The following is a 144179-nucleotide window of genomic DNA, read 5'->3' as shown; positions in this document are numbered from 1 at the left end:
GAATACCAAAGAAGAAAGCCAATGCACAACCAGATGAAATCCATATTCAGTCCCCTTTGTCCAGACTCAGAGATGCCCACCAGTGGGACTACCCTTTAAAAGAGGTAAAGAGAAGCTACTTGCTATTGATTCTACATGCTGGTATTGGTTTTTTATTTCTTTTAAAAACAATAAACGTAATTTTCATTTTATTTTATGTGAAGGAAAAATATGTAATTTCTTTAAACAGTAAAGACTGTTCGGTATGATAAATTGTGTCTTTAAATGACATCTTGTGGAATTGACATTTGCCTGTTTTAAATATTGTGAAAAGCAGTTGTTTGGTCACGTTGCCTTTCTTGTATGTATGTTTGTTTTTTCTTCTCCAAGTGGACATGCAGTGTGACTTAAAACATTGTTTTCCCTTCTTCCATTTTGTCCTCACAGTAACAACACTGTGAAGGTAACTGACCCCTGGTCACCCATTGAGCTTTCATGGCAGGCACAGTGGTAGATGGGTCTTCCTTTTTCCCAGGAAAAAAAGGGAACTATTTGGGAAAATTGAAATATATGCAATAATTTCCTATCAAATTAATTTGGTACTTCAACAACAGAAAATGCATCATCTATTATAACCTATAAAATTATAACGGGCCTTTTTATGGATGTAAGAGTGTCAGTGCCTTAGTTTTCTACAAGCAAAATTGTAAATATACACAATATTTGAGAGAGAGGATGCAAACTGTTGCACTCTATACTACCTCAGCACATCTATCTTAATTTTTGCTGCCTGAAAGGTACAAAAAATAGAAGATGATATCAGAAGGATATAGTGATGTCCACAAGCATAGATGGCTTTAAAAGGGAGTTAGACAAATTCATGGAGGGTAGGTTCATTAGTGGCTACTAGCCACGGTAACTAAAGGGAACCTTTTCACATCTTTAACTATTTTTCTATTCAATTCTTCCCCCTATGATCCATTTCAGTGGAAGTTGGAAACTAGAAATAATTCGTATCACGCAAACCGGAACAGGAAAAGACACTTCGAGAAATGTCACATAAATTATGAAGGAGCAGCATTTGGGTAAGCAGTGGAAGTTTTGAACAAGAACAGTTATTTTTATCAAGTAATTTGTGTAATGCAATAATTAAAAAGTATTTTTGTCAAATGTATTCAAGCAGCAGGTTTCCAGTGTTTAAAATTATTTTAGCACACGGGCTTATAAAAACTGCATATGACAATCATTATCTTAGGAGAGGATTTCCCTCTCACAGAAAGGAATACCACTTTAAGCTGATACTTGCAGGAATCTACATGTGCATTATTTAAAAACAAAAAAGTATGCTTTTCCCTTCAAAACAATTTTTTTACTGCTATGTATTTACGCAGATTTAATTGGTCAACCTCTTAACTGACAAAAATACATGATTAGTCAACTGAGATTTTTAATTGGTTGCTAACCTATGAATACATAGTGCTTGCAATTTTTCAAAGCTTTGGAAGATATCTAAGGTATAGATAGATAAGTTATAGATAAGATAGATAGATACAGTTTTGTTTTCTACCCTTGCATGTCTTGAGATGGGTTCCAATTTGAAAAATGCCCACTTAACCTAGTAAATAATCCAGTAAAGTGCTGTATCCTAAAATAAATGAGTTCATATGAGTTTAACCCCACCTGTTGAAAATTGGTCTGAAGAAGAAAATCTTGCTGATACTTCGACAGCATTATTAGAGCATATTCTTTGATGGATTTCTGGGGGATGGGAATTTAACAATTGTGGATTATCAGTTGAGAATGTGTCTCTGTGTGGTCTTGCTGTTATTGTTTGGCCCATGGATTCTTATGGAACATGAGGCAGCTGCAGGTGGTGATCTGTAAGAGATGTATACGGGAATATAGTTGAGCTTAGCCTCACAAGACATGGCTGCATGGTAATCTAGTGTTAGTATAAATTCATAGAAAAATTGGATTGGATCCAGTATTTCTGTTCTATTAAAGGCAGAGCCTTCCTCTAACTCGAAGGAGCCATTTTCTGGCATAGGAACCTTTCACCAGCGAAACACACTCTTCCTCCAAAGCAAAGCTCCTTGCACTGGTAGAAGCCTCCACCATTAGCAGGACATAAACTATGGATCCAGTCCGTTAAATCAACATTATGTTTGTAGTGGTTCATGAAGCTATGATTGGTGCAAACGCTGGAATGCATGCTGTATGTCTAGCACCTTTCTTGAAGTTCCAATGATTCCAGCAGAACTTCCACAATGGGCACTAGCCTGAGCTGTGTCCTCAGTCATAGATATGACTGGTTATTTAGTAAAGATCAAACAGTCCTTTAACAAATTATAGGATGGTAGAAAATGATTGCATTATATGTTCTAATCTGAACAAAGTTTGAAAAACTTTCATTAGACTACAATGAGTAGAAGCAATTGCCCGATGTGTCATGTGATGGAGTCTTGTTTCTAATTCACTCTTACCAGAAGTGTATTCCTTTTTGGTTTGGCTGCATTCAGATAGCATGATAAACCACAGCTGATGAAACTCCAGTTTGCTGTGACATCCAAATGCAGGATGCCCAACAAACTATAGTTTGATGGTAAACTTTAAATGGGGATTCTAAACCATAATTTGTACCTATTTTGTTTACTGTTGCTTGTTGCGATATCTGAATCCCAATTACAGCCCATTCCTGAAGGTGGGGCAGTTAGGCAGCAGCCAGGAGTAGCACAACAGCACCACCTCCACAGAGACTTCCCTGCCGGGAAAATAAAATTTTAAAAATGGAAAAAGTAAAACCCCATGAAACTCACCCATAGAGTTTCATGGGGCTGTGCTATGATTTTGCAGGCATATCTCACCGCCTTCAAAATGGTGCATTTCCAGGCAGAAGGGGGTTTGGAAGCTGCCCAAAGGTAGCCCTGCCCCCGGTAACCCCCCCAGGATGCCAGCGCGGAAACATACACTGGGAAAAAGCCATCAGAAGGCAGTGCCTGAGCCCTGCGCTGCTGCCGGCATACGGATGCTGGTGTAAGTTGCCCTACACTGCTGTCTGTGCCAGTTTGCATGGCACAAGTGACATGGATGCCAGCATAGGAGTCACGCCAGCTCCTATGCGGCTCCCCCCCCCTTGTGTATTGCACGATTAGATCAGTAGAATCTTTTTTCTCATTCGTCTTCATAAAGAGATGATTAAATAGAGCAGAAGTAAAACCTAGCCACTCCTGTTGCATTCAGTTATCAGTGGGGCTTTCTAAAGACTATGTCTCCTCCCCCCCCCCCCACTGCTAGGGGTTATCCAGCTCCAGAATGTCCTGGGGGGCAATGTAAAAGGCAAGTTTTCAACTTGTGCAATAGGAATGGCTCCACATGAAACATTGCTAAAAGAGGTTCACATCCCACATACTGCCATACCTTGCCCTCCCTCCCAAGAACGTGCCCCCGCTAAACTATTGGCAGTGATACAGCAAGTAGTAAGTGTCCTCTTCCAAAACTTTTATTTTCTCTCTGGAAAAAAACAACAACAAGAAAACGGTCTGTGGCAAAATAGCAGATGAGACTGTGAGATCTATTTTGAGTTTCGGAGTAATGCTTAGGGAGTATATTGAAATAATTGGACACACAGCGTAACTGACGGATGATTCGTATCTGAGTCTGTCCTAGTCTTCCCCATCCTTTCCCTGTCTATTCACGGCAACTGTCTAATCGTGAGCAAACTGCATATATGGTGAGGCAACAGCTGGACATTTCTGGGGTGCTTGGAGTAAAACTGGGGGATTCCAATTGGAGGTGGGAAAGGACATAAGCAGCAGGCTAATTAAGAATTATATACATCTGGTAGAGTTTGTGCAACAAACTGCAGTTTAAACAAAGCAGTTTATTATGTCTCATGAATGCAGCATGTTTGTAAAATCAGTTTAATTTTCGTGCATTTCAGATGGGCAGTGATTATTAACTAATGTGAGTTAAATTCCTTGAGCTCATTTTCCAGCGCTTTTGTTTTTAACTTTGTTGGTAAATATTTCCGTCTTTCGAATATTCCAATTAATTCTCTAAAACACAAAACCCAGGATGGTTTTCTGTGAATACACTGGCTTTGATCTAGTGATGCACAAGCAGAAACGTAAGGAGACATAGCACAGTTCCATTTGTGCAAGATCTTGTGCAATTCCTTGTGTTTTCCTCCCAATATAATGAAGTGCCCAGAAATTGGTTGCATAGGATTTTGTGAAAATGGAAACTCAAATGAAGAAACAATAAGTTTGACTTAGCAGAAGTGGTTACCGCAGTCTTTCTTGCATTTCTGTTTGTGGAAGAGCTCTAAAGCAACTGGAAATTTTGCCCTGGATCAAGCCATTGTCAGCATAATACAATACTCTTTGATGTTTCGTTGATCTGGCTGTTGGTATGCCCCATGCTAAGCACACAGGTATTGGTACAGTAAGTCTCATCAGGCTATTTTTGTTGATTTCCCTACCTGCTGTTTTTCAGGGATGTACTTCACTTTATAGTATATCCTTGTCTTATTGAATTTTTATAGCTACATAAATATTCTTATTTATGTAATGTATTTGGATTCATATTTAAAGATGGGCTAATGAAATGCCCATCACTATAATAGATGAGAGATGATGAAGGAAAGAACAATATTTTGCAAAGACCTTTTGGGAAGTACTGGGTTGTTTCTTGGCAGAATTATGGAGTCTTGGGTTTTGAAGAATATGACGGAGAGAGAGAATATTGGAAACGACCAATTATCTTTATAGATCATAAATGTAATTACATATATTAAAGGCTTTTTAAAAATACTGGTTTATCCAGAACAATATTGTTACAATCTATCTGTGGCGGGAATCTTTGGTGCCCCCCACCTTCTAGTCCGTTGTGTTTGGTCCTTCCTGCCTGCTTCACTTACCAAAAAGCAACCCAGAAAGATTTGGCTAGAAAAAGGACCTTGCATACAGAGAAGCATTCTTCCACAGTCATTCTCAAATAGCATTCAAGCAATATAAGTAGTAAACAGTTTTATTGAACTTACAAAAAGAATATGAAGCAAAGGAGAAAACAATATTTAACATATATGACAGTACTTAACAAACATATTGACAGACACAGAGGCCCCTGGGTCACTTCCAGAGAGAGAGACAGAGATGGCAACCATTCAAAGGGTCTGTGGTCTCTCAGTGGAAGGACAAAGAACTGGGGTTTTGGGTTGTTCCTTTATAGAGAGGAGAGGGGGTCCCAATGACCCCTCCCTGTCACATTCTTAGGAAATGAGTTTTCTGCAAATCATGACTAAATTGTTTAGAAACAATTGTTCCATAATAATTCTTTTGTTCCATAATAATTCTTTTCACTGTCTGTTTTGATATCTGATTGTGCTTGTCCTTCAGTCAGTGTTCCCATGTTCTGAAAACAACTTTTCCCTTAGTGGACAAATGATTTGCTGTCTGTTTTTATAACCTTGTCTAAATTTTGGGGCATCTGATGTGCTTTGGGTGGTTAATTGCTGGCGATGCAATTACTTATGACCCTTTTAGGTCAGAGTCCTGCTTGGAGCTGATGTCCGCTAATAGCTGCTTTCTGAAAGTCAGGTCTATAGGTGATAATGTATGTGGTCAATTTCAACCCAAACTCTTTTAATATAGATTACTAATATTTTTAATATAAACTAATGATCAAGACCGAAAATTCTCGCGACACTATCCTACTTGAATTATGTTTGGTTCAAGCAGTATTATTGATTGAACAGTTGCTTTTGTTGCCAATAGTTGAAGAGAAACACATGAACTCTAACGTATGAAGTTAACTCTGTCTCTGCACTTCTGTGCTCTCTGGGGCCTTTAGCTTTGTAAAGTGGTTCTTGGAAGATAAGAATGCCAATAGTTATATTCTACAAACAAACTACTTTCATGTTGGTAACAGGGATAAAATGAATCCTAGTTAATTTCTAGCTCTAAAACCTTAAATGTTGCACATATTATAAATACATGCATGTTTCTTCACAGAAGATACATATATATCTTCACAGAAAACTAGTCATCTCATATATGATAGACCTACATATATAATGCATATTGTCTTTTGGCAGCCAAGGTTTCTATATGCAGATTTTAATCTGGCCACTTCTTTGTGGCTTCATTTGCACATTGCATTTGTGATAAAGGCATGATTACCTCAAAGAAAACCTCAGTATGTGCTATGAAACATTCATAGCTTTCCTTGAACACTTCTTATAGGCCAGGATAATAGTCTCTGAGAAGCCCTCTTTGCCCCTGGATTAATTGAGCTCTGTGGTAAACCATGGAGTTTCAAGATAAAAAACAGGAGCTTAGACAGCTAGAGCGAGTTTGGTGGTGGGTGGGCTCGTAACGAAGCTACAAGATTATCTTATAGGAGGCTTATGAAAGCTTATGAAGTGGCAATGAAGACTGCGAAGAAAAACTACTATGCAGCCTCCAGTAATTAGGTCTTTGACATCTCTCTGAGAGATCATCCAATTCTGATTCGGTTATTAGCTGTGAGGTTTTTGCAGTCTATTATGCAGATAAAATCTAGTTGTTTCGCCATGACCTCCCTGCCAACATTGATACTGTGAGCGAACTGGAGGCCCCTTGGCCATCTTCTGGTCCAATGTTGGACCAATTCAAGAGACTCTCCTAGGCCCGTGTTGGCGAACCTATGGCACGGGTGCCACTTCCGGCACGCGTAGCCCTTTCTGCCGGCACGCACTGTTCCTCCAAGCCGCTGGCCTTTCCGGCTCTGCCCCACCCCGGATGGGGGAGGCTGTAGCCCAGGGGTGGGGAACCTCCGACATCATTGGCTGTGGCCCCCGGACTCTCCCACAGAAGCTGCCGCCATTGCCGCCGCTGGAGCGTGCGCAGCCAGCCAGGCGGGTGAGAGAGCGGGGAACAGAAGCCGAGCGCTCACACTCGGCATGGCCGGCGGCTTCTCCGGCGCCCTCTGGGCCTGTGCGGGCGGAGGGGCATGGCTGGTCAGTGGGTGCGAAGGAAGCGCCCTCTGCCCCACCCTGCTCGCCTCTCACAAGCCTGCCGCCGAGCCCCACCGAGTGGCAAATCCAAGGCAAAACCTCCCATGCATAAATGGCCTCTTTCTTTTTCTGTCTCCCTCTGTCCTTTTCTTTCTCTCCCTTGCTCCATTTCTTTCTCCCTTTCTCTCTCTTTTTCTTTCTTTCTTTCTCTCCCTCCCTTCCTTCCCTTTCCCCCTCCCTTCCCTTCTTTCCTTCCTTCCTTCCTTCCTTCTTTCCCTCCAGCGGCTTCTCCGGCACCCTCTGGGTCTGTGCGGGCGGAGGGGCGTGTAGTCCTATTCCACCTTTGAAGTGCCCGCAAGCTATCCTCCAAACACCTTTCCATTTGTCTTGATATGTAGAGAGAAAACACTAAGGAACTAGTTGCCAATCTCCAGGTACTAGCTGGAGATCTGCTATTACAGGTGATCTCCAACCAATAGAGATCAGTTCCCCTGGAAAAAATTGCCACTTTGGCAATTGGACTCTATGGCACTGAAGTCCTTCCCCAAACCCCGTCCTCCTCAGGCGCCACCCCAAAAACCTCCCACTCATGGCGAAGAGGAACTTGGCAACCCTAGCCTCTCCCTCTGGGCCCCCTCTGGGGGTGGTATTCAGGTTAAATTGCCGCATTGGCACTCGGCGATAAATAAGTGGGTTTTTGGTTGCAGTTTGGGCACTCGGTCTCTAAAAGGTTCGCCATCACTGTCCTAGGCCAATGTAGACAGGATCCTAGCTGCTGTAAAGTCCACACATGCCTCCTAGATCCGGCCCCCTTTTGGCTGGTCAAGGCCAGCAGGGATGCAGTGCTGGCTCCCATGGGGGACATTGTCAATCTGTCCCTAAGTACAGGGGTCTTCCCAGGGAATTTGAAAGAGTCAGTGGTGCGTCCACTCTTAAAAAGACCATTTTTAGATCCTAGTGATCTGGTCAACTACCACCCATTGTCCAACTTATCTTTCCTGAGTGAGGTAGTTGAGAGAGCAGTAGCAGGACACCTTCAAGCTTTCCTGGAGGACACATTGGCCCTGGATGCATTTCAGTGCAGCTTCCAACATGGTTATGGGTCAGAGACGGCACTGGTCACCCACACAGACAGTCTCCCTCTGTCAGCTGGATCAAGGTGGGCTGGTGCTGCTGATTTGATTAGATGTTACATCAGCATTCGACACAGTCGATTACGTTCTTTTAGACCACCACCTCATTGACATCGGAATTTGTGGGATAGCCCTCCAATGGCTGTGCTTCTTTCTCCATGGTTATGGACAGAAGGTAGTGTTTGGGGAGAAGATATTGCCATGATACCCCTTGATGTATGGGGTCCCTCAGGGAGCGATGCTTTCTCCCATGTTATTTAACATCTATATGCGCCCCCTCACCCAGCTGGTCTGGAGTTTTGGGCTAGGTTGCCATTAGTACACTTATGGTAAAAGGTAAAGGTAGTTCCCTGTGCAAGCACCGGATAATTCCTGACCCGTGGGGTGACATCACATCCCGATATTTATTAGGCAGACTTTGTTTATGGGGTGATTTGCCGTAGCCTTCCCCAGTCATCTACACTTTACCCCCAGCAAGCTGGGTATCTGCTGATTGACAGCCAACCAGACCTCGCCATGGACCTACTGACCAGGTGTGACGAAATTGTTGAAACAGAGTGGACCGAAACTGAATCCATCAAAGACCGAGGTCCTGTGGCTGGGCCATGGTGGGATGGAGATGGTGCAGCAGCTCCCAGCTCTTGATGAGGTGTAATTAACACCTGCACCTTCTGTCAAGAGTCAGTGTGAGCCTGGACGCCTCCTTATCAATGGAGGCACGTCACAGCTGTAGCCAAGGTGGCTTTTTTCCACCTCCTCCAGGCTAGGTAGCTGGCGCCATCCCTGTCTCGCCTTGACTTAGCTACAGTGATCCATGCAACGGTAACCTCCATGCTAAACTACTGTAACTTGCTCTACACAGAGCTACCCTTGAGGCTGCTCTGGAAGCTCCAGCTGGTCCAGAATGCAGCAGCAAGGGTCCTTACAGGGACCCCTCTGAGAGTACATATTCAGCCAGTGCTCCATCAGCTGCGCTGGCTCCAGGTGGAGTACTGGATCAGGTTCAAGGTGTTGGTATTAACCTGTAAAGCCCTAAATGGTCTGGAAACATTGTATCTGTGGGACCACCTCTCCCGGTACGCCCCCCAAAGAATGTTACGCTCAGCGAATAACATTGCTGGAAGTTCCCGGCCTGAGAAGTATCTGGCTGTCCTCAGCCAGGGCTATTTTGGCCCTGTTATGGTGGAACTCTCTGTCTAGTGAGACCCGGGCCCTGCGGTATTTGGCACAGTTCCACAGGACCTGTAAGACTGAGATGTTCTGTCAGGCCTATGGTTGAGAGCAGCAGTGGTTTGCATCACAGCTGGCCTCCCCCCCCCCCCCGCCAATCTGGTTAAATTAGACCTGAATAAATTGGGAGACCTGACTGCCTTTCCTCTGGACTGGCCACTGACCACTGTGCCCATGAAATGGGCGTAGTCAGATTTCAGAGCTGATTTTAGCATTAAGAGTTTTAAGTGGTAAATGATTTACTGTGTACTTATAATGTATAATGTGTTTTTATGATGTAACCCACTGTGAGTCCAGCTTTGGCCAGGATAGGTTGGGATGTAATTAAAAACATAAATACATGAAATAAATACAGTGGAATACTACTCTGACACTGCTGAACAACCCAGGTCTGCAGTTGGACTTCTGAAAGGACCGAAAAGGGGGGCTGCCTGTTGACGGGATAATTTTTAATTCCCCCTTCTGGGTTCTAGTAATTGGAGTTTCCCTGCCTGCTTCTTACCAAAGCAAAGCCAGAGAATGTGATAGGAAAGACAGACCTTTTACACAGATACTCTTTAAACAATACACCAAAACGTATAACAGTGAACCATCCAGTTTATTAAACTTATAAGAGAAATATAAGGCAAAGAAACAAGCAAATACTTGATTAAATATATAAGATAGAAATTAACGAACCCACACACAAGCTGACATACAGACAGACAGTTACAGAGGTCTCTGGGTCACTTCCAAAGAGAGAGACAGAGATGGCAACCACTCAATGGGTCTGTGGTCTCTCCGTGGAAGGACGACGGGCTGGCATCTGGACCAGCCTTTTATAGCCCCCCCCCCCTGAGAGAGAGGGGTGTCAAACGGCCACCTCCATTCAAATTCTTTTAGGAGATGAGTTTTCACAAATCATGGCTAGTTTTGTTTGGAAATATCCTGTTCTCAAACAATTACTCAGTTTCAGAGTCTCTGACACTGTTCGTCGGCCTGTGTAGATAAGCAAATCCCCCCTCTATGCAGATAATTTGTTGCCGGTCTTATGACCTTCCTATCCTTGAACATAATTTCAGGCACCTAATGTGCTTTTTGGTTGATTAGCTCTTTAGTAATGCAATTTCCCTCTAAGATCAGAGTCTAGTGGAGAGCTAGGGTCAGCTGTTTTTAGAAAAGCCATAACCAGGCTTTTAAGCTATAGGTTAAAGTGGAAATGTGGTTCTTCTTAAGCCAAACAATAATATGTTTAATATAAAGAATTCTCACCACATCTGTGTGCTGCTAAATTCACAGAGTATCTCAGGGGAAACTCACTTGGACTCAGAGAAAGGAGCTATAGCTGATACAAAACTTCTAGCTGGATTGTCTGTTCCCTTCCAGGACTGAGCCCTGGTTTCTCTGGCTTCCTCTGGATCATTCCATAATTCCAGGAGGCTTACATATTGGCATTGCTTAGTTATTTATCACATATTCCAACATGGTTGTTCATAATCCTTCAGTGAAGAGGAGCAATTGATGTTTGTTACATGTAAACACAGTAAATAAATGATTAGACATTATGTTGGATTAGGTATCCAAGCAAAAATATCAGACGTAATTTGCTAGCATCAGAATAAAGAGGACAGCATTGGTCATGCATTAAATACACAGTGGATAAAGCCATCTCAGGGAAGAATATATTTTAAAAAGTCTAGCTGTAGAATGAAAAGCAGACACAACTAAGGTAATCCACCTAATTTCCACACGTTCAGAAAGATTCTTTACAAATCCTTGGCTGGGATCCTTGAAGTGAAAATATAGCATTGGGATTAAGTCCTCTAAAGAAACTTTGTTGGATTCATGTATCTTATTTAGACTTCATTACTTTATTTATCAATCCTATTGTTATATGTATGGCAGGCAACCCAAAGTTATGTTGACGAATGTCCTGAAGACGGAAGTAGGAAGAAAATACATAAAGCCACAGCTTATAACTGATGCTAATTTATCTCATGCTGTCACGTTGCAATCAGCTCGGCAAACCTCATCATCTGTTGACAGTATAGAGATATGGCAAATATTAAGTTCTCCTCACCAAAGCCTTTTTATATCTAAAAGGTATGTTTGGTTAACTCGGTCTCAGACATGATACACTTTTACCTGCTTACTATTGAAAAATGCATGTAATTGTTTTCCATGAGCAAGTATCCTTTGTTGTCTGGTGGTCACTAGCCATTTTTCACATGCCACACATCTTTTTGAGGGATTCTCCTAACATACTTCTGGGATCATTTCGTTTGAGAGGGAATTTGTCCATTCATATCTCTTGTAAAACTTTGTGTTAGTTTCTAACAAGTTTTAGGAATACTAGTGGGATTATTTCTCCCTAACTATTTGCAATATTAGATATTGAGATCTTGTCATACATATCTAAAAATGTATATTTACATCTACAAGACAAATCTGTTCACAGTTTTATCTCTTTTCCCCAGAAAAGAAATATTTACACTGTTTCATGTAGGGTTTATTCTTGAAAGTTCTTTATATCCTCAGTTCTTCATTTTGCAGAGAAGACCGAGTTGTGTTGCTACTAGCAACTTACCTATTCCTCTGTGAACTGTTTGGTTTTCTCATAGGACTTTTTATACACCTCTCAACGGAACAATGTATTTTGTAATGAAAACATCCTTTGCTATCTATAGCATACAGCAGCAAAAGCAGCAAACCTCAGAACATTAAAAAAACTTTGTCGAAGGCTTTCACGGTCAGAGTTCATTGGTTCTTGTAGGTTATTCGGGCTGTGTAACCGTGGTCTTGGAATTTTCTTTCCTGACGTTTCACCAGCAACTGTGGCAGGCATCTTCAGAGTAGTAACACTGAAGGACAGTGTCTCTCAGTGTTACTACTCTGAAGATGCCTGCCACAGTTGCTGGTGAAACGTCAGGAAAGAAAATTCCAAGACCACTGTTACACAGCCCGAATAACCTACAAGAACCAATTAAAAAAACTGCCTTAATAGAAGAGTCTACAGAGAAGGATGAAGGAACAGCTAGAAGATGGTTTCATTCTGTACTGAAATAACACAGCATAAATTAGCACCGGCACCACTGGTTTTTAGACTGTGGGCCATGGCCTACCAATAGTATGCGATGCACTTCCACATGCAAATACAAAGTACCAATTTACAACTGAAAATGTTGGAGGCCTTTTCCAGAATAAATCATAATGAACTTTGAATTTAAATTCAAATTATGCTACATTTTTGTAGCTATACTGAACTCTGTGAGCAAGGGGGAAGGATGAATGAAGCAGCCCTGAGTAGTTAGTCTCAGTTGGAGGACAACCCTTTTGGAATAGTGCAGGCTTCCCCTTCAAAAAGCCAGCCATGAGGGTCAGGAACGTTTGGGAACAACGTGGGATATGGCATAGAAAGCCACTTTGGGGGAGAGGGTCAGCTGAAACTGCTCTGTTGCATCAGCAGAGCAAAAGCTTTCCCAAAAGGGGAGGATGTTTCAGCTGATCCCCTTCAGCTGATTGCAGTCACTGGCATTGCATACCAAATAATTCCTCAAGGGCCCCAAACTTCAGCTTTTGATGGGGGGCTGCACTGGAAAGGGGGTTGGCAGCAAAGGCTTCTTTCATGTACTTGCTCCATTCATGGATCCAGCTCACGGAACATAATGCAAACAGGAAATTTCACCTACTGTTTTACAAAGCATCCTCTTCCCTTTATTCTTAACCGTTTCGTTGAAGAGAACACAGAATTGTGTTTTAATTCAGAAACCTTTCAGGCGTTTTCCATGTTGTGGCTATGGCCTGGGAAAATGTAGTCGTCTTCAGAGAATGGGTAGACCAGAGCTTAACCACAGCACCTCAAAGTGTAGGAATTGCTGATCTAAAAGATCAACATGGGACGGCATTGCCGTACTCATTAAGCACAACTTCATAGTTCATTGTAACAGTCGTATTTTGCTGCTATTTTTTGTGTTTTTAATCAGATATCCTGGCTGCTGCATTTTTTTCTGTTTCTTTTTTCTAACAAAAACAGATACGATTCATTCATCCAAAAATATCTGTCTGAGTGGCTTCTGGAAGAGATGAGAGAATCATTGTTCAAGTTTTTTGTTGCTGTCTTATATATATATATATACAGTTTATCAGCTGGTAGGTAGTTAAATAGTAAGATGTGCTCTTTTGAGCTTTTTAAGATTCATAGTTAATTTTCTTAGTGTTATGTGCTACATTTTTTACTCATGCTGGCAGTTTTTCATAATATTTAATGCCATCATCTAAGATGTTGAAACTCAAGTCCAGCAAAAAAGTTTTGTTTGGTCTTTCCTTATTCTGTAACTCATCTGTACTTTGGAACACTTCACTTGTCTTCATTAACCTGGTTTAAGTTATAGTCAATAAAATTTTGAGATTACCCAAACATTTACGATACATGAATTCAATCAAGCATTCTTTGTACAAGTTCCAGAATATTAATTATTGTATGTATGACAGGCAACCCAAAGTTACCTTGACGAATGTTCTGAGGACGAAAACAGGAAGAAAATACGTGCAAACTCACCTGTTAGCTGATGCTAATCTATCTGATGCTAGCAACTTGCAATCAGATGAAGAGCCCTCCTTATCTGTTGCCAGCCTAGAATCATGTCAAAAAATAAGTTCTCATCAAAGCTGTGTTTTATCAAAAAGGTATGTCATCCAGCACAGTACTTGGTGCGATTTTGGTCAAACTAATATTTCTAAAATATGATTTGGTTGAAACTAACATTTACAAGGATGGACATTTGAAGTTGTGAACATATGATAAAGGGAAGCACTTTAACAGTGCAACCCTATGTTGAGTTCCACCAGACTAAAGCCATTAATTTCAGTGTACTAGATTGGAGTACTTTCGTAGGATTGCACTGTGAGCCTCACTGATTTCCACCGAATAGAGTTACACTCATGCTTACCTGTTTAATTGAAATAAATGGGATTCAAAATAACTTCAGCTATATTTCGCCTTTTTTTGTATTTTGTGTGCTCACGTGCCTGTTTGCATGCTCCTTAAGTCCCTCTCTTGTTTCCGTAGGTGTGTTTTGGGGATGATTTCCATAGGGGAATATTAATGGAGAATGTTGTCGGAGAACTGAAAATCCATATGGATTGTCAATTCCAATATATTTTCTACATATATTCCTCCAAAAGAATTTCCATGGAAGAAGTGTATTGTTACAAATTCCCTAAAACTTAGATATATCTTAGTTGTGCCATTATATTATCCTCTTATATAATAGAATGTTTGAAGTGTAGGGATTCTTTGTAAAGTATGAATCCAGAGGTTCACACCACTGTGGTCAGTATAAATCAGTAGCCATGTGTTGGGTCTGTCATTCTAAAGACCTTGAAGTCCTGTCATCGCTGTTGCGCTATCTAACATCTGTATTAACTTATGGGCAATAGGTCATGGGCAATTACTTGCCCTTCACTTTGTAAACCAGGGGCCTTGATCAAAACAGAATAGGGGAAGGGCGCATATTGTTTTTAAAATATCTTATTTTAAGACTGATGTCTTTCACACTTTAGTTGATTAATTGATGAGAGCCAGTTGTGATGAGTGGGTCAGAGTTAAGGGTACACATTTATCTCTTGAGGTTCTGTTAGTCCCAATGAATTACTATAATGGAGAAAGAAAATATTAAAAGTGACCTTTCCTTCGTTAAACTGTAATTTTGCTAACATTTCCTTAATATTTCCTTCACTTGTGGTACAATCCTATGTAGAGTTATTCCAGTCTAAGCCCACGGAAATATTTTGGCTTACTAGATGCATAAGATTGTAATGTCAGTATCTTTAAAAGGCACATATAGAGAAGTTTTTGGTAATAAGCAAACTTATTTTTAATCAATTAATTAGTTTAAAATTCTTTTATTTGTTGATAGCCATAGTAGTATGATGATAATGTTGTGTTTATCTGAAGTTCATGAGCTGTCCTAGACCTTCAGGGACAGATGGGGTTATAAGGAACATTAGTGTGGAAGTGGGAATTCTCTTTTTTATTAATTGCTTTCAATCATGGAAGTGCACCCACAAGTCACTTTGATGAGGAAAACAATAATGCCAGAAGGTTTTGTACCCATGACTGTTTATTGCACAGATGTTCCAGAAATGCCAGTTGGAGTCATAAATGACCCCTAAATTCTTCTGACCATAATTTGTGACTTACAAATGAGTAAATGTGGTGACATAAAAAGTTGTCTTTTATAAGGAGATATTATTTCTGCAAGCTACAGAAATGTGTATCTGTAAGTCCCACATGAAAGTGTGAAATTATAATCATTGCGTCTTCACAGTATCTCTCCAGTAACAAGACCATGTGCATGCAATCATGCATTGCCTACCAAGATTGTGGACCAAGAATATAAGCAACTCCTTATTCTGGCCTTTAATGAAGAAATCAGTCTTATTCTTAGATCGAGGTGGTAAACCTGTGCCTGTGTTGTACCACATCAAACTGCAGGTGGCAGCTCATATGATTCAGTGCTACTTCATATATATTAAAAAAAAGCCCACGTACAGAGAACTAGCAAGTCAAGGGAAAGACTAGGTTAGAACCATTTGTGTGGTGGAACAGTCTGTATAGCTTCACTTTCACTCACCTTTCTGATGTGAGAACTAGACCTTAATCTTTGTGAATATGTAAAAAGTCCTAAGAGGACACACAATATATATTTATATTCCCCGCACGATCCTTTAAATTGCTAGGGCACTGCAATGCTTCCATGGTATAAACGAGAATATCACCCTTTTTATCTTTCTGAGAAAATCAGTTCACTAAATCAATAGCTACTTAATGCATGTGAGGCATTAAACCCGTATGTAACAGTCTTTTACTTAGGTCACATGCGTAGTGATCCACCCTCCACCTCCTGCTCTCCTTGCCCTTGAGTATCAGTGAGGCAGTGGTGGATCTGTGTTTGTATGAGGGAGTTTGCACTCACTTGCCCCCTTCCCTCCTGTTGTACAGGTTGGAACCTGCCACCACTCACACTTAATTGGCCTCCCCTGCTGTCTGCTCCATCACTGAATCCCCCACAGTAAAGGTGTGTGAGCATTTTCTGTCACAACACAGTTTTTGAGTCTCCTGGGCTGCAGCAAGATTTTTATGTATCAAGGCTAATGCGTCCCTATGTTGCCAATTATCAACATAGCTCACAATAGAAGTGGAATCTGTAGCCAGCTTTTGCTCCCAGTGAGCCTTGATTAAGTCCAGTGGCTTCTTGGAGTGTTAATCAAGGCATCCTGCATTTCCCATTCGTAACAACATGCAGTTGGTTCAATTAGTATATGTGTCTTTCTCTCTAGTTACATATGTGTTGGTCAAAAGGAGCAATGTAAAGAGAAAGGAACATGTAATTTAAACATGCAGTCTGACTTGACAGGTTTATGAGTTTTTTAAAAACTGGTTGAAGGACGATTCAATTATTTGTAAGCTTAGTGAACACTGAGAAGTTACAAGTCAAGGAAGAGGGTGGACAATCTGTAAAAGGATTAATCATTGTTGATGGTTTAAGAGAGATTAATGACTTTGGGTTCCCCCTACAGGTATGGAAGATCTCAGAGAAGGCCAAATGACCATATTCTGAAACCCTGTAAAGATACAGAAAGTAGCAACCCAATGCTGATTGTAAGAAGATGTGATGTGGTGTTAGAAGGTTTGCAACTAAGACCTTTTATAATGTATTTTAGAACTTGGATGTGACATTTAAACTGAATGGATTTGCTGAGATAGAATTGGTCTTTGTCCGCATTGAGATACGGACTGTAATTTCTGTTCAACGGACTATCCAAACCCTTTTATCTCCACAAACGTAATAGAAATCCATGATGTCATCACTGATCATTTCATCCTTGAAATTAATCCCTCAGATTGCCATGTAACTCATATTAGAGTATAATGCAAATTTGTTAGGCAGCAATCTTTAGCATACTTACCTGAACACAGTAGAATTTATTCCTGTTAAGGTACTAGAAGATTAAAATCACCCTAACCCTAAACACAATTGATTATCTGGGTACCTACGCTCAGTAACATTGGAACAGAATGGATAGTTTCCTGTTCTTTTAGTATGTGCTTATGCTTCGTTATAGTCTGTATTGTAATGACTGAGTACAGAACTGGAAGTGCTGATTATTTTAGATGTATTTAATGCAATATAAAAGTGGCATCTTTTGTGTGCCTTACATGTCTAGTGAAACTAGGTAGATTGTAAGTGTATCTTAACATAGTACTGATTTGGAAACCAGGTAGTCCTTCTAAATGGAGTAAAGTAGGGTGAAGACATTGATTTTTGGTCTGTCTTTTTAATATAATAATGCCTTACGTAGTGGGTCTAAAATAGTGTTAAGTGTATATTTCAATCTGCCTTTACTTGACTATTCTATTTATTTAACAATTTTAAATACAGACTGTAACATACAGAATAAAGAAAGAGATAGTCAAGAGAGAAGAAGAAAAGATTCAAAGACTGCCTCTCCTGGTTTAAGGGAAACATGCTTTCAACATAATGAATGCAGAAAAAGAAGAGGTGACGGTTTTTCAAGTCAGTGGAATGTACATTCTCGAAAAAAATCATCATTGCCTAGTGTGAGTAATTTTTACATGTTTTGGTCATACTAAAGAATGATAAGCTGTACCAATAACTGATAGTGTTTTATGAGGTCTAATCTGTGTATATGTAGGTATATGGACCAATCTAGTATTTTTGCCCATCTCTAGAAATACCAGGTTGAGACACTGAATTTTAGGATGGGAATCTAGTGTGTGTGGGGTATTTCTGAGTCTAAGTGAAATGTCCCAGTTTTTGAAATGTAATTGGGGGGACGGGACCTGAAAGGATCCAAGCCTTCCTTGAAGCTTTTCGGCTTTGGTGTGCATGTGATGTTACCTTTAGGGCCATGGCGAGGCAAGGCAACCTCTGATCTGGCATCATCTTTCCCAATGTGGGTTGTGTTCTCCGTTGTACCGTCATTTGGATGAGTCTGTGGGGGGGTGTTAATGGATGAGGCTTTGAGTTGTACTAGGAATGGTTGCCTCTGGCATGCCCTGATGACATCATGTAGTGAACCAGGTTTGTTTCCCCATTCGTCCACATGAAGCCTGCTTGGGTGCCCTTGGGCTAGTCACAGTTCTCTCCGAACTCTCTCAGCCTCACCTACCTCACAAGGTGTCTGTTGTGGGGAAAGGAGGGCAAGCTGGTTTGAGTCTCCTTAAAAAGGTAGAGAAAATCGGGGTATACAAAGCAACTCTTCTTCTTTGTGGTTCATACCACTCTTGGAGGGAGTAGGTCTTGTTCAGCACTTATTGGTAACTACCAGTGTAAAACTTGTTAACTTTGTGCCATGAATTCAACCTATTATTTAAGTATTTCTACCATGAATTTCTCCCCGGGGGGACTGCAACCTGATTTTTCAAAACTGTTTCATTTCATTTCATTTCATTTTTTATTTGATTTTTGCAGAAAGAACAGAGTACAGAACCAATTGAGTCACCTGGCTTCAGATGCTCAAGTGAGAATCACCAGGGTCAAGACCATAACCCTCAGCAGGAAAACATTCTCCAGCCTTTGGAACTGGACTGTTGTGAAACCTTCACCACTGCTAATCAGAATACTTCTGTCAGTTGTCCAGGTGAAAGCTGCTCAAATATTTCTCCCAAGAGAAGGCAGCACTCCGTCATCAGTAAGGATGTCCAGATTTCACTCCTAGTCAGTTCTCCTAGGAAAGAAGAAGGGAATACAGCTCTACCTTTGGAGGAACCTGGGAATATAGTGGAAAAGAGTAAAAAGACAGCTGATTCAGCAGAGCCAAGTACGTAACACCCACCCACCCACTTGCTTTAGAAACTTTGAGATAGGCAGATATAATTCACATCAATGCATATCCAAATTAATGTTCCCTAGATCTGAAGTACTTCTTGCTTTTATATTTTCAAATTACATATTTTCACTGTGGTTTTCATAGAATCATAGAATCAGAGAGTTGGAAGGGACCACCAGGGTCATCTAGTCCAACCCCCTGCACAGTGCAGGAATTTCACAACTACCTCCCACACACACACCCAGCGATTCCTACTCCATGCCCAGAAGATGGCCAAGATGCCCTCCCTCTCATGAACTGCCTAAGGTCATAGAATCAGCATGCTGACAGATAGCCATCTAGCCTTTGCTTAAAAACCTCCAGGGAAGGAGCACTTACCACCTCCCGAGGAAGCCTGTTCCACTGAGGAACCACTCTAACTGTTAGAAAATTCTTTCTAATGTCTAGACGGAAACTCTTTTGATTTAATTTTAAACCACTGGTTCTGGTCTTACCTTCTTGAGAAACAGAAAACAACTCGGCACCCTCCTCTATATGACAGCCCTTCAAGTACTTGAACATGGTTATCATATCCCCTCTCAGACTTCTCCTCTTCAGGCTAAACATACCCAGCTCCTTCAACCTTTCCTCATAGGACTTGGTCTCCAGACCCCTCACCATCTTTGTTGCCCTCCTCTGGACACATTCCAGACGTGTTTGTCCTCTGGACACGTTTTGACCCTGTAGCCTTTGGTGCAACCTTGCATCTTTTCTGTACCTAATAATAATCTGCTTCCAACCTAAAGAGGAGTTCTAGTGATCTTAAAAGCCTGCAAACTATTTTATGGTACTGTTTCTTTTAGATGATATATGGGTTGACCTTTTACCAGTTATAGACCAGAGCTCAGATCATTTCACCAATTTTATGTTAAAATCATTGTTACCTTATTTACTCCTGCACTGCTATTTCCTTGCTTTAGTTGTCCTTTCTAGTGATGAAGAAGAAAGTGCTGATGCAAAAGATACAAAGCTCCGTCTCCAGACTGCGAAAGGCCACATACCTGAGAGTAAAGAAACAGAACAAGAATACGTGCTGCCTTTGTCAGAAGAGCCATCACAGGGTTTAATTGAAAGCAAGACTGAACAAGTAATAAACCTTTCCTATGTTGATTGTCTATAGGATCCTTTTGTTCTCCAGACTGTGCAATAATAATTATTGCAGAAACCATACACCACCCCAGTGTACTTCTGTGATCAGCTGCACAGACTTCGCACACCAGTTCTAACCCTCCTCTGCTTGTAAATAAATCTCACTGATTTCAGTGGAACCCACTTCCTAATGATGTAGTGAGCATTGCAGCCTTAAAGAATTTACACCTCCTTTTCTTTTTTGATTTATTTTCTTTTTGTACGTCTTTTTAATGCATTTAGGCTGGAATTACACATCACGCATCGTTCTGTGACTGTTTTCCACACAAGCTTTCTTTTATCAGGTGAAGCAATTATGGTTAGCTTTAGTTCTTTTCAAGGCATTTGGCTGCTTAAAATTGCACATGCCCTCCTGCTTTGCCACTTAAGTTTTTTTTTTTTATTTAAAAAGACATGGGGACATGTAGCTTTTGTATTTTTGAAAGAAAAGCAGTGGGGTGTTTGAAATTTACAGCTGGGAGGGAAAGGTTAAACAAATATACAACCCCCCCCCCCACGCACACACACACCCACACACACACTATGTTCACTCTGAAGCTAACCACAGTTGCTTTGTCTGATACAAGAAGGCCCTTGAGTGAAAAGGAATTGCTACATGTAATTCCACCCTTAGGAACACTTTCAGTTCTGCTTTGGTTAGTGATTATATAAATGAGATTGTGGTGGCTGCCATGGTTGCCAACGCCATTTTAGAGGAAAATTTAGCCATTTGAAAATTGCTACGAGGCCCTCAGAGCAGCAGCACAAGGTGATCTTGTTCCCTGTTTCGAAACAGCTTTGTTTCCGCACTTGAAAAGGTGGTTGGGGAGATCACCTAGTACTGCACGTGGGCCTTGCTGCAATTTTTCAATGGCTGGATTTTCCTCAAAAATGGCATAATGTGCAGTTTGGCTCTAATTGGCAGTATATACCAATAAAAAAGCCAGTGTAGTTCAGTGGACGCATGAAGCTATGTTACACTGAATCAGAACACTGGTCCGTCAAGGTCAGGGTTGGGGAATTCCGACCCAGCGGGAGACTGAGGCTTACCAGCTAGGAACAGATCCGAACTGAACACAAAGACAATCATCTTAGAGTTTGATTGCCTCTCTCTCCTTGTATACTGGTGTACAATCTCACCCGGAGGACAGACAGAATAAACAGGATTACAGCTTTTTATAGGTAAATACAAACAAGTTAGCAATTAAGCAGAAATGTTAAAAAAATATGCTGATACTGATGGTTGGCAGCTATTGCTTCCCTTTTGGCACAGAATTTGAGATCCCTTATGGGCTTTGAAGTGAGCGTGACCCGTTTCACCACAAACTATATATAAGATAAAATGGCAAACACAGTTTAGCAGAGTAAGCACAATTTTAGCTGAATACATGACTCTGTTCAGAGTTTACTTTGTGACTGTATAAATTTCACTATAAATGGAAGCAACATCGTGGCTATACTTTGGTTCACTAAGGCCTACTGTTTAGGCCTTCTTCATTGTTCACTCCTCCCACAGTCAGCATTGTCTATTCAGAGTGGCAGCAGCTCTACAGGGTCTCAGGTCTGTCACATATTATCTGATCACTTTTAGCTGGCAATGCCAGGGACTCAACTTGGGATCTCCTGGTTACGGTGTCAGACTACAACTTGAGGAGACATGGATTCAAATCTTCATTTCGCCATGAAGCATACTGGTTGTTGAGATAATTTGTGGGGAGGGAACCACGTATGCCACTCTGAGCAACCTGGAGAATAAATGGGATAAAACTAATAAGTACGTTTAAGAAAAATCTTCTGGTGTTATTGTAAATCTGGAATATTAGGGGAGCCTGTGTTTAAAAGTATTTATGTAATTATTGTCGCAGCTGTTGGTGTATGGTGGAAGGGGGGAGATGTTTAATCTTTTTTATTTCATAGGTTTCCACTGACTCGCTTATACGTAAGGTTACTTCAGACTGTAAGTCCAGTGAACACGCGGATCTTCTCTTAGATGTCAAGTTTGCCATTATTTTTATTGGAAACTATAAAGGAACAGCAACAGGTTGTACCAGAGTAAGTTTGCTGTGACTGGCTGAGGCTCATATTCCTTTCCTTTTATTTCAAGCTCATCCGACCAAAGATCTTGAGCGCAAGAGGCTCATTTTCAGAGAACCATGAAACTAGTTTGAACTAGGATTTGGGCAGCAGCCCTCCCTCCCCCCACATATACCTACACTACATGAGAAGCTTCTAGTGAGGTGAAATTAGGGACAGTGGCATAAAGGAAATCTGAGACCTCCCTTGCCAGCTCAGCCTCCAGGCTGTTGACCGCTTTCATTCCCTGGGGCCTCCCCAGCCCTTAAAATAGAAATAGGGGGGAGGGTTGCATAACCTAAGTCTGCCCTGCCCTCTCTTTCCTGGAGCGTTCTCCTTGTATGGGCAGCATAATGCTCCCTTTCTCCTCCCTGGTCTGGTTGTGTTGCTGCCACTCCCTGCCCTGCCAATCAGCCCCAACCCTGCCCTGGCCTCGTCCCTTTGGCCTGAGCCATTATCTGGACCAGGGGTAGGAGCATCACTCTCCCCTGATCTGCTGCCCCATCTTTCCTGGTCCTCCCTCTTTCTCTTACTGGCTGGTTCGCTGGAGGCCTTCAGCCATGCCCACCCTGCCTGGCTCCTCCCATGTCCTTGAATGGCTGGGCCCCTCCCAAGCTCCACCCAGGCCATCACGTTTGGGCTTCTGCTGGCTGCCTCTGTGCTCGCCAGCTGGCCCAGTGGCCTCTGAGGCTCACTGTTCCTCAGCAACATCTTTGTTTTCTGGCACCAGGGGATGATATCATCAGCTAGCCCCCAAACCTCTGGGGCAAAGAAGGGAGGTATTGAGGCCCATGTCTGGTTGCTGCAGCTATCTGCTGCCCAAGGTCCTCTCCTGGGAATTCTGGCTGAGTTGATGGTGGCTGCCCAAGGTACGAGAAAGATGGGTGGGGCCCACTTGGCTCCTGCAGCATCAGAGAAGTCCCTGACTATGGTTCAGACACCTTGGCTGAATAAGTAAGATAAATTGTCGATAAGGTTGCCAACCTCCAGGTGGTGGCTGGAGATCTCCCGTTATTGCAACTGATCTCCAGCTGATAGAGATCAGTCCATCTGGAGAAAATGGCTGCTTTGACAATTGGACTCTATGGCATTGAAGTCCTGCCCCTCTCCAAACCCTGCTGTCCTCAGGCTCCGCCCCCCAAACCTCCAGGTATTTCCCAACCCAGAGCTGGCAACCCTAATTGTCCACTAGAGTAACAATGAAAACCTTTTGCTTACACCTGAACAGCTCTTTGGGTCCTGGTTGTATGTACAACTGTCAGTGCCTGTGTCCTGCTGAAATCAATATGCAAAATTGCTGTCTGGTATTATAAAATATCTGTTTAATGTGTTTTTATGCCACCTCCCAACAGAAAGATGTCAAGGCAGCTTACAATAAAACAGTAATAATAAATGCAGAGGAAAAGATGAACATCAATATAATTAATAAAAGCATTACCTTCATTAAGATACAACTCCCCTTCCCCCAAGTCCCATCCCAGTAAAAAAGCTGAACATCATTACTATACGGTTATCAGTAAGCACACTTAGGAAAAGGCTGAACAAGCTTTACCTTGCTGCCCTAACCCTGGAAAACTAAAATGGCCTCATTTGAAGGATAAATTTCAAAAAAGTTAAGTTCCAGATGAACACACACTGGAAAGCGCCTCAACAGAAAAGGACCCATCCTTAAGAGCCTCTTGCCTCACCTCTGAGGGTGAAGATTTGGGTTGCCAGGTCCCTCTTCGCCACCAGCGGGAGGTTTTTTGAGGCGGAGCCTGAGGAGGGTGTGGTTTGGGGAGGTGGGATTTCAGTGCCATGGAGTCCAGTTGCCAATGTGATTGTCCAATTGCCAAAGCGGCCATTTTCTCCAGGTAAACTGATCTTCCCTGCCATGGTTGCCAACGCCATTTTAGAGGAAAATTTAGCCATTTGAAAATTGCTACGAGGTCCTCACAGCAGCAGCACAAGGTGATCTTGTTCCCTGTTTCGAAACAGACGGTTTGAGAAGCCAACACTACTAAAAATGACCTCTATGCCTCATAATTTTTTTTTAAAGGATAATCCAAGATGTACATAGTTTTCCTTTCAGTTTTTCTGTAAATCAGGGTACACCAACAGAACACAAAGATCTGGTCCCTGTGATCTTCATCTTATTTGGATGGTGCTAAATTTAGTAGCCTGGTCTAACCCGTCTTCCTGACCATGGATTAGTATGTACCAAGCCCCTAGCTTCAATTAATTAATATGCTTTACATGAGGCAGCCTTTGAAGACGGCTTGGAAATTTCAATACATCTACAGTAATTATGCTGACTGGAACAGGTTACACAGAATACCCTTTCTCTCCCCACAACAGGCACCTTGTGAGGTAGGTGGGGCTGAATACATGCCACTGGTCTTGAAAGACCTTCACTGGTTTCCAGCTCATTTCCAAGCACATTTCAAAGTGCTGGTTGATAGCTTCGAAGCCTTAAAAGGCTGGAGACCAGAACTACACACTCTCATGTGAAACTTCTGGCTCCCAAGATCTTCAGTGGGATGCCCTGCACTGTGTATCCCCACTAGGGTGGCCAACCTCCAGGTACTAGCTGGAGATCAGTGGTAATGGCAGGAGATACAGGTCTTTCAACAGGACATTTTGAGATGATTTTGATGGATGCTGACGAAGGTTCTTATATTTAGGTGACTGGCACATCAGTCCTAAAATAAATTGTCCTGGATCCAAATGGCTACTTTAGGCACACCCCAAAGCTTAGATATATCTAATAGAATTTTTCACATTTGAACAGCAAACTGTCATGCCTGATTTTTTTTTTAACATCCGCTCCATTTCCAAAGGAATTTGTAGTTTGTGCATGTTATCGTTAGATCCAAGCCACTTACTTGAAAATAAGTTCTGTGATTTAAGCAGAATACATTTTGAAGTGAATGGATCATCAAGCATGTGTGCTTTTAACTGGAATATCAAGTCTGGAATGTATTATCTAGGTGTTTATTTTCTTCCAGTTCAGTTTCAGACATATTAATGAAATGCATTTCTGAACTGTTGCATTAAAATATTGATTTTTTGCTTTCTCTTTTTTTTAAAGTTTACAACCAGTTATATTAAGATTCCATTTGAAGGTAAGATGCTACATTGTTTCATTGAATTTCTTGTACGAGCTCAATTGAATGAGATCATTGTTTCACCTTATTCCATCTTGCTCCTACTTTCCACCTCCTTACCTGGCTGGCCTGCCACCACCACTAGTAGTATTATTGTCGCCATCTGGATTTTGGTTTTAATCTGTTTAGTGAATTTTATTCTGAGTTTTAAAAATCATTATTATAATACATATTATTGTATTGTATTTCAAATTGAATGTATTGTTATTAATGTGAGCTGCCCTGAGCCAGGAAAGGGCGGGATAAAAGTCTAATAAAATAAAGCAACAATACAGGCTTATTAGCATAACACAGCTCATTAGCACTAGGCCCACCCTGGCTGTTAGTCTCTGATGGGCTAAGCATTCTAGTTACTTTGCATGAGTGGCATCTCAGTTTAAAGGAGTGCAAAGTCGCAAAGGGTTGGATCCAGCCAGTTTATCCATTGAATCTTACCCAATTTCCCTCCCTTCTATGCCCCCCCCGTTCCACATGACTTTTGTTACATGTTGGTCCTATGAATCCCAGCATAGCCTTTATTGGTGGTCAAAAAGGACCACCTTCCCTTTTACCAGCAGAAAAGGTGGTTGGATCCAATTCAAAGAGTGCTTTTGCCTGTCTCTCTCGCTCTCTTTCTCTCTCAGTGTTCACTTCTTGGCATGATGTGCTTCAAGCTTAGCTTAATTGAAAGACTGACAGTTATGTAAGAATGGGTCTTAGTTGTTTTCATAGACAGTTTTTACTTGTGCTTGAGAGCCATTCGCAGAAGTGCTCTCCCAGTCATACAACAGACATTTGATCCAGCCCATTTTCATTGAAGAGGAGAAATTGTGACTTCAGGCTGAATTCAGTCTGGTAGGCTATCTACTTATTTTAAATTTTGTTCCCTACAGTGGCCCTTAATGAGAATGTGGACCTGTTAATAGATACTAGGCACTTAACAAAGGTTGGTCTGTGGAGTGGTCATAATGATTCCTCAGCTTTGAGGAGTGATGATGTCATTTTCCTTTGGCTGTCATCAAATTATGTGGAACAGATTGAAAATCAAATAGTAACATCCATGCTAAACAACAAAGGTATGTATTCTTTCTACCGTAGTTAACTTCTACATCTTTTAGGTATTCTAAGCAACACTGAATATGTCTTAATTTAGATTTTAATTTGGGAACAATGAAAGAAAAACTGAATGTTTTCAAAGGACAAAATTGAGGGCTTTGCTAAGATTTGCCTTATGTAATGCTAAATGTAACAGATCAGTGATCTCCACTGTATGTCATTCAATTTGTTGATGATTACATACTCAAATGGAAAGTCCACAGAAACAAATTCTATTATTAGACTTGGTTGAAAATTTGTATTTAGAAATTAAAAATAAGGTCAACCAAAAAAGAGCACACCACAGACTACTTAATATGTTGAAGTATCTTTTGAAATTCTTCAGTATCTTCAGGTTGGATCCTCAAACAATTTTTAGTGCAATTCAAAGGGAGGGGGAAGTTCGATGGCGGCCAGGCGCAACCACGCCACAGCCACAGAGGATTCCCGGGCACAAAACAAATTTTTTTGAAAAAGAAAATTTATCCAAAAGCCCCCCATTGTAATCAACAGGGCGACGCCACCAAAAAAGGTGGCGTAGCCACACTGCTGTGAGAAGTGGCATTCCCGGGGTGAAAGGGGTTAGGAAGCTCCCTAAAGGTAGCTCCACCTCGGGAACGCCTCCCAGGATGCCAGTGTGGGGACTTGCGCCACTGGAATGCTGCCAGGAAGCATCTCCAGTGCCTGAGCCCCGCACCACTGCGTCGCATCCCAGTGCGGATGCATTCCATGACTGTGTAAGTGCCCCTTATCCTGGGTTAAATGGGAACAGGGTCGTGCTGGCTCCTAAGGAGCTTCACCACCCCACCCGCTCAGGATTGCAGTCTTAATTACTTTATTTGAAATAAGACATAACTCTTTTTCTTAGGCAAGAACTTGAAAGGTAAATGCAGGTGCTACTTAAACCTGTAATCATAGAAAAAATGCATGCAATAAAAACCAGATCTCCTAACATTCTTCAAACTTAGCAAAATACATAAAGTTTCAGGCAATTCAGGTTTTAGCTAACTGGCAGAATGCTATGCAAAATTTTGAATCCACACACACACACACCTCTTCTATGACAGAGCCACCAGCAGAAGGCTCACTGGCCTTTTACATGTCACTTGTTATAGAGAGACAGAAAAGATAAACATTTCTAACTGTAACATGATTGTTCTTGAGATAAAATGATTGGTTCTCAAAGTGATTTTTGAGATAACAAACAGGTCCATCTTGCTACATATTGCTAAAACTCATTAATTTCTCAAAGCAAAATTATAAGGCTAAAACCTGGCAATTGTTTGAGATTAAAAGAGCAATAAATCTGCTATTTCTTCTCCTACATTAATGAACTGTCAAGATTAAAGGTAGTCCTGTACTTTTCCTGGCCAGCTGCTGAACTCTATATAAACTACATTACATATATAACTAGCATGAATACATGAGATTAACATCAAAGATATGACACGTTCATCTGTGCTACATCAGTACTGACAATGTTCCTGGTGCTTATTATGATGTATGACTGGCACAAAAGTATATAGCTAATATACTGTCGGGTAGCACTGCAATAGTGTAGTGGAGGAGCAGTGTGAGCCCCTCCCCTTCAGTGGGTAGACAGCCTCTTTTGTGGCCTGGGCCCTCCATGTGAGTACCTGATCACATGGAAGCCTGGTTCACATGGTTCTGCAAGAGGAAGAAATGCAGTTGGGTATTTGTGTGGAGGATGTGGTTTACACTGCAGCCTGTCTTTTGGTGGTAGAGGTAAGGGGCTTCCACTGCACCTCCAGCATGATATTACAGTGTCACCTCACTCAAATAAATGTATCCAGACATAGGTATCTTTGTGTGTTGTTTAGAATGCTTTCAGGATTGTGTTTGTTACTATCCTGCTACGGGAGTCTTTGTAGTCCACCCAAAGCACCAGCGTGGTGTAGTGGTTAAGAGTGGTGGCCTCTAATTTGGAGAACCAGGTTTGATTCCCCACTCCTCCACATGAAGTCTGCTGAGTGACCTTGGGCAAGTCCCAGTTCTCTCAGAGCCCTCTCAGCCCCACCTACCTCACAAGGGGCCTGTTGTGGGGAGAGGAAGGGAATGTGATTGTAAGCCACTCTGAGACTCCTTAAGGTAGAGAAAAGTGGGATATAAAAACCTACTCTATTTCTTCTACTCTTCCTCCTTGCTCTACTGGGATGGGGTTGTCGCTTAAGCCTTTGTTGTGATCAGATCTTGAAAGTGTAGCTTGCTTTCACACAACTCTGGAAGATTTTTCTTAGTATAAGAACTGTGTGTCCAGAAGGCACGGGAGGGTCACAGAGCCAAATGTTTTAAGCGATATGTATCTAACTTAACTGGCTAGATATTTTTAAAAGATTTTAATTTAGCAATTCAGTAGAAATCAACATTTTGATTCTTTTAGAGAAGCTATAGTTTGTCTTCTATGGTTGTTTGTCTCTTGATTATTAGCTGTTATCTAAAATATTTACAATTTCTTCCTATATTACTATTTGAAGTACATAGAATGAACTAAGAATAATTGCTGTTTAAAGCTGCTTTTAATAAATTTATGCTAAACACATGTGCTTTTCTCACTACAGCAAAGAGTAAAGCGAAGAGTACTGAATTCCTTTTCCTGAAGCTGTCTCAGTCACTTACAGAAGGGGAGCAGGTCGTATTGAACAAGATAATTTCGGAAGTAAGCAAGAAGAATTCCACTCCGGATCTCGCTGACTTTTTGCCTTGGAAAGAGGCAGTTCTGTTGCTTCAAGATATATCCTCTGAGGAAAGCTCCATCGTTGCCGATTGGTTTACGTTGTTTCAGCAGCTAAAGGAGAGTACTTCTGTTATGGTGGAGCTGCCACCTCAGGTAAATCAGTTGTTCTTGAATGAATCCTTGGAATAAAAGAGTTTGGAAAGAAAGACAGCAGTTTCTCTTAAGAAAAGCTGTCTGCATTTATATATATATTTACCATTCATCCTTAATGGATCATGAAAGGCTGTTGGGGCATAATGGAGCTGGTCCCTGGGGCTGGAGGAAGTTGGAAGATATAGCGTTAATCTTTGTTTATTGGTCATACAGATCCCAGTGTCTTCAAAAAAGCCCTCCAACCTTCCTGCTTCAGCAATTAATGAGTGACGACTAGTTGTGTCACTGCTGTAGATGAAGAGCTAGATTTAAGTTCAGTAGCACCTTAGAGACCAACAAGATTTTTGGGGGGGGGGGGGGCGGTATAAGCTTTTATCAGTCAAAGCTCCCTCTGAAATGGCTGTAGATGAGCTTCACATTCCTATGGGCAGAGTCATAGTGAGTCTAGATTGCGCATGACATTTAGCACCTTAGTTTATCATGTACTTCAGTGTAGTGACTCTTGTGTCATTTAGTAGGTTAATGTCTTAAAATATATTGCTGGGGATAATTGATATGATATAAATGTTTTTGTGGTTTTAGAATTTGTTCTTTAATGGCCTGTTTGTCCGAAGTTGGGCCTAGCACCCACCTGTGGGCTCACCACCACCACACAAAAGGACCACACCCCCAGCAAACAACAGAAGCCGGAAGAGGCCCGGCATCCAGCCAAACTGGAAGGGCTGTGAGGGGGGTGGGGCATCAGGCACTGGAGGTCGCTTGGACAAGACCTGTCCAGCCACCTCCACAGCTGTCACCATGGCAACAAAATCCCATCAAAGCTTGAGAGCCTCATATGATTGGAGTTGGCAGGGAGGGGAAAACTCGAGCTGCCAGGAGCTATTTATGGTCCAACAGCCCCCAGCTTCTCCCCACATCGCTAATAAGACATTGGTTTAGTTTGAGTGCGGCATTGCACGCTAGGAATTTCCAACTATATTTTCACCCATACCTGAACTGTTTCTAGTGATTTGTATAAATGGCAGGTTTTTAGAAGTTCCAAGTACCCTTCCCTTCTATACAAGTTGATTGGGGCACATGTATAGCTGGCAGCTCATCCCTATCCGTCTCTGTTCCAGTGGATTTAAATGGATGATGATAGCCATCTACAAGGCATGGCTGGTCAAGACTGGCTGGTCCTTCATAAAGCATTTCCGAGAGGAATTGCCTCGGAAAAGCAAGGAACTATTCTTATAGTTACTACCTTTGTGTAAGAATTCTGTATAACCGGAATAAGCTCTTATGTAAAAAAAAACCTGTCACTCTTGAAGAGGCTATTTAGTTATAATTCTGTGCCTTGAATACAAAAGCCTGTTCTGATAAAGTTCTAAAGTTATACCTAATGGATTCTTTCTGTTGTAATAATTCTATATTAAAAAAATTCTTAATAGGAAAAATTCACTTAGAGGTCCGCAATGAAAGGTCCTCTGAATTAGAAACTCTCCATATACACAGTAGGAAGCAGTCCTCCTTCTGCGGAACATTATATTTTCAGTCAATGAGGCAGATGAAGAAGAATAGCAGGGAGGGAAGCTGGTGGAGAAAAGTTGAAAAGCTCTTTCCGTGGTCTAGTCTAAATGCAAGTGGCAGATCTGGCTGTCCCACATAGCCTGAATCCCAATGGTAGATTGATTCAGGGGCAACAAGTGTGTTCTAATTCGTAAAAAGCTATATATGCTGTGTTTTGCAGCCAGGTCTCATGTTTCAGCTGTCCCAATGGCTACTTCCATGTATCTAATGGGGTCATTTAGTGTAGGACCAGAAAAATGATTTTTCCTTTTTTTTCTTACAGGAATCAAAACCAAGCCCCACCAAGCCCAGTTACTGTCTGTTGCAGAAGCAAAGTGGCAGCCAATATTCCTTTTCAATGTCGTCTGCAAAAGAGGATGAATGGAAAGAATTCCAAGAGAACCCATCTGTTCAGTAGTATGTACAGTTGTTTAAGTAGGTCTTGAATTCATGTAGGAATTCGTCACTGAATCAGTTTAATAACTTCATTGAAAGATTATACACAGATGTAAAATAGTGTTACTATCAAATAATCCTGTGCTGACATTGCTGGTCAAAATAAGTTATTTCATGCTTTAGTTCAAAGATACAAAAGCATTATCTTTAGGAGAATAAGCAATCTAGGAGACAAATCTTGGTCCTAATGCACTTCTGATATGTTTTGCTCCCCTGTTAGGGACAGAGCTTCAAAGGTTGAACTACAAACTATACAATATAACAACATAATTACATTTATTGCAAGGTGTACACAGTAAAATTGTTTGAAACGCAGGGCCTGGAATATAGGCTGCATATAAAAATTAGTTATAAAATTCTTACGCACAGTTGATATACAGACAATGTAAATGACCAGTGCTTGACCAGATGCGTTTTGGCCTGAGTAGGCCTTCCTCACTGGTCATAAATACATAAAGTTATAAAAAAAACACATGAATCCAGCTGGATGACCTTGAGCTCTCTCAGCCCCACCTACCTCACACGGTGTCTGTTGTGGGGAGGGGACAGGAAGGTGATTGTAAGCCAGTTTGAATCTTCCTTAAGCGGTAGAGAAAGGCGGCATATAAAAACCAACTCTCCTCCTCCTCCTTCTTTCTCTTTCTTCTCATGTGTTATGCACAATGAGTTCTATCCTGCCATTCTACTTGACTAAGGGTAGTGTGTTCTGTTAACTTGAGGTGTGTTCCACTGCCTCAAGGTGCATCCTACCAACGCAAGAGCCTCCTCCATTGGTGAAGTATCCCTTGTTTTCAACCAAACATGCTGCCCTTAGCTGAGCACAATAGTAGGATGCAACCCTGTGGATTAATCCAATGATAGACAACTAGGTCAGTCAGGAGGGTCATACAAAATACCAAGAGCATGCTGCCCACTTTTCATGAAGAATAACCTTTTTGGATGTATTTCGCGTTTATTTATAAGAAGCTATTTAATGTGTCTTTTTACTTTTTAGCTTGATCGTTTATCCTCCCCCACCTACTAAAGGAGGACTGGGTGTCACAAGAGAGGACTTGGAGTGTTTGGAGTATGGAGAATTCCTCAATGATGTGATCATTGACTTTTACCTTAAGTGAGTAATAAAGAAGATGGTAAACTCCACTCTGGTTGCTCAGGGCCAATAGTGTTTGAGGAGACTAATTTGAAATGTAGAGAAAAGTGTGTGGACGGTCATTTCCAACTTGGAAATTATTTGGTATATTTTCATCCCACCTTCCCTCCAAGGAGCTCAGAGTGGCATATAGATTTTACACTGATTGCTCTTGTTTTATTTTTGGGAGGATGTCCTAGAGTCACTACATAATTCCTTAGTCTGAGGGGATGCGCAATCTCCTAAATTATTAAACAGCCCCCTTATTAGAATTCAAAATGAGGCTTTTCTTCAACCCATCTCTTAGCATCTTATGGCTCTGGGCTGTGGGGGGATACAGGGATAACATTTTCCTTCAGAGGGTGATTAGGAGAGTAACAATGGCCAAATCTAGTCCCATGAGGTACCTCTCTATTTGCTAGTCCTGAAGTGGGAGAAGAGAATGGAGAAACTGGCAGTGGTGGTAGAGGTACTGTGGAATGAAGGAACTGTTTAAACAAGAAAAAAAAGAGAAGCAGCTTTTGGCTTGTCCTCCTGACTGCTCGTTTCAAAAAGCAGTAGTCCCTTATTACTCGAGCTGTAATAGAAGGAGCAAAAATAATTCCTTATACTGAAGTCTTTTTTCACCCAGCTTTTGCACATAAGTGGAACACATGAAACACGTGAAGCTGCCTTATACGGAATCAGACCCTTGGTCCATCAAAGTCAGTATTGTCTGCTCAGACCGGCAGCGGCTCTCCAGGGTCTCAGGCTGTGGTCTTTCACATCACCTACTTGCCTAGTCCGTGGAGATGCCAGGGATTGAAACTGGGACCTTCTGCATGCCAAGCAGAGGCTCTACCACTGAGCCACGAGTGGGGGTGGGGAATCCTGATAAGAAACTAGATGTTTGTATATCTTTTAATCTTCTGTAGGTACCTCTTGTTGGAGAAAGCTCCCAGACAGCTTGCTGAACAGTCGCACATATTTAGTAGTTTCTTCTATAAATGCTTGACCAGGACAGAAAAGAACTCGGAAGAAAATCCAAACCTTTCGTATGTTATCTTTAAATGCTTAATATTTATCTGCATTTATGTTAGTCTCTTGCCATGAAAACCCCAAAAGGGGTCTCCATAGGTCGGCTGTGAATAAACAAATAAAGGTTTGATTGAAGACTTCCTAAATAGGAAAGTAAAAAGAAATGTTTAGGCCTGGTGCTAAAACGAAAGCATCGGGTGAGCCTCAAGAATGAAGAGATTTACACATCACGATCGAATCAGAGTTTCTTCTTGGAATCACTTGCTTCCTCTGTCCTCCCTTCACATGCAGAGCCAAAACTGAAGACTGAGGACAGAGGAAGCAAGTGATTCCAAGAATAAACTCTGATTTGATCGTAATGGGTGACTCTCCTCTTACTTGAGGCTTACCTGATACTTTTGTTTTGGCACCAGGCCTAGGAAGTCCCATCTAGGAAGTCTTCAATCAATCCTTTATTTATTACGACTGAACTGAGACCCTTCACTTAATTGGAGTTAGATTCTTGCCCACAACCCAGGATTTCAAGTTTTGGTTTAATCCTTTGGTTACCAGTCTCAGCTCCATGTGCAAGGGGAAGAGGGGAGGAACATGTGATCCCAAGAATAAAAATAACCCAGGCTCATTCAAACAATCTTTGGTTTTGAGCCCAGTACCACCTTAGGGACCAACAAGTTTTTCAGGGTATAAGCTTTGTAGAGTCAAAGCTTCCTTCATCAGATACAAAGGAGTATCTGACAAAGGGAGCTTTGATTCTCGAAAGCTTATACCCTGAAAATCTTTTTGGTCTCTCAGGTGCTGCTGAACTCGAATTTAGCTGTTCTGCTGCAGTCCAACACAGCAACCCTCTGAAATTGTCTTTGGCTTGTTCATGATGACTAAACACAGCCCTAGCAGCCTTCCCTGCACAGTGTGCATCTCTGTCGGTTTCTTTTGAAGCTCCTTTTCTCATGAAGAGGGTTAGATAAGCTGCTTCAAACACCTTCTGGGTGCAATTTTAAGGGAAAGCATTCTTTGAATATATTCCTGTGCAAAATTTGACCTCGTTGGCTACAAGTGATTAGATAAATGGCTTGTAACCTCTGGTGCTTTGCCCATTTTTCTCTCTCTCTCCTATCAGAGGTTTCTCCCCCCTTCTTTTTCTCCATTTCTTTACCTGCCATTGAGCTTTCGGTTATGGAATGCTTATTTTAGTTTCCAGTTGATCAAGAATGTAGCTTTTTAAATAGGTGGGCAGATTCCATTACGTTATTTCCAATGCTGGAAACATTGAATTGCCAGACGGTGACCACATACTTCATGTGGGATTGTAGGTGTGACCAAGAAGATGCAGCTGCTCCATCCAGGGCATTTGCAAACATCTCAGGCCGGGATTTGCCTGGGGGACAGCAACAGAAAGGAGAAAGGAACTGTGGGTGCTGCTGGCCATCCCTGCAGTCTTTGTTTCTGGTCTACTTTTTAACCTTGCCCTGCTGAAGCATAAGTAATGAGCTGTCTGGATCTGGCCAAATGACCTCCTGATAGTTAGCAAATTCTCAAAGATGGGCTAATCGATTTAGCCTATAAAGAACTTATATTGTTTTGCTGAGATTGGGAAAGTTATAAAATGCTGCTCTTGTTCTGGAAGAATAGCATTAACAGAATTGTTTTTAAATCCACAGACTGGCACAGAGAAGACATAAAAGAGTAAAAAGATGGACTCGGCATATAAATATTTTTAATAAAGACTACATTTTTGTGCCTGTGAATGAAGAGTAAGTCTGATATATTTATTGGAGTCTAAGTTGCTGTTTTCTGTGAGTATAATAAGTTCAATAGACAATCATTTTATTAGTCTGCTAAAAATAAAAGATGAATCTTAAAAATAATAATAACAGGATGATCTACCAGCCACAAAATTTGAGTTTAAAATACACGGAAATCCTATATTTTCTGTTTGATCCTGCACATGTACACTCAGAAGTAAGTTCTCTTTTGTTTAATAGAGCTTACTCTTGAATGAGCATGTGTAGAATTGCAGTCAATAAATAGTTTGTTTGCCCCTAATGAGAATTCATCAGCACCTTTTGTTCAGCTAGTTAAAAATTAATTTTCATATGGCTTCATTGAAATCAGAACCAGAATGTCTTGGGTGGTATATCTTATCCTAAGCTTTATTTTAATTCATTTCTGTTCACAAAGCAAGATGCTGGTGGTTACCTATAAAATGTTTTCTACGAAACATCCCGAAAGCAAAGGTATTTTTCATCCTACTGTGTAAATTCTCCCCTGATGTCAGAGGTGGTTATATAAATCAGAATTCATGTTTGTTTTGTTTTAAATTAAGTTGAAAACATTGTTTTCTTTTTAATAACATGGTTTTAGTATAATGTCCACTTACTCTACACATTTCCTTATTATTACAGATAATAGTAAGCGATCAGAATGGACTTTACAGCTAACTAGCAGAAAACATTGACTGGCTTCCAAGCCCAGCCAATTTGTGGACCCATGCCTATAAATCCCTTTACGAATTTTGCCCGCTATGTGCTAAAAACTGTGTGTCATTTGCTCATACGATGAGAAGTGATGTGGCACAAAGCAGAACTTTTGTCTGCTTTCTTCACAGAACACATAGTTAAATTGTGGGACTCCCTGCCCCAGGATGGTGGTGATGGCTTCCAACTTGGAAGGCTTTAAGAGGAGAGTGGACATGTTCATGGAGGAGAGGGCTATTCGTGGCTAGTAAAAATGGATACTAGTCATGATGCATACCTATTCTCTCCAAGATCAGAGGAGCAGGGCTATTATATTAGGTACTTTGGAAAACAGGCAGGACAGTGCTGCTGCAGTTGTCATGTTTGTGGGCTTTCTAGAGGCACCTGGTTGGCCACTATGTGAACAGACTGCTGGGCTTGATGGACCTTGGTCTGATCCAGCATGGCCTTTCTTATGTTCTTATGTCTTGGTAGCATCTCACCTTTCAAGTGCTCTCTCCAAGGAGGTTCAGCACAGATCCATAATGTTAAGATTTCTTTTCTTTTTTAAAAAGATGCCTGTGTTTATATATTATTTTATGACTGTTTTATTTATAGGATCTGAGATGAGATTTTATATATGGAAGTTTCATAGTTACAAGCAGAATATAAATGATGTATGAAATTATCTGAGTTTGCTAATTTGCAATGTATTTGATTGCTGTAATTCCAAAATTTATTCATAATAAAAAACATTGCCTAGTAACATGGACGTATTATGCTGAAGAGGCAAGTGTTAATGGTAGAATGGGCTTATAACTGCATCCCGCTGGTTATTAGCAAATTTTGATATCAGTCAGTGTGGGAAAGCTATGTCACTTCCCTTAAAATATTAGGCATTGACTTTCTCTTCCCTTCCTTGGCAGATCTCATTGGTACATTGCAGTTATTTGCTTCCCTTGGCTAGAAGAAGTTGTTTATGAAGATTTTCTGGGTCAGAGTTCACGGCAGCCACCCATCCACCAATTTCCAGTCCATTCAGAAATGAAAAGTGAAACTGTTAGAACAGAAACTGTTTTGGTCTTTAATGATAATTGGAATGATAAAGAAGAAGCCACTAAAAATAGTAGCCTACAGCCAAATGGTAATGATTTAACAAAATATGATAAAAATGCTGCATCATTTTGGAAAAATATTACATGCAAATTACCTTGATGTTAGTGCATGAATCTGCATGTAGCTGTAATTAGGGTTGCCAGCTCTGCATTGGGAATTTGCTGGGGATTTAGGGGTGGAGCCCGGGAAAGGTAGTTTGGGGAGGGGAGGGAGCTCAGTAGGGTTTAGCCTTTGGCTTTTCCATTTTCTCCAGGGGGACTGATTGGAAGATCCATTGTAATTCCAGGAGAACTCCAGGCTCCCGGAAATCCTAGCTGTAGGCTTTAGGTCTTCAGACCACCTGCAAGGGAAAAATAAATTTATATGTTTATGACTACAATAGAATAATTGCTTGATTTTATTTATCTATTTACTGTATTTGTACTCTGCCTTTCTCACTGAGAGTAAAGACAGATTATACAGTGTAAGTCAATGTGATCAATATGATGAGACATCTAATAAGCAGTGTTGTACAAGAACCAGTATTACAAAAGTCTGAAGCAAGCATAGAAAATTAGGCATGATTGCAGAATGCAAATACAATGCAGATAAATGGTATTTCATCAGTAGACCCCTACCTCCAGTGATCTTGCCCATTTGAAGGGTAGCAACCACAGAAGGCCCTAATAAGATGAATGAAGCTGTCAATGGATGAACATAGGAAGAGAGGCAGTCCTGCAGATATGAGGGTTCATGGTTATGTAGGGCTTTGCATGTACCTGTGTCAGTACCTTAAATTGAACCTCTGAACTGATGGGCAGCCAATACAGTGAGTAGAGTAGAGTAGAATAGAATAGAATAGATGTTATATGCACACTCCACCTAGCACCATACAATAACCAAGCCGCAGTGTTCTGTACCAGGTGGAGTCTCTGAGTTGATTTCAAGGGCAGACCTATGTAGAGTACACTGCAGTTAGCAGATCCTGACCTTGGAACCACAGATATTGTGACTATATTCCGTGCAGCTGCCAGAGTCTACTGTGGTTCAGTGCTGATCCAGTGAAATATATGTTATTTTTTAACATTTTTATGTAATGGTTTTCTGTAAATATTTTTGCTATTTTACATATTATACCGCTGGTTTATGACTGTAATAAACTACTACTACCACTACTACTAGAGTGCACTGCAGTAGTCTGATGTTACCATCGCATAGATCCAGGTGGCCAGATCAGCGAAGTCAAGGTATGGAGGGGGCCACCTTCCAGGCTAAAAAATGGTTAGCCCACAGTTTTCCAGAGACAATCTTTATTTCTCTCAAGTCTCAGCATCCATTTGTTTGCTGAACTACATTTCATATGGATGTACCACCCATGTCTGAACAATTGCATTACCTCTAGTAGTAGCTTTGAAAAAGATGATTCCTTTAAGTGATTGGGTTACTTCAGAACTCAGGTAAGAAAGATGAAAAGAGGTTCTGTTGTGTGTTTAGTGATTCGTTCAGTATATATCTTACACTAGATTTTAGAAACTGAAGAAACCCAAGAAATTGTATGCCATAAACCACACCTTTCAACACCTGTAAACAAGTTGTGATTTTGGTCTAATACTTGGTTGAGCGTTTTATTTTGTGAACAGAACTTTCACATGCATCCTCTTTTTTCAGTCTAAAAAGGAAATGGGGATATGCCTTTGTAGCTCAATCCTATTTGTAAAATATGTACAAAAGAAGTATAATACTACATTCGTTCATTCATTTCATACATTTCATTAGTCAACTCCATCCCTTCTTCATTTCCAGCAAAAAAACCAAAATTCTTGTCTGTAACCATGTCTTGTTTGTTTTGTTGTGTTAGATAATGGTCAACATGAAAGGCTGTCTCCAGCACTGGATTCCAGAAGTTCCAAAGTACGTGGCTTTTGTGTTTCAAAAAAAGTTATAATTATGAACAAATAACTCGTACAGTTGAATGTTTAACAGAATACAAATAGGTTTCTGTCCATCTGTTTTTATGTTAAGGACAAGAACAAATAAATTAGGTGAAGTACTGAATAAGCTCTGAAAAGTGCATGGATTTGCTTAATATTTTCAGTGATTTAACATTGCAGGAATTAAATGGTACAGAAATATAGTACAGAAATAATGAGCAAGGTTTGGAGAAGGTGTGAGCCTCTATTCAGACTAGAGTATCACAGATTTTCTGAAGGTGGAGGAGGGACTCCAGGATGGGTAACTCCACCAACTTGGTTCACAGGCAGGCTAAGCCAATTAGGCAAGTCTTTAAGTAGCCTTTGGGGGTGACTAGAATCCCCGTTATAGTCTTGTCTGCTTCCCAGCTAGGTTCCCCTCCTTTGTCTCTGAACCTTTTCCTTTGCAAACTTTTCCTTAGGAAATTCATCCATCTGTCTTCCTTTCCCTCTTCTCTTGCCTTTGCAAAAAGTGACAGGAAGGACTAGGGAGTCATTGTTCCTCTGTCTGGAAGATCAGGGGACAGCTCAGAAGCCCTTTCAGCCCTCCTTGATGGCCTGTCCCTCCCTCAGACTTCACCAGCACTCTTCACAGGCAAGAAGTCGGCATAGCTGCCCCTTATCCTGTCAGTGGAGAGTCATTGGCCAGTGCAGAGCAGCTCTCGAATGCTGGGAAGAGGAGGGAAACCAACACTTGGGCTCTCAGGCAAGGCAAACAGTCATGCATGAGGCCCTGCAGCAGGACCTGCCTGCAAGCAACTGCTGCACCCAAACAGACAGTGCTGAAAAAATGCCCAGGAGCTTTTTCACAGCATCAGCTATTGTCCGTCACGGGGCGAGATCCCATTCAGATCCTGCCCTTTCTGGCCAGTGACGACTTTGTGGCCTATGTGCAGTTCCTCAGCTTGGCTACAAGAGCGCTGCTCTCTATCATAATTGCCACAGGCTAGATCTGTCCCCAGATTAGCCCCCCCCCAGATGATTGTGAGGAATGAATGAAGAAGATTGTTATAAAGAATTTCAGATAAGGAACCAGCCATCACCAGTAAGAGGTACAAGAAGCACAGAGCCTCTCCAGCCTCTTCCTCTGCTCCTGTCAAACACTCACACAGCCACAGGCAGATCTTACACACAAACCTAGCCCTAATTCATCAAGCGTTCAGTTCTGTTCCTTCATAGCAGGCCAGGCTTTGTTTTCAGCAATTAGATCCAAAAGTGCAAGTTCTGGATAAACATAGTCACAGTTACGGCATGATGGGAGTTTATTGTGATATTTCATGGTCTTTGGTTGTCGTGTTAGGAAGGCAGAATATAAATTAGTAAAATAATTTCATGATCAGTTCCATAGCTCTCTTATTATGTAAGTATCAAAGGATGTTAATTTGCTTAGTCGTCTGTTTTCCTTATGTCTGATTACTGCTTGTGAAATTATTTTTCAGAGTTCTTCAAGCAGTTCTAAAACCAAGAAGCTTTGTAAAAGGTAGGCCTCTGTATTTGTAACAACTCAACATTATTTGGCTTTTAAAATAGCTGTATACAACAGCTGTTCATTTGTTTCCTTAGTTATACTTAACAAGTTATTGATGTTTCCTTTGAAATTCACTAAACAAACCTTATCCAGCCGATGATCTTGTAGATAATGGAAAATGAAATTAATTTTCTTTTCCTTTTCTGTAGGCCATGTATCCTCATATTGGATTCCCTGAAGGCAAGTTCCATACAGAATACAGTTCAAGTCTTGAGAGAGTGAGTAACTGTTTTAATTGGATTCTGCATTTCAACAGATGCTGTCAATCTTATTTTAGATCCAAATTATATGTGTGCCATGTATTAATATGTACAGCTTAAATTTTCATAATATGCAATCTGTTGCCCTGCATTAATGCATTATGTATATAAAGTTTTTATATACAACTGTTTATTATTATGTAAAATTCATGGTGTTGATGGCTGGGGAAGGCAATTGCAAACCACCCCGTAAACATAGTCTTCCTAGTAAACATGATATGACGTCACCCCATGGGTCAGTAATGACCCAGTGCTTGCACAGGGGACTACCTATCCCTTTAAAATTCACTGTAATGTTATTTTGATTTATTTCAAATACCTGTACAGTGAGGTTGTAATAAACACAAATTAACATGCAAACAAATTTATATTTATACAAATTACTCTTTAAGATGAAATAAAGTTTATTGGGCATCACTGTGTTAAAATCCTGGCCATTTGTGGCTTCGCATACGTTTTGTAGCATATGAAACATTCAAAATGCCATGCTGTTAGAAGACAATTGATGACCAAGGATTCAGTTTGCTTTCCAGGCACTTCCCTTTACAACTATCCCCCATACCTCCTTTTTTATGCCAAAGATCTTCCCTTTTTGATCTCTGCAGTTGTTCCCCATTTGCTTGTCAAGACAGATGCAACGGGAGTAAGCAGCCAGATCCCTCTGTTGCTTGTTCATACTGCAAAGAGGAAAATTAGAATGCTTTGCTAGGATTACAGTCCATGCTGTAGTGAGTTAGTGGACAGAGCCAATAGTTTTGGCCATTCAACCCTTTTTCTGTTCAAAATATGACCCTTATTACAATTCACTTACTGATTAGATGTCAGTACACTCTGGGAAAGCGTCATAACACTCCATAATCTGCTAAATAAGCTACCTTCCAATCATCAGAAGCTTGGATATCATGGGTTGCATATGGGGAACTTTCACATATGAAGCAAGGCCTTCAAGGTTCCCTCTTTCAGTAATTCTGTCCCAGACAAAGCTCTGATAGACGTGTAAGGAAAGGGACATACATGAGTGTGCATATACATTGTATCTCCAAGCCCCAGTGATTCTTTGATTCCTAGCCACAGAAGTTCTGCCTTATGAAAGAGCGTGTCAGAATATCCAAGTAGTGGGTAGGAGAACTGTTTATACACGGGAAAATAAATGGCATTAATAAAGTTGACCAATAAATCTCATCCAGGTGTGGGTACTATGTCAGGTATTTATGATTAGTGTCCCAATATCCACACAGAAGTAACTGCCTCTGTTATGGTTTCAGATATTTAGAACTGGAATGGGAAGCAAAACGCAAAACATGTCGTGAGTTCAGCAAATCAACAATGGAGGATTTCTGTCCAAGAGTCCCTAAGCAAGATAACAATAGTGATTGTGGAGTGTATTTACTGCAGTATGTGGAAACTTTCTTCCAGGTGCAAAACATTTACATATGCTTTTGGTTTATTATTTCAGCTTTTCTTGATAAAACTCTCAAATCCTCATCCTACCATAGGCAAATGGATGAACGAGTGCCCTAATTAGATACAGTCTTATTGCCTACTTGGAGAAGATATAAATGAGATATTAGGTATTCTTTTTTCCCCTGCCCTTTGATTCATTTTGTCTTCCGGAACTGAAAGCAGGTGAGCGCAGATACTGTGATCAGGCAGACTTATGCTTGTTTAAATCTGCAAACAGCATAACTTTAGTCTGTTGCTGGAACGTTACGGCTTCGTGATTTCAAGGGCTTCAGATTTATATTTATCTAAGATAAATATATGAGTCCCTTTTCAGGTCTGTAGAGCCATATTTTTATGAAAAAGTTTTTACCGAGCGCACACCTATGATGTTTAACAGCACAAATGCAGTAAATGTGTGGGCCAACCCCAAGTAACCATCTACCACTTTGGATCAAGGCTTTTCGTTCCAGACGGTACTGGCACAACAGGTGGTTCTGGTCACCATGCACAGTTCGTAAGGAAATATAATTTAACACTGTCTCACATTAGTCCCCCATAGAACTTCAGTGTTTTAAGCATTAGTAGATTCTCCAAATATTGATAATTTAGCTGTGTTAAAATCTAACTAAAGTGAACATTAGCGATCGCTCAAAACGGTCCTTAATAGGCAGCAAGCATACCACAATAGTGCTACAAAGCCCCTTTGTGAGGCTTGCAATGTGTCTTCTTTTCCATAAGCCCGCCCAAGCGCTGCCTCTTGCTTCAGTGTGCCCTCAAGAACCACAGTCCTGTTTGCCCACAAGCACTGTTTACACGTCTCTGGGATTGCTAAAAAGTGATGTTTTGTGCAGAGGCAGCAATGTGTGCCTGTTCTTTTTAATCTAATACCACAACATCCTTTTTTTTTCTTTATTCAACAGAATCCTGTCGTTAACTTTGAACTTCCACTGCACTTGGACCGCTGGTTCCCTCGTCAGGCGGTGAGAAACAAGCGGGAAGAAATTAGAGACTTGATCTTGCGGCTTCACTTGCAACAGCAGAGGGGTAGCAAGAGCTAGCTGGACTGCTCTTCCAATCTTGCAAAAGGAGGTTTCCCTCCCTAAAACCGCTGGAAATCCAATCAGAAGCATTTCCGCCATCGGAATTGCAAAGAAGAAGAAAAAACAATTTAAAATTGTTGCTCATTTCAAATATATATTTGACCTAAGGGTTTAAAAAACTTGATTTGTATTGCAAGCCACTCTTGGGAAATGGATATGTATAAATTGCGGTTCTGTTAAAGGTAAATGTTTTTATGTTACTGATTGGGTTCTGATTTGGAGTATAAGAAGTGGCATTCATGGTAATGTGCTGTAAAGATGGGAACGATTTTAGCCCATTTCCATCTTGCTAAATAGATCTGTAGCTCTTATGCCTGATCCTGCACAAGAGGGAAGCATTATGGTGCCATCTTAAAAAACATTTTTAAGTCACAGGGCGCTCCTGTAGAAATCATTCCCATGCCTAATGAAAAAGATTTCCTAGTTACTGTGGAGTGAAGTATAAATGCTTCTGCTTCTGTATTCTTGGCATACACAGGTTTCCGCTGAAGTCAATACATATGAGAACTTTTCTATGTGACTTTTCTGAACTCAAGACAATAATGTGGAACTGGTCCTGTAATTTAGAAATGTAACACAAGAGGGGGTAGTTAGGAAAATAATTTTTTCCCATATCCATCTTGATCTCACAGACCAGATTTGGAGTGCTAATTTTTTTTCTGCTGTGCAGTACTTGTGTATAGTATAAATACTGTGTATTTTAATATATTTTAATAACATAAGGCCATATGGTCTTTGCTGTACTAGCTGACACCTGACAAGGTATCACCCTGTTTCAACCATGGCATTTATTTTGAAGGAAAGTAAAATTGATTCTTAGGCGTTTAATAAACCTCCTGTTTTTTTTTTTTTAATAAGCTTCTTACTCAGAAGACACACATGTTCAGAGGCATATTGGGTTAGATCATGGGATTTTCTCTGCCCTCCTCTAAGTGGCCCTCAAAGACCCTAAGCAGCTGATGCTGTTATTTGAGGGAGACTTGTGGACCAAATTCCACAAGCTGCAATGAGATGTCATATGACGGGTGAACTGAGAATGACTGACATCCCCGTCCTTTCTTCCACTGCCATAGGGACCACATGGCACAGCAAGGCTTCTGTTGATGCAAGAAGGAAGAAGGGCAATTCCGACCAATTCCCCTTCCTCACTGCAGCCTTCCCCCGCCAGCACCTCACAGCATTTTATGCACTGGGCTCCCTTTACCTTTGACATTGGATTTGGGGACCTGGGGGACCGCTGAAGGAGGAGGAAAGCAGGGAAAGATCTTCTGCTTATTTTTCATAGGATCCAAACCAACGTGCACTGAAAAGCCGAATACTTGTGATTGCTATCCAAGTATTTATACTTATAGGTAAAGCTGTTTGTGGAAGAAGTTCCACTGAAGTATATCTCTGTGGTGTGAAGTAGACTTGCAATTGAAGGCCAGATTGCTCTTGTACTTGATAAGCCAGAAGCACTGACTAAATAAATAGATATTTTTTCAGAAAATCTGTTTTATTTTTCCCATGCATGTTCCTCCTGTGATTGCTAGTAGAAGGGATAATGGAACTCTTGGAGAAGGGATTTTCCTTTATTTGTTATAATGTAGGTAAGCTACTATTTCATTGTTGTGTTTTAAAAGGGTTTTCCTCCCTCTCTTATATTAAAACTATGCAGTAAAATGACATGGCATAACTGTCTTGGACAAGCACGCAAGAGCCAAAGGGCCCAAAATGTAAACTTGTTTCAGTTGCCCAGTTTGTGCAGCCACTGATTGGTTACAGTAAGTCAGTGCTGCTTCCCTGGTACAGCCTGATTTTTTTTGGACACCTAATAGAATGCTGCATGCAGTGATAATGTAATATTGCCCAAGTCTGAAATATCAAGCATCAGTGATTTTGAAAGCGCCTTTTACAATCTGTGGTTACAGCAAAACAGATGTGTGATTTTCACGTTTGATTCCATTCAGATGCACAGTTTTTTCCCAAGCAGCAGTTGTATCTCCATAGGGAAAATATGCATGAAGAGGCACTATGTTCAGGACCAAACTAGATGAGACAGCAGATGTGTGATCCAACATGTTTTTAAGAGATACTTGTATGTTTTTTTCCCCATAGGGCAAACAGCTTTTGGGGGGCAGAATTTAGTAGAATATCAGATTTCCCAACACCAGTAGCATCCCCTGAAATAATTTAAACTTTTTAAAAAGTGGGAAATCCCATCATGGTTCTGCCACCATCTCATCTCCTTGGCACCTAGATTTAAAGCAAACCAAAATTTGTCAAGTATCCCAGAAGGAAGGGAAAAGGTTCAGCAATCAATGTTTCCAGTACAAACTGCGGTCAGCAGTGCCTCATATTTGGGGCTTGGCACACATTACTGACCCTAAGCCCCCACCTTGATTTGCTGCTCTTGTCTCGGTTTAAAGCATTCCATCTGCTTTGCATTGATTTGTAGCTAACAAATTTTCAGTGTAACCTTCAGAATTTGTGTATGATTTGCCTTGACCTAGATACGTTTGGTTCTTACTCAGATGCACGTTCTGTTCCTTAAAATCCTCATGCTGTGAAGTTGCTTGTCAGATGTCTCCCTCCTGCATAGTACTGTCTTATGGCACATCGGTGGTAATCCTGGACCAGAGGGGGAGAACTACTAGAGGTAATGAAATCTGATGAGCAACTCCCTGGCATGGAAGTCTTAAATAGGCTCAGTGACAATCTGATAACTTTATGCTGTCCATATATTGAAAATAATGGTAACATTGATTTGCAATGTTACCGGAAATGAATATGCTGTTCAAAATACTGCAATAAATTTATAATGTTTGTTTCTTTTTCAGCATAAAATTCTTTGGCCTATTTTGAAGTTAAATATATTCATGTCTTTTTTTAAGTAAAAGAGTGAGTAATTTTATTAGGAATTGGACTATTTATTTACTGCATTTATATCCGGGTTCCAAATAGTTTGGGGCAGCAAACACAGTGTCCTCTCTTCTCCCCACATCTTTCTTCTTGTAACAACCCTTGGAGGAAGATTCGACTAAGCTGAGGTTACCTAGTCAGCACAATGCCTAACTATTTGAATCTGTGTCTCCCTAATTCCAACATTTCAGCTAGCACATAACTAGCGTTTTGCCACATGAGTCTTATGACTAGTGACAGACTTTTCCTTATAAAATTATAATGAACGTATGTTTTGAGGGCATCATATGTTTGATATTAAAATATCATGGGCATGGTCAGCCCACTGCATTAACACGTCTTCGCAGGAAAGATTCCCTTAAACTCAAGAGCCTTGTCCTCCCTCCACTGATTGCCATATTCATGCAGTGCAGGGGGAAATGGGAAGTCACTGCACATCTTCCATGTCCCCATGTTATTCATGCTGCAGAACGTTGCTATTCTGTCATTTCACAGAGAGAATCAAATTTACTTATGTGGGCAACGTATCTTCAGGAAAGCCCTTAAAAAACATTATGACATCATCCAGCTTGCTTAAGGTTGCAACCTGTTGATTATTACATAAACTATACTTTAGCCCTTCTGAACAGTATGCTAGATATGAATAGTCTGAGGTATAGCCTAAGGGTTGGATCCAGCAATTAGTCAGCACAAGATTGTGCTGTCACAAGTCGTCGCTGCATCCCTTCCACTCAGCAGTTCCTACATACCCTAAGGAAAATTGATTCCCAGTGTTGTGGGACCTGCAAGGATTAATAGCCATGTTATTCAGGGAGCTGCAGTGACAAGTGGAAAAGTGACATTGCCTCCCAGAGGTGCGATCCCACCTCTAGGCAGATCATGAGAGGGAGGGCAGGAAGGGTTGTGTCAGCGCTTGGCTCTCGTGGCCCTTTCTTACATGACCAGGGGAAAGCTGATTGCCACTTTGGGGTCAGAAAGCAATTTTCTTCCAGGTCAGATTGGCCAGGGATCCTGGAAGTTGTTGTTGTTGTTGTTTTTGGCCATCTTCTAGGCCCAGAGCAGGGCTTACTGGGGGAGTGATTCTTTCTCCTCCTTTCTGTAGCCTAACAACCGTTAATCCCAAGAATCACCTTTCCTGGGATTGAAAGGGACTGCTGTGGGGAGGGAATACAGAAAAAGATCCATTATCCTTATGCCTATAGATCACTGCATCCAACCCATAGTTGGCTATTCTATTAGCCCTGATTTTGAAGGTGTGTCTTTAATTGACAAAGACCTTGCATTACAGCAAATTCCAGTCTGGTTTGCCTATACTTGAAAGCTAGGCCAGTACTTTCTCATAGTATAATGCATTAGTATTGCAAAACCCACAACACATAGCCAATCCACAATGCATAGCTGATCCACCAAGTCTTTCAACTTTCTCACCAGTCTATGCTGCTGCAATGTTGTCATCTGTAGGCTAGTTGTTGCAGGACAGAGTGACAGGGACTTCTAAATGCTCCAGATATGGTAAACACATTGTGTGGGTTGCATCCAGCAGAAGATTTCTGCTTGCAGTAGAGCTCTTCTACAAGCAGAAGCATGAAAATTAGATTGCACTAACTGCTTTTACTAAATCCTCAACTGAAAGTCCCTGGAAAGAGATAAAACATACAAAACTAATAAAGTAAAATAAATAGAATACCTAAAATAGAATGCAAGAGGCAGTCAAGCACAAGCAGCCACGTCCTACTAACCAATTACCGGAAGTTGCTTTCTCTAAGTCAACATATTGTATCTTCACTTGGTTTTCCTCTTACACAAGACATTGTACAAGCAATTCTGGGAGAGTTTTGCCTTCAGTTTTTGGCGAACAATGTGATGTGCTCCATATTTCAAATATCCCTTAGAATATTTTTTTGAACACATCCTTTCCTGAAATACATTTCTTAAATCAGGTCCCATTCGATGTAAAATTGATATTTGAAACTATGTTGAGCTGTGTATATGTTGTTTTGTTTGGTGTGCAATCAATTCCTGTTGGCAGTACAATTTTTGCTAGGAATTGGTTCTCAGCACCATGTTAACAAGAAAATTTTGTCTACTATCTAAAAGGACAAGTTTCAGGAAAGGATCCAACAACTTCCTCGTAATCACAATGGCTCCTAGAGGGACAAGATGGGAGAGAAAACAAATAGGTGTCCTTCTTTAGGCTGTGAAATCAAGCCCTGGGGAAAAGCGAATGAGTAGCTCCTCTCAAAGATTAACAGTTCACTGGGCCAGGATAGTGGACATATGCTTGGTCAGAGGTACCAGTCTGCAAAACATCATCCTTTTATCTTCAAGGGTAGGGTTACCAGGTCCCTCTTCACCACCAGCAGGAGGTTGTTGGGGCGGAGCCTGAGGAGGGTGGGGTTTGGGGAGGGGAGGGGCTTCAATGCCATAGATTCCAATTCCCAAAGCGGCCATTTTCTCCAGGGGAACTGATCTCTATCTGCTGGAGATCAGTTGTAATAGCAGGAGATCTCCAGCTAGTACCTGGAGGTTGGCAACCCTATTCATGGGTACCTCTTCAAGGTATCTTCAAAGTAGTTATTCTCAACAATACCATCTCCATGATTACTGCCACATCATCTTCTTGCCTTCTAGAATGAATTTGTCTTTCAGGAAGTTGTGGGGATACATTGCCAAGATATGATTCATCTCTAGGCATTGGTATACAATTATGAGTGGCCACGTGGAGCATGCAGTACACAATTATGTTTTTACTGGTTTTTTGGTATCCATGAGTGCATGGCAGTACTGAGAATTTCATCTTCAGTCAACCAATAATGCACTCAATAATTGCTCTTGTAATGCAATGGGCATTGTTAAAGGAACACTCCCCTGGAATCCAGGACTGCTCATAAGGTGTCATAAGGCATATTAATAGAAGATATCCACAGTATCCTACAATGCACAAAAATATCGATTATTTTGATTACTATTAGAAACATTACTGAAATATCCTGATGCATTCCTCTCATTACATTGCTTTTTGTCTGGCTACAATTTTTTTTTTAATTTACCCTATACTTTTTACGTGTTACAGAACCCATGTAATAAGACTGTTCACTATCATGTTAAGTTTATTTATACTGAGAGTGTTTAATCAACATACACTAACAGTAAATACAGAGGGAACAAATTATTTAATAGTCATGAAGAAAACTGCCTTCAAATGGGAAATCTTACCTCTTAACCAGCTGTTAAACATTGTACAATGTTACAAATATGACCTAAACTGACATTTGAAAGAGCATAATGAGCTCTTCCTAGGAACCTTGCACAAACATTAGAAAACATTCCTCTTGCGTCACACGCAATTTGGATGTTTAGACTTTTCCTGACTGCAATAAATACATTCTTCATTTTTTTCTGATTGCAATAACCCATTCTTTGTCTGCTGGCACAAGAATTGGTATATGAATGGGATCGACAACACACAACATTCGTGAGAAGCTGGTTACCTGGTAAAAATTTTCCCTGATGGCAGCCTGCTGATTTTCCCGTCATGGAAATTCTTTAAATAATTCTGCAAGCTCTAGCATCAAATCAAGGAATTTATGGGAAATGCATGATGTGTTGATTCGATATAGTAAACAACCACACCACCTCTATGTACAACATACTGCAATCACAAATATAATTCACATAGATGAGCCAACCTCATGAAATCACATTCACAAAATCATGATGTATGTATGCCAAAATATAACATATCCAACCAATACATGCAACAATTGTACAAGAAACACATACACTAATATCAACTATGATCCTAACTATCTGTTATACAATGAAAATCCTAAAGTTACAGAACAATTCCACATAAAGTCAGCTCAGTGTAGCTGTAGTGACTTGAATTCACCAGAACTCAGTCCATAGGCAAATAGCTCAAACGCAAGTGTGAGCAAATGATTCCAGGCAAAATACAGTCCTCTAGAGGCAATCTTGCCATTTCCTAGTCATACTTCATCAGTTTTCTTTGCCCTCTGATATATGTTCCTCCTATTATCACTAGGCAGCATATTACTCTGGCTATGTAAGCTGCGTGCTACATTATAATAGGAGTGTTAATAGTTATTTAGGATCATATAAACACATAGTGTATGTGTTTATTGTATGATTGTGTGTATTGGTTGGATATATTATATTTTGGCATACATACATATAATACATCATGATTTTGTGAATGTGATTTCATGAGGGTGGCTCATCTATGTGAATTATATTTGTGATTGATTCTATATAGGTCATGTTGTTGGGTAGTTGATTATCGAATCTTTCTCCAGAAGATCTTGGATGCCCCTGAACTCTGTTTATGTGAACTACAGCCAGCTCAGACAAGTCAACCAGATGCTCTTGCTAAAACTGATGCTCACTGTAGAGCTACACAGTGTGCATGTGTCATTGTTCCGTAAAGAGCTATCCTCAAATTTGCAAAATTGCTGCTGGAGATGGGTTAGGAAATGGAGCAAAGTGAAAGTGAAGAGGGGTGGTGGAAACACTGCTCTCAGCAGTGAATCTGATGTTTGTGATGATGAACATGGAAATGGCATTTCCCTTCAAAGGCAGAGTATGTAACAGTGCTTGAAATTTTTTGGAGCCCCCACCTTGTTTACTTATATGCTGCCACATTTTTGTCATAATGTTAATAAAATTACTAGAAACTGATGTGGATAGGGTTAGGCTTTGTAGTAGGAATAATTAGAAAATGTGGTCATGAAGACACCCTGAAGACTGAAAATTGAATCTGGCTCCTAAATTTTTGTGCTGGCTCATAGAGCCAAAGAAAATTTGTTAAGGTCTTGTATATATGATCATGCCCTGACCTGGATGGCCCAGGCTAGCCTGATCTCATCAGATCTCAGAAGCTAAGCAGGGTCAGCCCTGGTTAGTATTTGGATGGGAGACAACCAAGGAATACCAGGGTTGCTGCGCAGAGGAAGGCACTGGCAAAACCACCTCTGTTAGTCTCTTGCCATGAAAACCCCATAAGGGGTCACCATAAGTCGGCTGCGACTTGACGGCACTTTACACACACACATATATGATCATGGTAAAGTGTGGGGGGAAGGAGCAGGAGGTGCTGCCGGACATATTGCTCTATTGCTGGTGCAAATGGAGAGTTCTATTTCTGTTCAGACATCACTGCATTCAGCCCATTGGCTAGACATATATAGTGCTACTTGCTACACTCTGTATGGTAAATGAGAGGGCCAACTAACGAGGCCGATATTAAATTCATTGCTCCCCTGATCAGTGAATTCCCCGATAAGCCAGTAGAATTCCTGACTAAGAGGCTCCTGATGGGTGAAACGCCACACTTTTCGCTCCCAAGTCCCAACTGCCATTGCAATTAAAATTCGAAAAAACAGAATGGAAAAAATTACTAAGCCAGGCTATACTTTTAGAAATCTTAAGTTGTTAAGTTAAATCTTGTGATTTGTTTTAATATCCTACATTTTAACATCATTAGTCTTTCATCTAATTTTGTAATTTATACTAGTTTTACAGTTTTATTAAGTCAGATAATTTTATGTATTAACCTTTGGCTGGTCAAACAGACCGTATCAAATCAAATTCAAATACCTTTATTGGCATACAACAATTCGCAAAATATAAAGACTGTATCAATAAATACATATAGAGAGAGAGGGCCCACCAACAGTGCAGCTGGGTACAGATTTTTCAGGTCCAATGCGGACACAATGGTTATTGCGAATGTGACTGTTGTTACACAGCGATATTCTTTCCTGTCTAAATGAGAGAGGGAAACGGAAATAAGGAATACCGGAAGAGCAACAAACATAGCATCGGTTCAGCACACCTGAGATGTTCTTGAAGTGAAATCAGAATCAAGAGAATTCTTTCGAAATTATCGCCTGTACCCATACCTGAAGTGCCCAGGGAAGAGGAGCTCCCAGCAATTACCGTGATGTTCTCATAAACTATTGCTTTGTTGGCAGGGTGGTGGGGTTTCTTTTTTTAAAAAAAGAAAGTCAATGAAAAATGTGCTTAATTAAGTGTGAGAGCTACTGTCCTTGTGTGGACTGCCAGTTAACGACATGACAAGCTCCGCTAAATCTGGCTTAGCTGGCCAGCTTAAAACTAAAAAATTGTCTCAGTGGTCCATTGGCTAACATCGAGGAGCACACCTTCAGCACGTCCTCTGATTTCTGACATGAAAACAATTGTTTCTTTTTAAAAGGAGGATACTCTTGTAGGCATTTTGGCTGCCGTGTGTTTATATATATATATATATATTTCTCTAATCCTTTTTATCAAGGGCAATTAAATGGGACGTCAGAACTTCTACAAGAAGATAACGTTATTAGATGCTTAACACACTCAAGGCTGCGGAGACTGCTAAAAGGAGAGCTTTTGTTTTTCTTTTGCCTTTTTGTCCTAAGTACATAATAAGAAATATGCTTGACTTTCCTCAGAATATCTGTTTGGGAGTCTGGATATTTGTATTGATTAAAGGGGATTTGCGAGCATTTACAGGTAAGGAAATACACTTCTATTATCTGTTTTTCTTTTAAATAATTCCTTAATTATTATGTTCACCAAAAATGTCTTAATTAGATTATGAAGAAATATGTGTTGATATATGCAGAGTCAAATTCTGCCTTTTTGTACTGAATTTTATTTCAAGAAGACTCCTTTGAATTTGTCAGCAATGAAATTAGTTATGGGGTGCTATATTTCAGTGTCTAGCAGAAGAATAAACTATTATGCAAGGATTTTTTTTGCAATTGAGCATATGTGCTTTAAGGTCATAAACAAGCTTAGTATTTATTACAGATTCAGCCTTTGTGTGTTATGGGGCTTCACTTTTCTTACTGCAGTTTTTTTTTTCTTCCCCCTCAGTTATCACATGCCATCTGGCTATAGATTTTTACCAAAGGGGCCACTTCTTCTTTTGTTATCTCTTCATCAAACAGTTGAATAAACTCTGTTGCCTGGCAGTATATATTGCCTTTACTTGGTTTCATTCGAATTCTGGGCTTTTCAGTCGTTGGGACTCTCCCCTATCACCTAATTTACAATTAAAGCCCTTATTGCAATTGCAGCAATAATCATGTAAATGAAAAATGGCTAAACCTTCAAGTGTGACATTAGAAATGGCTTTCAGTCATACCTTTTTGAGTGTGCATTTGTTCCACACCTATTTGTAATTGTCTACTCCTTTATGATGTCAGATGTTGCATTTATTTGTTTGTTCGTTTATTTGACTTGTATGCTGCCCTGTCCTAACTTTCACTCAGGCTCAAAGCAGTTTACAACATTTTAACACAGTTTAATCCCCAACAATTTACAATTTAAAACCACAGTATCTCTTAGAATTTAGGAGGCCCTAAAACCAGTTCACACTAAACAATAGTGGGAATCCAAATCAGAGAGAAGGAACAAAGGGAAACAATAAACACCCTCAGTAAGGGAAGGGATGGGGACTACATAAATAGGATAGGTAAATACTAAAAAAGAAGGAGAGGGAGGGAGGACAGCAAGATGGAAACCGTCGCTGTCCTCAACAATAGGCCTGGCGGAACATCTCAGTCTTGCAGGCCCTGCGGAATCGCTTCAGGTCCTGCACAGCCTGGGTCTCACTTGACAGAGCGTTCCACCAGGCCAGGGCCAGAGACAAAAAGGCCCTGGCTCTGGTTGAGGACAGCCAGATGCAGACCGTTTAGGGCTTTGAAGGTCAGTTCCAAAACCTTGAACCTGATTCAGTACTCAATCTGGAGCCAGTGTAGCTGGCAGAGCACGGGTTGACTGTGCGCCCTCCATGGTGTCCTTGTAAGGACCCGCGCCACTGCATTCTGGACCAGCTGAAGTTTTCGGAGCAGCCTCAAGGGAAGCCCTGCATAGAGCCAGTCACAGTAGTCTAACCTAGAGGTGACCATTGCATGGATTACTGTGGCTAGGTCAAGGGCAAGACAGGAAGGATACCAGTTGCCTAATTTGGCAAAGATTATAAAATACCACTCTGGCTACATTGGTGACCTATGTCTCCATTCAAAGGGAGGCATCCAAAATCACACCCCAACTCCTGATGTTTGGAGCTTGTGTTAGTTGCACAGGAGCTGGGAGCTGGTATCCCATCCCCAAGTCCCCCTGGCCCAGCCACAGAACCTCGGTCTTTCATGGATTCCGTTTCAGCTGGCTCTGTTTCAACCATTTCACCATAGCCTCCAGACAACTGGCCAGTACATCTGAGCAGCATCCAACCAGCTGCCCATCAACAAATACAGCTGGGTGTCATCTGCATTCTGGTGACAACCCAGCCCCAAACTCCAGACTAGCTGGGCGAGGGGGCACATATAGATATTAAATGACATTGGGGAGAGGATTGACCCTTAAGGGACTCCACATACCAAAGGATATTGTGGCGACATCTTGTGCTACCCTCTGTCTCCAATCTTGGAGAAATGAGACTAGCCATTTCAGGGCTATCCCACATATACCAGTATCAGCGAGGCAGTAGGTCAGTAGATCGTGTCAAACGCTGCCGTCAGATCAAGTAATAACAGCAGTGCTGACCCGCCTCGATACAGCTGTCTACGAAAATCGTCTGTGAGGGTGACCAATGCCATCTCAGTCCCATGGCCAGGTAGGAAGCCAGACTGAAATGGGTCCAGAGCCAATATGTCCTACAGGAAAGCCTGGAGCTGTTCCACTTCCTCTTTCAATTTCCTTCAATTAGGACATTTTGGAGGACTTTCATTCATAGGGTCGCCATGAGTTGGAAACGACTTGACAGCACTTTACACACACACACACACACACAATATGTCAATAAAACTTTATAACACACTTTTTAAAGCATGCGCAAACCAAAAAAACGACAACAGGCTTCATGACCCACTTCTGGGCTGAAATCCAGCCCAGGTTGGGAAAAGCTCCTCTGGAAGACATGGGGGATCTAATCTCATTCCTTTGTGTATGAATGACAATTGGGCAACATGTTGAGGAAGAATGTATTTAAGAAGGATCTTGTCACATAAGCAGCAAGATGAGATGTCTCAGCAACACAGTAAGGGTTGGATTTGTGTGTCCTCAGTCTTCATAAAAACAAAGCTCCTTTCTCTCTGTGGCATACTGTCAGTATGCTGTTCTCAGATGTATATGGGGGAAACATAGCAAATAATGGACACAGTTAACTATGGGTTGAAAGTTAGTCATTAAAGAGTGTTGTGAGATGTTAAGGGAGAAACCACTTTTGTAAGCCTTGTTGAGCAGGTTCTCTGGAGAGGAGGCATATAAACCCCCCCCAAAGTATAATAAATTTTGTTAAACAGACTACCCTGAAGATTTATTGATTTGTGGCAATAACAGTATGGCAATGTAAAAACAAGAAAATCATAGTGCATAGAGAGTTTTTAAAAACAAGATAACTAGTAGGATACAACCAGATATAAAGTATTTGAAACAGGGTTTTGTGTACTAGTATCTTTGTTATCTAAATGTATATATTATTTTAATTTTGATTTAGACTTATTTCCTTGGGAAATGTCTTTTTAGAATTAGTAATGTTGTGGAAATATAAAAGGGCCCAGCTTCCTAAAGACTTGTTTGTGATCCCTGGAGCATTATCTGTCACTTGGATATAAGAGAATAATGGATTTTGCTGCTTCTTCAAGGGAGGGCAAATGTGTAGGGTTGCCAACTGCCAGGTAGTCACAAAAATATTAACTTGAGCTGCAATGTTAGAGCTAATCAAATATGTGCAGCCACTATGGCTAAGAATATTTCAACAAAAACCAATAACACAGAATATCTTCATAGCGTTATATATTAGTCATTTGTTACTTCACAAATGCTATAAACAACATATGAAGTAGCTCAATTGCACTAGAACACAGCGTGCAACCCTTACTCACTTGTTTATAAAATACAGTAAGTACTATTCAACTCAACACAATACAAAAAAATGTCAAAAAGCAACAGTAACAATAACAAGACAGGATTCCGGTAAGTACCCAGTTTCAAAACAAATTTCCTCAGTTGTTTGACATTAAAGTCCGTTTAAATGCCGTCCTTTTTCTGGCCGCTTTGGCAATTGAACTCCATGGCATTGAAGTCCCTCCCCTTCCCAAACTCCGCCCTCTTCAGGCTCCACCCACAAACTCTCCCGCCGGTTGCGAAGAGGGACCTGGCAACCCTACAAATGTGCCGACTGGAGAAAAACTGACAGTGCTCCTAGGCATTGAACACAAGGCCGCTTTGGCAGTTGCAAAGTTGCCCCCTCTCCAAGTTATAGCAAGCTAGAATAATCTGAATAAATAAATGAGTCCGAGCCTGGAGTTGGGCTATTAGGATTGTTTATAACTTAATTAGTGTGATACTGCTCAAGGCCACTGGGTCGAATGAGTAGTTTCATTTAAGTTAAGTACGAAAGACTTGTTTGTGATGTTATTTTGCAGAAGAAACCTATTCACCTTCAGAGGACACACAGGCTAAGGAGACTACACCTGATCTTGCACCTGATGGCTGGCAAATAACAAGCCCTCCCGAGTTTCTGGACTCTACGCATCATCTCGATTTTAGGGACTCTGAGAAAAGAAGCAGCGGCTTGGTGTTTCGAAGGAAGAGGTCAATTTTCTTTCCGACTGGAGTTAAAATATGTCCAGACGAGTCTGTCGAACAGGCCACTGCCAACCATCTGAAATATTTCAAACTCAGAGGTAAGCAGGCATCAACAGGCTGAGATGAATATCCTGGCAAAGCAGTGATTTGATATGCAGAGGTTCAAACACTGGTCGCCTGGTGAATTAAAACTTCCATTAGAATAAGCCTGTTTGGAATGAAAAATTGGTTGTGTTCTATCTGTATTTCTGAATAGAAATGTCTCTGTTTGTCCGGGGGAATTTTTTGCTATATTCCTGTGAGACAGCCCAGAACATTTCCACAGAAGGCGCGACAGTGGGAAATTCAGTCAGAGACAGTGGGTTATCCCCCCAGGTACAGGTACAAGTTGCATTTGTGGTTACAGCTTGAGAACTTGGCTTGTGGCTGTCCCACCCAAGACGGACATGACTCAACTCTTCTTTTTGATCTCCCAATGTGTTAGCAGAATTATTTGCCTCCAAATTGATGTGGCACTAACATGGGTGATTTGAGCAGGTAATACAATCTATGGCATGTTGGGGAAAGGTGGATGGTCTGTGAGATGGGCCTCGTAAGGAATGTGAGTATTGGCTTACTCGACATGTTGTCACTGCAAAGAAAGTTGAAAGTGCAGTACATCTATCATTCATTGAGTTACAGAACTTGGCCTCTTGAGAGATACATAATATTCTGGAGGGGGTGCTGAAGGAAAATTGCTGCATTGATAAAATATCACCTTGTTCATCTCTATTATACAACGAGACTGATAGGGTCATATGCTTATTGAAAGAATGGTCTCCTCCTGTCTCTTAGTTCAATACAGAAGAGACACAGAATATTCTTCTCTGTACACAGCAGTTGTGCAATTAGATTTCAGTGATGCCTTGAGATTTCTGATCTAGCAAGTATCTGTGCAATGCTCTTTGTCTCTGAAAAATGTAGGGTTGCCAGCTCCAGAGATTTTGGGGGCAGAGCCTGAGGAGGGCGGAGTTTGGAGAGGGGAGGGACTTCAATGCCACAGAGTCCAAAATGGCAATTTTTCTCCTGGTGAATTGATCTCTATCAGCTGGAGATCAGTAGTAATAACGGGAGATCGCCAGCCACCACCTGGAGGTTGACAACCCTAGAAAAATGGTATATTTGTGGCATTATAATGATGTGGCATATTAAGGTTAGCCCTAGCACTGAAAAACACTGAACCTGCATATGTGCTGATAATATGTGTATATTTTTCTGACAGAGAAATTATATAATTATATAATTGTATAAGCTATAATTCTCTGGTTAGGGTCACAGCCTATACACCCACAGAGCAAGTGGGTGGGGGTTTAAGATTAACATATTTGCTACTGCTAAAGATTTAAATAATTTGTAGGTGGACTAGGTCATGATATAACCTGGTCCACTGGGTTAGTACCATTATTACCAAGCTGGCTGTAGTGAAGAAAGCATTGGGCACAGCCTCAAGAATTACATGGCAAACGTCATACATGTAGTGGGTCTCCTGAGGCATCTGTTTCTAAAACCAATGTCTCTCCTCCACTACTGCACAACATGTTATTCCTATAACTTAGAGCAACTTTAGGAATAGCCTACAAATGCAAGTTGGTGAGAGACAAGGGGGAGCCATTTTTACATTGGATGCATAAAAATAATTCATTAGATCCATATTGGGATTGTATGTGTGTTCATCTCCTTCAGTTACCCATTATACTTATAGCTTAACTGACCTTGTGAGTCAGGCTCTATGAAATTAGTTTGGCTTCTCTTCCAAATATCTGTTTCCCTGAATCCTCAGAACTGGCACAAATTGGCAGATCTATAATCAGTCTTCACACAGAAAGAAAGGCCCAGATGGCATATAATAGGAGTGCCATTTAAGGAGAGCAGGAAGGAGCAGTCTAATTTCCATTGTATTTAGGCCCCATATGACTGTGACATTCTATCCCTGTTCACATGTGGCATTGAATGCACGTACATCCTGCATATACGGTATGTGTGCACATCTGTTTGTAAGAAACAGCCAACATGAGTTCACTTTCCCAATGAACCAGAGACCAGTACCTGGATAAATGAGTGGTTTCAATCACACATTCAGCTACATGCGTTGAATGTAATGTGAATTACCCAACTCAGGTATAAAGAAAAACCCTAGTGTACACTGTACATAAACTGTATGTGCTCTCACTGTAACTTGTGAACAGGGATATTATGTTTTTCCCATTGAACAAAATCTCCCATGCCCCATATTTGTTAAATGTATTATTTCTAGTCGCCATCGATAATGGAGATTTTGAACCAAATTTCCTTTAATATTTAGCCCATGATAGCAACTACCTAGGAATTAATTTCATACTTGTTAACTCTTTTACACTCCTGACTATTTAAAAAAGAAGCCTATAGCCCAAGTCAGATTTGATATATCAAGTTTACCTTCTAAAACTGGTTTTTGCAGGGTAGAGTATTCAATCTGATCTCCTTTTTACACAAAGAGTTTATTCCATTCATAAATTTCTATATAATCTCCCATAAGTGAAAGAGTAAGAAAATATAAATATAAAAACTGTCACTTTTAAAATATTAACCATGGCCCTCCAAAATAGATGGTGAGACCACCAGTCCAAATCTTCTTCAATTTTGACACACTGGCCCAAAATTCCACTGACACACAAATATCTAATTGGTTTGGAGATACAAGTAACCAAATTTATTTTTAATGTGATGTTTTAGATCCATTGGAATTTCAGTACTTAGTTGCAGTTTTTTCTCTGTTAATTTTATATCCTGAATGACACCATATTGATCCAATGACTGAAAGATAGCTAATTTACTGCATTGGCTTTTCTAATTACACAATGACATGATCTGCATACATGGTTAATTTAATTTGATTACTGCTATATGTGCCCCTTTCTATTTGTAATCTTACAACAATAGCCAGAGGTTGCAAAATATGAACAAACAACGAAAATGGTAGAGGTAATTCATGCCCCATGGCGCAGATTGAGATGAGGCCTCAGCTAGGTGGAATAGACCACAAGGCTTGGCAAACTGAATTAGGCAGTCCCAGAGGCACAAAATATCCAGTCAAATTGAGGTCCTGATATGAGGTCCTCATTATGGGCTACAACTATGCAGTTTCAGAATAGCCATTTTGTGAAGCGTCTCCGGCAATACCTATTAGACCCTAACTGTAAATACAAACAATACCTTAAACATACTTTGGAGGGACAATAATAGGGCTGCCAGGCCTCTGCTGGGGGGGGGGGAGTTATGGAGAGCGTCACATTGCATGATGTGTCAATGTCACTTCTGGGTGACGGGTCTTTAGAGATTTATGGGATTTCTAGAGTGTCACTGCAACAGAGTGACGTCACTTCAGGGTCTTCGTGTGACACAATGTTCACAATGCCCTGCCCCCAAACCTCACAACATTCACCACTCAGAGGGCAGTATGCTTCTAACCCCCTGTAAGTGGCACAGATAAATGCATCCAACCAGTACCTGTTGATGTGTCCACTGGCTCCTGACTCCATGCAGCTGCCACCCTCACATAGAGAATCAAAATGCAAAGAGAAAAGCTGGCCCAAGTACTCTTAAAGAGAGTGGTGGTACAATCACTAGAAGCTCTAAAGTTAAACTCCAGGGAGTGTTATGCTGCAGATGTGGGTATGAACACTAACCTGCAGCCAAGTTCCTTTTTGCCAGGCAGACACACTGGGGAGGACACATACCTTCTCCATCCATAGCATTCTCATGCTTCTATGGCCCAACACATCCAACCACAATGGCTTGCCCAAGATCTCTCCTGCCAAGGGTTTGGATCCCAGCCAGAGTGGGATTCAATGCACCAGCCTTTTTGTCAGCCACAGGGATTGTAGAAACTGGGGCAGCAATAACAGAACACACAACTGCATCCCACACATGGCATGCATGTGGAAAACAAGAGGCATGGAGGAGGCTGGCCACAAGCGAAACTCACTTTTTGCCCAGCCATGGGCCAAGCAGCAGCAAAACAAGAAGCAGAGGCTGGGCTCGAGCCTGGCCTCTCACAATGGGGAGCAGTTCTTAACTATTCACCCTGCTGGATGCACAAGAATGGGACACAGGAGAGGGAATTAGGAAAACCCAGAAGCCCTGCCATCAAATCCAGCCCCAGGGAGTAGAGTAGGGAATATTGCAAAGACTGGCCTGGCACAGTGGGAAAGCATAAGAATAGTGTACCTAAGGTCCCTGGTTCAAATTGCAGATTGGGAGTACCCTGAGATGGTACAATTGGACTCCCAATCATGCTTGAGATTTTGTTCCATCAAACATCATCACAAGAGTTTACCTGTCCACTGATTGCTGATTGGCTGCCCAACTTGCCCACCATTTTGGCTAGTGAACCCCCACACACTATCTTCCTCCCAGACTGAGGAGAGCACATTACCAAAGTCCACTCCCAGTCAGCCCAGAAACGTATGACCTCCATCCATCTCTGACCAACATTCCCCTTATGAAAACTGCATCGTTTATCCTTTTTTCTGTTGAGAGTTGGCAGCCCCACAGCAGAGCAGTGAGATAAATACATGTCACAACAATCATGATCGTGTTGTGGGTGTAGAAGCTGGCTAACATCATATTGGGGACTGGGTCCTTCTAGCCTCTCCTCCTGTTGTATGGCTGCTACTAGCCATCCAGATCAGCACAGGGGCAGCAGTGTCCCATGGGAATGGCATAGAGCACATGGTCTACAGAGGGATTGATGGTGTTCAGAGAGGGTCTGTTGGGGCAATGAGCGGAGTAGGTAAGACAGTTGTAGTAGTTCTAGTTTGAGGACAGGATTTCCCCTACCTTGTTTATCTGTGTGATGTTAATTGTCCTCCCCTTTGTTGCATATGCATTGAACTGGAGAACCTTTAAGGGTTCTGAACAGAACAGTGTTAGACAAACAGAACAACAGTGTTTGGCTGCTAAGTGTCCTCCAGGTGCAGTTCCCACACTTAAACAAGTTAATGGTAACTTGGTGTCTTGCTCTGTGCTGCAAATTTGCATGACAAGGGCTAGAGAGCTACAGCCCCATGACGCACAGCTGAGCTGTGGGTGTCATGGCCAGGTGAGGAGAAATTGTCTGCTCTGGAGATATGTAATTAGCTACAGACTTAGTGTCCTAAACTCCTCTGGCATGTGTGGTGTGGAGAAACGTTGCTTTTAAACCTTTGCCTGCAGTACTGTGGGATGAATTTGAACTATGCCTGTTTTTAGTCACTGGAATATGTTGGCCCTGACCTGGATGGCCAAGGCTAGCCTGATCTCATCAGGATCAGCCCTGGTTAGTATTTGGATGGGAGACCCCCAAGGAATACCAGAGTTGCTATGCAGAGGAAGGCAACGGCAAACCACCTCTGTTAGTCTCTTGCCTTGAAAACTCTACTGGGTTGCCATAAGTCGGCTGCAGCTTGACGGCATTTCAAACACGCAATGTTATGTAGGTGTTGGAGGTATATCTGAGGCTTAGGAAGCCAACTAAGTCCTGCTCCACCCAGAGTATGCCCCTGATACTGGCCAAGTCTATGTCAGCATAGATATTATAACCAGCACTGCACCAGCATGATGACAATAGGGTTTACCACTAGCATTTTTCTAGATATGTTGGCATATCTTCAAGATGGTCACCATCATAAGCCTTTTTTAGGCCAGGTTTCAGGAAGTGGGTGTTAGTCTTGTTTTGACAAATCTCCAGAGGAAGCAAAATTTGAGAACAAAATTTGAAAGAAAGCATCAATTTATAGCTTTTCTTTCTTTTTCTTTCTTTTTGTACTCTCATGCCTCATGTCAAGTGAACTATAAACTCCTGTTTCTATAGAATGTAGAGATTTGGATGAGAAATAACGGAATAATTGAGAATGGGATCTAATTTTGAATGGAGCACCTTCGGAAAACTCTTTATTGTAGGACTTGATACTATAGAGCTATGCAATTTAGGGTCATTTCACAGACAGACATTACTGGACATATAAAAAGCAAAATATGTGAAGCAGCCTAGTGTGACATATAAAAAGCAAAATATGTGAAGCAAGTTGTTGCATCAATTCTGACAAAGTCCACAATTTACAGTGTACCACTTGCTTTAGCTTTATCCCTACACCCCCAGTTTGGACTATATGTACTGCCAGAAAATTTCATCTCATTGAGTCAAACATAATCATTTAAGTATACCCCCCAAATATTATATGGACTTGATTGATGCAGCTTTAATTTCGATGTTTAAAGAGTCCTCCCACCAAATAAATGACTGCACATAAATAGCAGCAATTGTATGAGAGAGGCTACTAGGGTGTATCCTTCATTAATTTCCTTGCTACTTTCCTGAATCACCAACTATTAAACTTTGAGTTTCTTGAGTTTTAACAGCACATCAAGTAAGAACACTGGTTTAGTATCACCTCCAAAATAGGATGGCTTTCCTGACTCAATATCCTAGTAGTGGCTGTACATAGTTCAACCCTTAAGAAGTACAAATGGGATTATACCTGGATTAAAAGTGAGCAGTGCTCATTTACACAAATGACCAAGAAAGCTGCCCCACCCCCAGAAGACATCCCGAACTTGTCATGTGCTGTCCCTTCAGTTAACCTAGTAAATCCCTTTCTGCAGAATGAAACATAATAGGCTAAATAACTCTTACTGCATGGAAAGATAAATGGCTCTTGAACACTAAAACACTTGCCAAGCAGATGCTTCCTGAAACTGGTATCTCCTAGGTAGAGAGAAACTGATGTGAGTTTGAATCCTGTAATTTCAGACTAATAGTGTAATTAGAATATTAAGTATTAAATAGAAGCAGAGAGTTTCTCTCAGATGTCCCATAGAGAGGGTTGCCAAGCTCCAGTTACTGGTAACCAGTGCTAATCGGTATATAGTTATTGCTGTGTTCCGTATGGAAAAATACCGAAATAATGAACAAAACTTACAACTAAACCTTGTTTAGTTACTTGCCCTTACAATCTATGCTGTGCCATATGCCATGCCATGCCAACTTTATTTCCCGGGATTGGGTAAAGTTTCAATAATCTTTATCAAGGCATCAATTGAATTGGAGGCAACAGCCTTCCCCTGCCGGTCATAATTGAAAAGTGCAAGTAATGCTCATAGAAAAATTGGCAATTACACCAGATTTGGAAAAATTGCAAGGGCATATGACTGTAAGTTTGTATGAAGTATATACAACATCCAATAAAAGCAAACAAGGTTTAGTTGTAGATTTTGTTCATTATTTCGGTATTTTTCCATATGGAACACAGCAATAAACTCCAGATACTAGCTGGAGATCTCCTGCTATTACAACTGATCTCCAGCCAATAGAGATCAGTTCACCTGGAGAAAATGGCTGCTTTGGCAATTGGACTCTATGGTATTGAAGTCCCTCCCCTCCTCAAACCTTACACTCTTCAGGCTCCGCCCCAAAAATCTCCAGGTATTTCCTAACCCGGAGCTGGCAACACTACCCATAGACATCAAGATTTAAGGGTTAAATTACAAAACGATCATCAAGGACAGCACAGGTTCTATCCAATAGGCGGCCAGTCCATACACATTCCTAATATTACTCCAATGGCCTGGTTTTGTTGGACAAAGAACTACATTTTAGTAGTAATACTTGTTTGAGGTTTGGGCTTTGGGAAAATGTAATGTTTCATATTCTTAACATTTGCTATTTAATACATTTACAGTGTAATCCTAAAGGTAAAGGTAGTCCCCTGTGCAAGCAACAAGTCATTATTGACCCATGGGGTAACATTACATCCTGACATTTACTAGGCAGACTGTGTTTACGGGGTGGTTTGCCATTGCCTTCGCCAGTCGTCTATACCCCCAGCAAGCTGGGTACTCATTTTATCCTAGACAGAGTTATATCTTCTAAGTCTATTGAAGTTAATGGGTGTAACTCTGCTTATAATTGCACTGTCGATGTCTGGAAAATCCCTTACTGTGCAAGGGAACTTCTGCATTGGATATACCACAGAATGTTATGGTTTCTATTGCTGATCAATTCACGTGTTCATAGTGAATCAGATGAATTTCATGTGATATTCTCCAGAGTGTTGGCTTTTATATTTGCCAGTTGTTGGCACTATAAGATCACACAAAGCAACCCAAGTGCAGTCGACTTTGCAGCAGTTCTACAAAATATGAAAATACAGCTTGTCCAACATATGTTGGATGCAAAACCTCTCCTTGGTTGTATTCCTTTAGACATCTATAAGGGAAAAAAGCCCTGGCTAATTTTTAAAATTATGTTATCTTAGTCTTCAAGGAGGTTGCTGAAGAAGTAATATGCAAGATTCAGTTATTTGCCCACTTAGCTATTTTTTAAAAGCTCTACCCTGTTAGAGGGTGCTAATTTAGAATTAAGCTCTTCCCTCAGAGCCACCAAAGCCCAGTAGGCTCTACTCCCAGATCTTCCCTAACTTGTTATGCTCCAAACTCTTGCCCCTCCCTCTGATTTAAAGAGATGGCAACCTCTACTGACCATCTCTACAAGGTTCCTGCAAATGTTAACATTACTTGAGAATAGGGTTGCCAACGTCCAGGTATTAGCGGGAGATCTCCTGCTATTACAACTGATCTCTAGCCGACAGAGATCAGTTCACCTGGAGAAAATGGCTGCTTTGGCAATTGGACTCTATGGCATTGAAGTCCCTCCCCAAACCCAACCCTCCTCAGGCTTCGCCCCAAAAACCTCCCACCGGTGGTGAAGAGGGACCTGGCAACTCTACTTGAGAAATTAGATTATTAGAGAGAAGAAAATGTTGCTCTCGCTCTTGCTAGTGTGTGTGTTAAGTGCCATCAAGTCACTTCCAACTTATGGTGACCCGATGAATTAACATCCTATCGTTAACAGCCTTGCTCAGGTCTTGCAGACTGAAGGCTGCGGCTTTCTTTATAGAGTCAATCCATTTCATGTCGAGTCTTCCTCTTTTCTTGCTGCCTTCAATTTTTCCTAGCATTATTGTCTTTTGCCATGACTCTTGCCTTCTCATAATGTGACCAAAGTACTATAGCCTCAGTTTAATCATTTTAGCTTCTAGGGACAGCTCAGGTTTGAATGGATCTGGAACCCATTGATTTGTCTTTTTGGCAGTCCATGGTATCCGTAAAACTCTCCTCCAATGCCACATTTCAAGGGAATCTACTTTCTTCCTGTTAACTTTCTTCATTGTGCAACTTTCACACCCATACATAATAACAGGGAAAACTGTGGCATGAATAAACTTGATTTTTGTTGCCAGTGACACATCCTTACACTTAAGAATCTTTTCTAGCTCCTTCATGGCTGCCCTTCCCAATCTCAATCTCCTTCTGATTTCTTGGTTGCAGTCTCCCTTTTGGTTGATGATGGAGCCAAGGTCATGACATTATTTTGTAGCCAATTCTTATTTGTCTTGATAGCATGCTGGCTACATTTATTTATTTACTTACTTCATTTATACCCCCACCTTTCTCCTCATTTGGGACCCAAAAGGACTTACAACCTTCTCCTCTCCCCCATTTCATACTCACAACAACCCTGTGAGATAGGTTAGGCTGCCAGTATACAAATGGCCCAAGGTCACCCAGCAAGCTTCCATGGCAGAGCGGGGATGTGAATCTGGGCCTCCCAGATCCTAGCCCAACACTCTCACCACAACATCCCCCAGGCCATGAAGCCAGGCAAGAAGAAACCTTTAGGGGTTGGAGTTAAAAGTCCCACCCCTTGTTTTTGCATTGAAAATGTCCAGCCAATACTTTTGGCTCGGCTCTAAAAGTGGGTGATTTTACATGTTCAAGAATTACTCTCTTTATAATGGGATCAAGTGGCATGCAAAATTATAGTAATCGAGTTCTTTACATCCTGAAGAAATGTACCTATTGCAGTTGGAAGGCAGTACTGATATTCGTCTGCAGGTGAGTAGGCAAGTGATTAATTGCATCTCATGTTTAAATAGGCCCTCTTTGAACAACATTGTGCTTTTCCAGCAAGGCGAAGTAAATAAATCTCTTTTGTTCTTCAACGTATTGGTAAACACGTGCAGTAATACTTTCCATGCCGAACTAGTTCCGTCTTTCCACATGAAAGTATATGAGCAATCCATCTCAGTGGATTTTCCTGCCGTAGCAGAAGGTGTGCTGACTTCCCAAAGCTTTATCCCTTCTGCCCATTAGAGAGGCCCGCTGGTCCCTAAGTTCATGTTTGGTTAATGCAATAAGAACCCACAGATGGTGGTGAGCTTTTGAGGCTGGACGCAGTGGGGTGGCTGTCACACTAACTAACTGGAAGGGCAGATACTAAATCTCTAAGCTAGTTGGAGGCGACTGAGGTGTTTAGAGGAAGCAGCAGCTTGCATTTGGAAACAGTTATCCTCCCTAATTCTTTTTTGTTTTAATGAACAAGAGATGAGAACATTAAGAAGCAGTCTAGGAGTCTGAAACCAATATAGAAAGTAATAGAGGTCTCTGGCCAAAAAAAAAAAAGTATTTAATTTAGCACTTCTTATTAGTCCAGGCCTCTGAGCTGGTGGACTGTTGTCTGTTAGCCTTTCGAAACTTCTGCTACTGAAAAACATAAATGGTACAGATAATAGTTCTTGTGCAATTGCATCAATTTTGGGGGGCTGCCTTAGCCACAAACCAAGTTCCTTTGTTTGGAAGTAGGACTTAAACTGAGCACTACTTAATAGGATTCAAAAAAATTTCTGAAAGTGGTGAAATTTTACTTCCAGGGAACCTTCTTGTATCACAGCAGGGGAACATAATTAATATAGGTGTAGTATTTGGCCTCCACCATTCATCATGGTGCTCTGTAGTATTAAAGTAACATGCAAGCTGTATAGGGTTGCCATGTCCCTCTTTGCCACTCTTTGGGGAGGAGCCTGAGGAGGGCAGGGTTTGGGGAGGGGAGGGACTTCAATGCCATAGAGTCCAATTGGCAAAGCGGCCATTTTCTCCAGGGGAACTGATCTCTGTCGGCTGGAGGTCAGTTGTAATAGCAGGAGATCTCCAGCCACAACCTGGAGGATTGGAAAGTCTCTTTCAAGGTAGGTCTCTATCAGAGTAAGTGAAAGTCTTATCTCAAGGTAGTTTCTTCAGATAATAACCCCAAGTGGAACAAAGGGGAGAAGGTCCACAGTAACGCCGTCCGGATGTTCACGAGCGTTTTCACTGCGTAATTGCAGCTTCATCAGCTAATATCTTCTTAATATATATCATTTATCTTAGTAGATGCAATAATAGCAGTTTAATACAAGTATTCAGTCTAAATGCACCAGAAGGCTGCTCAAAATGGCTACTTGTATATATTCTCTTTGATGTTTGCACTTGTTTGTAGATGTTTACGTTCACAATACATGTTTGCATAGTTTGCTTGTGTTATTATTTATTTTGTTTGGTGAGCCTGGTACTAGAGTTTTCCTAACTATCCGGTTAGTACTAGTGCATATTTGCGTTATATACAACCTGGAGGATGGCAACCCTAAAGCAACCCCAAGTAATTCACAGTTTGTTAAACATAGGGTTCAGTCTCCAGGTGGTGGCTGGAGAACTCTCGGAATTACAACTGGTCTCTTAAGTTACAGAGCTCAGTTCCCCTGGAGAAAATGGCTGCTTTGGAAGGCGGACTCCATGGCATTATACCCCGTTGAGGGCCTTCCCTTCCCAAGCTTCCCTTCCCAAAAGCTCCAGGTGTTTTCCCACCCAAAGCTGGCAAACCCTAGTTAAACAGAAGGGAAAGGAAATGAGGAGGTGGCAAAGAAGGGAAAGAAAGGGATTTCAAAAACAGGTTGACTCAGCCTGAATAAATCCTTTTGTTCCTGACCTTAGCATTATTCCCCTCCTGCATGCATTGCCCTCTTGGTCCTGGGAGATACTATGAGTCAGGCTGCCAACTCCAGGTTGGGAAATTCCTGGAGTTTTGGGGAGGGGAGGGACCTCAGTGGAGTATAATGTCATACTGACTTCCCTTCAAAGCAGCCTTTTTCTCCACAGGAACCGCTCTCTGTAGCCTGGAGATCAGTTGTCATTCCAGGGGATTGCCTGGCCTCACCTGGAGGTTGGCCACCTATTTATTTATTTGCTTCTTTTATACCCCACCTTTCTCAATGGGCACCCAAAGCAACTTACATTTTTCTCTTCCCCTCTGTTCCTCACAACAGCCCTGTCACCGAGTGCCTACATATTTGCCCCAGTGGAGCAAATAACAAAAGTTACCTACTTCCAGGTGGTAGCTGGAGATCTCCTTGGATTACAAAGGATCTTCAGGTGACAAAGATCAGCTCACCTAGAGAACTTTGGAAGGTGGACTGTATGGCATTATACCCCATTGAAGTCCCTCCCCTCCCCAACCTGCCCTCCTCAGGCTCCTCCTCCAAAATCTCCAGGTATTTCCCTACCTGAAGCTGGCAACTCTACTAATGACAGAGATGTTCTTATGTGCTGACAAAGTAGATATGAAGTGACTATAACATATATATGAAGCTGTTCCATCAAGTTCAGTATTGTCTATGTCTACTCTGACAGTAAGCAGCTCTTCAGGATTTCAGGAGCAGAAAGTTATTTCCCAAGATCTTCCCAAAAAGATCTATTAACTGGAGATTCCAGGGACAGAACCTGGGAGCTTTGGGTGCAACACATATGTCACAGCCCTCCTTTAATAATACTTCTTTTTCAGTGTGCCAGGAAGCTGTATGGGAAGTCTTCAAAACATTCTGGGAAAGGCTTCCAGGGCGTGAAGAACATCAAAACTGGCTGAATCTATGTGAGGAAGGAACTATGAGTATATTTGAGATGGGAACCAACTTTAGTCAGTCTGAAGAACATCAAAGCCTCATCCTGAAGGTATCGGAAACACATTTAAAGTTTATTTTATTTAAAACTTTTGTACACTACCTTTTCACCCAATTTAGGCTCCCCAAGGTAGTGAATAATCAAAACTATGTTACAATACAGATATATATGTAATATTTAAAATATTTAAAACAGTTTAATAGAACATACGAACACATACCAGTGCCAACACACTGGCCTTTTTTCCTTCTCCTTCCTAGTTCCTCCTACTTTTTCCTACTTCCTGGCTCTTTTACCCTACTGCCAAGTAAGCTTCTTTCCTAAGGTAACACTACAAACAAGATTGCTTATTGGCCACTAGAAGCGTGATTTGACACTAATGCCTTTCTGCAGCCAAGCTGATGTTTCCCTTAGGGAGACTCCTTTACTCCCCTTTCTCTCCTCTTGTCTTGGGCTCTAGCACACTGTGGCAGTCACTCAACAAGGTTCATTGCTGAACAGGAATTTGAACCGAGGTCTCCCCATTTAAGGTTGCCAGCTTCCAGGTAGAATCTGGAGATATCCTAGAACTATGACTGATATCCAGACTACTGAGAGCAGTTTCCCTGGAGAAAGTGGCAGTTTCAGAGGGTAAACTCTAGGGTATACCTGGGTTTACCATTCCTCTGGATTGCCCACCCCAAGTTCCTGTTGCTTGCTGTGGTGGCAGGGGAGAAAAAAAGTGGCTTCATGGGCATCATGACGTGACTTCCAAAGCCAGTTTTAGTACAGAGTTTCTGGTGATTGCTAGATCTACTGGGAAAAAAGGGGGGGAGAAACTCAACCCAAAAGTAGAACAAAACCAAAGGGGTTGAGCTAAACGCTATTAAAATATCAACAAATATATTTGTTGTGTTATTATGGTGCACAATTATGTTAAAAGCACAGGGCCTACAATGTAGGCTAACTAAAAACAATAAACATTTACATACAACACATTCACAGTTGACGTATACCTATACAATGAGCAAACTAAGACCAGACGCGTTTCAGCCTTATCTAGGCCTTCCTCAGTGGTCATACATAAAATTATTATATAATACACATCCTGACATCTCCATTAATGTAATACAAGGTAAAAATATATATGCAAAACCCTTTTATTATGTGTGGCTTTGTGTAGGAATGTTTATTTCATGTGTATTAAAACATGGCCCACAGCTCATACCTTGTTATGATGTCAAGCTTCTCAGGATGTATATACATCAACATGCATCTGGTCTTCATTATATTTGTTGATATTTTAATAGTGTTTAGGTTAACCCCTTTGGTTTCAATTCCTAGATCTACCCACCGTCCCTTCTGCGTTTCCCATGGAAATGACATCATCACGCCCATGCCGCCACCCAGCACCATGTCCCTGCCCCCAACCCTCCTGCCAGTTGCTTGGCCTGGCAACCCTAACATTAACACACAGACATGCAAACAAGGAAGTGGCCAGTGAGGGTTAGTGAGGGAACACCAAACAAACAAACAAGCAAACAAACAAAGTCTTCACCAGCAGGCAGAAGATAACAATAGAGGGAGAAGTTCTTGCAACCTGAAGGAGTTCAGTTATAAGAAAGGCAAAAATGTTATATAGTATCTTATAGGCTAGTTTTGTTATCCCTAGAGATGGGGTTCAATTGCACCTTCTGTCTCCATGGACATTCCATTTGTTTTCTGAAACGTTTGATGAGCACTGTAATTTTTTTGGCTAAAATTATTTAGAGCCTTTCTTCATTTTTCAATTTTCATAATTGCTTATAATTTATTGATTGCATGCCAAGAGTCTAGGGTGTTGGATAGCACTGTTCTTAATATTTCTATATTAGTTAGAAGTGAGCCAGTTGTCACTAGTTTAATTTTATTTATTTACATCCCTTAATTCTCTTGTGGACAACATGCAAATGTGATATGAGATTAGGAGGTAGTTTGGGAGAAATAATAATTTCCATCTATTTGTGAAAGGCTTTTTTAGTGATGCCCTCTGAAAAAAGAGTAGTTTTGGTCAGTATGTACAATCATTCTAAATTTCTTTTCCATGAACTAATTATACCCATGTGCTGTTAGAAAGGGAAGACAAGGGCTTTGTTTCTTGTCTTTAATGGCAGAAAAAATCCCTTTAGTCATATGCAGAATTTTATACTGCAGTCCAAGTTATATCTGATCTGGATCAAGTTATATCTGATATGTCGAAGCCACTTGCACACACCAGTCAATCATTTGGCTGCAGTGTTCTGGAACAGCTAAAGAATTCAAACACTTTTCAAGGGCAGCCCCATGTATAACACATTGCTAGGGTTGCCAAGTGCCAGGTAGTAGCAGGAGATCTGCTAATTCAACTGATCTCCAGCCGATAGAGATCAGATCACCTGGAGAAAAATGGCCGCTTTGGCCATTGGGCTCTATGGCATTGAAGTCCCTCCCCTCCCCAAACCCCACCCTCCTCAGGCTCCACCCCAAAAATCTCCTGCCGGTGGCAAAGAGGGACCTGGAAACTCTACACATTGCAGCAATCAAAGCTGGATGTGGTTTGATGGTTGATGACATTGAAAGCTACTTATAAGTCCGAATGACTCAACAAGGTTGCATTCGCCATGTCTTTCTCCTGCCAGAAGTAATCCATCATGACAATTAAAACTATTGTAGTCTAAAAGCCTGACTGAAATTTCTGTAGATAATGTATCATTGAGAAGTCTCTGTAGTCTCTGCTCCCAAGGGGGGGAGGGTTATGTTAAAGTACAGTCATGTTCTTTCTCATTTTCCATTTATTTTGCTGAGTTTGGGACAGTGTGTGTGAAGTGCCATCAACTCGCTTCTGACTTATGGCGATCCTATGAATTTATGTCCTCCAGAATTTCCTATTGCTAACAGCCTTGCTTAGGTCTTGCAGACTGGAGGCCATGACTTTATAGAGTCAATTCATCTCATGGCAATCCATCTCTCTTTCCTGCTGCCTTCAATGTTGCCTTTCACAATTGTCTTCTCCTGTGATTCTTGTCTTCTCATAATATGACCAAATTATGATAGACTCAGTTTAGTCATTTTATCTTCTAGGGTCAGTTCAGGCTTGATTTGATCCAGAATGCTCTAATCTGTCTTTTTGGTGGTCCACGGTATTTGTAAAACTCTCCTCCACTACCACATTTCAAAGGAATCAGCTTTCTTCCTTTCAGCTTTCTTCATTGGGACAATAGACATTCGGAATGATTTTCTGCAATTTAGCTTTATTTTTTTCTGGGGTGGGGAGGAAGGACACATGGTTGGATCAGGTAGGAAAATCTTGAAGGTGAATTTTTACAATAGCGTAATAGCACAATATCTAGTGATGAGTGGATTCTACACTAGTGGCTTCAGAAAAAAATGTCATATTCTAGACTGTGGGCACCATCCAGCAAAAGTAATGAATATTTATTTACTTTGTTTATACCCTGCCTAGGTTACATCATTCTCTTTTCCACTGTATCCTCAAAACAACTCTGAGGCATAGGTTAGGCTTTGAAAGTGTGACTGGACCAAGGTCACCCAGCAAGCTTCCATGGTAGGGTTGCCAGGTCCCTCTTCACTACCAGCAGGAGGTTTTTGGGGCAGAGTCTGAGAGGGGCGGGAGTTGGGGAGGGACTTCAATGCCATAGAGTCCAATTGCCAAAGCGGCCATTTTCTCCAGGTGAACTAATCGTTATCAGCTGGAGAACAGTTGTAATAGCAGGAGATCTCTAGCTAGTACCTGGAGGTTGGCAACCCTATTCCATGGTAGACCAGGGATTCAAACCTGGGTCTCCCAGATTCTAGTTCTTCGCTCTCCTACACCAAATTGACATATAACTGAAGTCAATGGAAGTCACCAATAACTTTTGCTGAATTGTGCCTAGTTCTTGGGTTGTTCTTTTTAAAATACTGTTTCTTAAATAACAAAGCCTCTGATCACAGGAATGCAGACAAATAAACCTGTCTGCTGGTTCTGGCATGTTGTGCTTGGATTGTTCTCTAAGAAAAGGAGCAGAGCAGTTTGGGTACTGGTGGTATTTGGATAGAGAATTAGATTTTACAGCTTTTGGGTCACTTGCAACACTGATTCCATGTTTCTGTTATTTCCGTCTAATTTTTCTTCTTTCTTCAACCTTTTTGTGTGCCTTGTAAGCCAAAGATGTAAAAAAATGAAAATAAAGAACTAACTAACCAATCTGCAAATTAATTGCTGTTGTGCTAGAAATAAAGTTATGATTTCCAGATGGGAATGAAATATGATTGGCATCAAATATGGATTTGGGAACTGATAGGGTGGCATGCCTCTTGTGCATCATTAATTTACTAAATTCTGTATGTGTCTAAAAGCCTAATCAGGGGCTCATTGATGACAGGCAACAATTCCATGCAACAGGCTGCCCACCTTCTCTTTACTCGTCTGCATTCTCATTTGCAAACCCAGACCCTGCTGTTATGTACCAACCTATTGGCTTCTGTGGGACAGCAAAGGGTATAGAGTGATAAGAAGGATGGAAGAGTGTGCAGCTTTTTATTGAAAAAGTCTTGGTGATGTTATGGTGTTGTTTGTGTCAAGCACAGAGCACAGGAATGGATCCAAGGAGAGAGGGCTGCAAATATCTCATAATCATGTTGAGACATGAACTTAGAGGCAATACATTAAATGGAAACAAGGAGAAGACCCAGCTCAGCTGGCCAGTGCGGGGAAGGGGGAATGGGTGGGAAGCACCAGGGGATACGATGTGTGGTCCAGCAGGCTAAAGTGCATTGCCTGGAGACACCAATGATGCTCTAGTATTTGGGCAAAATTTTTGGTTGAACCCGTAGGAGTCCTGCCTCAAAGGCCAAAAGAGCCCTACAAAGGGCCCTGATCTTTCCCTGCTTTTTACTGACAGAAACCAAGGCTGGAAGGCTGGCAGTACTGTTGTGGTTGCCTAGCAATCCCACAACAGCCATTTTATTTCTTAAAGCTACAGGTGCTGCTTCTAATATTTGGGTAGGCAATTAACCCCCAATGTATTTTATTTTATTTTTACATTTCCGATTTTTCTGCAAACCTGTCTTGTCTGTTCATGGCTCCAGTCTCTGGATTTAAGTGTCCACAGATTTGGCTGTACTGAGAACTAGATGTATTGATGTATGTGTGATTATTGTATTGTAAACACATTGCTGATGGCTACAGTATGTTTTTAAAAACATTATTTATTTCCCATGGCATTGCTATTCATAGTGAATAGAAATATTTCATCAGCTATATTTGATAGAAACCAGCATCAACATGTGCAGGATTAAATTAATACAGATCAGAAAGGGGATTCCCTAATCCTTCCAGGATTTATTGTCAAGGAACACATTTCCCTTTTAACCTTCCCCTTTCACGTGCCTCTGTAGCAAATAATGCTCATATCAACTATCTGGCAAATAGATGCCATTTAGTGTTTTGAATGTAATACTTTATTCCAAACTATTGTTGTCCAAATAAAGTTATTAGAATGGAATTTACATTTAAAAAAAGAATAGGGCTGACTCATAAATAGCAACATGTCAAATTCTCTCTTCCCCTGTACAGTTCAATTTACCTTATGTCCTGGTATCATTACACAGAGTGTTTCCCCACCTCCCAGTGTCAGTCAATGAAGTGGATTTGAAGGAGGAAAAAAGGACGTTCTAATGGTATTAGGGAGTTAGGTAAATTGAACAGGTAATTCTTGAGCTTAATAGAATTCTACCATCTGCCATAACAGAAAGGGGAATGTGGTCTCCATAACAATTTAAAAACCAGCTTTTCCACCTGAGGTTGCTGTGGAGACTGCAGGTAATTCCTTGAGTTCTGCCATCTTCCAGAGGAGCCAGGAGGGTAGAGGTTCTCTGATGGTTTAACAGACAAATCATTTCATCAGAGGCTGTTAAACAGTAGCAATGTTAACTAATGTTAATGCATTCTTCTGTTTTGTAACGCACACTGAAAACTTTGTTTTATTTTTATTGATTTTTTTATTTCACAATTTTTAAAATTCTTTTTATTCTTTATTTTTGCTCTTATGACTACAGCCTTGGGCACTAACAGTTCTAACAATGAAACAACAACAAAGAGGATAATAATAATAATAATGAATACACCAATAACAACTAGGGCATCAAGTTGCCCAAATCTAGCTATTACATTTAATTACATAGGAAAAAAGCTTGGCAACTGCTAGAGTAGTATTATAATTGCTTCCAGCCGAGAGGGTCTGTAGCTTACAATGGAATGGAAGGCTAACCAGATCCTTTAGGAGAGGAGAGACAAACTTGGTTCTATACCTATGGAAGTTTGGACAAGCACCTGGTTGGCCACTGTGTGAGCAGACTGCTGGACTTGATGGGCCTTGGTCTGATCCAGCAGGGCTTTTCTTATGTTCTTAAGCCAAGGTGTCAAGGCTTCCTGCCTCGCATCTGCAAAATCTGTCTGCAGATGAGATCCTCCCAAAGCGTCCAGAAAGTTCTGCCGTTGGGGTTGAATTGAGACAAGCCAACATAAAGGCTTGTCGATATTTGGGAACCTTCAAATAAACGAGATAGGCTGGACTGGAGTTTGAATATGCCAATCCCAAATAGAGAGGAGAGCAAACTCTACAGGTACTGAATTCGTCTAAGCCATAGAGGCGTTTCAAGATAATATTTATGACAGAATAAAAAAAAGGCAATCAGTATCATTAGGGAAGATCCCCAAACAGTCTAGGCGAGAGGTTACTGATTTCTGCAGAGTTGTTCTAAAGGCATGCATCCTCAATAAAAAAGAAAGAAAAGAAAAAAGAAAAAAAGCCTGCCTGTTTCAGGGAGGCAAAGTTAGCTTAAGCCAAAATCGAAAAGTAGATGCCCAGGCCCTTGCCTCTAGGGAGTGCACACCCAGTTCAGCTCTCAATACAGTTTCTACCACAGAAATCTAGCAGAAAAGGTATCGAGCTGATTGTGGCAACCAGATTTCCAAATTGAAGCACCGTATAACAGCTGGGCTCCCATCTTAGAGTTATACACTGAAAGTGCTGCTGGTATATACTGACCTCCTTTAGAAAAGAAGTAACAAATTAATGGATTGCTCATTGAGGCAGATAACTATTGGCCTCCTCTATATGTTCTTTCCATGACAAGTTAAAACAAAAATGTACTCCCAGATTTCAAAATTGTTTAACTTGCTCTAACTTTTGCCCATTGATTTCCCAGTTATAAATTGGAGGTTGTTGCTGCTTATAAAAATCATAACATTGGATTTATTGTAATTAATTTCAAATTAATTTCAAAGGAGAGTATTATTTGCATATAGCAGTACAGGAATGTCAACAGTAGCTAAAGAAGAGAGTGGCAATCGGATGATTTAAACTTTTTCGGACAGGTCATTCAAATATAAATTAAACAACAGGGAAGCCAAAACACATTCCTCACAGACCCCTCTCCACAGAAGGAAGGATCTAGAGAGGTGACCAATGTTGCTACAATGGACACATGTATAGGAGGGCTGATATAATCCTTCAATTAGCCACAGCAGTCTACAATCGATGGAAGTGGTTCTCAACTTGGTCCATAGCTGGTGTCTTGGTACAGAGTCGAAAGCTGCCTGTAGATCAATGAAGGCAGTATACAGAGAAGCATCGGATCCCTCTGGGGGGATCCGGGTTTGCGGACCCACGGGGGTTGGAACAGGGGGGGCAGGAGGCTGGGTCCTGGCTTACCGGCTGCCACTCTGGGGACCCTAATAAGGGGTTTTGGGGGGAGGCCAGGAATGGTGAAGCCTGGCTCGGGGGCTGCGGTTTGGCCTCCTCCCAAGTGGCAGTGGACCACACAGTTGGCTTCCGCCCACGTGGGGACCCGGCATACTGCCATCTCAGGCTGCACCCAGGAGACGGGTTGGGCGCAGGGTGCTATCAGCTGACAGATGGGTCAGCTGATCCCTGGATCCTGCCCTTCATGCTTGCCAATGCCTAACGCTGTAATCAATAAAGTTGTGGCCTTTTTCACTCCAACTACGGTGTACTAGTCATTATTGGATAGGACCATGCGGGGTCAGTCACCAGGGTATGGGTTTTCCCCTGGGGGTAACAAGTGCCCCCACTACTTCCCCCCCCCCCGTAGGGCTGGGGCCGCAACCACTTGAGGCTGTAGATTTTTCTGCCAAGTAATAAAGAATTACACCCTGATCCAACATAGAGTAGGTGTGCATAAACCTGGCCTGCTCAGGGCTAATAATGTGTTCAGATTGAATCTAATGTTCAAGTTTCTGATGTAAATATAAAGCATACAAGTTCCCCAGCACAGACAAAAGACTAATTGGACGGTAGTTAGCTGGATTAGATTTGTCCCCTTTTTATGGATTGGTACGATAATGGCTTAGTGTCAGGATCTAGGTGTTTTGCCTGGGCTGTTAATCAGTAGAAAAATGGGTGCCAGGAATTGGGCCCACCATCCAGTATCAGAGCGAAGAACATCAGCCATAACCAGGTCAGGCCCGGGGGGCTTTCCGTGGCTTTAGTTTCTTGATTAAGGTCACTATCTCCTCCGGCGAGACCCTAGGCCAAACTGGAAGCAACCCTTGCTCCCACAGAGGCTCTTCATTCATTTGTGGACCGTGAAATTTTTTTTTGCGTCGTATTCTTCCCATACAGCTGGAGGAATTCAACAATCCATCTCCTTCCTTCCTCCCAAAGCACCAGAGACCAAGGACCAATTTTATTTTTGAGTGATTGATCTGAGGGACAAGGATTAAAGAATTCCACCCCCTTCTAATTTCTTCATATTTTTTTACCCTAACCACTTCTTTAAATTTCCTTTTTAGCTGGATCAACTCAGTGTATGTTTGGGAACTGTAGTTTCTCCTCAACTTGTGTTGAACTTTGGATATTCAATGTTTGAGTAGTCGACAGTCATTATCAAACCAGTTATTAGTGCTAGACAAAAGTTGTTTCTTAATTGCACTTGAGTCCCTAGAAAGGATTGTTTTTAGTAATCCCAAAACCTCATCCAGCCTTCCCAGAAGGAATTCCAGGGAAGCATCCTGATGTACAGTGAGTTGCAAAGGGTGTAGAGAGTCTTAGAGAGCAACCCCCTTTCCTTCCACATCTGCATTCCATCACAAAATGTATATCCTGCCTTTCTGCCCTCATAAGGGCCACCAAGGCAGCTAACAGATTTAAAAACACATAATAAAATCACATTTTAAGACCATAAAAACCAGTCCCACCCCCAACTCAAACCCCACAGATAATTAAAACCAGTGCTAAAATACACACAAAGACATAAAAACAATCTATAAATGTGTACCATAAGTAAGCAATATTTTGGAGCTCTACGGAAAAATTAAAATTGCACTTTCCTTCTTAGGGTCTGCTTATGCTAGAATGAAACCTATCTCTCCTGCAATTTCTGCAGCTAGAGAACAATGGCGCATAATGTCATGACAATATCAATTTGATCAATTTTTACACGCTAAATTAACATTATGAGCCAATCCAGACCAAAAAATTAGGCAGAAATTTTTTTAATGGAAGGCTGGGATCAATAGGGGGATTTTTTATGTTGGACCAAATGAAAGACTATGATGATGAGTTTTTGACATTTTCTTAGCTGAGGTGAAAAAACGACTCGTCAACTTCTTTTGAATGGCAATATTTCTGATAAGACACTTTTTTGACAACTACAGCGAAGAAGTCGAAAAGCAATGTTCCTCTTGCCATAAAGGTTAGGCCAGTAGCACTGCTTTATTGTATTGTGGAGGCTTCAGATTTCGAACATCCTGCTGCACCGGTGTTCTTTAAAGAAGGGTACCCAATGGCATTGAAGCCCGCCTTTTAACTGGGATATCTCTCCCCCCCTTTCTAAAGCACAGTATGCTTGTTTACATACAAGACAAATTGAAAGAGTACCTGGCTGTTCATTTGCCCCCTACGATGAATTTCAGATGACTTTTGGGTGGGATTGACGAAACACCCTGCATTCCTTCAGTCAATACATTTGGTGAGGCTTGTGGAAGCATCTTCCACAAAATGGTATAGCCATGTTTGGTGACTTGCCTCTAGCCATTCTTAAGCCCCCTCTTGAAAAGCAATCTAAAAAATATACTGACAGTACAACACTTGAATAGAAATTTAATCCCACCCTCCTGGACACCCTCCAATTGTATTGAATCAGGACTTCATTCTTTTGTTTTACACGAGCTTTTAAGAAAAAGAGAAATTCTTTACTTTGTGGCCTATCAGTGCTTATTTTTTTTAAAAAATCACTGGATTAACCTTTAAACATTATTTTTAAAAGGCTGTCACAGGTTTTGTTTTTACTAAGTGTTTTTACCATCGGCAGAGTAATTTCTGCTGTGGAAACTATTAGAATGTAAGTTTGGGATACATCAGAGAGGACTAAAGACTTTCTAAACAACTTGTATCAAGATAAAATAAAGATGAAATGAACAAAAAAAATGAATGGCAATATTTAAATCTGCAATTTCTGTTGATATCTAAATATCTAAATACGGGCTTGCAGCATTGTGTCTCAGTCCCCTTTGCTCCTGGAAACTTGAATTGATGCAGAAAACAAAACCTCCAATATGTGTTTATAAATATTTGATGTCAATAAATATGATATGCAGAGTCTCAGGAATGAATGGAATAAAGAGTAGGAGTGCCCTGTTTTGCCAAAGAAATAGAATATGGCCTTAAACTCTCTCTCTATGGATCTTAAGTTGTGACTTCTTCAGGAAAAAATTATATTTAGCATATACCGGACACCACAGTGACTTTCTAGCTAAGGATTGAGTAAAGTTTCTAATTGTTGATGTTGTAACACACAGGATGCATCCTTTAAACATATCCTTTGGGTGTGTCTAGTCATTTGGTTTTTCTGGAGGGAAGTTATTACTCATATAAATTTTGCATTAGAATGTTCATTGATTTTTGAGGATGCTTGTGTACTTCTAAACTATCTGCCTGTCTCTCGGAGGCAAACCAGTAGTCAGTGAAAATGGACCCTTTGTTCTCTTACTACAGCTAAAAGACTAGTATTACAGCCCTGGAGAGATAAATACCCACCTCCAGTAAATGAATGGATTGAGGACCTCAGAACTTTATCAATATTTGAAGCAATACAAACAATTGTGTATGGTCTAGTTTTTAGATATATGGAAACCATTTATAGAAACTTACAGTACATCTGCCACCACTGTTGTTGTATTTTTGTCTCTAATTTGTAAATACATTTCTTTTTAAAATTTAGTTGCTAGAGTTTGAGTTTTCTTCCTCTCGTTTTTTTCTAGTTTCTAGTTTTTAAAAAATTATACTTCCTTTTTTTGTCTCATCTTGTCATATGGCTTCCTGAACCCCATTGGGACCTCCTTCATGAGTATTCATTCCCAAAACTACATTGTGTTTGATTTCCCTATTTGTCTCTCAGGGAAGGTCACCCAGCAGATGCTGCTTACTCATTTATGTTCCACTCTTCTTGCCAAATGACACAGGATTCCTTACATAAATTTGCTCCCATTGAAATTCCTCACGTGTTGTGTGCCCTTTCTTTGCTTTTCTGTATTAGCCTCTTTCTCTGGCATTAATTCTTAGCATCCAATGCCCCTATAACAAGGCTGTGCAAGAAAGATAAAACCCTCTTAACTACTCCTGCAAAATGCTGTCCAAGGAAAATGCCTTGTGAATAGGGTTGCCAACCTCCAGGTACTAGCTGGAGATCTCCTGATATTACAACTGATCTTCAGACAATAGAGATCAGTTCACCTGGAGAAAAACGGCTGCTTTGGCAATTAGACTCTATGGCACTGAAGTTCCTCCCCTCCCCAAGCCCCGCCCTCCTCAGGCTCTTCCCCCAAAACCTCCCGCCAATGCCGAAGAGGGACCCAGCAACCCTACTTGTGAAATAGATTTGGTTACTAGCTCCAGGCTGGGAAATACCTGGAGATTTGTGGGGTGGAGCCTTAGGAGCTTTAGAGGTTTGGGGAGGGGAGGGACTTCAATGGAGTATAATGCCATAGAGTCCACCCTCAAAAGCAGCAATTTTTTCCAGGTGAACTGATCTCTGCCGCCTGGAGATCAGTTGTAATAGCGGGAGATCACCAGCCACCACCAGGAAGTTGGCAACCCTAGAGATAGATACAGTGAGGGGAAAAAGTACTTGATCCCCTGCTGAATTTGCCCGTTTTCCCTCTGACGAAGAAATGACCAGTCCATAATTTTAATGGTAGGTCTATTGTAGCTGTGAGAGACAGAATAACAACAGGAAAACCCCCAGAAACCCAGAAGACAAAAGTCAGAGATTGATGTGCATTATAATGAGTGAAATAAGTATTTGATCCCTTTGCAAAAGATGGCTTAGTACTTGGTGGCAAAACCCTTGTTGGCAATTACAGAGGTCAGACGTTTCTTGTAGGTGGCCACCAGGTTTGCACACATCTCAGGAGGTATTTTGTCCCACTCCTCTTTGCAGATCCTCTCCAAGTCAGTAAGATTTCGAGGCTGATGTGTAGCTACTCGAACCTTCAGCTCCCTCCACAGATTTTCAATGGGATTAAGGTCTGGAGACTGGCTAGGCCACTCCAGGACCTTAATGTGCTTCTTCTTGAGCCACTCCTTTGTTGCCTTGGCCATGTGTTTTGGGTCATTGTCATGCTGGAATACCCATCCTCGACCCATTTTCAATGCCCTGGCTGAGAGAAGGAGGTGCTCACCCAAGATTTGATGATACATGGTCCCGTCCATCGTCCTTCGATGCCATGAAGGTGTCCTGTCCCCTTAGCAGAAAAACACCCCCAAAGCATAATATGTCCCCCTCCATGTTTGACGGTGGGGATGGTGTTCTTGGGGTCGTAGGCAGCATTCTTCCTCCTCCAAACACGGCGAGTTGAGTTGATGCCAAAGAGCTCGATTTTGGTCTCATCTGACCACAACATTTTCACCCAGTTCTCCTCTGGGTCATTCAGATGTGCATTGGCAAACTGCAGGCGGGCCTGTACATGTGCTGTCTTGAGCAAGGGGACCTTGCGGGCTCTGCAAGATCTCAGTCCTTCACGGCGTAGTGTGTTACCAACTGTTTTCATGGTGACTATGATCCCAACTGCCCTGAGATCATTGACAAGTTCCCCCCGTGTAGTTCTGGGATGCTTCATCACCGTTCTCATGATCATTGCAACTCCACAAGATGAGATCTTGCATGGAGCCCCAGACCGAGGGAGGTTGACAGTTAGGGTTAGGGTTGTCACCTTCTCACCAAGCTGCTTGGCAATAGTCTTGTAGCCCAGTCCAGCCTTGTGCAGGTCTACAATCTTGTCCCTGTCATCCTTGGACAGCTCTTTGGTCTTGGTCATGGTGGCAAGTTTGGAATCTGATGGATTGATTGCTTCTGTCGACAGCAGAACCCTAACCCTAACCCTAATCTGGCTGGTTGATAGGGGATCAAATACTTATTTAACTCATTATAATGCACATCAATCTCTGACTTTTGTCTTCTGGGTTTCTGGGGTTTTCCCTGTTGTTATTCTGTCTCTCACAGCTACAATAAATCTACCATTAAAATTATGGACTGGTCATTTCTTCGTCAGAGGGCAAACAGGCAAATTTAGCAGGGGATCAAATACTTTTTCCCCTCACTGTATAACTGCAAGAAGTTCCTGGATCATGGAAGGATGTATCCAAACTACAGTATTTCTTTTTGAAAGGTGAAGCTGATTGGACATGCACATGTAGGATCAAATTCCTAGGATCAAATTCAGGGAAAACTGGATTGGTATGTTTGCAGCAGAAGCTGATTGGCTGGGTGTGTTCAGATCTCATGGACTCCCAAACAGGAATCAGATTTTCAAGAACCGAGTCTGTATGATTTTAGGGGCTGTTGCAGCAGCTTGCCGGCCTGGAAAGCCGCTGAGTCCTAGTAAGAAATTTTGAATTAAAAGAAAGAAGGTTAAGATGGTTGAGCGTAAAGAGAGCCTGAGCTAAAAGGCTCTCTTTGTCCAGGAGGGAGAGGCCAACTCCCCCTTGTTTTTTACTTTTTCAAGCATCCGCTTGAGAGTGCCATTAGCTTGTTCTACGATGGCTTGACCCGTGGAATTATATGGGATGCCAAAGGTATGGCGCACTTGCCTTTCTCAGACATGGTGAGAGGGCATACATTTGCAGTTGGAAATCAAAACCTGCAGGGTGGGGGGAGAGCCTGCTCCCCACATTGTGTTTGAGAGGAACCGGCCGGCTTCCTCACAAACAAGCACCCTAAAAGTACCAGTCAAAACACACACACACAATCTTATTTTTTATGAGAGCACAATACACCACATAGCTACGCCCTTCTTGTAATTGCAAAGCAGACTAAAAGCTACACATTTTCAATTTCAGGGCTAAAAGAAAAGAAAAAAACCAGGCCTCCATACTAAGGAGGCTTCTGTCACTATACGAAGCATTAATTTATTCTTTTTCTTTTGTACACACTCTCACATTCATACACACATTAAAGAAGCGGATTTTACACACACAAGGGGACTTTTAGGCGTTGCAAAGCTTTCAATTTTTCACCAGGCAGCGGCCATTGGTCAATCCACACATAGTCTGTGGAAAGCCATGACAAAGCAAGGGCGCGAGGCTTAGTCATTAGTGACTAAAGTAGCCCCCAATTGAGACAAAAGGTCTCGTCCCCAAAGGTTGACTTTAAGTGGGACGACAATTGGAGTTACATACCCCCATCTAATGCAGTGGAACCCCCCACCCCCCAGACAGCAGATGAACGTTCTAGAGGCCAGGAGGATCCCAATCATGAAAGGTGGTTACAGAAACATCAGCACTAGTTATCAAGGAGATTTTTTAACTTTTTACCTTGAACCTCATACTCACGAATTGGTTTCTGAAGTCAGATGTTTCCAGGACCAAGGTAATCTGTAAGGAATCAAAAGACAAACTTCCCCTTGTCCCCCTCCCAGTGCGGGGGTGGGACAAGGTGCGCACAGGAAGCACCCTCCTTTAATCTTAAAGGAAGAGCGCTCCAACACTGCAAGACAATAGGTAAATTATCCTGGACCACAACACTGCTCTGACCGATAAGCCTGATCAGCAGTGATATCAGCAGTGACACTGAGCTGGGCTGCAGCACGATACCAGACCACATATTGAGTCTTCTGACTAAGAATCAGTCGCATCAAATCTTTCCAACCTCTAGGCAACATACCATAACCAGTACAAAGCCCCTCAATCATACCTTGAAAGCAGGTTGACTGAAGGCCGTTCTCCTTTATTGCTTTATTCAACTCCCGAAGAAGTGAATAAGGCAAAGGAGCCCATTGCAGCGTGACAACCCCCTGAACATCTTGCTCACGCGTCAATGGAAAAAATGCAGGCGGCTCCCCCTCCCACTCTTCGGAAAGATCCAGGTCCCCATTGCAATGGGCTGCCTGGACTGCCAGCGCCACTTTTGATCGAGGCGGTGGACAAGCAGGAGAAGGAGGGATGGGTGAAGAAGGTATGGGAGTTAAAGACGAGGCTGCAGGGAGGAGAACCAGATAGGGGGGCGGTAGCACCTCCATAGCAGGTTGCAAGAGCATGTTGGCCACTGGCGTCCCAGCGCAGACAGCTCTATCAACCTTTTGCCAGGCAAGAATAATTTGCACTGGTGCACGAGGCTCACCCTTCAAGTCCCTTCCTATTAGTTCCCAGTCTCCTGGATTGAAAGTGCCTTCCTGGGGATACCAGGGACACTGACAATCAATCTCCCGTAGGAGATCCTTGAGATCTGCCATTGACACTGAATCTTTGCCACACTGCCTAACCAACTGATGAAGTTCTTCAGCATGCTTTACCTGTTCCGTAGACAATGTTTCACCCATACTTACCAAAGGGAGCTGTAGCTGAGGGGGCCGAAGAGCCGAGCTGAGGGGGGCTAAAAAGCCGAGGGGGCCGATGAGCCGAGTGCGCACATAAACCTTTTCCAGTCGTGGTAAGCGGGTGGGGTCCGGTGAATCACGTCGAATCACGTCGGCGGCACCAGATGTGGGAATTGGGAAGGATTGAGGCGAGGCTTCAGTGTCAGTGTAAAACAGAACTCCCTTGCAGAGAGCTGAGTTTATTTTATAGCAATTGTAATCAGCAGCCAAGCTGAGCAAGGCAGAAAGCAGCTAGATTCAGTGACTAGAACAGCTTGTACATTGCTAAGGTATATTGTTGCAATATAGGTTTCTGCAAGGAGCAGTTGCTAACCTAAGAACAAAGGCAGCCTTTATGGGCGGTGGTGTGCCAGCCGGCCCCAGACTGTCCCCTCAAGGCCTGGGTGACGCGGTGTTCCACGTCACGCCTGGGTGGTGTGCAAACAACCAGTTAGGCCAAAACCCTATACCTTATATACCCTACAATATGTTCGACTGCTTTGGTTGCTACTTTGTTGTAATTTGTATTACCTTCAGTGGAACTGTGTAACAGAAGTATTTTTCTTGTCAAGGTCATAAGTGCTGGTCTTTTTGCAATACTTTATTGTCAGAGCACTAGTCTTCATTTTGATGACCAAACCTCCAGGTAGTGGCTGGAGATCTCTTGCTGTTACAACTGATCTCCAGCTGATAGATAAATTCACCTGGAGAAAATGGTCGCTTTGGCAGTTGAACTCTATGGTATTGAAGACCCTCCCCTCCCCAAACCCCACCCTTTTCAGGCTCTGTCCCCAAAACCTCCCGCTGGTGCCGAAGAGGGACCTGGAAACCCTAACTGCAGCTGTTGTGATGCATTTCAAAGAATATATGTATAAGGAAAAAAGTCAAAGCAGTGGCATTTGATTGAGCCAAAACAAGTGAAGTGGACTGGACAAGCTACTGGTGCTGAACAAATCCAGCAAAATGCACACTTGGGCCCCTTGACTTGGAGCTTTATAGAATTTGGCAAACTGTCCACTTTTTGTCAGGAATTGGGGAGTCCTTGGCAGTGATAATTGGCCTTTTCCTGCTGAGATGGGCCAGGAGCCAAGCCTAAGGGTTGGATTTTGCCTGGGACAGTGATGTCAGGAGGCGAAGGATTAACACCTCTTCCCAAGAAGGGAGAGAAAAATCTCCATAAGCCACATGGCTGCTGGTTATGATTAAGAATGCTAGGCAGGATGTTCGAAGAGTCTTGGGGAGCCTGCTTAATGAAAAAAAAAGTGGGGAAAGAGAGGAAACCCGGCCAAAAAAACGGGAAATAACAATAAATCAATGGATCCTTGAGTCTGCAAGACTAATTATAGTTACACCCCCCACGCAAAAAAAAACCAACGTACCAAACAAATGTTAAATGGAGGAAATTTGCAAGCAAAAAATGCAACAGATGGAGTGCCCTCTTAAAGCATGGGAGATAAGAGAACAGACCCAGCAATCCATTTACTTATACTAATATAACATTAGTAATATGTAGTTTATCAAAAGCATAGCAAAGAAAGGGGGAGCAGGAAGCAGGCCTTGTTCCATCAGGGTGCTTTTTAAGAATGTTTGTGTGTGTTCACAGCTGACTTATGGCAACCCCATAGGGTTTCCAAGGCAAGAGATGTTCAGAGGTGGTCCCCGGCCCAAAGAGTGTCCAGCTGTCTTCAAACAGGGCCAGGGCTTTGTCGGCCCCGGCCTGGTGGAACTTTAATGAGACCAGGGCCCTGCAGGACACACTTTTATAGTGTTTTATCTGATGTTAGCTGCCCTGAGCCTGGCTCCTGCAGGGAGAAAGTCTAAAAATAAAATAAACACAATAAATAAACGCACCGCTTCAGCATTTTCTATTTGTTTGGGGTAATACTGAATGAAACTCTGAAGCCCACTCTAGACACAATTCTATTGATTAGTTTAAAATAGGCTTGATTCACTCAAAATAGGCTTGATTCACTCAAAATAGGCTTGATTGGCTTAAGGAATTCACTGTTTTCCAAAAGGGGAGATAAATATAGAAAACACATTCACTGCCTTCAGTTCAAGTATCCAGTGGGTTAGATCTAGTGTCAGTGCAAGGATCACAGATTTCTTTCCTTGTACCGCCCCCTCCCCATAGGTTCCATGTGGGTTCTGCAACCCCAGGAAACATTTTACCATTTTGTGTCAGTGCTTTCTGCTGACAGATCAAAGGATCCAACAAACAGTTTCTATGATAACTGCTCTACTCGCACAAAAACAAAACAAAACTGGAAGGCAGGTAACAGATATGCCTATCTTATTCTTGAAGCTTAATTTATTATATCAATTTTTGCTAATTATTCATGAAGCCAATCTGTGGAGGGAGGGTATCGGTGTTTCTGACTCTAGGTAGACTGCATCAGTACATTCTGTGAAAACCACCTGCTTGGAGTCCTAAATCCAGATGCCAGGAGTCACTACCTAATCTGACAATATCCAGGGTGACAGCATGGTTACATTTGCTGTCAAACCCAAACACTTCTAGTAAGTGTTATTTTAAGCCTGCAGGTCTTGACCAGGTCAGCTGCCTAAGTAATTTAGAGAGAGATGCCAGTCTGGAAAAGAGCCTATTTGCTGTTCATGTTTGGTATATTCCTTTCTGAGAAATGGTGACTGGAAAGCAGCAAAGTGGATGCTTACGGTAATACAGGTAGATTATCCTTTATCCAGACATCCCATATCGAGACTGATCCGGAAACCGGACCCTTTGAGACGGCATGCAGGCAGATCCATGCTGCTTGCTTTCAATGTTTCCTCTCACCTAAAAAAATAAAATAAAATACAGTATACGTTGCATCATACGTGGATACTGAAAGCTTGCCTTTGTTAGTTTGTTGTTGCTCTTGCTTAACAGCTGATATAGGTATTCTGGTGAGACAATTACACCTTTGATTTCTGATGGTTCATTGTACACAAAATTATTTTTAAAAAACTGTTTAAAATTACATTCAGGCTATGCGTATAAAGTGCATATAAAACATAGATGAATTTGGGTCCCATCCCAAGATATCTCGTAATGTATATGTAAAAATTCCAAAATATTCCAGTAAATGGAAAGATCTGAAATACGGACCACTTCTGGTCCCAAGCAGTCCGGATAAGGGATATTCAACCTGTATACTGTTGTAAAACACTGGTTTTGTATGAACTACTGATGCTTTGATGTTATAATACTCCACTCTCATGTGTAGGAAAAAGAAATGGTTTCGTGTCAGAGATGCACATCTCAGAGTCCCGTATTTTCAGCAACATCTCTGATTTTAACCATTCATTTTCTTATTAGCAGTGTATTAAAATGGTACAGCTAGAGTATATTGTCACACTCCTGTCATTGTTTCGGCACTGTCCTCCATGAAACCTGTGGTGTCCTTTCCCATATGTCACTTTGCCGCCCTGTTTTGGTGCCTATAGTGGTGTCTGGATACCAGAGAACTGTAGGAGTAAACAGTAAACTAACTGTGGATAGCTCTTTTCCTGACTGTTTCCCCATCCACATTCTTTCTAGATATTTTAATGCAGTAATTCTGAGACTGTTACTTAGTAGTTATGTGGGATCTGGGCATCTTTTCAGTTACAGGGAGACTGTGCTTTCTAAGCACTGGAATGAAGCACACACTCTTTGCAGGGAAAAATGCATTTTAAATTTCCCTACTCTTTGTTGACTTAATCTTGTGCCCTCGAGTTTATCATGATCTAAATGTTAGAAGGCGTTACTCTTATGACTACTACCTTAAGGCTTCTTGTGCATGATCATGCTGGCTGACATTTTAAAAAGTGCAGTCATGACATTTAAGTGTGACTGTTGGTTCCTGATGAGCCCTGTGACACAGAGTGATAAGCTGCAGTACTGCAGTCAAAAGCGCTGCTCACGATCTGAGCTTGTTCCTGACAGAAGTCGATTTCAGGTAGCCGGCTCAAGGTTGACTCAGCCTTCCATCCTTCCGAGGTCGGTAAAATGAGTCCTCAACTTGCTGTGGGTAAAGTGTAGATGACTGGTGACGGCAATGGCAAACCACTCCATAAATATAGTCTGCCTAGTAAATTTCGTGATGTGACCTCCCCCCATGGGTCAGTAATGACCCGGTGCTTGTGCAGCGGACAACCTTTAACACATATTGCTGCATTTCCCTTCCAACAATTCTTTACACCTGCTGATTCCCCTCTTTATGTGTTGCAGGCGCCTACTGCCATTATAGCTCTGATTTTTGCTATTTCTGCTTGCTTTCATGATTGCAGAGTTGCCAGATCCAGGTTGGGAAACTCGTGGAGATTTGGGAATGGAACCTGGGGAGGACAAGGTCCTCAGTGGGGTACAAGGCCATAGAGCCCACTGTCTGAAGCATCCATTTTCTCTAAGGGGAACTGATCTCTGTAGTCTGGAGATGAGCTGTAATTCTGGAGGATCCCCAGGTCCCACCTGAAGGCTGGCATCCCTAGTCCATTTAGCTCAACTCTAAAAAGTGCCAATCCTCCAGGTCTCCCCCAGGACTCTTTGTTTTTTTCCTGGACCTGTGCATCACTGCCACCTTCACAGTACCCAGGCCTTTTAGGGCACTACCAAATAATAGGGGATGGTCTTATAAAAATGCAAAAATATAATTTCTGAATGTGCAAAATGCTGGTCCTTACCTGGAATCTGGTTTTCTATTTTCTAGAAACTGTCCTATGCTAAAGAAGTAATGGGTGGGTAAGTATCTACATTGCCCTCTATTTTATAACACCTTGTAAAAAGTATAAAGCTGTTTCAATAGTGTATAAATTTTTCTTCTATTCTGATTTTTTTCAGTTCCTGCACTGACTGGACCTGCGGGTAAGTCACCATTTTAAAGCTACACAGCTCCTTCCCTTTCCAGCTGTGACAGATGCTCAGTTTAATACCAGAATGTTAAGACTCTGTTTCCTAAGCATTAAAAAAAGGCATTAGAGGTTTAAGCAGACAGCAGATCTCCAAGCAGACTGATGGACAGGGTTGCCAGCTCCAGGCTGGAAAATACCTGGAGGTTTTGAGGGCGGAGCCTGAAAAGGGCGGGGTTTGGAGAAGGGAGTGACTTCAGTGCCATAGAGTCCAATTGCCAAAGTAGCCATTTTCTCCAGGGGAACTGATCTCTATCTGCTGGAGTTGTAATAGCAGGAGATCTCCAGCCACCACCCAGAGGTTGGCAACCCTACTCATGGACCTGCACAACTTTTGCATGTATGCTCAATATATTGTTTCCTTTTTGAACCTGATGCCACCGGTTGGAAATGTTTGGGGGGGAGGAAGGGGGAAAACCACTTGTTGAGGGATATATACAGTAAGGGAAAATTCTTGATTGTACAGACTTTGGTTTGCAGCTTAGTAACATTATACCTGTGAAAGATTTTTAAAGCATTGATTCTGTTTTAGAAGATAGGATTAAGAACCCCTTTAGGCTTGCTATCACAGGCACCGAGATTTGTCTTTTCAAGAAGGCTTAGATGTGTGTTTCTTGGCCTGCAGCCTCCCTTGCGATGTGCTAAATGAATTTTAAAACAGAAGGGTTTCCAAAGAAGTTTGTGATATGGCATGGAAGGTACCGTATGTTATTCAAAGAGGGGGAAAGTTAAAAAATCTGATTGGGCTTGGCAGGGCAAGTCCATCAAGTCACTTAAAGGAATTCTCTATATATAAGGAGAACAGCCCCATGGCCTGCAGTTGGCCTCTGCATTGGATAGGTAATGCCTGTAGAGTTGGGTACACAGTGGCATAAAAGACTCTAAAAACAAAGAGAAGTGTTCCTGTAAAGAGATGATGTAACTACACAGTAGCCTAAAAATAATAAAGCTACTGAGTTTATGACAAAGGCAGGAAATAAAATGAAAACACCTTTGTTAAATAAAAGTACAGATTATTTTCCTTGTTTGGCTAGAATATGTTGACCCTTCTACTCTTTACAAATTTTCTACTTTCAGATGGTGGGGGATGTCCATTCAATACACCCTTCCTACACACTTGTTCCCATACAATACTAAACAAATGGCTTGTGAAGCAAAATGTTATGGGCATCGGATTTACTTTAGACATCTTCCTCTTCCTGCTATTACAACTGATCTCCAGCCGATAGAGATCAGTTCACCTGGAGAAAATGGCCGCTTTGGCAATTGCACTCTATGGCATTGGTCCCTTCCCTTCCCAAACCCCACCCTCCTCATGCCCCTCCCCAAAAACCTCCTGCCGGTTGCGAAGAGGGACCTGGCAACCCTACTACTGCAACTTGCCCCACTTAGAAGGGTAATGAAAAATCATTCCACAGATAAAACATGGGTTTAACTTAAATGTGTGTCTGTGAAGCCTGCTTGGCCAATCTTTTATTGGCTACAGAGAAACCAAATAAAAGTAGAGGTGTTCTCAAGCCATGTGAGCCTAAGCATTTCTACGCATAAGTAAGCACACTGATTTCAGGAGGAATTTCTCTATGTGTAAGTCCACACAGGATTGTAATGTTAATGACAAAGTATTTTGGAACAAAGTCAGAATTTTGTTACACACCAGAACCACCATCACCTCCTCCTCCTCTTCCTAGTACAATTTCTCCCATCAGACACTGGAGTGCCAGTGGGCATATGACAACCCTACCCCCAAGTCCTGGTCAATATTCCATAGCGCAACTAAGCCTGGCCGTAGCCACCAGCGTTGCACAACTGGGCCAGAGTTTTCATGGCTGTCAGGTGAGGGAAGGAAGGAAAATTGAAGGCAGATAAAGCTAGGTTGGGTGGTGGGTGGGAAGGAGAAAAGAAAGCAGGAAAAGGGGAGAGGCTATGGGGGCTTTCAGGAAGGGGAAAGAGGAAATGGTAGGGGAGGGGGAAATGAGATGCCCCTTTGCAAGTACTTACAGGCCCCATCTGTATCTCACAATAACCATGGGCATAAGTGTAAGATTACATGATTTGAAATATATGGAAGGAGAGAGGGCTATCTTTCTCTGCCCTACCCAAATGATACCCTTGGTGAAAGTACTTAAAATGCCTTCTTCTATCTACACTTGACACTATACAGAATCCTTCCTCTGTGACAATATAGATCATGTTTGTTGTTAGTTTGTGATCAGCTCTTCAAGTAGGGCACTTAGGCAGTGCATCAGACCTGGGAAGGGATTTTATGTGGGTACTCTGAGGATTCATGTGTTGAAGTAGGATTGCCCCCACTTAGGGTTGCCAGCTCTGGGTTGGGAAATACCTGTAGAGGGTGGGGTTTAGGGAAGTGAGGGACCTCAGCAGGGTATACTGCCATACAGTCCACCCTTCAAAGCAGCCATTTCTCCAGGGTAACTTATCTTGGTTGTCTGGGAATCAGCCATAATAGTGGGACATCTCCAGGTGCCACCTGGAGGTTGGCAACCCTATCCCCATTAGCCTTTCATTCTGCTTCACTTCTGAACAGGGCCCCCACACATACAAAGGGTTATGCAAACATTTGATCATGTCTCCAGGGTCTATATGCAATATAGTTTGTGTGTACATAAATTCTGTTCAGAAATTGTGCTGAATACGGTGTGCATGTATGAACTTGCTTTTTTCCACATGCACTTGGTGTACTTGCATATAATGTCAGCACAGGGCTTTACAGAAATTAATAGAAGTACAATTCTGTGCAGAGTTAGGTGACCTAAACCCTCTAATTTAATGGGGTTTAGGTATGCCGAATTAAACTCTAGCCCCCCACAATCTAAATAATGCTTTAGTAGCAATGGAAGAAACATCTCGAGGAATACACGTTCCCCTTTTTCTCAAAACCTAGAAGAACAAGAAGTAAGAGCCTGTTCATGAACAGTACAGGTTTCTGTTTGGCTTTGTTCCTTTTGTTTTTCCAAGAGCCTGGAGAAAAGCCCAAAATAAAGCTAGTCTGGTCACACTGATGTACTTTTGGCTTGTTTTACTTCCCTTCACAAACAGTTGGGTTCCTCCCCCCCACACACACATCTTCCTTGGGCCAGACAAAATGCTAAATAACAGCGCAACCATTCATTTAGCTTTCCTAGCCTCAGGTACCAAACTTGGGGTTTTCCAAGGCACATTAGGGAGAAAGCAAAGTTGTGACACCTATGGCTTTACATTCCGCTTTTCTCATTCCTTGGGACTAGGCGTGCCTAACGGTGGTGAGATACTGGTCATGGCCTGCTTTTTATCAGAGCTTTATCCATGATCAGAGTTTGATCAGAGTTTGATCCATCCTTTTTCTTAAGGTGGACAGGCTTTGCATTGGGCTGCCCATAATAACTATCCAGAAGCTTCTGCTGGTCTAAAATGCTGCATCCCATCCATTAGCTGGGGTGGATTATAGAGAGTACAGTATTCTGGCATCTGCACTGGTTCTTCTATGGTTATTATTCTATGGATATTATTCTATGGGCACAATTCAAAAGCCTGCTTTCAGAACAATCAAAGGCCAGCTGTGACTTGTTCAATACACATTTTACTGATAAAATTGCTTACATCCACCAGGATTTAGACACCACAATTTTGGCAGGACAGCATCAGAATGTTAACATAGCACATCGTGCTATTGTTTGGATGAGTTTCAGCTATTCTTGGCCTGAGGATTTGAAAAAGCTGCATGAAGCCGCTATGAAGCATCTTGAAGCACCATGCCGTACCCTATCAAAGTTCATGGCTTGTCCATCATGACATCTAGTAAAAGGGGATTTTAAGGCTGGGTCCAGAGAGTAGTAAATCATTGACAGGAGAAGTCAGCCCCCACTGTTTGAAAGGAGACAATTGTGAAACCCCTCCTGAAGCAGTTCTCTATAGACTCAAATAACTGGAATAACAATTGGTTGGTGGTAAACATCTTGTTTTGGGGGGAAGGTGTGTGAGTATGTAGTAGCTGTATACCTTCTGACTTTCTTGGATAAGACTCATTATCCTGATCCATTTCAATCCAGTTCCAGTTCTGATTCTAGAACTTGAAACTGCCTGATGGATAGTCTTTACCAGGATTGAGACTGGGAGAATTCAACACTCCTTAACCTCTCAGTGGCTTTCAATACTATTGAGAATGGTCCCGTAGTCTGAGATGAGTATCAGCTGCACTGCACTCTAGTAGTTGTGATGGAGGGACTTCAATGTCATAGAGTCCAATTGTCAAAGCAGCCATTTTCTCCAGGTGAACTGATCTCTATCAGCTGGAGATCAGTTGTAATAGCAGCTAGTACCTGGAGGTTGGCAACCCTAATGCTTATAGATGGCGGCTCAGTTCTCCTCTGTGCCAAATAGTGTCTTTGCCCAACTGTATCTGGTGTGCCAGCAGCAGTTGTTCCTTGGCAATCATAATCTGGCCACAGGTATCTGTGATCTGATCATATCCAGATTGGGCTATTGGCATGTGCTCTTCATGAGACTGACATTTAACACTGTTCAAAAGGTTATATTGGTGTAAAATGCTACGGCCACATTGTTGACTGGCACACATTATTAATTGCCAGCTTTTAAAGAGCTACACTGGCTATCTGTTTGCTTCTAGGTAGGGCTGTTGAATTAAAAAAAATTCGGTATAGTTCGGATTCGGCTGAATTCGGCCCGTTTAGATTCGGGATATGCCGAAGTCCGAACTCCCCCGCTTCGGGTCCGTGCAATTCGGCGGGAATTCAAAGTTCGGGAAAAAAATTCGGCCGAATAAAGCCATTAAAAACACAACCGCGCCTTTCCGCGGCTCTGGGGGGGCATTTTTGGGGGTAGAGGTCCCAAACTTTCAGAGGAGCTTCAAAGGACCCTTCTTGCCAGACCCCCCAAGTTTTGTAAAGATTGGGTCAGGGGGGGCTGAGATATGGGCCCCGAAAGGGGTCCCCCCACCCTTGATGTGCATCTCTGGGCAGAGCTTGCCGCCCATGCACAAAGCTCCCAGCCCTGACAAACAACTGATGAGAGCAAGGGCGGGGCAGGTGCTAAGAACTTTGCAAAGCAATACAACTGCAAAGCAACACCTTTGCAAACATGCAAAGGGCGGGGCAGGTGTGAAGAATTTTGCAAAACAATACAACTGCAAAGCAACACAAGCACGCAATGCAACAGTGCAAAGCAACACAATACAACTGCAAAGCAACACAAGCACGCAATGCAACAGTGCAAAGCAACACAAGTACCTTTGCAACAGTGCAAAGCAACACCTGACACCTGGGAGTTTGCAAACCATGGAAAGGGACAGAGGCAGCTAGCTATGCATAATGAGCAGGAGGGGGTGGAATTTCTCCTTTTGCATTGGACTTGGGACCAGGCAGATGCATTCCTTAAGTCACCATTTGAAAACCAGTTTTGAGCAAGCATCAAAATAACCTAACTGATCTCATGAATGAGGGAAAACCTGAAGACATAAAAATGAAGCCCCCCCCTCAAACCAGGGAGAGAGAGACTGGAGGGGGAACACACACCCCAGGCAGAACCGGCAAAAGCCCCCTTTGGCTTCCCCCCCCCCACCCACAGAAACTGCTCCCTCCCCACACACACACAGACTCTGCTTTCCCCCACACACACAGAGAGAGAGAAAAGAAAAATTACAGATTAAAGCCCCCAAAGGGGTCTTACTGTGGCTGTCTTCTGTTCCATCAGGAGCAGCTGGGAGGCTGGGTAATCCAATATGATTCCATTTGTATCCAATATGAGATCCATATGTATGCATCTCTCGAGGGTGATCCATTCATCCCAATAGGGAAAAGGGGAAAGCCCATATCTCGGGGGCCCCTGACCCAATGTTTACAAAACTTGGGTGGTCTCTTATGAAGCCTTGTCTGAAGCTCCGCTGAAAGTTTGGGATCGGCAAACCCAAAAATGCGCCCCCTGCAGCCACGGAAAGAGAAAAGGGGGGAGCCGATATTTCTGCCCCCACTGAACCCATCTTTACAAAACTTGGGTGGTCTCTTAAGAAGGATTGTCTGAAGCTATGATAAAAGTTTGAGGGCTGCACCCCCAAAAAAAGCGCCCCCTGCAGCCACGGAAATGGAAAAGGGGGGAGAGGAAAAAGGGGTGGAGCCCATATCTCGGGACCCCCTGACCCAATGTTTACAAAACTTGGGGGGTCTCTTAAGAAGCCTTGTCTGATGCTCCGCTGAAAGTTTGGGGTCGGCACACCCAAAAATGCGCCCCCTGCAGCCATGGAAAGAAAAAGGGGGGAGCCCATATCTCGGGACCCCCTGACCCAATGTTTACAAAACTTGGGTGGTCTCTTAAGAAGGCTTGTCTGAATATCCCCTGAAAGTTTGGGGTTTGTCCCCCAAAAAATGCGCCCCCTGCAGCCACGGAAAGGAGCTAATGTGCACAAGCACCCCCGCACACACACAGGAAGATTTCCCTCTCTCTCTCTCTCACCGGCCGGGCCGCACATCAGCTGATTCCTCCAGTACTCAATCCTGACTGATTGGCTAGAAGAAGACCCAGCTTGGCCACCGATTGGCCGGGGGAGGAGAATGCTGCTTACTGAAGGTTATGCTGCTTACTGACGGCCGAATTTGCCGGATTTATTCGTGAACTCCCGAACTCGCTGAATTCGGCCCCCCCGGTTCGTCCCGAACGAAAAACCACCGAATCAAGGGAAATTCGGCTGATTTTCAGTTCGGGCCGAACCGAATCAACAGCCCTACTTCTAGGCACAGCTGAAGGGCTGGCTATTATCTTTGGAGGCCTACATGATTTGAGACAAGAGTGCTTTAAGGACTACTTAAACTCATGTGGACCTATTCACCAGGTGATATGGTACAGAGGTGATATGGATGGCCACCAGGAAGAGGGCCCTTTTTATGTCATTTATGGAACTCATCAGCTACATCTGACTCAGTCTGTAAAATATTGTATGCTTTCTTTTGGAACTTTATTTCATGTTTTGCTGGTGGTTTTTTTAATTCTTAAAAATGGTTTGCATTTGTATTGGAGTGTAGAGCTAAGTCACAGAGAATGACTTCTATAACTGTCATATGCCATATCATCAGCTATCCAAGGAAAGTGATTTGCTTATAGTCATACTGCGAATCATTTATGGATTCAGTCACTGTATCTATATTTTCTCTCAAGAGACAATGTAGAGCTTATAAGGCTGTGCAGGTAGCTTTTAAAACTGTTGGAAAAGAGGGGAGAGTGTGCCCAAAAGGGTTTGGAATCTTGGTGTTTGGAGCAGGGATTATTATTGGATCACATTCGTTTAGATCATCCCAAAGACCTTATTTTTTTCTGAAGTAAGAGGAGAAGGGCTTAAGACTGCCTTGATATAATACCTCCCCAGCCCTTTGGCTCTCTGCACTGAAGTACTTCTTTATCTATCATAAGGGTTTAAGATAGGGTTGCCAAGTCCCTCTTTGCCACCAGCGGGAGGTTTTGGGGGTAGAGCCTGAGGAGGGCGGGGTTTGGGGAGAGGAGGGACTTCAGTGCCATAGAGCCCAATTGCCAAAGTGGCCATTTTCTCCAGGTGAACTGATCTCTATCACATGGAGATCCATTGTAATAGCAGATCTCCAGCTAATACCTGGAGATTGGCAACCCTAGTTTAAGACTGTCTGAGCATTGCACCTTTTTTAGCTCTACTTCCAGATTTGTGGGAGGCAAGAATGGTGATTTGGCCATGGTTACTAAATGGGGAATAAAAGGCATTCTGCAGATGCTCCGATACGTTCTTTCACAATTGCAACAAGGTGGCTTGCAATTAATGATTAAAAACAGATACCAGGCTGGGCAAAACAGGGATATTTCTACTATGGCCTCCCTCCCGTGGCCCTGTCTAGTCCTGATGCAAGTTTCCACTACAAACCGAGGAAGCAACCCCAAAACAGAAAATCTGTGTTCCCATTTGTCACTGCAGACATACATAAATATGCAGAGTCTCCAGCTAGTATACCCTGTCTTTTTCCTTCCTTTTACAATCTTGCACATTCTGGGTTTCCTGAAAACCACAGAGTGCTGTTTCATCCAGTCCAGCAAATTATAGTTTGCCGGTCCCTGGCATACTGGAACTACACATTATTCTTTGCACATCTGGTTTGGAGGGGAGCCATAATTTTCTGGCTTGGACCTAACAGCAAATTGTAGTTTGTCAGCAACCAGGAAGTGCAGGGCATGAGTGGAGAAACTGCATGTGAGCCTCAGTTTGTTCATGTAACATTAAATCACTGTTTAGTGATATCTATGCCAACAAAGAATCACTATGACGACAAGCTTCAGTCAATTTAAATTGAAGTTTAATTTTTGAAGATTAATCAATTGACAGTGCAATCCTAAACAGAGCTGGGATTAGAAGGGTGTAATTGTGCTTAGGACACCTTGTAAATTTCTAGTTGATTATCACTACAGGGTAGTTTTGGTTTGTGCAGGCAAATTTAAAGGCATACTTAAAAAAAAACTTACAGTGGCAAAGTTACACTAGTCTAAGCCCATTGACTCCAATGGATTGAGAAAAGTGTAATTGTGCTTAGTGGGAGAGAAGGTGGCATGGTATAGCCCCATCTCGTCAGATTTCAGAAGCCTAAGCAAGGTCAGTTCTTGGATGGGAGACCAAGTTCTGCAGATGAAGGCAATGGCAAATAACCTCTGCTTCTCACTTGCCTTGAAAGCTTCTGAATGGGATTGCCTTAAATTGGTTGTGACTTATGTATGTACATAATTCTGCTTAGTGTGGCACTATAATTTGGTTTTGATGTGTTATGGAAATGCTGAAAACAGTATTACCTTCTAGGAATGGCTGGTAGTAGTTTTTTTTTTTAATTGTACATATTCGTGCATACTTGTCAATATGTCAGAAAGGTCCCTATATTGGAAGTTCAGGTAATATGCAAATACTAAATTACTAAAAGTTATTTACTCTGTTAACAGAATTTGGTGAAAATGAGGGTTATCATTAAAAAATAGTTGTACTTCTATAGAAAGTCTTCCACAACGTTGTACTATTGCAGCTGTGACTAATCCTGTCCTAACACCTGTCCCAACAAGAAGAAGTTCCAGGAATAGCTCATTTGTTTTTCCTGCCCATTATGTAACTCTAGGACGAAATCTTGTTCCAATCCAGCTGACATTTGCTTAATGACTTGATTACTTGGAAATTATACAAAATCGAGGCTTTAAACGAGTATTGATGTTATTGTTGGGCTTTAATCCTGCATAAAACAAACAAAAATCCAATGTGAAAAGGCCTCCAAGACATTTTTTTAAAATAACCATTTAGCAATTAAAATTGTCAATCTAGTCAGGACTGTGGAGCACATCTGAAGTTGCCATGGAATGCTAAACATATCTCAGCCCCGATGAGAGTTAGAAGTGTACTTAAAAAACAAACTGAGAATCTCAAAGTTCAGAAAGAGCCTACCAATTCTTGAAAGAACAGGGGAGCCTCCTTTTCTTCCTAGTGTCCTCCACACCCTCTGCCACCATCTCTTCTTCTTCCTTGCCGCTGCCAGTTTTCATGCACCTTCTTCAATTGGTGTAGCAGTCCAGATTGCTTCCCAAGCCCCAGCGATTTGGTTTTTGCAACTTTTCGGTTTGTGTAGGTTTTTCACTCCCCAAATTATCCCCCTCCCAAATGTTAGATTTTTCTGCAAATAAGGAATTCCCCTGGCTTTGCAGAGTCCTGAATAGCAGGCGACCACTTTGCACGCCATTGGCGATGCACAAGAGGTCCTGCCTTTCTCTATTAGATATATATATATATATGTAGACACCAGAAGAAATTTTTAGCATTTGATCCTGTGGATTTTCCAAGCCTGTGCTGCAGAAGCTGAAGCAAAAACTGGGATCGTAGCTAAATGGAAAGAGCTCTAGTGAGTGCCAGAACCTTTCTCCATCCCCATAGCAGTTAGAATGAGAAAAGTCTGGTGCCAGACTGCGTTTGTTTTCCTGCAACTGCTGGGCTAAAAAGAGTAACGAAGTCCATAGTAAAAAATGCATGGTCGCTTTATTCCCTGTTTCAGCCAGGATTCCGCCAGGATCGAATGCACGTTTAGCGAAAGCGCATGAGTTTGGTCCTGGCTGAATCCTGGCTGAAACAGGGAATAAAGGAGGCTAAAGCGACATGCGTTTTCACCCCATATGAGGGGAAAGAGCCAATGACAAATGTATTGCTTACATCCAATCCTATGCTCTCCGTTGCTGGCTGATTGGTCCAGAACAGGGGCCCCCAACCTTTCCGGGCCTGTGGGCACATTTGGAATTCTGACATGGCATGAGATGACAAGAGTCACTGGAAAAGACAGTCATGCTAGGAAAAGTTGAGGGCAGCAGGAAAAGAGGAAGACCCAACAAGAGATGGATTGACTCAATAAAGGAAGCCACAGCCTTCAATTTGAAAGATCTGAGCAAGGCTGTCAAAGATAGGACATTTTGGAGGACTTTCATTCATAGGTTCGCGAAGAGGGACCTGGCAACCCTACCCAAGAGGCTTAGTTTCATATTCTCAGTCCTGTACAGACAGTTCTCCCCAGAGGTGGATCTACTGTGAAACTAATGAAGCTTAAGCTTCAGGGCCCCTAATCCTGGAGGGGCCCCCTGAAGCAACTTTTTTTAATGAGTGAATTTCTCAACAAAATCAATGGAGTTTTTTAGTGACAGAATCATAAGCCAATGGGTTGAAGTACTTAATATTGATTTGAGAAAATGCTCTAATACCCATTTCATATGGCCTCAAAATGTCCCTGTAATTGGTCAAATTTCAAAATTTTATTGGGGGCTTGCAACGCCCGAACCCCCAGCTGTAAGGGCTCTCTGAGCTCGCCAGAATCTATTCATAGCCTACATTTTGGCAGCTGGATCTTCAAATGCTTTGTTGGGGCACGGCTTAATAGTTCTATAGTTTTATTTCATCGCTGAATGGCCCATTTTAAAGGACTCCACCCCATCACCCTATTCTCTGCCATTTGGGCCTCGAGTAGGGTTGCCAGGTCCCTCTTCGCCACCGGTGGGAGGTTTTTGGGGTGGAGCCTAAGAAGGCAGGGTTTGGGGAGGGGAGGGACTTCAATGCCATAGAGTCCAATTGCCAAAGTGGCCATTTTCTCCAGGTGAACTGATCTCTATCGGCTGGAGATCAGTTGTAATAGCAGGAGATCACCAGATACTACCTGGAGGTTGGCAACCTTGAGAGTCCTTTCAAGGGCAGCAAGGCCCTTTGGACCTTGTTGGATGTTGCCCTATTGTTGTTGGTTGCAAAGGGCCCCCCATAACCGTTCAAGCTTCAGGGCCCCAAAAATGTAGGTCTGCCACTGGTTCTCCCATGTGTTCTTTCGATGCAGATGACTCCACGATTGTGTGGAAACATGGGACAGGACCAGTGTGCTTGTGTCTGCTCTTTTTCCTTCCATGGGGTCATCTGTACAGGGCTGGTGTCTAGCTGATGGGCCATTTGTTCTTTTAATGAACTGGAAATGAAGAAAGCATTTCAATCATGATATTAGATGAAAAGCATAACTTCCTCAATTTACCACCTCCAATGTGTCCAGTTTTGTAGAGCAAAACAACATGATTATCCTATTGTTAGTCTGTCGCAGCAAAACCAAAAAGGATTTATTGAAGCATAAGCTTTCATAGGCTTGAGCCCATTTCATCAGATACATAAAACGAAACCTCCGCCAACAGATACACACACACAACAGAGGGGGGAAATAGTGATGGGTGGGTTTGAAAAGTCATAAGAAAGTAGGGGTAGCCCTTGAAACCCCCCCAATGTATTTTGTCATGTTGAGCCTTGGAAAAGCAGCAAAGGAAAGGCAGGAGATAATTGATACTGTGCATGAAGTCAAGATTCAATGTTTTGATACTAAGAAATTGATTCTAATTTGATGCTAATAAAACATTTCTTTAAGAAAGCATCAGTGTTTTCTTCTTTGTATATGAATGACACATCTCTGTGGCTGTGAAAGATTGCTAACAAAATAAATTACCAACTTAATCATAGTAGAAGCTCTTAAAAGAGATTGGAGTGCACCAAACATTTCTTTCTACCCAACTGCCACTGACTTTCCCAAGAAGTTATGTTTGTTGCATTAAACTGCTACTTATGGTATTGAGAAACATTAATATGACAGTGACCTCAAAGCAGAAAGCAGCACACCCTGGCCCTTCTGTCAACTGGAGATAGGGTTGCCAGCTCCAGGTTGGAAAATACTTGGAGATTTTGGGGGTGGAGCCTGAGGAGAGTTGGGTTTGGAGAGAGGAGGGACTTCAATGCCATGGAATCTAATTGCCAAAGTGGCCATTTTTGCCAGGGGAACTGATCTCGGTCACCTGGAAATCAGTTGTAATAGCAGATCTCCAGCCACCACCTGGAGGTTGGCAACCATCACTGGAGCCTCCTTCTATTGTTCTTTCTCTTCCCTGCCCATGCTACTCACTCACTCAATTTATTTCTTTATATTGACATTCCACTTTTCTCCCAAATGGAGACCCAAGGGGGGGATTCTGAGTGCAGAGCTGGTCTCCCTCACCTACTAGCAGATCATTGTCAAGCTCTTGACTGTGACCCTCAGGCTATGAGCCAAAGGCCAAGAATCAATTGGGTCTTCTTGCCCTTTGGTTCCTGTCCAAGGGCTCATGCCTCTGGGCTTGCCTAGGCTTTAAAGTACTGTAGCAGAGGAGAAACAAATTCAGTCAGGCTTTATTGATAGCCAACCAACATTTATGCATCGTCTCCCTCTCAGCCAAATCCCCATTACTTATTTGCCTGCTTACTCTCTCACTTTGGGAGGGTAGCAGGTATGAGGCCATAAGGAACTGCAGCCACCATGTTCTTGCTCACTTAATTTTAGTGCTGTGGGAAAGGGTTGTGCCTCCCATATTTAAAGGAGGTTCACTGAGGTCAGCTTGCCCGAGGGTTTCCAAAATCTGGAGTTTGCATCTCATCCAAAGTGTGCTGTGAAGAATCTATTCAGAAAACATTTTCCTCAGTTTGAGAAATGGTCCCCAGTTTACACTGGGTAAAGCAAGATTGTTCACGGCAAGAATTATTTTGGCTTTACTTTTACACTCAGTCCTTTTACTTTTCAGTTTGTCGACGCCGTCTCCAGATGGTGTGGCTACCACTTTGAGAGGTATGTTTCCTACTCAGAAAACTGCCGAGAAAGCTTATGTCTACAGCAGTGGTTCCCAACCTTTTTTTGGCCGTGCCCCACCTAAACATCTCTAAAATCCTGATGCCCCCCCTTGTGACATACAATTCTTATTATTCAAAAAGTGAACTCCTATTAACCACTCCTCTCTATTAGTGGGCTTTCCCCCTCTCCATTGTCACCAGCTGACCGCCTTGTACATTCTGATTTTAATGTTAAAAATGTGTATGTCACAATATATATTTATATACTGTATATGAGGCCCCTAGGACCATAAGAAATGCAAAGAATTCACTGTTAATAACTCATTCTCGAATTTCCCCCCCTTAAAAATCAAATTGCCCCCCTGTGGGGCGTGTGCCCCACATTGGGAACCACTGATCTACAATGATGCTCATGTGATTTGTTCATGAGGTTTGAGGGCTCCCTTTTTCAAGGCATCTTCAGGCCTTCCCTCCCATCTTTTGCTTACAGGTTGGCTCAAAGCCATGATATTGAGGGGACAGAAATTTCCTTGCTGAGGACTGAGCTTTGGTTTCTTGCTGAATCACTCTATGTGCTCCATTAATAAAAAATAACACAAAAGCCTTGTGTACCATGGTACTGAATGGGAAAGTCCTGCCATACTAAAATCGTGTTTATGAACCATTGTAAAGATTTTGTTTCGACACAATTGGTAACCCAGTTTTAGTTACTTGGTAATGTGAATCAGAGACTTTAACAGTTGGCTGCCATCACGTCAGTAGTTTAATCATCTAAGGTATATATAAATACATTCAAAATGCCACCTGTCTTCTTTCTAAGATGCTGCTGCCAAAGTCCCACCCCCTGATGAGGTTTCGGTTGAGACGGCTTCAGAAGCTATTACTGAAAAGACTGAATTAACTGAAGTAAGCACACGGGCTCTTTCTTTGCATTTTGGGGGTGGAGAATTGCATTTATATTTCATTAGCTCTGTATAAGTGACTGTAACACTCTCTACATTCAGTGTATAAATGCAGGATCGCAGCAGCAGGCTTTGTCCCTGACCTTCATGCAGCGATTGATCTGTCTCTTGTGCACAGGTCCCATTTGTGTATGCGCATAGACTCTGCGCACAAGGTACAATCAGTGCTCACAGGATGGGGACACAGTAGGGCTGCCAGATCCCCCCTCTCCTCCGGCGGGAGGCTATTGTGCTGATATCGGGAATGTGCGCGTTTAGAACCAGAAGTGCTGCCTCACAAGGGGCCTTATACCTCTTAGTTTGAGTGTTAAAGCGGCCCTTTACCACTCAAACTAAGAGATATAAGGGCCCTCGCGAGGCAGAACTTCCAGTTCTAAACTGGAAGTGATGCGTGTGGTATGTACGCGCACGTGCACGTTTGCCCACCGACCCTCAGGTGGTCGGCGGGCAGAGGGGTAAATTGCCGGGGATTTGCCCGCCACCAGCGGGTACCTGGCAACCCTAGTATACAGCCTGCTGCCACAGTCCCATTTTCCTACCACAGGTTAATTGTAGCACACTGTTTCAGTTGTCTGCACAAGATTTAGTGGCCCATTCCTTTTTAGACATGTTATAGCTGTAACAATAATCCCCCACTCAGTTCCCGAGATGTTTAAGGGGAGGTCCAGAAGGCTCCCAAAGACTAATATAATTATCAAATATCAACTATAATTTTCTTGATATTACAAAATGGTGCATTCTTTCTAAATCCACCAGAGCTGGCACTATGGGAAATCTCGCCCCCTGTTTAGAGTGATCTGTTTTTGTGTGTGAATCAGTAGTATTTCACAGACGTTTCAGTTTTGAAGGTAGTTGAAAGTGATCTAATCTTGCCACCTCCACTGTGGCAAAATCCTTCTTATCAGCCAGCAATAATAAGATTAGCCAATATTCAGGCTGCAATATGTTACAGATTGCATTTGGAGTCAGAACCATTTGTAAGATCTCTATCATGTATATGATAGGAGCTCTAACTAGATCCCAGTAATTCTCCAGTTTGGACACCTATGAACTAAATGATGGTCTTTAAGAAGTACAAACCATTTTTTGTTTTCCTTAGCCAAGATGGGAGCTAGTGCTATTGAGTACAGTGCATTTCAGTGGTTTATTGCCATGATAAATGCCTTCCACTTTAGAAAAAAGTATATGTAAATTATTGCTGAAAAGAAAATGCACAAACCACAAAACTAAAAAGAATGCTTTGGAATTTATGTGATCTCACATGCTTCATTGTTATACTCAGCTGCCAAATTATGCTGACAATTTCAAGAATGCCATAACTTTAGTTGTCCTCTTTCAGACTCAAAGTCTGATCTTTTGGATCTTCTGATGCAAACCAGGAGGGGGGAGTTAGAATGGATAGTATGACCTTGGGCTAGTTACAGCTCTGATAGAGCTCTCTCAGCCCCACCTACCTCACAGGGTGTCTGTTGTAGGGAGGTGAAGGGAAAGGTGATTGTAAGCCGGTTTGATTCTGCCTTAAGTGATACAGAAAGTCGGCATATAAAAACCAACTCTTTTTCTTCTTCTTCTGACAGCACATTCCTGAAAGAAATGCCTGCAGCAGGCTTAGAAGGCAACCCAGCGGCATTGCCTCCTAAGGCCCAGCATCAAAAGGGTTGCACGGGAGATATGCCACCTAAAAGGTGATATGCCTAAAAGGTGGCATATCTTTGCAAAGAAAGGGGGGGGCGTTCCTGAGCCAAAACGGCTCAGGAGGCCGACTAATGTTGGGCTCACTCCCCGCCCAGTGCCAGAATACCCCGGGAATGCCTCCCGGGGCATCGTTACGCCCCGGAAATGCCGGAAAGCCTCCCACCTTCCAGGCACCGGCGGTGTGGGCCCTTGCGCCGGCTGAGGCCTTCGTCGGTCTCCTAAGGCCTTTGGGTTGGGCTACCGGCGCATTTGAGGAAGGTGCCGTAAATATACATTGTTTCCTATCCTTCCTTTGTGTTCCCCTTCCTCCCTCTTTCCTTGGTCCAAGACTGCGGTCATAGACCTAATAAATTATTATAGAATATACATTGATATAATTTTGAGATACATTGATACAAACAAAGTATGTTGGTTAGAAAATTATTGTCTTATTCTAAGAAAATAGGAGATACACATGGGAAAGATAATATATTGTTTTAAAAACTAGATAGACCTATGAAACGCTATAGATGAACTGAGGTAACATTCCAACCCTTCCTTCAACCATTATTATTATCCTCCCCCTACACACCCACCCCGTGGCGCAGAGTAGTAAGCTGCAGTACTGTTTTCAAAAGCTCTGCTCATGACCTGAGTTCGATCCCGACTGAAGACGGTTTCAGGTAGCCGGCTCAAGGTTGACTCAGCCTTCCATCCTTCTGAGGTCGGTAAAAGGAGTAGCCAGCTTGCTGGGGGTAAAGCGTAGATGATTGGGGAAGGCACTGGCAAACCACCCCATAAACATAGTCGGGATGTGTCATCACCCCATGGGTCAATAGTGACTTGGTGTGCTTGCACAGGGGACTACCTTTACCTACCTTTACACACCCACCAACTTTGATTCAGCCTTCCCTCTTTCCTTCAGCACCTCTATTCCAAGCATCTCTCCCCAACTTCTCATCAATTATCCCTATTCCCCAATATTTCTGTCACCCCACTTTTCACCTTAGGTAAACAGGTTTTATAGGGGTTTGTACATAAGAAGAACCCTGCTGGATCAGACCAGTGGTCCATCTAGACCAGCATCCTGTCTCACACAGTGGCCAACTAGTTACTATGGAGGGCCAGCAACAGGAAGTAGAGGCTAAGGTTTTTCTCTGATGTTGCCTCCTGGCACAATCTCAAAGAAGTTTAAAATCTGTTTGACTAGATGTAACAGCCCAAAAAATGAGTATGTGTATCACAGGATATGCATTCTCTTAAATAATGACTGTCTCCCTTCAGCTGTGGAACTATGGAAATGGACTCATTTTTCCTCCAGCCGCATTCCATTATCTATGCAAGAGGGGTAGAAACTTGAAAGGCAAATTGTATTCAAAATACGTTTGTCATCTATTCTGAGTAAGCTAGTGTAGAAATTGTACTAATGAAGGGAAGATTTTTTCCTAACTCTCTTTCACTCACTCAATATTTCCTTTCCCCCCTTCAGTTCAATAATGAAATAAAGAAAGAGGAAGAGAAACTGGCAAAACTGGCTCATGAACAGGTGGTTGAATTCAGCATTCTTCTTCCTGAAGAGAAATACAGCACTGAACTGAGCGACCCTTTCACCGAAGAGCATCAGCAACTCTCTGAGCAATTCATTTCTGAAGTAATTGTCTTACCTGTCCATTTCTGTCTATAATCTGAAATGTTAATGAGAGTGCATTCAGATTTTTATCTTCTTTAGTGGAATTTTCTGGGGCCAATGGCTATGCTCCTCAGCATCAACTGGTGTTGTTGGCCATTTATGCATGGATTGTTTCCATCGCGATTAACCCCCAACTACTTTGGGGCATCGTTTTCATTATGCACATCTTTTCCTACCTTTAGAAGTCACTTCACTCTCTCCCCGCATTTTCTGAATGTTGTTTTGGATCCTCAGATGTGTATTTTAGCTGCTAGCAAGCATAAGAGGAAGGGGATATGTAACAGCATGAGGAAGAGGGAATTTGACTCTTCCCTCCCATTATGTTTCCTCAGTTGGAAACAGCTCATCTGGGCAGCTTTAAGCCCAGGAGGGGCAACAAGTTTCCTTATCATGCTATTCTCCCCCCACTGAGGTTTAAAGATTGTGATGGGTGGATGAGGGTCTGGAAGGGGAAATATAATGGCAGGAGAGTTAAACCCCCCACTTCTACAGTACCACATCCACAATCCATTATCATTCTGCCAATGGCTGTTTTTTGTTAAATATATATCTGGGAATCCACGAATAGATCCTTAGTATTACATGTGTTTTGAGTCATGCTGACAGTGGAATAAAGCAGGCCCTTGGGAACTGCTCAGTTTGCCAATCTCTCTGGCTGACCTCTGACAGAATCTATGCTCAAAGATGAAGGAGTGTTCATAGTGGCCTTTTGTTGTTGCTGTAAATATAAAACTTCCTTGTCTCCTGAACATCTTTGCCTTTTTCATATACTTAGGTCTGTTTTCACTGTGAACTGCTTAAGTGCAGAACAATGGTTTGGGATCGTGCCTGCTTATAAAACCTTTCCCTCTGCTCCCCAGGCCTGGCTGATGGAATAAACTATATAAGGTTCTCTCACCACGAGTGCCCCTTTCTAGCTGAAACTGTAGCCTCGGCTTGCCTTGCCAGTTGGCATTGGTGAGATGTGTTCTCTATAGGCATCCCCGACTAAGGATGCTTTTTATTCACCCTTGCTCAAATGACTAATACAGTTGCTATTGTGAGAACTAAGAAATAAATTGTTAGTAACAATCATAATTATTTCTCTAACTCACCTGCATCTTGACTTGGCAAACACTGTTGAATATATCATGCTAGGTGTAGTCTCTTGCCAGATTGTGGCCCATATGGAGAATAGATGAATTCTATCCTGCAGCCAAAGAGATCCATTCTAACTCTTATATGTGGCCAGATTAGACCAGACGTCTTAATTTTCCAACATATGTGGCCAAGTAGCAGTGCCATACTATACGTGGAAGAAATGTCTGATCGGACAAAGGCCACTTGGCATGCTGATATTCCTTTCATCCTTTGCCTAGCTCTCTCTGTGCTTGGACAGACACCCTTCCCAGTTAGAAATTTTTGAAAGGTTTTCATTCTGGACAGAGTGAGTTAAAAATGGAGGTTGTTGTTATGAAGTAGCAAATATCAGAACGAAGAACCACACTGGTTTCTTGCTTCATGATGAAAACAAAGAGGGGTTGCTTTTCTCCTTCTGAGTGAACCAAGTTGAATGAATAATAAGGCTTGGACTAGTGGGACTGATCTATCCCATGATGGAAGGCATTCAAAACCTGCACAACAAATGAGTAACATCTGTACATTTATTACACACGATACATCATCTTTGTCTCTATTTTTTCAAAACAGATTCAAAATTCATATGAAGGATTGCCCGGATACAAGAACATCCAAGTAACTGAATTCAGGTATGAAGTTCTGTCAACACAATGAGAATACATTCCTTATTTTATTAGTTTTTATCAAAATTGTCTGAACAAAGCTTCGCATTATATCACTCTGCAGAATCAGAATAGATAAATCTGCTAAGGAACCGAATGGTTCTGAAGACTACACTGTTTGTTGTAACATTGATGAATACAGCTACAGTTATCCCATGAGATTAGGGTTGCCCACCCCAATTGGGGGAGGGCGAATTCCCAACAAAACTAAATGTTGCCTTGATGCTAAGCAAGCAAGGAAAACTAGCAGCTGCTTGGAAAAAGTTGGGCTTGCCTGAGAACTGCAGATGCTGGCCTCCAATTCACAGTGACAATTAGAAGCCGACTGTGAGCTGCCCAGAGCGAGGCCTCCTTAAATGCCGGGAATCTGGACCTGAGTGAACTTCAGGTCTGGCTATGAGGAGGCCAGCCCCCCCCCTTGAGACCCCAAGCCTGATTGGCTTGTTTGAACCAGCTCCCAGCCAATCATCTGCCGGCGCGCAACCCAGGCTTCGGGTGCAACTCCCCGATTCCTGCCGCTGCGGCCCGTGATGCCGCGGAGGAACCCAGCTCAGCCAGAAGCCTCCCCCCAGCTCCCCGGCACCAGCAACCACCCTGGAGCGGGGGGGGGGGGGACAGGCCCGCCCAGCGCCCTCCACGGCCCAGCCCAGCCACCTTGGGCTCTTCGGTAGGTGAGCCGGTGCCCCGTTTATCCCATGAGATTAGGGTTGCCAGCTTCTAGGTGGGGGCTGATGTTCTCCTGGAAATTCAACTAATTGCCAGACTAGCGAAATCAGTTCCCCTGGAGAAAATATCACCTCCTAGGCGAAACCCCTCCCGAAATTCCTCCCTCCACATCTACCACCCCCAAATCTCCAGTGATTCTAAAGGCCACAGCACATGCTGTTCATTTTTGAAGTGGGAAAAATGATAGTTCATTCAAAACACATTCAATCATATATCATTCCAAACATTAAAGTTCATTAAAACACAGTCTTTGAAACAGGGAAATGGGCCTCTCTACAAATTGCTTCAGTTTTCATTACAGTAACATAGATTTCTTACACAGATTCCCAGGCTTACATAGATCACAAGCCAACACTAAAATTATTGAAATTATACTGAAATTATTGAATAATAACCATTGTATAAAACACAAGCAAGATTAAATTTCCTGTGCATCAGGTTAATGCTGTAGTAAAAATCATGAACATATAGTGTGCCGCGTTATTTTACTGTTAAAGAATAATATTTTTTTTAGCATAGCAATAAGAATCAACCTTCCCATCCTTTATTAATCTAAGGTCTCATAATGAGCATCGTGGCTGATTGGGGATTTGAGACTACATTCCTCCAGTTTACGTCTAACATTCTTCCCACTGCAGCAAACTGAGAACAAGCACATAATTGTGCTTTCATAGGAAATGATAAATAAAATATATGAAATATACCAGAATCCAGATGTGGCCCAGTACAAAAGTTGTAAAATAATGATTACTTATTGGAAAATGCTTTATAAATATCTTTGATTGAATGGCATTTTGTTGATTTTGGTAGAGCTGAGGTGTAATACTTAAGTCAAAAGGAACTTTTCTCATTCCTTTTTTCATCTTTTTGTTTTCCTTCCCCTCTTCACGTTTAGGTCTCCTGAGGATGACAGGTAAAAGTAACTTTCAGTATTGTTTTCTTGTTCCTTTGATAGATTATTAACTTGCTGCCTTATAAGTATATCGTTTTGATGAAATGCTCCAAGACAACTGAGCTGAGCTGTAGCAGCAAGGTGTCATTTGAAAGTCACTAGTGTACATGTTCTCCAATCAAAGTTTAATCAGAAGTTGCTTCTGGATATTGGGTCTAAAGTCAAAGGTTCCCCCAGTCCTCTAAAGCATCAGCTGTGTGGTCAAAAGTGTTCAAGGCATACTATGAGATCACAGGCTGTAACTGTTGTGTATGTAAATAGTTAGGTGGGTATACAGGGGAAGACCTAGGAGCTTGAGTCCCAGATGAAGGCTCCTAAACCCTGCTCGTGCTATTGGCCCAAGCCAGCGCGCCCCATTGGCCCTAAGCCGGGTCGTGCCATTGGCGACCGGGGGGTTGTTCCCCCTATCACGGATCAGGGGGGGGAGTGGCCGCAAGCGGCCAGGGGGGAATATAAGCAGGGCCGTTTTACACAGTTCTCTACTTTTGACGATTTTTAATACTACCGATTCTGTTTGAGATATTTAATACTCTACCATGGGAAGGACAAACTATGTTTAATGTAAACTTTAGTATGAGCATCTAAGCTTTAAGAGGGGAGTGGACATTCCAAGTTTTATTGCTGCCAATTCTAGTGTGGTATTGTTTGATTGTATTTTATTCAGTTGGACAAATTGTAAAAAAAAATTTTTTTAAAGAGGGGAGTGGACATATTCATGGAGGATAGGGCTATCCATGGCTACTAGTCAAAATGAATACTAGTCATGATGCATAGTATACCTGTTCTCTCCAGAATCAGATGAGCATGCCTATTCTATTAGGTGCTGTGGAACACAGGCAGGACAATGCTTCTGCACTCGTCTTGTTTGTGGACTTCCTAGAGGCACCTGGTTGGCCACTCTGTGAACAGACTGCTGAACTTGATGGGCCTTGGTCTGATCCAGCATAGCTTTTCTTATGTTCTTATGTAGATCTTTACATATAGATACAGCAACTCAGTCAAGTTGGACTTACTGAGCTTGAAATGGGAGCAAGGCATACCAGTTGCTCTCTCAGCACCAGCCTTTTACTTGGGAGTAAAGGATTTTGGGAAGGGTAATTCCCAGGCTGATCCAGAGCCTTGCTTATCTGCCACATTTTTAAGCTGCTTTTCCTCCAAGGAGGTCAGCATTACATAAATTGTTCTTCCCTCCCTATTTTATCCTCACAACAACTCTATTTATTATTTATTCTTTCAGCTTCTTCCCACCCTTTCCTGATCAAGTCAGGCTCAGGAGGGCTTACAGCAAATCCCAATAACAATTAAAAACACATCAATTACAATTTGAAAATGTTCAGTATCTATTAAAATTGCAGTGGTGCCCTTAAAACCATATAACAATATCAGGGAACCAATCAGAAGGGAAAGAATGAAGGGAGGAGCAACAGTATCCTCAATAAGGGAAGGGAATAAAAGATAGGTAAAATATAAGTAAATGGTAAAAGGGAGCGGGGAGGCCAGCTAAGATGGAAAGCATCACTGTCCTCAAATCGTAGGCCTGGCAGAACATTTCAGTCTTACAGGCCCTGCGGAATTGCATCAAGCTCCACGGGGTCCGTATCTCACTTGATAGAGAGTTCTACCAAGCCATGGCCAGAGGCAAGAAGGCTCTTGTTCTGGTTCAGGGCAGCTGGATACGTTTTGGGCCAGGGACCACCAGTAAGTGTTCCCAGCTAGCATAATGCTCTTTGGGGGGTGTATCGGGAGAGACAGTCTCTCAGGTATGATGGTCCCGGACCATTTAGGGCTTTAAAGGTCAATACCAAAACTTTGAACCTGATCCAGTACTCAACCTGGAGCCAGTGCAGCTGGTGGGGCACCAATTGTATATGTGCTCTCCATGGGGTCCCCATAAGGACCCGTGCCACCACATTCTGGACCAGTCCGGAGCAGCTCAAGGGTAGCTTTACATAGAGCGAGTTGCAGTAGTCTAATCTGGAGGTGACTGTTCCGTGGATCACTGTGGCTAGGTCAGGGGGAGAAAAGGTAGGTTCGGCTGAGAAAGAGTGACTGGCCCAACATCCCACAGTGAGCACATTGTTTTATAAACATCAAGAGCAGGTGTATTGTACGTTCCTCTGTCTGACAGTTCTCTCTCAAACTTTTCAGTGGCGTGGAAGTTCTATACTCTGTGTTTTTTGATGGGGAAGCCATCAGCAATGCCACCTGGGACCTGATTAACCTTCAGTCCAACAAAGTGGAAGACAATGCCTTTATGGAAATTGAGGATAACCCAACTGTGGTTTACACCGTCAGTGACTTCAGACACTATATTGCAGAAATCCTTCATAAGAACTCTTTACTGGATAATGTCTCCCTGATCTTGGATCCTGACTCTCTCCAACTCATCAGTGGTGTGTATTACCTAAGAAATACTGCATTGACTCAGTTAACTTACCACTATTTACTTTTAAAATATGTTCAGACACTAGAACTTACCCCTGCTCCCCAGAAGTGTACAGATAGCAATGTATGACTGGCTTTCTAAGAATTAATTAAAATGAGGCCAAAGTCAGCTTTTGTCTCTCTAGACCAGGACTCATCTGCTTACATTTATGACCAACTGGGCTTTGCCTTCAGTCCATTGTATGCAAGGGTTCAAGGGAATTGACTTGCCATGCTCCAGTACAAACTGACCAAGCTAAATATAGGATGCAAGTGAAGCAATTCATCCAGCAAGTCTTTATGGCACTCTATGATTCTGGGGTGCACATAGCTCATCGGGTTGCAAATTCTGGGTTGGGAAATTCCTGGAGATTTGGGGGGGGGGTGGAATTTGGGGAGGGTACAGCTGCAGAGAGGAGGGAGCTCATTAAGGCTGTGCCGTCATAGATGCCACCCTCTAAAGCAGCCATTTTCTCCAGGCGACTGATCTGTGTAGCCTGGAGATCAGTTGTAATTCCAGAAGAATTACAGTCACCTGGAGTTTGGCAACCCTAACTGCTCAGCTTTTGCTCTCTGACCACTTCCCTCAGTTGCTTCATAGTGCTACAAGCCGCACCCCAGCATCACCAAGGAGGATCTTAGGGCACATCTATTAGCTATCATGAATACTGTGCCTGCTTTCTCATAACGCCTCCTCTCCTTATAACAATGGAAATGCCTCTTCTGTTGGTTCTTCCAGCCTTGATAAAAGGTTCTAGAGTCCCAAGGAGTGCTATAGAGTTCCTTTCACTCTTGGAGTTGAGTGATGGCTTGCATGTATGTGTGCACAGAATAACAGTGTTTCGGGGGGTCTTTTTACTGATTGTTGAAAATGTATTTGTCCATTGGATGCAGAGCTGTGTTTATTAGGGAAAATGCCTTAATACGGTTTGATTGCTTTAATGGATTGTTTGTGATATATTATTCTAAACCTCCTCAAGCTCCTCAAGCAGGATATCAATGTTTAAGAGCCAGTGTGGTGTAGTTGTTAAGAGCGGTGGTTTGGAGCAGTGGAGACTGATCTGGAGAACTAGGTTCGATTCCACACTCCTCCACATGAGCGGCGGAGGCTAATCTGGTGGACTGGATTCGTTTCCCCGCTCCTACACATGAAGCCTGGGATGGCCCAGGCTAGCCTGATCTTGTCAGATCTCAGAAGCTAAGCAGGGTCAGCCCTGGTTAGTATTTGGATGGGAGACCACCAAGGAAGTCCAGGGCTGCTATGCAGAGGAAGGCACTGGCAAACCACCTCTGTTAGTCTCTTGCCATGAAAACCCCAAAAGGGGTCGCCATAAGTGGGCTGCGACTTGAAGGCACTTTACACACACTCACACTTGAAGTCAGCTGGGTGACCTTGGGCTAGTCACAGTTCTCTTTGAGCTCTCTCAGCCCCACCTACCTCACAGGGTGTCTGTTGTGGGGAGGGGAAGGGAAGGTGATTGTAAGCCGGTTTGAGTCTCCCTTAAGTGGTAGAGAAAGTCGGCATATAAAAGCCAACTCTCCTCCTCCTCCTCCTCCTCCTTCTAACAAACATTTCAAACATCCTCCAGAGAAGGTACAGTACTCATAAGGCATCAGTCATACTTAGAATCTTTGTTCTGAAATGAACCAAATTCTGTGAGGAAGCAATGCATGTCCAATGGAAAAATACACAAAAATGGCAACTGAATTATGTGCCTGTGTGCAGCAGAGAATACAGAATATTCATACTGCACCCTTCAGGTGGATTGTAGATGAGGGTTGTGGTTTGCACTCCTCTTCTAGATCTTCTTTGCTTCAGATTCTATCATGCAGGATATACATCAAATGTATATGTTTCTTTTAATAGCTAATAATTACAAAAAGATTTGTTTCTGTACAGTTAAATATTTTTAATCAACATGAACATCATTGTCTTCCTTGTCACCTATCTTCACAGTAAAGGAAGTAATTTCTTCAGCAACTGAAGAACCATCTCCAATGACAGCAAAACCCACTGGTGATGTAAGTGTATTTCTGAATTGCTATTTTGTTCTACCAGTTCTTGGCCTTCCACCTACTTACTGAATCATCTCAATAATGTAAAGATTTTTTTTTGAATGCTCTCTTTCAAGATTCAAAACGTGCACAAATCTTTCATTTAGTTATAGCTACTTGATACAGTTTATAGTTATTTCAGGTAGTGTTTCTGTCAGAACTTTTGGATATTTTTTGAGGCAGGCATGATTAGCTCACTGAATATGCTTCTTGCTGGCAGAAGGTGATGGAAAATAGTTTGTCTGTAAAGAGTAGCTTTTCTGTCCTATTATCCAAATGACGCATGCAAGAAAATGAAAACTTGCCAACTTAATATTGCATTAGTTAATGTAGTATACCATTCTGAGAATCTTTAAATAATGTTAGGTGCCATAGGAACATGTCTTTGCATTTAAATAAATGATGAAGTGCAATTCTTGGCAGCTATGTAGAAATGCTCCTAACGTTTATATAGAAAAGCAATTGTTCCAGTGGTGTAGTGGTTAAGAGCAGTGGTTTGGAGCGGTGGACTATAATTTGGAGAACTGGGTTCGATTCCCCACTTTTCCACATGAGCTGCGGACGTTAATCTTGTGAACCAGGTTGGTTTCCCCACTTCTACACATGAAGCCAGCTGGGTGACTTTGGGCTAGTCACAGCTCTCTTGGAGCTCTTTCAGCCCTACCTACCTCACAGGGTGTCTGTTGTGGGGTGGGGAAGGGAAGGAGTTTGTAAGCCCGTTTGATTCTTCCTTAAGTGGTAGAGAAAATTGGCATATAAAAACCAATTCTTCTTCTTCTTCTCCTCCTCAGATATTTTGCCACTTGTGCAAAGTTTCTCTGCCATCCACAGTATTACAGTTTTGTTCACTTAAAAAGCAACAGTATTTATTTCATTAATTAATTTAATGGTTACAAATCCTACCTTTCTTCTATGAAGCTCAAGGAGGTACCCAAGGGGTTCCCTGGTGATCTTTAAACATTTGGTACTCAAAGGGAAAGAAGGGGCAGGGTGGAAATGAGGCCTTAAGATACATCTTCTAAGTGCTTCAAGACAATAAGAATGTGTACCCAATATGTACCCAATTAACAAAATACACATAGAATGGAGCTGATTTATATGAAAGTAGATACAAAAGGACAGTTCTGAGTGGAGGAGAAGAGAGGGGCTGCTTAATCTTTCCTCACTGGATGTTTCCTCACTGCCCCACCTACTGCTTCCCTCACCTGTGCACCAGCTTAGGTCCCAGAACACGTTTTTGAGGGTCTATGTGGGTCTGAATCCCCATAGAAGGGAAAAGCATAATGGCCCCTTTTCAAAGCTGCTAGTTTTTACAAAAGAGGCTAGTGAGGTTTTGTTACATATACTGCCCAGCAGTATGTCGTTTGTCCTAAAATTTTACACATCGCTGACAGTAGGAGGCAGTGAGGAATTTCCATTCTCCATTGGTGGCCTTGATGTCCATCCAACTCCTGCCTGTCCCGTTTACATTTCTTCAACCACACTCTCCCAGAAAGTAGTATCTGTTCTGATCTGAAGACATTTATGTATCTTAGGATATTCACCACTGAAGAAAATGTGCCCTAGTGGCGCCATCCATGGCATGAAATCTGATTGTCTGCTTCAAAGTGATGTGGACAATGTTTATTCCCCTGCTCCCCCAACATTCTATATAGAGAGAAATGGAACAAAGAACAAACTGCTATAGCTGTGTCAATGGTAGGAAGGGGAGTGCTTGCTGGGCCTTTGGAAACAAACCAGGGCTATGTCCTCTGAAGCCTGCCTAGGGTAGTATGATGACCCCAACACCATCCAAATTGGTGCACACTTCACAGGCCAGTTCACACACAGCCTACATGTATTATTTGCACATGTTACATGTGGTGAGAAATGGGAATGATCTCGGGTCTTGTGTACTGTGATTTGTACAGTTTTTCATTCAGATACTATGGCTTGTAAACATAATGGATTTTCCTTTTAGGACCGTGTTGTAATATCTGAATGGCCTTCTGCAGATGAGTCAACTGTAAGCAACATCTTGCCACTTGATTTTACCAGACCAGGTTTCATCTTTGATACTGAGCAGTTCAGTGACAATGAAATCTGGTTAAGACCCGATGGCTTTCCCAGCCCTGCAAGCAACCTCAGTTCAACAGCAAAAGGTACTGTTCATACAAAAGCTGGAATTACTTTTCCCTCTGATGAGCTGGTTTTTTTTAATGAAAAATAGAAATGACACTCTGTCACAGCACCTGTTACACTGACTTCCTGTGGACTTGGAAACTTTGTCTTTTTTAGGATGTGGTAAGTTATTTTGTCATACTCCCAATGGATGATGGATGAGTGAAAAGAATGTGAGGGAAAGGAATGGGAGAAATGTGTCCTTATCCATCTCAGAGAGTCCTTTTGTTGTATTACTGTCATTCCTAAATTCTGTACAGAATTAATATTGTCTTAAATGTAAAGGTAGTCCCCTGTGCAAGCACCGGGTCGTTACTGACCCATGTGGTGGTGTCACATCCCAACGTTTACTAGGGAGACTATGTTTACGGAAGTGGTTTGCCATTCCCTTCTTGGAATGGCAAACCACTTTGCCATTAAATCAACTTCTCTAATTTATTATTTTAGCATAAGTGTAATGGAAAAAGGAAAAGAATGAGGTGAAGGCCACTTACATACCTCAAAGATCATTTAGCAGTCATGTGTGTGTGTCATCAAGTCATAGTTGACTTATGGCAACCCCATAGGGTTTTCAAGGCAAGAGACATTCAGAGGTGGTTTGCCATTGCCTGCCTCGACGTCACAACCCTGGTGTTCCTTGGAGGTTTCCCATTCAAATACTAAGCAGGGCTGACCCTGCTTAGCTTCTGAGATCTGATAACATCAGGCTAGCCTGGGGCTACCCAGGTCTACTGGAATAAAATTCAAATGTAATTTTAAGCTTTTTGTTTAAATGTCTGGTGGCAGCATTTTAAGACCCAATAAAGCAAAATTTTGGGTTGTTCAGGTAGATGGCAGGAGAAAGACCCATATTAATCAGAAACTGTGGTGTGAGGAACTGAATATATCAATTAAAAAAGGGGGAGGGACTTATAAAATCTCACACTCCTTGCATGGGTTTCAGAAGCTCTGTCATAGCCAATGAGTGAAGGTTGTGACCTGCCAACTCCTATTTGTATAGGGTTGCCAACCTCCAGGTACTTGCTGGAGATCTGCTGCTATTACAACTAATCTCCAGCTGATAGAGATCAGTTCACCTTGAGAAAATGGCCGCTTTGGCAATTGGACTCTATTGAAGTCCCTCCCATCCCCAAACCCCAACCTCCTCAGGCTCCACCCCAAAAATCTCCTGGTATTTCCCAACTTGGAGCTGGTAACCATATATTTGTATATTCTTGCTAATGTAATATTGTATTTGTTTTTAAATTTATGTATGTTTCTTTGGGTCCGGTAGACAGCGAGAAAAATAGGATGTAAATATTTTAAATAAATAAAAATAAATAACACATTCCTTGGATGTAGCTAGTCCAAGGAAAAAAACATCAACAAGCAAAGGTGTGTGGTGAGGGTGTGTGTGCCTTGAAAGGACCCAAAAGTACTGGCGTGCAAATGGGAAGGGGAGGTAGGAGAAGGGGAAGGAATCCCTAGCTGAGTGAGGGAAGAATGGGAAGGTTATGAGAAGCTAGTGAGCAGTGAACCCAACTGGGTGAGGCTGGGATGAGGATCTGGTAGGCTTGAAACTAAAAAATGGGAAAGGAGGAAGGACATGGCAGGAAGATTCAAAGGGGTAAACTAGGATTGGAGAAATTAGATCATACTCTCTTGTCCTGAGAAAGAAATCTTGTCGTCTTCTATCAGTGGTGCAAAAAATTTCAAGGATGGAAACCAGTTGCCATGTTAGTGGTGGAAGTAGGTCTCAGAAGCAAAATCAACTCAAAATGGTGAGATTCAGGGGGCCCTTTTGTATACCCTTTTACTTGACAACTGGGAGCTGATTGCATCTGGACAGTTCCAAGATATAGGATACCTGCAAGCCTAATGACATTGTCTGAGACTTCATCTGTTCCTTCATTGGGGATGGCTCATATGACTAGAGATCATTGGTAATAGACAATGTTGGGGCTTTTGAGGGGAAATTTGTCTGACTAATTTGGCCAGGACAAATGCTGATACATCAGGAGATGAGGCTATCTTTCCTGTCTATTTGACTAGCTTTCTGGAAAACCGTACATTGTAAGGAATATTTTTGAATGGCATGTTCAATTATTGTCTTGCAAACATTGGCCATTAAACAGGTGTAAGGGGCCTTGGACAGTTACAGTCACAGAGATTTCATTAGGTTGTGGTGTGCCCAAGTTTTCATGGGAAGCAGGATGCTTCCTCTTGCAATCACCTTTGATTGCACATAGTCTGAGCATAATTCTATGGTTTAGAATCAAAGATTGCTTCTCTCTCTACCTATGCCTGTGCAAGGCCTGATGATGTAGGGGAGCTCCAAAATGTGGTTCCCCATGTGGGGAGGAGTGTTTTGGGGCAACAATCCTTTTTATTACTTTGGTTGAACATTTATGTATGTTTTCAAGCTGTAAGATATTGTTTTTGAGATGGGGTGACCAGAACAGTATATAATATGCAAAATGCAGCCATACCATAAATATAAGAATGAGATGACATGATGACATTTACTGGGGGAAACATAATAATATTTGTGGGGGGGGGGCATGGATTCAATGAAATAAAATCCAGTAAACAAAGTTTGGAAGAAATATTTACCTTTGCATTGGTTTGTTTTATAGTGCTCGAGGATACTAAGAAGCCAGAAGATTTACCTCTGAGTCCTACTCCTCACGTGCCAAAAGAAATCCCTTCTACAAGTGAGTCTATGATTCCTTTGACTCCAATACCATCAGCTACACAACCTGTGGAAGTGATTACAAGTTATGTAGAAGAGGGCACTCTACAACCTGATATGTATACAGATGCATACGACTCTAGTTCAGGTCAGGAGCCACCATCAATTGCATGGCCTAGGGATAAAGCTACATTGGAGCCAGAGGGATCAGGTGTATATGATTATAAGGATGTATGGGTTTCCTATACATCTGAGACTGTACCAATGGAAGTCATCTCCTTGTCACCTTTTGATTCCTCCATAGAAAGCGTTCTTGCTACATCTACTGAGATGTTCAGCATAACACCGTTGGAGGAGTCCACCGAGGACCATCAAATAATCTTTGAAACAACAGGAAGCCAAACCCTCAAAGCCACAGAGCAGTCATCAACAGTTTACCCACTTGAACTTGTTACAACAAGAGAGCCAGAGAACATCTCTCTGTGGACTGGACTCGTGAAACCAGAAGCAATTTCAACAGTGACTCCTGTGGAACATCTAGTGACTGATATTTTTACTGTGGAACCGCCTGATTTTGAGTCAGTATCCCAAGAGGCCTTTGGAACAATTGTCCTGAAATCCACTCTTACTCCTCCTTCTGATAGTGCCACAGAAGAAGTCACAGGTTTTGAAGTTTTAACCATAGTCCCTGGTTCAGAGGATTTCACTGGAGTGGTCAGCACTTATATTCCTCCTAGTACAGTGAGCTCTTCTCTTGATGTCCTCTCTGACATGCCTGCTGCACAGCCAACAGAATTCCAGACAGCAGTGATCTCAACCAAATTAGAAGAAGACTTGGTAACAAAAGAAGATGAAGTAACAGACCAGGACTATTTAGGTATAACTTATTATTCCCCTGAAGTGAAGGAAGAAAGAAGGATCACTGAGAGTCACATGGAGCTGCCTACAAGTGTCCGTTCCACAGAGATGGCCAGTGTAGTGTGGGCTACTCATGAAGATCACAGTGCTACTGTTCCTGCACGAGCTTTAGTGGTGTTCTTTAGCCTTCGCGTTACTAATATGATGTTTTCAGAGGACTTGTTTAATAAAAATTCCCCTGAATATAAAGCCCTGGAACAACGCTTCTTAGAACTGGTAAGACGTTTTTATAATCTAGTGTTGCTGTTATGGGCAAGGAACACAGGGAAATTTCCAACTTAATGGAACTCTGATTTTACAAGACAGATTACAAGTCTACTGGGTTATTTTGTATCTGGATCTGCTATGATGGTCCACATTCAAAAAACTGTGTGACCTAGTGACCTAGATTTATCAGGGAAAAGGGAAAACTTTTAGCAATAATGGAATTTAGACATTCTTCTTATATCCATTTGAATTGCCACATATGTCATTATACCTTTGCCATCAATAACAACAACAACAATCTATTTGGTATAAAAAACAATGGTCAGGTAAGCACACTTTGGCCAAATTCTGTGGATGGTGCAAAGCAGGACTTTCCCACTTCCCCCTCCTGCTGCAGACCGCTGCAGCCCACTGAGCCCCTGAAATTGTGTTCCTGGGGATCAGAAGACCCTGGGAACACAACGGTGGGGGGAAATGGGGGGCTGGATGGGGGGCAAAGTGGAATGATGGAATTAGCAGATATTACCATCTCATCTTCCATGAATGAAAATGTTATTCCATCAGCTGAGCTGTATGGTTGGATATAGGCCCAACTCTACTCTTAGTGTGAATTCAGATTAATGGTTTCCCCCTCAAAGTGCACTGACTTTTGGAGATGACATGCATTACCTGCCAAATGGAATTAAGGTTTGATTGGTTACCATCATATGAAAATGTAAAATTTCAGTACATTTGGGGAATGACCAGCTGAACTCATATCTTGAGTTTAAACACACAGTTGGGGGTGGGGAAGACATAACCACAGCATTTATGTATGATTTCTCTTGTATTGTAGCTGGTTCCTTATCTACAGTCCAATTTAACGGGCTTCCAGAATCTGGAAATTCTGAATTTCAGAAATGGCAGTATTGTGGTGAACAGTCGAATGAAATTCGTGAGACCTGTGCCTCGCAATGTCACTAATGCTGTGTACATGATTCTGGAAGACTTTTGCAACACTGCATACCAGACCATGAACCTGGCCATTGACAAGTACTCCCTTGATGTAGAATCAGGTATTACATAGTATTGTTGCTTGGTCAGTAGACTTGTCTAGGCTATACTATTTTTGATAGCTTCACAGGATAGCCATTTTGATTCGCAGTAGAACAGCTAGATTTGAGTCCAGTAGCACCTTAGAAACCATAAGATTTCCTGGGTAGAAGATTTTGAGAGTCAATGCCACTTTTGTCAGATATCTGATGAAGTCATTACCTGAGGCTGACCTTGTTTGGCTAGTCGACATCCAGGATAAAGATAGATTCATTAATCTCTTTGAACTGGATGGTGTTTTTTCCCCTGAAGAAAATTACATTATTTAAGTTCTTACATGATATTCATTCTATTCTAAGAATGATTAATGCCTTCAGGTCACTGAATAAATTTGAAGACAGCGTGATTGAATGCTCCTCCATACTGTTTTTCTTCCACTTAGAAAACAAGATGTCAAGAAGACAGGTTCCATCCAACTTCCTCTGACATTTGGGTTTTCTGTGTGAGCTTTCTTTTTTTGTAGTATCAAAGTATTTGATCATGTGATCTCAAATCTGTACTAAGGTGGCAAAGGCCACTTCAGTGAGAACTTGGTACATGTAGCATCTGCCTCCTCAAATCTGAGGAAGGCTACCTGCTTGTCTTATTTAGTAATAGGAGCATTTATATCATACTTTCAGAACACTCAAAGAAGTTTACGTGGGTTCTCGGTGATCCTTTACAGCAACCCTTAAAGGTATTGGCATGTATCTAACCACCCATGGACAGAGTAAAATTTTCCCATTTCTCCCACATTCTTCAAGCTTCACCATATATAGTTCCTAGGAAACAGTGGACCCTCAAAAATAGCAAAGGGGGCAAAGTAGAGGACAGAATCAGTGGAAATTACTAAGTGTCACAAAATCTAGAGAACTTGAAGGCTGAATAGATGCTCTGATCTCCACAGTGCAGATAGGAGAGTGGAGATAGAGTTAATAATAGCTTGTCCAAGGGCAGATAATAAGCTCATATCCTACGTGAGTTTTGAACGGCAACTCTGAACTTTTTTGGATTTCCCAACTTGTCATAGAAATTGATCATCATAATGGATTAGCAGTGTTCTCCAATTCTGTTTAATTGTTATTTTGGTTTCTGCCTTAAGTCTCTGTGAGAAAAGCAGATTATAAATGAAGTACATACATAAATTCTTGGTATACGGGTGCAGCATAGACTTGGGCTTGGTTCAGGCATAATGAAAAATATTATTTAGGAAACCTGGGTTTAAACACTCAAGTTGATCACTGAAATCTTGGTCTACCTTGACAAATGCTGGCTTCCTTGTCTCCTTGCGCCAAAATGTTGCCTGGAAACAAGCAAGGGTTAAGCCAGGATGTCTTCATTCATACGTTATACAAAACCATAGTTAAGACTAAATGGGGCTAATAAACCCATTTCAAAATTTATGGTTTCAGATCCTGGTTTGATTGACTATAATTAACCATAACATTCAGACAATGAAGGAAAATTATGGTTTCATATGATGTCTGAACAAAGCCTAGTGTTAGATTGCATTCTCCCAACTAGCAAATGGCCCGAGTCTCTAAGGTAGAGTTAACGGCAGCAGGTCCTGTCCAATTTGTATCCATTTTTGGTCTGTGTTTTCAGGAGATCAAGCTGATCCTTGCAAGTTCCAGGCGTGCAATGAGTTCTCAGAATGCTTGGTGAATCAGTGGAGTGGGGAGGCCGAGTGTGTCTGTTATCCTGGCTATTTAAGCATCGATGGATTGCCTTGTATTAGCATTTGTGATCTCCAGCCTGACTTTTGTCAAAATGATGGGAAATGTGACATAATCCCAGGGCAAGGGGCAATATGTAGGTAAGTGGAAGTTTGTCTTAGCTTTTCAAATGCAGAAATCACACATGTTGTACTCCTGGAGCTCCTCTTTATTGAAGTATAGCAGATACCTTTGATAAAGAATGGAACAAATCACAGTTGACAAGAGATTTAGGAACCTGATCATTCAAAACTCCCCAGCATCAACAAAGAAACAAATAGAGGGAGACAACTAATTTCACCTCTTTTTAAATATTACCAATTTAAAACTGGATTAAATGTAAAATTAAGAACCCTTCATTGAGGAACAAGCTAAACTAAATGCGAAAAGATGACCATGACTCTTAATGAAGGTATGCTGTTCAGATTTTGTGGTATCTTCAAACCTTGACAGTGAAGGCAAAACTTCTATGCACAATGAATTGAAAGTAAACTTCATTGGGTTTAGTGGGCCTTCTGAGGCCGTTAACACATGATTTCCATTTTTTTGTCCCTGTTCTCTCTCAGGATTTATAATCGCGCGTTCAAAAAATTGAACGCATGGGGAGAGGGACAGGGACAAACAAATCACAAGAGGGGTGCCTTCCCTGCTGGGAGAAGTGGTGACACCTTTCGGCCCCCACACCCCGTTCGCCCCTCCCTCCTCTGCTCCCATGCCCTCCTTCGCTTCCCCTTGCCCTGGCAGCAGCCTGCTGTTTAAGCCAACCTTGCAGCCCAGAGCCCAGAGCCTGCAGCCCAGAGCCCCAGCGTTAGAGGAGGAGCAGCTAGTTTGTTGGTTGGGTGACCAGGAGCAGCACTGCTGAGTCAGCCTCCTTTTCCTTGTGGCTTTTGGATGCGTATGTGGCAGCTCTTCCCAGAGCCCCCCAACTTATGCTGTGGAGGCGGCGGCTGGAAGTATGCACTGTTTACACCTGAAGGAGCTGCCACCGCTCCTCTTCTAATGCTGGAGGAGGGCACAGGGGGAGCGAGAGGGGTTTGCTGCTGCTGCCATCACCATGGCCTCTGTAGTGGCCACAAGTGGGGAGTTGACCTGGGTGCCGAAATGCACCATCAAACTCCCGCTAGTACAGCGAATCACCTGTAAAAATCTCCGCAATGCAGCATTTGGAAAACCCAGGGAAGGTCTGGAATTGGGAGGGTTGATCCCGCAGGTGGGCAACAGCCATGCGTGCGGCGTGGGAAGATTCGCTATGCTAGCTGGAGATTCATGGGACAAAACGGCCATGCGTTTTCGGCCTGAGTAAACATGCATAAGTAAGATAAACACAAGTTGTTCACTAAAATGTTGGAGATACAGAGGTCAGAAGGCCGATCTTTGGTGAATATTCCTCAGAAACAAATCATACAGAAAGTTAATGAGAAAATGGCTTCAATTTGATTGTAGACGGGTGCTGAGAAATTGTTGATTGCTCAGTTTTGGAGATTTGGACTATCCTGAACAGTATTATGCTTGACAATTTTATGTTCTCTAAAACATACAGACAGATGAAGATACAGAAATATAAAGATCAATAATATGAACGTAAATAATCTTTTGCTAGATTTTGACCAGAACTATAATGTGGGTACATCTCACATGGACTAATGTAGAATCTCACAGGAATTACAGAATCCTTGTTATGGATTATTGCTTTTAAGAATGAATCTATACTGGTTTAATAATAGTAATTGTATGTTTTACTTTTCTTTTTTCCTTTAAGTGCAGTGGTTAGGTGGTGTTACAACTGGAACTTTCTTTGTTTAACTAATATTGTACTAACATACTTGTGTAATAGATGATTATCCTTTTTTTACTACTAATTTAACTGTTTTAATTGAATATTACCTCTTTCTAGGGTTTACCAAATTGCTGTTACCTCTTGTATGATAAAACTCTTTCTATCCTTTAAGAAATTCTCAGAATGTACTGCTTGTATTGCTTTTTGAAATGAATTGTCTTCTAATTCTAATCATTCTCATTATTTTCCTAGTGTCATTAATTGTATTGTATCGTTAGTAACAAATATAAAAATAAAATTACAAAAAAAAGAAATCACGTGCATCGGTCTCCCTATGTTATACTGTTTGTTCCAATAACCACAGTTGATCCTCAGTGTAGAAAGAAGCCCAGCTTCAGAGAGAAGCCTCACCCTATTCATAGCACTACTCATATGTTCTTTTCACTCCTCTGTGCTAGCTCCCTGTAGTTCAGTTATGAATGCACAATGCCTTTGTGTTTCACGTGCCTGCTGTCTTACATTGGTGAAGATTTAACATGAGCTTCTAATTTGAGGTTGATAACAGAATGACTTTCCTTTGTTTTTCTTTATCGTTGCCCTTTTGATGGGGGTGGATGACAGATGCCGTGTAGGTGAGAACTGGTGGTACAGAGGAGAGCACTGTGAAGAGTATGTCTCGGAACCGCTTGTTGTGGGTATTGCAATTGCTTCCGTAGCTGGCTTTCTTCTCGTAGCATCTGCTGTCATTTTCTTCCTGGCCAGGACCCTTCGAGATCAGTACACAAAGAGTGAAATGGAGGACACGTTAGGGTAAGGATCTGTTGGAGAGTATTTCATTCTTTAAGCAGGATGGGTATTGAAAGGAGACAAAGGAACAAGCCGGTGGACAGTGAAGGAGAGCATAACTATAGTTTGCATACAACCAGTGAGCAAAAATGGCCTTTTAAAAATTGGTTGGCTCCTAGTTAGGGCTAAATGGCAAGAAAAGTATGATGGAAGCCTGGTGTGTGAATAGAAATAAATATCAGCTGATTTTGGCTTTGCTAAATGTGGGAAGCCTGAGGAAGGGAAAATGTTAAAGCTGCTGGCAGAGGAAGGTGCATATTAAAAACAGGGCAACTTTTTCTATACATCAGATGTCAGATGGGATCTGCTAACTCCTTCAAAAGTTACAAAGACAACTAAGCCCCTAATAGGTTTATAAGCGGGGCAGAATACCACAGGTGTTTTAGGCAGCACTATGGAAGAGACCACATGGGCTCTAAGCAAGATCACCGAGGGCTGCACTGACCTATCAGTTAGAAGCATTGCTCTACCCACCCACCGACCCACCCACCACAACTCTATTCATGATTTCCTATAAGTTCCAGTTTGTTAACATCTCCAAGGAACCCTGAACTGAGGCCTTGCAGTGTGGACAAAGATTTATCTCCCAGGTGGTCTGGTGTGCCAGACTACATTAGGGTCAAGTCAACTTGGGAAATATTTTGCAAAGATAGGAATGTACTACTTGCCATTTGCACATTTCTACTTTCCTTATAGGCAAGGGGACAGCCTCTCATCCATCGAAAATGCAGTGAAATATAACCCAATGTATGAGAGTGATGCTACAGGAAACAACCAGTACTGTAAGAGATATCCACAGCTTACTTCTTACAGCTCCACCAGTAATGAGTCATCCATTGAGTACAGCAGTGAGGAGATCAGGCACATTTATGAAAACAGTGAACTCACTAAAGAGGTACTTGTTTTGATTTTCACCCTGTCCTAACTCAAGGGCTTGGCTATAGTACTTTAAGCACTCATGGTGTAATCCTAAACACAGCTACACCCTCTAAGTCCATTGAAGCCAATGGGCTTAGAGGAGTGTAACTCTGTGTAGGACTACACTGTATAGGTACAAAATGTAATCTTATTAAAAGCATAGTTTTAAAATACTACAAATATTCAGGAAATCTGTTTGCCAACTAGGGGGAAACAGCTGGGGGCTCAATCCTCATTGCTGCTTGGAGCATGGGGTGATTTCATTGCCTCAGCATAATGTTCTAGGATTCACCCAAAACGTTATTGTTTAACCATAGAGTTTTGCATGAAACCTAGAGTGTTGCCCCGACACTATGACATCATTTCTGGCTTTGTACTGGAATTGATGTCTTGCGGTGCTATTGAAGTTGTCCCCCCCCCCTAAATGCTCCCACTAGGTTGCTAGCTATGACTGACAACCCTAATGTTGCCTCTCCAGACTTGCTTGAGGTGGCTCACAACTAAAACAACAAAACAAAACCAATCAAGCCAATAAAAACAAGTCAATAAAGCAAGTGCATACAACAAGCCAAGTAAGTATTGTAAATAAATAAAAGCAAATCAATAAAAAGATGCTAATAAAATCAAGCCAATTAAAAAAAAAACCAGGGCACAAAAGCACAAAAAACCAAACAGAGCAGTCTAAAATGATATTAATTAAACTGCCCTCATGCTGGGAGCAGACCGTAAAAGGGCTAATAGGCCATTTCTGCATGGCTGTTTCCTCATGGTCACCCCGCCGACTACTTCAGGGCTTCGCTTTGATTATGCTTGCCTTTTCTGACTGTCAGAGGCTCCCTTGCTCTCCTCGTGTGGTTCTGCGCATTTCCTCCATGTTTTCTGGTTTTGTTTGGCATCCAGAAAACACAGAGAAAATGCACAGAAATGCACAGGGAGAGCGAGGTGACCTCTGATGGTCAGAACATGTAAGCATAATCAAAACAAAGCCCCGAAGTAGTTGGCGGGGTGACCATGAGGAAACAGCCATGCAGAAATGGCCATAGAGAAGTTTTGGCCTAGTTTCTAAAGGAAAGTAAAATATATTATAATGCTGTATATGAGAAATATATTTTTTAAATTTTGGAATCCATGTTGAACTGGGTCATGTGAGGAGGGTGCAGTGTGAGCTAGAGCTTTCATCCTATGGCACTGTTTGCCTCTTTAGCACTTCTCTCCAGCCACTGCAGAGGCTCTCCTGTGCTCAGGTGCTTCCTTCCTCTGCGGCTAGCACTTCCATGTGCATAAAGACACCTCGAAAACATTGGTGTTGCACGGGTGGAACTGCTAGCAGCAGTACTGAATGCTCAATTCATATATATTTTTTATCAAAAGGAGGTATTTTGAGACATAAGGAAGTATTTTCGGGGGGGGGAACACCCTCACCTACTTTGTTTTCTACCTCTCCTTTGCTACCGTTTTTTTTTTAAAGGAGCTGTCGTTTTCTTAAGGAAGGTCATTCCAGTGAATTGTGTATCAGGTAGTGAGCATGATGACATCATGATGCTCTTCAGCAAATCAGATTTGCTTGTGTGATTGTGTCATGCAGGCAGCCAGTTGAGAGTAAGGGCAGTGTTTCCTAGATCAGCACAGCCCTTGCCCAGAATGGGCTAATGCTTTGTGCCCTTTTAGGACAATCTCCCCAAAATACTGAAATGGGGTGAAAACCAGCTTTTACACACACAAAAAGAGCTCCCCCCCGCCCTTTTGACTGGAGGCTTGCCAAAGGCATAGAGCTTTTGGAGGCCATGTTGCTGTTTCACAGCCATAGAAGCAGAGAAGTCAAAGGGCAGCTAAAGGCAAGCCTGGAGTGGGAGAGTGGAGCAGAGGGCTGGTGAAAACCATGGAAGGCAACAGAAGGGTGTACAGGATGGGAGAAGGTTGTGGAGTGGCCATCCATCTCTTACAGTGATACTTCATTAACTTTCATTTTTTTTGTTTCCTTATTGTTCCTGTTGGCAGGTAGAGTGTTCCAGCCACTGGGGCCTTCTCCATTCTTCCTTCCTCCCACTCCATGCCACCACCATAGCTGCTGACTTCCTCTCTGCTCCCACCTAATTACTCTCATAGTAGGAGGCAGAGTCCTCTTGAATGAATCATGCTCAGCCATGTATATTCCATCAAGTTTCAGGGTTTCATGAGAAATGGAGTTTTGAGAGCTTGGGGAACCAGTAGGGCTGCCAATTCTGGCTTGGAAGAATCCTAGAGATTTAGGAACGGTGTCTTGGTGGGTAGTCAGCAGGGATGTGATTCCAAATAGTCCATCCTCTGACACTTCAATTTCTTCCATGACAGTTGATCTCTCTGGTCTGAAGATGAGTTGTAATTCAAGGAGAATTCAAGGCCCAACGTAGAGGCTGGTAACCCAAGCAATCAGAGTGATCGACATGACAACCATCTTGGGCAGTTGCACCTCTTGGCAGCCTGCCTGGGACTTGCCATCAATCTTTAGTGGTGTCTCTTTGGCAGTGCCCAACTGTCCTAACTCCAATGAGCTGGCCTCACTTGGAGCTGCAGCCAATCAGGGACATGGAGTCCAACAACACCAGCACAGCTGCCACAAATGTCAGTGGGAGCTGTGGGCCATGCCAGCTGGGCTGTCCAGTTGCATGCTACCCCAAGGCTGTACGTTGCAGATTCATAAATTAGCAGGATGGAGCTTTTGGACCGAACTTGGCAGAAGGGAAACACTGAATCCAACCTAATCTTGAGAAGTAGGAGTTTGTTGTCACCATATTGTGTCTGTTTAAAAGTTTGTGTTTCCTCATATTTTAGGAAATCCAAGACAGAATACGGATTCTAGAACTTTATGCCAAAGACCGGCAGTTTGCAGAATTTGTAAGACAGCATCAAATGTGAGTTAGATGTTTTAAAAATAATGTTGTAGATGTTCCTCTGCCAAGCCTGTTTATTATATTCCACACAGCAGGGATTCATTCAAAATAAAACTGCCCCACAGCAAATCCAAGGACTCATTTTAATTTTTTAAAACAGCAGGTGAAATCCCACTATATTTGAATTCTGTGTAGATTTTTAATATATATTTGGATGAAACAAAGAAAGTAAGTACAAGACCACAGTGATTTTACACTTAATTGGAAATCTGATGCTATACAAAAGTGCCAGTTATTAATATTAGACTCACTTTACATTTATTTTCTTAACTATTGAGAGATTCTTCTTCTGTTATATTAACAGTCCCCTCCAATCAAGTTATTTCTATTCCTAGTGGTCTTACAATGGATAAAATTGTACCTCAAATCCATTACATGTGGGCTAGCATTCAGCATATGAAATCGTTTTTATTTTTGCATAATACATGTGTTTAGAAATAAATAAGCTGGATTTCAGAAAGGCGTTTCAGAGAGGAGCAGTTAATAGAATAAGGTGAGATGGAAAGAACAGGGAAGGACAACACATGGAGTCTAACACAGTAGGGGCTTTATTTCATTTAAAACATCTGCTAACCAAAAGTTTATATAAGAAGAGTAATGGGCACTTGACTAATCACAGTGGGAAGGGGGTGGAGCGGGACAAAGAGCTGGTAAAGCAAACTGAGCTCTAGGAAAGTTAACTCCAGCCTACTACTGGAAATTCAGTTGTTCAAGTCAGCATGTGATCCATGACCCTAGAAGGTCATCATTGGATGCTACCTTTGTGGTAAGCAGTTGGCAGGAGTTACCGCTGGAAAACGTACCAGCATAAAAGGCCATTGAATCACCTTTATCCAGTTTTTTACAAGAACTTAAATAATCACTGCTCTATTTATTTCCTTTCAGGAAGTTGCTTTAAAAACAGATCCAGTAGAAAGGATCCTTCATGGACCATTTTGCCACATGGATGAGGCACAGGTGTGCTTGCAAAGTTTCTTATAGTCTTTTCAGTAAAGTGTATGGATCTTAACTGCTCATGAGTGGATTCTCTTGTCTGCTTAATGGGTGGATACATATGAAGAATGGTGCTTATCATTGGATAATTTTGAATGCAGCTGTACATCCTGGGAGGTGTCCAGCATTTGAAAGGTCATGAAAATCAACTTCATTTGTGTGTAACAGGAGCAGATTTTAATTCAATGGGACATTGACCATTCTACGACTGAATTCTTCTGTCTTGTGAAAGTTTGTTTTTCTTTCTGTTTAGGGTTCTGGGGAGGTATTATAAATAAAACATAAGAACTTCTATCTGGTCTTCTCACCTTTGGAGAGCTACATGTTTGGATTTTTTAAAATATTAGTGATGAGATATATGTTGAGTTGCATGTGACAATCTTATAGTTTGGTTACTGTTTCATTCAAGATATTTATATTTTAAAGAAACAATTTGGTCCATAAATAAATGAAACATAAAATTGTAGTTATCTAGTTGTCTAGCATATAATTTAGCTTTTCTTGCCCAATATAAAATTAGAAGAATATCTGATTATTAAAAGCAAGCTTAATGAGGAATTTAAGACCGCCATGTCCTTTGGTTTATAGTAGTTGCCACTATTGGCTTTTATACTGTTCACCTTGAGAAATTGGATCAAACCATTCTAGACAGTCAGATGGATCTCTTTCTATCAAAAGGATGACCAGAATGACCATGTGCTACTTCTGAACATATGTCACACAGAGAGATGCTCTGAAGGCAAGAAAGGCTAAATATCCCATAGCTGTTTACTTTTTTTAAAAAGGGGGCAACAGTTTTACTTGGTCAGGAATTTGATTAAACAGATGTTGATTTTTTTTTAAAAAAAACACTTGAATTCATAAATTAATGCATTGATTTGTTTTCATTTAAATGTTTTTCATAATGGTTTCATATGCAGTAATAAAAGACAGCACTAGATTTACTTATTCCCCCTTATTCACACAATGGGCAGATGACATTCTAGTTCCTAGCTTGTGGAACTACTGTGGCACATTCTTCCCTCTCACTTTCCGGTTGTATCCATACTGCCTCCTCTTGGTTGAGATGATCCTTGATTTAACAGAGTCCTGAGCTAAGTATGAGTATTCCTGGGCAATACTGCCTGGAATGTAAGCACAAAACATTATTGTGCCCCTCTTGACAGAGAACTGAGTTGGTATCGACAGGTGAAAGATATTTCTCATGTGAATTCACATACAGAGTGGACATAGCTCACTGGCTTTAAATTTCTTTAATCTTCAGTATTTGTGCAAGGTAGCTCATCTCTCTTCCTGAGCAATATTGTGCCATTAGGCAAGGATTCGGGCAAGGGATGGGGACTTTTATTTGGCAGCCAACCATGCTGTCAGTTCTAGCAGCCATGTTCCTTAAGCAGAATCAAGGAAACACGCATTGGAGGGCTTATTTTCCCCTCAAATAAAATGTTTTAATGGTGATCAGTGTGCGGTATCTCCATATGTACAGTATACCATCCCACAGCCTTAAAAATTCCTCCATGCTGTTGGCAAGTCTGTGCTTTATGAGGCTGTTGCAATCCTTTGTGATTTATTTGAGCAGGAGTGGTTCAAGAAGTGGAGGGATTAATCCTCTGACATATGTTTTGGAAGCTGGAGCACATCCTAGAATCTGGGTCTGAAATGTATTGCAGTTTAAAGTGGCACATGAGGAATAAGCTGCATGCCTCTTCATGCTTCTTGCCTGCCTTCATACTCTACCAATAATTTGCCATTTGGGGCGTGTCTGCGCTGCTGCTTTGCTACACATGAATCTTCAATTGGGGGTGAATTTGAAGTGCCTTTGACCTGTGGCATTTGCAGGAGGCACAGCTGGAGTATGGGTGATCTTGTTTAAAGAGTGGCCAAATTACAGTCACCTCCAGTTTGGGCTCAACCAAACATTTGCAGTCCAGAATACTGCCATCAAGGTTGTGATATTTGGATCCAGTCAAGTGCACATGTTTGTCTAATCAGCAGCTTTTCGAATGACTTGTCTATTCTGTAATGTGCATTTCTGTCAGGCAAAGGTGTGCAGTGGCCCAATCCTTGTGATTCATTTGTAATTGATCACAATCCTTGTGATTATTTGTAATTAAAAAACAACAAAAAGAAGACAAAGAATTGTCAAAACCATCATACCCCAAGACATAGCCTAGTTATCCCTAATGAATTAAGACCCAAGGAGGACAATAATGTACATTTAAATCGTGGGAATGCAAGAGGATAGGGACTGCCTAAGGCAAACTTGTGGAAAGCAATGCAAGCTGAATCTCGGGCAATCTTCAGTGCGGACATAGCTTCAATGATACAAATGAATTACATTTCAGTGGACAATTAGAGACTGGCAATTGTTAAGCTTTGATAGCAGATTTAAATTCTGAGATGCAAGAAATCACAGAGAAAGTTCTCTGTGAGGTAGGCTTATTCTATACTTCTGTGAATTTAGCACATCTCTCAGCGATAGATTTGTCTTCCAGAATGCTAGTCTTGAAGAGGTTCTGGTCATACTGAAATAAGCATTTCATGGTTTTTTTTTACAGTGCATATTTTTCTTATTGTACATAATATTCTCTCTATTTTTCATTGCAATAAAACTTTTTTCTTTCAAGATTCGGTGTGATAATTATTTACCAATTATATGGCATTTATAATGTCCATAAAAATAAATATTGTTGTTGTTGAAAAAAATGTACAAATATATTGTCAGTGGAGTATCACAAGCCCATTTGACAAAAGTGTAGGGAACCTAAGGGTTGAGCTGAAAACTAAAAATTCTTAAAAAGTAATATATTTATTTGGTGTACACAGTAAAGTGGATAAAAACACTGGGCCTGGACTACAGGCTACATATAAAGCCACTAGTATAAACCATTACAAAAATAATCAACACCGTTGCTGACATGCAAAATATAAATGACCAAAGGACAATACACATTTTAGCCTCTTAGGCCTTCCTCAGTGGTCAAGTTATACAAAAAACGATTACTCAAAAACACATCTGGTAATACACTTTACAAGGGATTTTATCTGAAATTTGTAAACCTTATATCATGTACAGTTGGATGCGAATGAATAATACCAATCATAGGTCTTTCAGCATGGTAATTTGCTCGCACGAGTATCTGGTACAAAAAAGTTTAGGTCTCTGGATGTGTTGTAACATCACAAGTGACAAAATCTATTAGCCAAAAGTGCACCACAGGATCTCGAATTGTAGTCCTATGTTTATGTCACTGATCTAAACAGGTGTTTGCCCAGATTGAGAGAGCACAACAGTTCTGGGAACTTTATGTAGGAGAAAACAGCATGAGATTGCCTGATTCCCAGAATCCAGGTTATTTAGGGAAGTCATGCTAATCTAGGGTTACCAGCTCCGGGTTGAGAAATACCTGGAGATTTTTGGGGTGGGCCCGAAGAGGGTGGGATTTGAGGAGGGGAGGGACTTCAGTGCCATAGAGTCCAATTGTCAAAGCGGACATTTTCTTCAGGTGAACTGATCTCTCTCGGCTGGAGATGAGTTGTAATAGCAGGAGATTTCCAGCTAGTACCTGGAAGTTGGCAACCTTATGCGGATGTTCCAACTTGAATGGCCTCCCCTACTATGATCTGTTGCCCTGGTGGCAGAGTCAGATATCACTGCCTGACCAAAAAGATTTCTGATTCAGTCCCGTGTTGCCTTCACTGAAGTAAATGGTCATATTTGAAGAGATGGCATTTTTCTAGAAGCATATATTCACTTAGATTCAGAAGTACTAAGAGAAACCACCAACACTAAGCTAAGTGAGTAAAAGCTAAGCTTATTGGTAGGAAATTTTGGGGGGTGGGAAAAGGCGAAGGAAGACTATGCTCGTTGGTGATGGAATCAAATCCATGTTAAGGACTCCAGTGCAACCTTGCCCAAGCAGTTATAAAAGAATGCTCTCAGCTTTGATGAAAGAGGATTAGTCAAAAGAATATTGTAAAAGATTAGCGGCCTCTTGCAGAGAAGGAGGGCACCACAGAGCATTTACCAAGGAGGCTCAAGCCATGCAAAGGGGTTTCCTTGTTTGACCTGCAGGTAGTGGATTTCTGGTACACGTCGCTTGCATCTGTAAGCGTTTGTCGAGGAAGTGAGCACCTTCACCGTTCAACTCCTTCCAGCAAGGGAGATAAAGCTAATAGGTTTATGCCTAAACAGGAATGGTTATATATAACTCCAAAGTACATGCAAGACATCAACACTATCACACCTGCTTCTCAACGTAAAAATGACTATTCCATGGCCTTTTAATGCTGGATAAATATGGATCATAGCAAACTTCACACCTGGCTTGCACGACTTTTGTTTCCATCAGTAATATGTTGTACTTCTCAAATATGGTATATATGCATCTCAAGGTAAAATTGGGTACTAGCAAAGTAGAGCCTTGTGTTATTTACTACAAGAGGAGGGATCAGAAATGTCCATGGTCATTAAGTGTCATACTCCTTTTCCATTGCTAATCAGGAGAACACAACCCACCAGGAAGTTCTCTAGTGCCAGCTTCCTTGAATCAATCAGAACTGGGATATAACATATTCGTTTCAGTGGAAAGTGTGCAAAAAAAATCTGTGTGGATTGCATTCCTTGTGTTTTTTCTACATGCCCATTATGTGAACAATATGTCCAAAACTATACTTCTGAAGCATCAGCAAAGGGTAGTTATCATTTTCCAATTTGCTGCAGTGATCCTGCCTAGATAAATTAATTCTGCATCATGTTGTAGTCTAAGGTCATTAAATGCATGAATCAATAGCTTTTCCCAATAGTTTGTAAATAGGTCAGTATTCTTGCCAAGCATGGTGAACCAACATGGTGAACACACACACACACACACACACACACAGCTCCAGAGTGCAGATCAAAATACCTGCACAATGGGGCCAAGTACAAAAAGGGGAGGAATCTCTATAAAGCAGGGGGAAATCCAGTTTGCCAAAAATTAAATTTAAAAGGTAATATAAAATAAAATTTAAAAAGGTTTAAAATGCTGAAATCCCACTAGAGTACCTCATGAGATCTCTACACAGATTTTGACTTGCCCTAAGCAACTGCATGCAACATCACCATTGTTCTCTGTGGTTCCCTAGGTAATATAAAATGGTTGCTGCATTTCATCTCAAAATTTTAGGTAGTCAGGGGTGGAGAGAAAAGGTGCAGAGAGGGAGAAAGACAAGAAGGAAGATGGGAGAAATAATGCTATAGTAGAGGGCCAGAGGAAAGGAAGGAAGCAAGAAAAGGGAGACACTGAAGGGATTGGGAGGGAAAGGGAAGAAGAGAAAGTAGAGATAGCATAAGGCAGAGAGAAGTGATATTCCCCCCACCATGAATAACATGAGTCCCTCATTTGTATTTCCAAAACACAATGAGGCTGGAATTAGATGGTTGCCACCAAAAATAAATGTTCTAGATACCCCTCCTGTACTCTAGTGACATCTAGTAATAGAAAACAAGAAATGTGATGTTATCATAAATCCAAAATTTATCTTCCTCACTTCTGTTTCAATGGCTGCCATTGGCAAGGCTGGGAAAATTCACAGTGTGGTGCTATCATATCTCATGCTTTGTATTAATAGTCAGATGTTATTGGAGAGAGGAGGAAGACAATAGAAAGGTCTGCAAATTTCTTTGTGTGTGTGTGTGTGTGTGTGTGTGTGTGTAAAGTGCCTTCAAATCTCAGCCGACTTATGGCGACCCCTTATGGGGTTTTCAAGGCAAGAGACTAACAGAGGTGGTTTGCCAGTGCCTTCCTCTGTATAACAACCCTGGACTTCCTTGGTGGTCTCCCATCCAAATACTAACCAGGGCTGACCCTGCTTAGCTTCTGAGATCTGACGAGATCAGGCTACATATCTCCTAAAAAGTGATAAACTAGGCAGGAATCACAGATATCAATCTTTAAAATGTCAGATATAGCTACACTGGGCTTCAATTTTCATTGGGACCATGCAAGAGGGTTTAATCCTTCTGTTCTTCACAGTTTTCCTAATTAAAAATGCCCCTTGAATTGGTATTAGCCTATTAAAGGGTGTGGAGATGGACACCTTGTTTTTTCCCTGCCACCTTGTTCAGGTTTGCTGTTTCTTTCTGGTGGAAGAGATGTTCTCTGTGCCATTTTCTGGATGAAAATCACTCTCCCATGCTGCTGTTCTTTTATAGATGCCATCAACTGCATATGTACAAAATAAAGGCAATGCAGTCTAGCTGATGTTGGTCATTTAAAGACCGCGCACTCATACACAAAGAGGAGGCAAACTGCAAGATATTCTATCTGGCAATAAAAGTTGGTCAATTAAGAACATAAGAAAAGCCATGCGGATCAGACCGAGGCCCATCAAGTCCAGCAGTCTGTCCACACAGTGACCAACCAGGTGCCTCCAGGAAGCCCACAAACAAGATGACTGCAGCAGCATTATCTTGCCGGCGTTCCAAAGCACCTAATATAATAGGCATGATCCTCTGATACTGGAGAGAATAGGTATGCATCATGACTAGTATTCATTTGCACTAGTAGCCATGGATAGCTCTGTCCTCCATGAACATGTCCACTCCCCTCTTAAAGCCCTCCAAGTTGGCAGCCTTCACCACATCCTTGGCCAGGGAGTTCCACAATATAGCTATGCATTGTGTGAAGAAATAATTCCTTTTATCTGTTTTGAGTCTCTTATCCTCCAGCTTCACCAGATGATCCCAGTATTATGAGAGAGGGATAAAAGCTTCTCCCCATCCACTCTCTCCATTCCATGCATAATTTTATCTACTATACTGTTTTAGATTGTAATGGCCTACGGCCTTATACAATAAACTTGACTTGACTTGCATAATTTTATAGACCTCTATCATGTCTCCCCTTAACCACCTTCTTTCCAAGGTAAATAGCCCTAAGGGTTTTAACCACTTCTCATAGGGCAGTTGCTCTATCCCCTGATCATTTTGGTTGCTCTTTTCTGCACCTTCTCAAGCTCTGCAATATCCTTTTTTGGGTGTGGTGACCAGAACTGTTCACAGATTCCAAATGTGGTCTCACCATAGATTTGTACAAGGGCAGTATGATAGCAAATCTATGGTGAGACCACATTTGGAATCTGTGAACAGTTCTGACCTAAAAAAGGACATTGCAGAGCTTGAGAAGGTGCAGAGAAGAGCAACCAAAATGATCAGGGGGATAGAGCAACTATCCTATGAGAAGCGGTTAAAACCCTTAGGGCTATTTACCTTGGAAAGAAGGCGGTTAAGGGGAGACATGATAGAGGTCTATAAAATTATGCAAGTCAAGTCAGGTTTATTGTATAATGGCCATAGATTTGTACCAGGGCAGTATGATAGCAGGAGCCCCGTGGCGCAGAGTGTTAAGCTGCAGTACTGCAGTCAAAAGCTCTGCTCACGACCTGAGTTCGATCCCAACGGAAGTTGGTTTCAGGTAGCCGGCTCAAGGTTGACTCAGCCTTCCATCCTTCCGAGGTCGGTAAAATGAGTACCCAGCTTGCTGGGGGTAAAGGGAAGATGACTGGGGAAGGCACTGGCAAAGTACACCACAAACAAAGTCTGCCTTGGAAACGTCGGGGTGTGACATCACCCCATGGGTCAGGAATGACCCGGTGCTCGCACAGGGGACCTTTACCTTTGATATGATAGCAGCATGACCTGACCATGCCTGTGGGAAGTATGTCCCTCTTCTGTATCATCTCAGTCACCAGAGTTCTCAAACTGGGTAAAGGCAGCGACAAGCCACAACGACCTGTTTCTGTAGCATAAACAATTGCTGCACCAGTGTGAAGGTGCTTGGCATGATGTTGTGCCCAAGCCGAAATTAATCAGGGAGCACTGAGGCAATCCTGTCAGGGGTTCACCTTGTGGGTCATAAAGGGAGTTTGAGAAAGATAAGCTCTGGTGATCATATTTAGGTCGAAGTTCACAGCACGCCTAATCAAATTAGCACTCTCTCCCATGGCTGCAGTTAATTAAAAAAAGAAAACATCAGATGCAATCCCACATGCAGTGCATAACATGTAGTGAAGTGCCTATAAACTTCATTTATGGGAAAATATATATTCTTTCACATGTATACACACACATAGGATTAGGAGATGCCATGCTCAGCTATGAGAGCATAGCATCAGGCACATACATATATTCTGTACACAAATGTAAAGGCATTGCCCCATGCATAAGGGGCAAGAGAACTAATCTTTGGTTCATAGTCGCTAGGTGTGAATAGGAGTTAGCATAAGCTGGCAGCCACTGTGAATCAGGTGTCCGTGAGCTCAGCCTGCAGGCCTGGTACAGCCAGGCTCCTTTACAAGGCCTAAAGCCAAGTGATTGAATACACTAAATGAACACCTTAAGACCACTCTCATAGGACATGCAAATGAGACTATATACGACTCTAGTATGTATTGGCTCTAATTGCAATTAGTGCTGTCCATCTTCATGGCTATAAAACATGATGTCTTTCTTTGTTCGGGGTGGACTGTTCTAACGCTTTCTTGAGAACAGATCCACACGCGCTGTTCTTTTATTGGCCTAATAAAAGACTCATTTATCCTTGATAACCTCTCCTGAATTACTTTGTTTGGGCAATTAAAGCAATTAAGGCATTTCAGTAGTTTGGCCCTGACTACTCCAAAACACGTTCACAAAAGTGTTAATAGTTCTGACAGCTTGGTTTATCTCAAATATTGATACAAGTGAATAACTAGTTTCTGTGCTAAGAACGTTAGCAATTCTCCACAGTATTAATGGGTCCCAAATTAGAAGCTCGGAGATTTAATGAATGTTCCAATAAATGCCTTTCTTACTGTAGAAGCCTGAGGGCAGCATCACATTTATTTATTTATTTATTTATGCAAGCAAGGCTTGGTTTCTGAGCACATTAGGGTACATGTACAGATGGTAAGGATCTTTTCTCCATAATGTGAAGCTATAAACCATATGCTTGTTATTTCAATACACCTTCTGTTCAGCTTAGTAGGTTTGGAAAGAGTTTTCCATAGCTCAAATTTTTCTGCTTGTTACACCGCATTTTTCTTTTTGACTGACAGCTTGGAACTCTGAAAACTGATTATTTTCCAGACCAAGTAATTCAGAATTCAAAAATCAAAAGAGACATTTTGAGGAGACTTTCAGAAGGATTCTCAAGTGACAAACTATGGACAATGCAACCAGTCACTGGTGCAATGACACCAGTCACACATGGCGTTTGAGGCGCCCTGCCCCCCAGCCGTCTGACTGGGACAGCTGCCATCCTTGGAGGGGGCCGAGACTACAGCAACTGCATTGTCAGAAACCCCTTGAGCTTGCAGGCGGTCTCGGGGCCCTCAATTCACTCCAGCTGTGACAACTCGAATCCCTGGTCAGGTGATCTCAGAGCACGGAACCACATCCAGGTGCTAGTCTCTGTTTCCCCTTCAATGTGGGAGTGCTCCCATGTCTCCCGAGTAGCCCATGGGAGGCCCTTGGCATTGTAAGTCCCCATCTGACCCAAAGGTTCAAGGAGGCCCTCCTGATGTTCTGCTGGCCCATTCCTATCCTTCGCACCAGCACATACCCTCTCTGATCTGCACTGAGTGAGGCAGAATGGGGAGTGAAGCTCCTGCCATGCAGGTGGAACCCCTCAAATCTGAGCCAAATTGTACTGAAAGAAGTCTGCATTGTACCCCACCAGTATTTATTGCTCACGGTTCTGAGGGGTGGGGATATGGGGATGGGCTTCAATGCTGGGTGATGTTTGAATGATTGTTCAAAGTCCCAGTCACAATCTCTGATGGGAATGTTTGGGCCAGGATGGGGGTAGGGGGAATGGACAACACAGACATTGTGATTGCATGGAAGCTATAGCTGCCAGGCCACTCCTCCCAGGGAAATGGAATGGTCACCTCCCCCAAGCCACCCCTGTACAGTGTTTTTTTTTGAGGGGGTGATGCTGAAATTATGTGTGATAACATGCTAGGGCATTCAGAACTCTATCAAACCTCCACATGGAAGTTTGGTGCAGTAGAGTTCCAACAAGGAACACCGAGTGCCCTGGCTAAGCAGTTTCCCTTCTTCGTGGTTGCTGAGACCTGCATGATTACAATGACCCCACTGCAAACACCGGAACTTGTTGTGGGGAAACATCCATTCAAATGCCACTTTCATTTTAGTATCTCACAACCACCTGGGTCTGCTTTACAGACTCTTTCCTGCAACCCTTTTCCAATTCTGCATACCTCAAGCACTTGCAGAGTGGATGGGAATGGGCCAGAGACCCCAGATCTTGGGTGGGTTTCCTTTTGGACTCCCATCAATCTTTCAACAACTAGGCAACTGTGTGGCCAGCACACATGCACTGAACCAGGAAAGGGGGGGGGACACAAAGCAGCTCAACTGAAACTGACAGAAGCTGCCATTTGCATCTTCCAAACCATTTGTCTGCCTCAATTTCTGGAAAACAGAGGAACACAGCTGAAGGGGAACCAGGACCTGGTGCAGGAAGCCTTCAAATCCAGACTCTGGATGCTCCTTGATTAACCCAACAGTTTCTGAGTTTCTCCGGCCTCCATATTAAGGGCCTCCTGAAGAATCCCAGATACATTTGGGTGCTCAGGACATAACTGCTACCTATACCAAAATATGTTCTGAAGATTGTTCCAGCTTCCTATCAGCCCCCCCACACATCCCTCACATGAAAACAGACACAATTGTATTCTACACCAAAACTTTATTAAACAGCAAATGGTGGAAGGGACAGAGATCTTCAGACACAACCGCCCTGGAGCCCTGTGGAGCTGGACTCCTGCTTGGGACAAAGTAGGGTGGAGATGCTGATGGAATGGCAGGCTGACAACAACACTTTGCTCCTGGTGCAGGGCTGAGACAGAGCACTGAATACAGTGTGTGTGAGAGAGGAACTGGCCATGACCAGGAGTCTCTGTGTTAGATCCTCACCTGTAGAAAAGCAAAACAGAATCACGTGCAGCAATGGCAAGCAGCCAAAAAGTGGATTGCTGGGTGCAGCCATGTCTGTGCTCCCCCCCAGAGGCCAGAATCCCAGCCCCATGAGGCAGGACTTGGCCTCCAACCCCTCTTGAGGCAGAGAGTGGCGCTGTCCAAACAACACTTACCTGTCCTGTGTTGAAACGCTCAGCGACTTCTAATGATTCATCTACCACAGCACCTGCTACCCAGGGCTCTGTTCCTGCAAGAGAATGAGTACATGAGTTGTAAAACCCACACCACTTGGAAAAGGGGCTTCAGCAACACCCCCCCCCCAGAATACACCTTGTCTGCAGGGGCACAAAGGAATTAGCTCACAGCCTAGTGTGGAGCTGAAAACGTTGGCCCCCCCTCCCCACAGCATCTCTCCTGGAGCACTTATAACACACCAATCCATGTCAGGAGGCCATAGCTCATGGGGATTCCACATAACTGTGGTGTAGCTGGGCTTGGGCATGGGAGGCAGTGTGGCCACAGTGACTCCCAGCCACAAGCAAAGGGAACAGGGAAGGAGGTCTGGGACCAAAGCCCATGCTTACCTGTTAGTGTTCAGGGTTCTGAAATGAGAAAGGTCAGCCACAGAGTGTGTACTTGTGGTTAGTGCAAAGTGTTTGCCCAGAAGTGCTAAGTGCTCTCTCTGTGCTTTCCCTGCCACCCAATTGCATTGCTGCTTTCTGTAAGTCCACATGTCTGGAAGCTGAGAGACTGCATCCCATGCCATGTGTCCTACCTCATGAGTTCTGGAGCATCCTGGCTGGGGTCATTATAGGGCTGGAGGGGCCAGGATTGGGTGCTAGAGAGGGCCATAGTGCTATGGAACACAGGCAGGATGCTGCTGCAGTCCTCTTGTTTGTGGGCTTCCTAGAGGCACCTGGTTGGCCACTTTGTGAACAGATGCTGGACTTGATGGGCTGTGGTCTGATCCAGCATGGCTTTTCTTATGTTCTTATGGTGGGGGTTAGCC

General features: G+C 42.1%; 2 protein-coding genes across 2 annotated transcripts in view; both read left to right on the top strand.

Moving 5' to 3' along the window:
• Positions 1-43460, top strand: part of SENP7 (SUMO specific peptidase 7) — a 47840-nt gene extending 4380 nt beyond the window's left edge. Inside the window, exons 3-24 of the mRNA XM_056858175.1 lie at positions 1-104; positions 967-1064; positions 11212-11418; positions 13807-14001; positions 16897-17006; positions 17760-17938; positions 18813-19161; positions 20130-20296; positions 22255-22389; positions 25481-25514; positions 26429-26611; positions 29222-29478; positions 31310-31443; positions 32477-32593; positions 33526-33645; positions 35287-35379; positions 37008-37225; positions 39035-39087; positions 40586-40626; positions 40824-40892; positions 42200-42350; positions 43298-43460. The exon at positions 1-104 is cut by the window's left edge and continues 4 nt beyond it. Coding sequence (XP_056714153.1) covers positions 1-104; positions 967-1064; positions 11212-11418; positions 13807-14001; positions 16897-17006; positions 17760-17938; positions 18813-19161; positions 20130-20296; positions 22255-22389; positions 25481-25514; positions 26429-26611; positions 29222-29478; positions 31310-31443; positions 32477-32593; positions 33526-33645; positions 35287-35379; positions 37008-37225; positions 39035-39087; positions 40586-40626; positions 40824-40892; positions 42200-42350; positions 43298-43435 — 3152 coding nt within the window. The 3' untranslated portion in view covers positions 43436-43460. The remainder of the gene's footprint in view (positions 105-966; positions 1065-11211; positions 11419-13806; positions 14002-16896; positions 17007-17759; positions 17939-18812; positions 19162-20129; positions 20297-22254; positions 22390-25480; positions 25515-26428; positions 26612-29221; positions 29479-31309; positions 31444-32476; positions 32594-33525; positions 33646-35286; positions 35380-37007; positions 37226-39034; positions 39088-40585; positions 40627-40823; positions 40893-42199; positions 42351-43297) is intronic.
• A 9356-nt stretch (positions 43461-52816) lies between these two features.
• Positions 52817-131176, top strand: IMPG2 (interphotoreceptor matrix proteoglycan 2). Its single transcript, XM_056858530.1, has 20 exons — positions 52817-52909; positions 56833-57093; positions 69705-69871; positions 90386-90417; positions 90517-90540; positions 96794-96799; positions 103689-103732; positions 104555-104640; positions 107860-108021; positions 109750-109808; positions 111463-111480; positions 113668-113912; positions 115901-115965; positions 117959-118139; positions 120774-121963; positions 122790-123009; positions 124631-124841; positions 127139-127327; positions 128060-128258; positions 131093-131176. Exons 1-20 carry the CDS (start codon positions 52831-52833, stop codon positions 131174-131176), a joined length of 3522 nt encoding a protein of 1173 aa, XP_056714508.1. The 5' UTR covers positions 52817-52830.
• Positions 131177-144179: the final 13003 nt, after the last annotated feature.

Source organism: Euleptes europaea, chromosome 12, assembly GCF_029931775.1.
Source record: "Euleptes europaea isolate rEulEur1 chromosome 12, rEulEur1.hap1, whole genome shotgun sequence".
Taxonomy (NCBI): domain Eukaryota; kingdom Metazoa; phylum Chordata; class Lepidosauria; order Squamata; family Sphaerodactylidae; genus Euleptes; species Euleptes europaea.
Note: the sequence above shows the minus strand (reverse complement) of the source record. Positions and strands in the feature narration are given on the sequence as shown.

What these genes read in the sequence shown, in the direction of transcription:
- IMPG2 (XM_056858530.1), top strand. Translation starts at nt 52,831, where the DNA reads ATGCTTGACTTTCCTCAGAATATCTGTTTGGGAGTCTGGATATTTGTA. An exon ending in CCTCAGTTCAACAGCAAAAG is followed by an intron (nt 118,140 to 120,773) that starts GTACTGTTCATA and finishes TTTGTTTTATAG; the next exon opens with TGCTCGAGGATACTAAGAAG. An exon ending in GGGCAAGGGGCAATATGTAG is followed by an intron (nt 124,842 to 127,138) that starts GTAAGTGGAAGT and finishes GGTGGATGACAG; the next exon opens with ATGCCGTGTAGGTGAGAACT.